The sequence below is a fragment of the Mesocricetus auratus genome, unplaced genomic scaffold (assembly GCF_017639785.1).
Source record: "Mesocricetus auratus isolate SY011 unplaced genomic scaffold, BCM_Maur_2.0 Super-Scaffold_6723, whole genome shotgun sequence".
Taxonomy (NCBI): Eukaryota; Metazoa; Chordata; class Mammalia; order Rodentia; family Cricetidae; genus Mesocricetus; species Mesocricetus auratus.
In genome coordinates this window covers 4,294,918-4,436,409 of record NW_024429183.1, presented here as the reverse complement: position 1 = coordinate 4,436,409, position 141,492 = coordinate 4,294,918, and the positions used below count along the sequence as shown (strand labels likewise).

At 49.7% G+C, this 141,492-nt stretch overlaps 4 protein-coding genes and 1 long non-coding RNA gene across 18 annotated transcripts in view; 2 read left to right on the top strand and 3 right to left on the bottom strand.

The window, feature by feature from the left end:
- Osgin1 (oxidative stress induced growth inhibitor 1) overlaps positions 1–26,443 on the top strand; it is a 29,420-nt gene extending 2,977 nt beyond the window's left edge. The window contains exons 1-10 of one of the 9 annotated variants that reach the window (XM_040736130.1): positions 1,568–1,655; positions 1,749–1,836; positions 2,336–2,436; positions 14,567–14,669; positions 17,487–17,607; positions 21,637–21,741; positions 22,739–22,875; positions 23,228–23,419; positions 23,558–23,649; positions 25,135–26,443. In XM_040736130.1, coding sequence (XP_040592064.1) covers positions 21,675–21,741; positions 22,739–22,875; positions 23,228–23,419; positions 23,558–23,649; positions 25,135–26,083 — 1,437 coding nt within the window. In that variant the 5' untranslated portion in view covers positions 1,568–1,655; positions 1,749–1,836; positions 2,336–2,436; ... (1 more) ...; positions 17,487–17,607; positions 21,637–21,674 and the 3' untranslated portion in view covers positions 26,084–26,443. Of the gene's footprint in view, positions 1–1,567; positions 1,656–1,748; positions 1,837–1,896; positions 2,041–2,335; positions 2,437–13,573; positions 13,723–14,566; positions 14,670–15,141; positions 15,161–17,486; positions 17,608–21,636; positions 21,742–22,738; positions 22,876–23,227; positions 23,420–23,557; positions 23,650–25,134 lie in introns of those variants that run through there. The other 8 variants (XM_040736125.1, XM_040736121.1, XM_040736111.1 and 5 more) reach the window with 8 other exon arrangements.
- LOC121136211 lies at positions 22,602–23,597 on the bottom strand. Its single transcript, XR_005873347.1, has 2 exons — positions 23,460–23,597; positions 22,602–22,909 (listed from the first exon to the last, which is right to left on the bottom strand). It is a non-coding gene; the product is annotated as an uncharacterized LOC121136211 (long non-coding RNA).
- Positions 26,444–27,226: 783 nt separating the features above from the next.
- Positions 27,227–52,462, top strand: Necab2 (N-terminal EF-hand calcium binding protein 2). Of its 3 annotated transcripts, XM_005073079.4 has the most exons (13): positions 27,227–27,436; positions 30,128–30,152; positions 32,054–32,162; positions 34,006–34,031; positions 34,182–34,279; positions 42,653–42,789; positions 44,663–44,784; positions 44,916–44,995; positions 47,208–47,261; positions 47,715–47,827; positions 50,504–50,581; positions 51,424–51,515; positions 51,940–52,117. In XM_005073079.4, the coding sequence occupies exons 1-13, from the start codon at positions 27,227–27,229 to the stop codon at positions 51,966–51,968; spliced, it is 1,173 nt and encodes a 390-aa protein (XP_005073136.2). In that variant the 3' UTR covers positions 51,969–52,117. The 3 variants fall into 3 exon arrangements, with proteins under 3 accessions (XP_005073136.2, XP_040592099.1, XP_040592111.1); XM_040736165.1 differs by lacking the exon at positions 51,424–51,515 and having other exon boundaries at positions 51,940–52,462; XM_040736177.1 differs by lacking the exons at positions 27,227–27,436; positions 51,424–51,515 and adding an exon at positions 28,806–29,844 and having other exon boundaries at positions 51,940–52,462.
- A 3,169-nt stretch (positions 52,463–55,631) lies between these two features.
- On the bottom strand, positions 55,632–77,443 carry Slc38a8 (solute carrier family 38 member 8). Its single transcript, XM_005073080.4, has 10 exons — positions 77,255–77,443; positions 75,898–76,096; positions 72,262–72,394; positions 69,653–69,754; positions 67,499–67,556; positions 63,558–63,672; positions 62,149–62,296; positions 61,616–61,824; positions 59,430–59,481; positions 55,632–57,928 (listed from the first exon to the last, which is right to left on the bottom strand). The coding sequence occupies exons 1-10, from the start codon at positions 77,441–77,443 to the stop codon at positions 57,835–57,837; spliced, it is 1,299 nt and encodes a 432-aa protein (XP_005073137.1). The 3' UTR covers positions 55,632–57,834.
- Positions 77,444–85,380: 7,937 nt separating this feature from the next.
- Positions 85,381–140,168, bottom strand: Mbtps1 (membrane bound transcription factor peptidase, site 1). 4 transcript variants are annotated; one of them, XM_013115646.3, is made up of 23 exons: positions 140,007–140,168; positions 128,336–128,823; positions 126,878–127,135; positions 122,212–122,415; positions 121,172–121,282; positions 120,718–120,827; positions 117,597–117,713; positions 117,065–117,132; positions 112,948–113,050; positions 110,892–111,043; positions 108,602–108,763; positions 104,961–105,105; positions 102,084–102,272; positions 101,060–101,232; positions 99,550–99,665; positions 98,699–98,855; positions 97,910–98,034; positions 97,180–97,257; positions 94,851–94,991; positions 92,397–92,528; positions 90,777–90,903; positions 87,650–87,780; positions 85,381–86,206 (listed from the first exon to the last, which is right to left on the bottom strand). In XM_013115646.3, exons 2-23 carry the CDS (start codon positions 128,496–128,498, stop codon positions 86,010–86,012), a joined length of 3,159 nt encoding a protein of 1,052 aa, XP_012971100.1. In that variant the 5' UTR covers positions 128,499–128,823; positions 140,007–140,168; the 3' UTR covers positions 85,381–86,009. The 4 variants fall into 4 exon arrangements, with proteins under 4 accessions (XP_012971100.1, XP_012971101.1, XP_040592034.1 ...); XM_013115647.3 differs by lacking the exon at positions 140,007–140,168 and adding an exon at positions 139,797–139,940; XM_040736100.1 differs by lacking the exon at positions 126,878–127,135.
- Positions 140,169–141,492: the final 1,324 nt, after the last annotated feature.

Genomic DNA, 141,492 nt, shown 5'->3' with positions numbered 1-141,492 from the left:
ATTACCTGCGCTTCTGCCACAGGACAGATGACTGTCTGACTTAGGTTGTCTTCTTTCACCTTCCAGCCTTACCCGTCATTGGAGCACACATTTCCTCATGCCTCATGGGTGACCTGATTTAGGTTGCCGGGAGGCAGAAAGATCTGACCCGTCTTTGACTACCAGCCACTGTAATAAAAAACATTAGGGGATAGTGCACAGCTCGATGCCACGCACCTCTGAGGCAACTTTTCAGTGAGAGTTCACAAGCAAGCTTGATAGAACTACGCAATGCATGTGCTTCTATGACTACAACATCTCCTGTGAAAGGAGGGATGCTCAAAATAAAATGGCCTTTCAAAATTGGTCTGGGATGTCTCCAGTGGCTGGAGCTCTATCAAAATCAAATCTCCTCCTCCCCTCTCTCTCTCTGCGTCACCCCCTCCTCCCACGTCCTCACCCTCACCCCCAACTCCCACACTTCCTCTCCCTCACCTCCTCCTCCTCCTCCCACTTCCTCTCCCTCACCTCCTCCTCCTCCTCCCACTTCCTCTCCCTCACCCTCCTCCTCCCACTTCCTCTCCCTCACCTCCTCCTCCTGCCACTTCCTCTCCCTCACCCTCCTCCTCCCACTTCCTCTCCCTCCCCCTCCTCCTCCCACTTCCTCTCCCTCCCCCCTCCTCCTCCCACTTCCTCTCCCTCACCCTCCTCCTCCCACTTCCTCTCCCTCACCCTCCTCCTCCTCCCACTTCCTCTCCCTCACCCTCCTCCTCCTCCCACTTCCTCTCCCTCACCCTCCTCCTCCCACTTCCTCTCCCTCACCTCCTCCTCCTCCTCCCACTTCCTCTCCCTCACCTCCTCCTCCTCCTCCCACTTCCTCTCCCTCACCCTCCTCCTCCCACTTCCTCTCCCTCACCCTCCTCCTCCTCCTCCTCCCACTTCCTCTCCCTCCTCCTCCCACTTCCTCTCTCTCCCCCTCCTCCTCCCACTTCCTCTCCCTCCCCCTCCTCCTCCCACTTCCTCTCCCTCCCCCTCCTCCTCCCACTTCCTCTCCCTCCCCCTCCTGCCACTTCCTCTCCCTCCCCCTCCTCCTCCCACTTCCTCTCCCTCCCCCCTCCTCCCACTTCCTCTCCCTCCCCCGTCCTCCTGCCACTTCCTCTCCCTCCCCCTCCCTCTGTATTTACCTCCCATTCCACCTCCCCCTTCCATCTTCTTTAACCCCCCCCCCCCCCCCGGCACCGCCTCCCTTTCCTCTTTCTTTTTCCATTCTCTTCTCCTACCTCCCTTTCCCTCCCTCCTCCTCCATCCTCCCTCCTTAACCCTCCCCCCCTTTCCCTCCCTCGTGTCCTCTCCTCCCCTCCTCCTCCCTCTTCTTCCCAGCTCTCACTGTTCATCTCCCCTTCTTCCTCCCCACTGCTCATCTCCCCTTCTTCCTCCCCACTGCTCATCTCCCCTTCTTCCTCCCCACTGCTCATCTCCCCCCTTCCTCCCCACTGCTCATCTCCCCTTCTTCCTCCCCACTGCTCATCCCCCCCCTTCCTCCCCACTGCTCATCCCCCCCCTCCCTTTGCTCCTCTCTCTCCATCCTCCTCCTCTTCTCTCCCTCCCTTCCTTTGTCCTGTGCACTCCTGAACCTCTGGCCACCTCAGGCAGCTCTAGGAGGCAGGTCCTGCGTGGTGAGCTGGGCTGGCAGTGAGGGCGGGGACTGGATTGATCACACAGAGCTCCCACCAGCCTCAGTTCACCTAGCAAACTGCTTCATTCTTGAGGTACCCTGCTGAAGCTGCCCAGGCACCAGAAACCAGCTCCGGCCTTAGAACCCCAGCCCCTCAGAGGCTGCCCGCTGTCTGAAACCAGGTAAGACTCTGTGATGTAACAAACAGGCACCTGGATCCTTGTCCCCAGTTCCAGTCCCACTGTTGCCTCATGGGGGGTGGGGTCCCCTGGGGGACGGCCAGCTGCACTGTCTTCCCCCACCCCACCAGTTGTCCCTCTCACCAGCTCTGCTGCCAGGAATTCATCTTCAGGTTAGCAGACCTGAGGCAGGAAGGGCCCAGTGAGGTCTGTTTGGAGTCTGGGCGCAGTAGAGGGGGTGCCTCCTCCCAGACCCCCCAGCTAATAACACCTAGCTTTTGCCTTGTAAACTCCCAGCACCCAGGCAGGCCTGGAAGCTCCTTGTGTGCCCAGCATCCTTTGGCTCCCAAGAGCCTCGTGCTGGCCAGATCATTCCTTCCTCCAGCATTTGACAGACCCAAGCCAGGGCTTCAGTACCCATCCTTCTGGGCCCAAGTCTAGCTTATAGCCCCCAAACTAGTGCCCTGCCAGAGCTGGTGGCCATCTGGCTTTGTTTCTCCAGGGTCAGAAAGATCCATCCCTGAGAGAGAGAAGGGAAGACACCCTGCCCCACCTCCTGGAACACACATCCCAGGGTGGAGGATCACACGAACGAACCAACAGGTAAGGGTAAAGCACATGAGTGAGGGCTCTGGGAAAGCGCAGACCCGTCCAGTGTGTGGGTGCACCTGGGTGCGTGCGTGCGAATGTACCCATGCAAGTATACATGAAGCCACAGGAAGACTTGGGTGTTTCCCTCACTCCATTTTATTTTTCACCAGGCTCCCAAGTGCAGCACCCAGCCAGATCCAGCCATAGGCAGCCCCAGTGCCCTCAGAGCCCAGCAAGGTTTGTCACCACCAGTCACTCACCTTTGGCTCACTACTCTCCAGAGTAGGACATGGCCATCCTACATAAGTACACCCAGCTGTGCGGATGGCAGGCCCAAGCCCTTGGGCCCAGATAGTAGACAACCAGCTCTAGAAACCCAGCTCACTACAAAATGTTTGGATAGGTCCCAGGAAGGCAGGGCCTTCACCAGGGGTGCCTTCCAAAGCTGGGGTGTGCAGGCAGGAGGGAAGGTATAGTTGGCCTAGGGGTCAACCAAGCTCTCTTCCCTGCTGATGATAAAGATGACAATATGGCTGCTGACACCTTTGCTCAGGTCTGGTTCCATTCCTCTCCTCAGCTCCTCCCTGGGCATACAGAAACAGGCTCAGAGTGATCGGGTCACTTCTCCAGGAGAGACAGGCCAGGTCCCTGCCATGCTTAGGGGAAATCGGTCTCCAGTGGCCACTGCCACTTCTTGAGCCAACTCGAGTTCACTGTGAGGCCCTGCTGTGGTCCTCATACTCAGCCCTTACCCACACCCTGCTTTCCTTAGCCCCTCCCCTGGAAGGAGCCTCACTGTTCTTCAGGCCACAGAGAAAACAGCCCTCCTCCCTTCCCATCCTCCCCAGACTAGAGCCTGTCTCATTCTCCTGGTAACTATATTCAGAGGCCCGTATGAAGTGTTGTCTTTGTAGCCTGACCAAGACACAGCAGGGAACAGTTCAGCAAGGCCAGCCCTAGTGACCCATCACACAGGACAGGTCACAAACCCTACCACTATTGCCTGCATCTGCCCACATGTCACCCTGGCCCTTCTTCCTAACCCTGCTCGTAAATATTCTGGAGTTCACTGAAGCATGTCTTAAGTTGGCTTGTTTCCCTGTGTAACCTTGGAGATCATTCGTCGGAGTTAAATGAAGTAATGCCTGCTCTCCCCCCCCCACCCCATGAAGCATCACCTTTGCACTCTTACCCTGACCCTTCCACCCTCAGCAAAAAGACTGAAATCCAGGCTGACTTCAAAAACAAGCCATGTGTGGGAGCTGAGGGCTGGCATGACAATGGTAAACCCTGTGTGGCCAGGAATGCCCGCTGTCAGGCAGGGAAAATGACACAGGCTCTCCAGCAGAGCCAGTCTGTTGCAATGGTCAAATATTCATGTTTAAACCATGTGTCATTGTTTGACCAGGTGATACGTGAAAAATAAGTCAACTCCAGTACTTGAGTCAGGAGAATCTCTAGGTTAGCTCAGGCTGTATACATAGCCAGTGTTGGGCCAGCCTGGGCCATGTAATAACACATAGATAAAAAAGATATGAAATGAACCCGCCTTGGCCATCCATCCCACCTGCCCCTGGTATCACTGATCCCTTGGCATCCCTCCCACCTTCCCTCCTGCACCCCAACCTCTGCCTTCGCACAGTGGGCATACTTTACCCACCAGTGTTCACGTGCAACCTTGGGCTCCCTTCCCACCTGCCTTAGGGATTCTCCAACAGAACATGCCAGAACTCCTTTAATGAGTCTCGTGATTGACACTTGGCTTATGGCCCACATTGGGCCTCCACACAGTGCATAGCTTCTCACAACCATCACCAAAAGTCTGTCTGTGTGTCAAATGCCTAACCAGGCACATAGGCTATGATTGGCTATCTCTGAGCCCCATGACTAACGGGTGACCTGCTAGAGGGCCTCTGACTGTCGTACCTACCAGCCATGCTAGTGGCTGATGTCACCTTGATCAGCAGCTTCCTGTCCTCAAATTGACCCTGCTCTGTGGTTTCCTGTTGTTTGGTCTCAGAGACATTTATTCTGAAATCTCACACAGAAGGCTGACCTGAAGAGGAAGTGGCTGCAGTTAGACAGGCTGTGTGGGCATCTATCCATCTGCTCCCCAGCATGCTCCCTCCCAGGAACCCAACGGGGCAGAAGCACTGACATACCAAAAGACAGTAGTGGCCAGAAGCTTGAACTACCCTTGTGTTGTAGAACAAATGCCATGAACCCTGAGGCCAGCTCAATGGGGAAAACAGAACCACAGCATTGAGCCTGGCCCCAGTGGGAGCCTTGACAGGGGCCCAAGTGAGGAAGCTCTGCCCTGGCCCAAGGGAGTGCCAGCCTGTTCAGACTCAGCATCCAGGGCCTGTTAAGTTTCCAGGAATCTTTGTGACTCGGTTGTTAAGAGCACCTGCTATTAAAGATTAGATGGTACAGACTAGAAATCAACACGTTCATAAAGGTGAGACAGGTCCCACCCACTTTGCCTCTGCCTGAGGTCTCCAGGTCTCTCACGACTGTATGTCCTGGAGGTAGCAGTGTCCAGCCAGTCATGGAATCTCTTTCTACTCTGCCCTTCAGAAGCCCCAAGTGTCACGCTGGTCACGTGAACTCAGCAGTGGAGGGGCTGTTACACCACAGGAAGCAACACACAGCACACAGCTTTCTACACCACCCCAAAAGCTGCTTCTTGCTTTTCTAACTTGGTACTGACTTTTTTTATTGTTTGGGCATAGCACATGTGTGGTCAGAGGACAAAGGAGTTTGTCTCCTCCTTCCACCATATGGGTCTCAGTGATCAAACTCAGGTCATCAGGCTTGGCCACAGGCACCTTTGCCACCTGAACCATTTTGCTGGCCCTGAAAAGCTGATTCTTAAACACATGCCAGCACCTGACTCCTGCCCTGGCCACTCTCATCTTATTCTTCAACCCCTTGCCATGATTACCTGGATCAAATGCAACCAGAAAGCAAGCTTTTGCAGTGCTTGGGCAGGGTTCAGTCTCCCAGGGCTCAGCGAGGGTCATGAAGGAGTTAGTGTGTCGGGGAAGCCGTAGGAATTTGCCTGGCAGGCAGCTTCTGCCCTTGGGAGGGAGGATGTAACGCCCCAGGTTGTGCCCCCTTGCGAGGCAGCAGCATATCAGTGCTGACCTGGGGACTGACATGGCCTTCATGGAGGTTGTGGTACTCTGCTTATGTGACTGCCTGCCTGTGAAAATGATGATGTTCTACTTGAAGAAACAGACCTTCCATTTTTGGCCCTTCATCCCTTCCTGAGTGGGTGTTAGCTGACTAGGGGCTGTGGGAAGCCACTGTGACCTTCAGCTTAGGGCTTGGGATTCAGTGAATGTGGTGCTGGTTTGCATCTCATGTGCTGCTAATGTAAAGGGGACCCACAGCCAGGAGTAACCTACCTGTTCCAGCCCACTCTCCCGACAGACAGGCGCTGTGACATTGCAGCACCCAGCACAGAGGGGTGGCCAAGGATGTGCTCCCTGTGGCGTGTGGTGATCCTGCGGATCACAGTGGCTTCTGACTACAAACCCAAGGGAAACGGCGCATGGCTACAGGGTGATCTCCTGTAAGTGGCCCTGACTAACTCAGTATTTCAAGGATGTTCTGAGGCCTGGAATGTCAAGGATGCCTCGCTGAGAACAGGAAGTTGGGGCCTTGAGGCCCATCTGTCTGCAGAAACCAGGAACTCCCAGGCAAAGCCTTGGTGAGGAAGAAAACAAGAAGTCAGGAGGTGGAACAAAAGCAGCCAGGCAGTCTAAGGAAGAGCCCGGATGTCAGCAGGGCTGGCCAGACCCAATGATCCGCCCCTCAAAGCACACACAGTGTGGGAAGAGACACATATCAAGGGAGTATCCTGGTCCCTGTGGCCTTTTACTCCAGCGCCAAGAAGAGGCACTGACATACTGGGGATAAACAGCAGGAGGAGGTTAAAGACACAGTGAGGGCCTGATGGAAGTCCTCCAAGGGGCCAGGTGTGCCCTCCCCAGATGCCTGGGACCTCGTAATTCCCACAAGGCTCCAGAGGAGGCATGCACTTGAGAGCAAAGGGACACATGATGCCAGCTATGCCTTTGGCCCCCAGGTGCCTCCAGAAATGGCTGTGCAGCCCATGTCTCCCCAGCTGTCACCATACCTTGCACCCCAGAAAAAAAAGGAGGAGCTAGATCACTCTGAGGAAAGAGACTCCAACTCTGGGCCACAACTCTATGACCTCAGATCCCACTATACATCCTCCTGCTAGGCCTCTGCACACATGAAAATGCATGCAACTCTAGGCCACAACTCTATGATCTCAGATCCCACTACACATCCTGCTGCTAGGCCTCTGCACACATGAAAATGCATACGCCCACATGTATGCAACATGCACCCTTGCACTGACAAACATGCACACATGTATATACCCGTGTGTGCACCCTTGCACTGACAAACATGCACACATGTATATACCCGTGTGTAGACATACACTCATAGGATTCCCTGGAAGCCAGCCTTCCCTAGGAAAGCTTTCCACTTCCTCCTGAGGATAGAAAGTAGCTGTGACCTTGAGGCTTTCTTGCTAAATTTCATGCTAAAGTTCATGACCCACTATTAGCCTCCTCCTTACCAACCTCCAAATGTACATGGAGGTATGTCACCTCCCTGGTGTCTCCCTTCTGCCCTAGAAGAAATACCAGGATCCTTGAGTGGCCACCGGCTCCCGGTTGTCACAACAACTCCCAAGCCTCACTTGACTCCCTCCCTCTGGCATTTACCTCATCAATTTCTCAAACTGCCAACCTCAGGGCCTTTGCATCTCTGTGCTGTTGCCTTGGCAGCATTTTTTCTCCTCTGCTCCTGTCAGTCCTTCTGCTCCTAGCCTCGTTGCTGTCCTTCAGAAAGGCTGTTCCTAACATGGCCAGCCTGGGTATCTTACCAAGCTTGTTTGGGCAGTCACCACCCCAGGAATAAGGCCTCAGTCTCTCTCCCCCATCAGGTGCCCCACACAGCACCAGGTGGGAGGTTTAGGTCGCTGTGAAGAGCATATGGTTGTCACTCAAGTGAAGCACGTAGGGTTGTATTTGATCCTGAATAACCCTGTCCCTGCTTGGACCTCAGCTTCTCTTCCCTGGAAGTTGGCTGTTGTCTTGCTGTGAGTCTAGATGTCCCTATGCCCAAGATTGTGTACCCTGTCATTGGCAGGCAAAGTGTGGGTCTCAGCAAACTCAGAACCCCCAAGATGAGGGCACAGGGAGAGGGATCTTGTCCTTGGTTGAGGAGATGGGGACTGCCCTCTTGACAAGATAAAGGATGGTGTCATGCATAGGAAAATGGTCATGGAGTCTGGAGTTGACCCAGAACCCTTGACAGCAGCAAGTAGGCCTGTCCTGGAGCACACACTGATGGGAGCAGAGTCAGTCCAGTCAACGGTCTGACCTCCATGCCTGGGTACCATCTCCATGAGGTACTGCAGAAGAGGATGTCTAGACCACAGTTCCTCTCCAACCCCGAGGGCAAGGCTGCCCCCACCCTCCACCCAGGCACCAACTGTGCACAACCTCCAAGCTTGCCCAGGCCCGACTGAGCCTCCGGCATGCATTTATAGAAAGCCACAGCAGCCAAGGCTGTAGGACAGGACAAACTTGCCTGCACACTGGGGTTGAGGAAAAATCAGGCCAAGATCCTGGGCCTGCCTGATCCTGTCCAGCGGGCTGTGTCAGTAGGGCAGGGGGTTCCGCTACTCATCCAAGGGCCCATAGCTCCTACAGTATTTAACTCATGCTCATCACAGTGTCCCTTCTTAAAGATGGGTGTGTCCCTGATCCCCAAGGGAGTCTCAAATACAGCTCAGAATGGTCCCCACAGTTCCCACTGTGCAGTGACAGTAACCTCGACAATGGACAAGTATGAAGGTGTGGTGGCCATGATGCTGAAGATGTCAGCTGTATGGCTTCTGTCCAGGATGATGTGAGCCATCCTTCTAAACCAAACACCCTCAGAGAGGCTCTGCTTTGAGTTTGGAGAGGAGCTGCTGAGCCTGGGAGGAGGATGGGTAGCTAGCCCCCGCCCCCACCCCCAGCCAAGTCCACTCATCTCAGGTCATCCCATTGGCAACCAGTCTTGGTGGTGATCCTGTAATCCAGTCTAGTTTTCTCTGCTTCATCCCAGCACCTCCTTCTCTGGGTCACGAGTCACCCTGGTCTGAGCCAGTGGGTACTTTTGGCAACTTACAAGACCCTTGCCAGCATGATGTGAGGACTAGGCAATGCTGGGATCACGGCCAGAGGGAGTCCTAAGCCCCGAGAAGCATACTGAGTTTCCAACCCGCAAAATTCCCCCAGAGTGATAAGAATAAACCATCTCTCAGCTCCACCCAGCCTCCTCCTCTTCACTCTAGTGGGCTTTGTGCCCATCTCTTTGCCATTAACACAGGCACTCACATTGCTACAAGTCCTGTATTCCCCATGCCCTGGACAGCTAGACAGGTACACAGGCTTCTAAGTTTCCATGATCATGACCCAACTTCAGATCTCTCACCTTCTGGTCCTCTCCTGCTCTGGCCTGCCTCAAGGGTGTCCTCCTGCCTGGCCTTGCTCAGCCTCCCCTCCCTCTTCCCACACCACAGATGTCTCCACTCATCTGCAGCTTGTGGTCAGCCACAACTGACTGGACAGTTGCTGCTAGTGTAGTCTACACCACAGGAGTCCATGTTAGCCACTACTCTGGGCTTTTCTTTGGGGACATTGGTGGCTCATGTTGTAGGACACTACTGCTGCTTGACTTTGTAGTCCATCCCCAAGTCCACCAGTGCAAAGCCCATCACTTTCTCACTGGCCATCCAGAAATCCTGCACTGGTGCCATCCCCCCTCCCAGGGCTAGCCCCCACATCCAGGCAGCACAGGAATCCCTGCCAGCCCTCAGGCTTGCTCCAGCTCTCTGCCTAGCCTCAGCTAGGGCTTGTCATAGAACGCCTGCCCTGCCTCCCCTCCTGTGCCCAGATCCATACCCCACCTCTTCCCTGCTACAGAACCTTCTCCAGGGTTTCCAAACAACCCATCCATTCTACACCCCAACTCTCTCCAAAGCTCCCTTTAGTTTTTATCTCCCTGACACACAGCACTTAGGCAAGACACACTTGTTGACTTGCATGGTCTCCTTTGACAAACGGGAGCCTGCTGGGTCAATGTGGGATGGGCTGGTAGATGAGTTAGTTGCATGAGCCCGGAGTACAGGTAAATGGAAAATGCCACACCGGGGGCTGTCCCTGCTCATCCCATCAGGAGAAGCAGAGATGGATCCAGAGAAGTGTGCCCAGGCAGGGACTCAGAGGGCAGCAGAAGGATGCAGACGGAGTGTCCACCTCACTCGAGAGCCTTGAGCACTGGGGGTGGGTGTCCAGGTCACATCCTGTGGACTGCCAGCCAGCACTACTGAGCTGGAGATAGTCCAGGACAGCAGGGATGCCTGGGGGTCAGCAGGGGCTGAGTGGGGGAGGGTATGAAAGAATAGGCCTCTTTTTGTTGTTTTGTTTTGTTTTGTTTTGTTGAGACAGGGTTTCCTTGTGTAGCCCTGGCTGTCCTAGAACTCACTATGTAGACCAGGCCGGTCTCAAACTCACAGAGATCTGCCTGCCTCTTCCAAGTGCTGGGATTTAAGGTGTGCACCACCACCACTGTCTGACTGAGATAGCCTCTCTTGCTTTCCACATCCTGTCACGGGAGCCTGAAGCCCAGAGCCACTGTCCTGGGCCATCCAATGCTTGGCATTGAAGCTCTTCTATAGAGATGAGAAAGACCCTAGGACTAATTCCAACCCTCTCTGTGACCTCCTGCAGGTCACTGCCCTGGAAAGAAGGTCTGTAGGGTAAAAGTAACAAACAACAGACTGAATTTAATCACCACACACAAGACCAAAACAAGAAGGGGACCAATGGGCAGCAGTATGTGGGCCAGAGAGCAAACAGCTCGATGGCCCAGCTTCCTGGAACTCTCCGGGCAATGAACTTGAGCAGGTCACAGCCTGTTAGATAGAAATGGAAGTGGGAAGATGCTGGTCAGACAGCCAGGAGCCTAAAGTCTTCAGGCTCTCATTTGCAAAACAGCCACCAGCTTGCAGGGTACATGGATCTTCACCCCACCCCACCCCAATAGCCACTGTTCCCTCTGATGAACCACACAAAGCAAGACCCTCAAGGACAGGGACCAGTGAGGTGGGAGGTCTGTGCTGAAACTCCAGACCTGGAAACAAGTGTCTCTTTCAACAGAAATCCTTCTCATGACCAGGATAAGGAGCTGTCAGGCAGCTGTCACTCTTTTGCAGTTTGTCACAGACTGAGGCCTGTGGTAGAGGTCTCACCCGCATAGCTGTGGCTCTGGAGTGCTATTGAGCATCAGACCTGTCAAGAAGGCTTGGGGCAGTGTGAGCGGCTGGGCTTCCCTGGGCCTGCTAGCCTGCTGGGAGAAGGCAGGCCTGGCAATCCCGGGGCTGACAAGGCTAGGTATTGGGAATGACGGGCACTCAGTGATTCAGAAGGGGCTAAGTGGAGGGGAGGGGGTCTGCCCTCTGCTGAGGACCTGCAGTATGCCAGCCAGAAACTCTCCACAGTGGGCAGCAGACATTGCTATCTCCGTCTTGTGGATGAGGACATGGAGGTTCGGAGAAGTGAGCTGTCCAAGTGTGCACTGCTAACAAGACCAGAGGCAAGATGTAGCCCTGAGTCTCTGACTTCACAGACAACTCTTTCCACCCTTCTGTGGCTAGAACAAAGCTGACCTTCCTGGAGGAAGGGTCTCGTGGTTTGCCACATGGCTGTCTTCACCTTTGGCCAATTCAGAATTGTTGCCAAAGATTTAATCATTGGCAGCATATCAATCAGGAGCATGTGATGTGGCACCACGGGGTCATTCATACTCTAGAATGTTCTAGCAGTCAAACAGAAAAGCCAGAAAGCCGCAAGACTTCTAGGGATGTAGCGCAGTAGGTAGCATGCTTGCCTAGCATGCATGCAGCCTGGGTTCCCTTCCCAGCATTGCAAAAACCACATGAGTACTGTGATGCCAGTACTCAGGAGGTAGAGACAGGAGGATTGGAAGTTCAAGGTTTTCCTTGGCTCCACAGCAAGTCAACCTGGGATACATTTAAAAAAAAAAAAACAGGTGGGGGGAGGCGGCAGAGGGGCAAGTTTCACTCAGTTTATTCAATGAACATTTGATTATTTGCTGGGCAGGTGAGACCCACTGCATGAATGAGTCTAATTGAAGGACAGAAAATGCTTGTCTGGCCAAATCACTTTTGTTTCTAAAATCTATTTGGAAAAAAATTCTGTTTGCACCTAGTGGCACAGTCCTGTGATCTCAGCTACTAGAGAGGCTGAGGCAGGATGATTCCAAGTCCAAGGCTAGCCTGGGCAGCATAGTGAAACCCTATCTCAAAACAGCATGCTTGAGAAGAGGGCTGAGGTGGGGCTCAGTGGTGGGGCACTGGTCCAGCATGGTGAAACCCTGGTTCCATCCTCGTGGGGAACCAGCCAAAGCCAAAGGCGCCCGTTGAGGAGGCATTGATGCCAGCCATCCAGCCAGCTGCTCCCTGCCCTCTTTACCTGTGGGACCCGCATCAGAGCAGTTTCATGTGCTCCTCTCACTGCCGAGGCGAACACAGCCGCTGCCTCTACCTCTCTGCTTGCATTTTTCAGAGCTGCAGGATACTGGCATCTGGGCATAGCCAGTGGTGACTGATCTGTTCCCAGTAGGTAGCTGGGGGAGTGGTATGCAGTGTTTGCTCTCAGTGGGGTGACCGAAGCTCCCCAGGGACCACTGCCCATTCTGGTTAGGACTGCCCATAATGATGAGATCCCAGGGTGGACATAAGCTCTCCGCTGAGTTCAGAATTCTTTGTCAGGAAAACCAAGCAGTTCTTGGGACTTTCCCTGAGGCCCTTGAATGACCCTTGACCCTGCTGCCCAGCTGGCCTACCTCACTGAAAAATGCCTGTCTTTCATACCCCCAATGACTTCCTGTGGTTGGCAAGGAGGTGGACTGTAGGAACAGGGGTCTGGTACATGTGTGACCACCACCGCAGTGACTGCTAAACTGTACTTCTTCCCTGAAACCCAGGACTGAGGCAGGAGGACCCTGGAGCTCAGGGAGTGAGCTCCTGGGTCTGCTAGCACTGCCCCCAGTTTCTGTGGTGTTCCAGGAGTCTGAGCATGCCTCTGAATCTCTCCATGTGACTGTAAGGAGGGGCATGATTGGAGTGGCCTCCCATCTCACAGGTGGGATCCATCAGAGAGGTGAAACCCCTTGCCTCATGAGCTCACATGGCTTGAACGGATGGAACCAGAATCCTGAGAACACCTGGGCTGGAGCCTTGTACACCCACTGCCTTCCAGACCCTAGAGCAAATGTCCCCACTGTTTAAGGGAAAGAGGAAGGAACCAAGCAAGTAGAGGAAGCTGCTGCTGTAGGGCCCTGGAGCCTGGCAGCTTCCTCTCTGTGTGCACAGCCTCCCTGGGGCTCAGCCCCTCTCCTTTTCCCGGGAGAGGTGGTCCTTGATCCCCATCTTTGCCAATCTCCCTTAGGAGCCCAAAGTGCTGACCCCTAAGTAGGCTGGCACTGGCAGGCACTGGTCAGCCACATGGAGTCCCAGGTGTCAATGCAGAGCTTTGCTGGCAGGCCAGGCTATAGTGGAAGGTCCTCACCCCCTTTCTAGCTTGGGGAGCTCCTGTGGGCTTCTTTATATGTAAACTAGTCATTACTAAGGTATCTGGCCATTTCTGGGCTGCTGAAGGGACCAGCAAATTTGAGGGTCAAGGCCACAGACACTGTGAGCCTGCACAAATATTTGTGTGTCACATGTCAGAAGGGCCTGGGCCCTAACTTAGGTGGGGCCACAGACTCAGCTCTGTCCCAGCTGAGGCTTCCGTTTGCTCAGGATCTCAGTTTCTTCACTGGGGATTAAGTAGAATAATGCTCCCATTGCTGGGCTGGTGTGCAGATGGAACCACCCAGAACCCACCAGGCGTGTGGCAGCCAGCAAGTAAGCACAGCTCTGCTCACCCACCTGAGGAACTGGACACTAGTGTGCTTGCCCACCTGAACCTCTTAGTCTCTTTGTTCCAGTGGCTCTCAACCTTCCTCATGCTGTGACCCTTTGATGCAGTTCTTCATGTTGTGGCGACCCCCAGCCCACTTCGTTGCTACTGCAGGGGGAGCCGCACGTGGTGGTCGGGACCCACAGGTGGAGAATCACTATTTATTCGTTGCCAGCCTTTCCTGGGAAACACCCAGCTCTGCTGCCATTCACGCCATGTAAGCCTGGGCTGAGACACAGCCTTGTGTAAGAGCTATCTATTCACATTACCTGGTTCCCGGGATCAGGAAGGGATGAAGCTGGATGGAGGGAGGGTCTGCCGAGTGGTTCTGGGATAGGCCAGGGAGAGAGAACAGGAGTGACGAGAGCAAGCCCAAGCCCCTCGCCCACACCAGGCCCTTCCCTCAGCTCACATCCACTCTGCAACCTAGGAAGCCCTGTGGTACTACAGTGGTAACTGAGTCTCAGAGGTCACTCTGCCCAGCCCCTAGTCACGCTCCATGTGGCTCGCACTCCTGATTAATGGGTCCTGGGACTGACTGGGTGTTGGGCTTCTGCCACCCCAGGTCTGACAACAGAGCCGAGTGATGTCTGAGGTGCATGCAGCCGGAGTCCAGAACAGGAGAGATGCGCTGAGGGAAAGGACAGTTCGAGGCTTATTCTACTTAGAGATGTCACCTGTATGCAGATGCTTCCCTTACTGATTTTATGTGGGAGTTTTCTCCTGTGGCTCTGGGGGTGGAAGTCAGGTCCCCAGTGTGCTGGGCAAGTGCTGGAGCACTGAACTACAGCCTCAACATTCCCTGTTGGCATTGACATGTGTAATCCACAGGGCTGGGATGTGCTCTGATGTACATGCATTTGATGCACAGCCTACATGAAATCAGTATAAATATTGATAACACTTTACCCTATTGGTGGATGGGGTGCATGAGTACATGTACTTGTGCATGTACCCTACATGCATGTACTCGTGCATGCACATGCATGTACTCGTGTGGAGGTCAGATGTCAGCATCAAATGTCTTTCTCCATTGCTCTCCACTTTGTTCTTTGAGACAGAATCTCTCCCTGAGCCTGGAACTCGGCATTTCAGCAAGCTTGACTGACCAGCAAGTGCCCCCAGGATCCACCTGTCTTTGCCACCACAGTGCTGGGATTGCAGGTGTGTGTCACCAAGCAGAGTCTTTACATGGATGCCATGGAACTGAACTTAGGCTCTGTGTGCACAGTGAGCATCTCCCCAGCCTTTTCCACCGAGTGCCTATGCTCCCTCTTTAGTCTGTGGTTGCCTTATGCACATCTTATAGCCAGGATTAAAGAACAGAAGACAAGTTCCCTGAGCAGGCTGAATCTCAGCCTCCCTTCCCATAAACTTTTTGTGTAAGAGGGCCTCCCAGGACGCGCCTGTCCTAAAGGCTCATTTCTTATGAGTCCGAAGTTCAAGCTTCCCAGGAGCCTGTGTGTATTTGCTGGCAAGCCTGCTTGCCTTCCCTGATACCTCCAGGAGCTCTGAGGAGAAGCCCACAACTCCTGTCAGCTTGCTGGCTACACAAGTCCCCTCTGCACCTTCAGACAGCGCCCTTTGGCCTGCTTTCTCTGGCATCTGTATTTATCTTCATCTCGATGGTTCTGCTGCTGATAACCGCTGGACAGGTAAACAAGGAAGGAGGAGAAAGTCCACAAGGTGCCTATCAGCACCAGTAAGAGGCCAGGGCCGTGGGCAGGGCCAGCCTGGAGAAAGGCCAGTCCCTCTTTCCTGGCTTTCCAGGTTCTGACCTCTGGCTGCCTCCAGTCTCCCCTTGGCAGCTGAGGCTCCAAAATAGGAGACCCTGACCCTGGGTACATGCCCTCTTTGCCTCAGTTTACATATCCAAGAGCATGGCCAAGCTGCAGCCACGAACTATGGGACATGAAAGGAGAGACGGGATGCAGCCAGACCCCGGGACAGACGTGTGCCCTGCGACTGCTCCGTTCCTCAGGGACCTCACTGAGTTCAGAGTCCTGCTCCAGGTCCTGGTGTGTGAGAAGTACACTTTGAGACTGGAGAGGTGCAGAAAAGGGTTTCCTCACCCCAGGCCACAAGGCACACCTGCACTGAGCTGAGGTCTGTAGCAGGGACTCTGTGAAGCTTGTATTACCTGGTCCAATGATTTAGCCCTGGGTAAACTACACCTCTGAGGGGAGTGTCTCAACAGAGGAGCTCAACCCAAGGCAGCTCCCACTCAGGCTGAGGAAAGATGTCAGGCCTAGTACAGTTGAAAAATGCAGAATGCATGCCCTTGTTAAAAAAATGACCAAGAATTTTAAGGAAGACACCAGAGCTTTAAACCAAAGCTTGGATCACAGGGCCTAAGCATAAATTACAACACAGAACCCTCCCCCAGGGGAGGAAGCCAGGCAGGAAGAGGAGAGAGCTGATACCTGGGCTGTGGACTGCAGGTACCTGGCCTTTCCCCTAGACCCAGGTCAGCAGCCAGCAATGCTCACCCCACCACTGCCTCCTGCCTGTTTACCCAGAATGGCGTCCCTCTTCACCCACCCCTGCAAGACGTGCCCCTCTGCCAGATGGTGGCTTGGCAACATGTACTTCTTGGGGAACAGACTCTCCTATTGAGATTGCTAGTGCAAACTAGGGCTCAGAGATATGTGGTGTGTGTGTGGGGTGCATGTGTGTGTATGTGTGTGCATGTGTGTGTATGTGTGTATGCGTGTGGTGTGTGTGTGTATGCGTGTGGTGTGTGGTAGTGTGTGTGTGTGTGTGTGTGTGTGTGTGTCTGTGTCTGTGTATAGCAGTACTGGGGATTGAATTGAAGGCTTTCAGCATGCTAGGCCAGTGTTCTGCCACCAAGCCATCCCCCAGCCTGAGCCCAGGTTTGAACATATGCATATGAGTGCAGGCAGGGTTGTGTGGAAGGACTTTTTTTTATGGTACTGGGGCTTGAACCTAGAGCCTCATGCAATGCTAGGCACCGGCTCTACTGACTATTTCCCAGGGCCTATATGCAGCATTTTAAATAATTTTTTAAGCCAGGAAAAGCAAAATGTCGACTTTTTATGGAATAAAAATGTTTGCCAGCAGCTCTACAAGGTGGTCCTAAAGACCCTGTCTTTCTTTATCTGGTGTTTGTATTCATCTTTTCTTTTCTTTTTTCTTTTTGAAAACTGCATCTAAGTGTCACTTTCTTGCTTAGTATGTGGAATCACTCTTAAAGTTGCTTCTTGGAGCAAGAGCCTGACACCTACCCCCAGTTCTGGTCCTGGTAGCAGAGAGGACCATGAGGGTGACAGATGATAATGACAGGAACAGGTGACGGCCACCAAGGTCTACAGTGACCTAGACCCCCACCCAACTTGCTTCTGTTGAGCAAACACTGAACACCTATGTGGGGAGTGCCATCCCAGACCCAGCAAACTCAAGAACAGTTCAGCAGATGGTGTGACCCCCTCTACAGGAAGAGAAGTCTGTGAGGACCAGGGAGATGCCACACAACCTCCTGACCCACACACTCCCCAGCCCAGGAGGGAATCTTTCAGACAGGGAAACTGAGGTTTGTTCAGAGCCTCCAACCAAGAAGTTGCAGTGGGGATTACCAGGGGTCAGGCTGGTGCCTGAGGGCTTTTTTCTGCCCACTCCCCACAAGCTGGGGTGGAAGCCTGTGGACAAGCTCCATCCAGTACTTCAGGGGCCAGCAGGCCAGTCATTTCAGTTGCACATGGCAAAGTTGTCCCCTAGGGAAGAGACCAGGTGATCTCTTCCAAGGGTCACAGTTCCTCCTTCAGATTGAGTCCAAGAAGGGGGGCTAACCAACAGTGGCCCTTTAAGACTGGCCAGGGGCAAGTTCATTCACCCAGGGGCCCCTGCTGACTCACGCTTATGAAAGTGATTTTCCTGGCCCCGCCCCTGCCTCCGCCTCCTCCCAGCCCTGCAGTGAAATACCCCTGCTAGCCTTGGGCCTCTCACAGCCTCTGGGATCCCCAGGGCTAAGGGGCATCCTGTTCCTGCAGCCGGTCACCGTGACTAAGTCCCTCACCCTGACCAAGTTCCTTGGAGTGTCCTGCCAACCCAGGCTCACCAGCTCCCTCCAGCTGCTGCCCATCAGGTGAGTGGCGGGCAAGGCTGTGGTTGGGAAGTGTCAGCTGCGGGGCAGGGGGAGCCAGACAGGGCAGCCGGGCAGTAAGCTGGTCCTGGTCCTGAGCAGGAGTCTGTCAATCCTCCCTGCTCCTCCCAGCCATGGCCATGTCCAGGTGCCCGGGCCACTCTCCCCAACAGCTTCATCCAGCCCATGGAGTAGCTGTTCTGGCAGGAAGAAATGTAAATAGCCTTGATCCTGAGAGGCCACTGTATCTATAGCCCAGTGGTTGCTGTGTCCTGTGTGCCGGGCACGGATGGGCACAGCCAAGGGGTCTGGGCACTTAACTTCTGGAAGGTGCTTGGAGAGAGTGGTGGCCCATAGAGTTGGGGCATCAGGAATCCTTGGGCTCAGGTGGGGCGGGCACTTGGAATAAGTGTTCATTGTGACTAAGGCCAGGTAATACTTGGCTGAGTGCACACTTCCTCACGCCCCAGGACTTGGTGTCACTAAGCAGCTATCACTGTTATTTGCTGCTTTGTTTGGGAATGGAGGGGAAGGGGACCAAACTAGGCTGTCTGACACCTAGACAAGACGCCTACCTCAGTTTCTTTCTCTGTGTAGTAGGGATAAGAAACCTCAGCTCTTGAGTATCTTGGAGGCAAATGGTACACAGCCCTAGCCCTCCCCAGTGTGACAATTTCACAACCTCAGAAATATCTGCGATGTGATACCAGGAAAGTTATCAACAACTCTTGAGAGTTTTATGTGCATGGGTGCATGTGCTCATACCTGTAGAGGTCAGAGGTCAGTGCCTAGCAACTTCCTCAATCACTGTCCATCTTCTTTTCATTTATTATTTATTTATTTATCTTGGTTTATTCAAGACAGGGTTTCTCTGTGTAGCCCCAGCTGTCCTGGAACTCACTTTGTAAACCAGGCTGGCCCTGATTAGTACTTGGATGGAAAACCACCTTATTTTTTTTTAATCTTTTTTTTTTTTAACTAGAGAAAGTAGGTGATTAGACAGTCACCCTCAGGGGTCAGGAGTCAGTTTTCTCCTCCTATCTTTATTGGGCCCTAGGGATCAAATCAGGTCACCACCCTTATGTAACAAGTTACCTGTTGAGCCATTTCCCTGGCTCTCCTGGACTGAACCTGGAGCCCATTGATTCAGCTAGCCATCCAGTCATCTCCAGGGCACCTCGCTCCAGATCTGGGATTATAGACATCTGCTTTTTACAGGGGCATGAGGAACCCTAGCTCAGGTCCTCGTGCTGTGAAGCAAGCACTGTACCCACTGAGCCATCTCCCTGGCCCCTCACACTAGCAAATTACAGTGTTTCATGTCACCATTGCCCGACCAGCGGGACTCTGAAAGACACTGTCACATTAAAAAAGGGGGGCTATTCTAAACTGCAGGGTGGGGGGCTCACTCCTGTAATCTGAGCACTTGGGAGGTGTGGGCAAAGAATCCAGAGTTGGAAGCCATCAGAAGCATGATGTAGTTTAAAGCGAGCCTGGACTGCATGAGACCCTGTCTCAAACAAACCAGGTGGCTTATTGCAACTCTACAAACTACAGCCAGAGAGTGGAGCTGGAATACAAAGTTGTTTTGCTTTACAAATGTGTAGCTAGCGTTTGTGGGTGATTGTGAGGGTGAGCAGCTTGGAGGATGTGACCTCTGGAGGGGAGTCCAGGCCTGGTGGTGACCTCATGTGTATGGTATCCAGCAGCTCCAGGTGAAGCCTCTGCCAGCTGTTCTGGGAAAGAGGCCTGGTCTTGGAGTGCAAAGTCCTCCAATGTATTAGCCCATCCTACTTCCTGTGAAGCAACTTGGTCATCCCCTTGGATCTGGCCTGTGGGGCCAGGGCCTCCTGCTGGCACCAGTGAGGACTGTGTGCCGCCGGGGTATTACCGTGAAAGGTTGGCACCTCAAGTCTCTGGGGGATAGTTGGCATGCTCTTGTCAGGGGCATTGGAATGTCTAGTAGGGTTCTGCCCACAGGGGTCAATTTTCAGTTCTGTTAACTATCTGCTCTGAAGCTTTGGGGGCATGGCTTTTTCCCCTGAAGCCTCAGTCTCCTCATCTGAGAAGTGGGTTGTCATGAGGCTTAGAGGAGACAATGCATAGGAAACACCCAGCCAGGGTGTTATACTCTGTTGCTGCTGTTCCTGGGGATAGTGGAGACAGGAGGGAGAAAGCCCAGGCCCTTTGGTTTACCTAGAGTTCACTGGGGAGGACACTGTGCTCTGAGACCTGCAGCCTGAATCCCCAAGGCTCTGACCACAGCTGCACCTTCTAGTCAGTCAGTGAGAGACTGACCCTGTGTCAGGCCTTTGGGTACAACCACACACTGCATGAGTCCCTACACCTGCAGGAGCACAGAGAAGGTTCTGGAATGGGGTGGCCCAGCTCAAGTCCAGTCCCCCTGACTAGATGTAGGGCAGGCTCCTTGAAGCAAAGCTCTCCAGCCTCAGTCTCTTTATCTGTAAATTGGGAGTGATTGAAAGAGTACTTTTAACACCCAGATAAATATTAGAAGCATAAACTGGTGTGTGTAGAGGGTTTGAACTTTGAATGGCAACGCTCTATGGAAGTCTGGCAATGCCTGGTGTTGGAATCACTGCCATCGGTCATGCTACTCCAATATCCTCTTAGGCCCTGTATGGGGAGCCCATGTGGTTTCTAATGACAGCAGGAAGCCACCTGCACTCTCCCAGGGAGGAGGAGGAGGGGGACTCAGGAGGTGCCGGGACATAGAACACCTCTTTATAAGTCAGGGAGCTATGCTAAGCCTGAGCACAACTGAGGCCAGGAAATGGTTTTTGAGCCCACCCGTGAGCCCACAGTGAGGTACGGGAGCATGTCCCACTGCTACTTCCCTTGTGGGGCTCACAGTCACCAGCAGGGGAGCACTGAATGCCAACAGCAGGTTCAAGCTGCTGTGAGGTCAGTTGTCCTGTCTGACTGGTTGGACCTGCCTGATGGGAGATGCTGGTGTTTGTGTCCCAGCACGCAAGTCACACTCAGCCTCAGCTGTGTTTTGTTGGCCTGTGAAGGATTTGCGTAAAGGTGCATCATTGGCTGGCCGCTTTTCCAAACTAGAGAGTTCATATACTACCCCCAGATTTCCGCCTCCTCTGTAAGAGGGGTGTGACCTCAGATCAGTGTGCTGCCACCAGGTGAATCCACAGCTCTCAGGATCCGCAGCAGCTCTCAGGGATCCGCAAGATGTCTCAGAGTCTTAATCATCAGTTAGCCTTGGGGTTAAGTTCTGCCGGCAGTTTCCACTCAGGGTCAGCGTGGGAGGGACACGCTGCTCCCCAGCTCCCCAGCGTGGCCCAACATTGTTTGTGGCCCCTGGTTATGTACACAGGGCTGTGGCTCCTGGGGGAGGCTGCCCCACTCCTGCTGCCAACCTGGGAAAGCAGCTCCGGTGCTTTGAGCAATTAGATATTGTGACCAGCAGGGGGCGCAGGAACTCCAGAATGTGGTACTTGCTGGCATTTTCCCAAGTCTAGCTGTCGAGTCTCCCCAAGTCCAAGGTCCAGCCCCACCCTAAGCAGGAAGTCAGGCAAGACCTTTCTGGCAGTAAATCCACCCAAGCAGGTGTTCCAGAATATTCTCCTACTTGCACAGCCTACAGAAGCTCCAGGTCTGGGAATGAGCCAGTGTCACCAGTAAGGAAGCTATCTATTGCGTAGGCCAGTGGTGTAGTGGCCCTGCAGCCACCAAAGAAGTCGTCTTATATCCCCCACCCCCACGCCCACCCCGCTAACTGGGCAGGGAATCCACTCCCTGAGATAAAGTGGGGAGAAGGATAGCATAAGGCTCAGTAGAGGTGGTGACTCCTGGTCCCCAGGCAGCTAGGGAGGAGGGCGGGGCCGTGTGACTGGAGACAGGCATGTTGGATGCAGAGAATGTGGGAGGGGAGGAAGGAGAGATGAGGCCTATTGTGACTGCCCCCTGAGGGCCTGCACTCAGTGCTGAGCGCCAGAATGGAGCTGAGAATTGGCTGTGGGTCCCTGACCACATGGGCTTCTCTTCGCTCCCCAGGTCAACTGCCAGCCTCAAGCTGAACTCCAACCCCAGCTATGAGCTCCTGGAGGCGTGACTACCTCAGGGCCAGCAGCTCAGAGCCCCTCCCAGTGGTCATCATTGGTAAGTGTCACACTGGCAGGGGGTCCACTGGTGCTCTGGGGACCCCTGGGTCTGAGGCCAGCAAGGCTGAAGCTGGCCTATAATGGCTGTCTTAAAGAAACTGGTGTGTTTACCGTGGGGCCAGCACTATGTGTATAAAACGTTACACAGTTACCCCTTGTCCACCACTGCTAGATGCCCACATGAGGAACACAAAGATAGGGTTCAAATGGTTCCTGTCTTCAGTTCCGCAAGACCGAGAAAGCATCAGGTGAACGGACATTTTAAAAGTAAAACAGTGCCGGGCAGTGGTGGCACACCCTTAATCCCAGCACTTGGGAGGCAGAGGCAGGTGGATCTCTGTGAGTTTGAGGCCAGCCTGGTCTACAAAGCTACACAGAGAAACCCTGTCTCAAAAAAACAAGTGGAAACAGATTGACGGCAGTAAGAGCAGGGGAGAGATGTTGGGCTGGCAGAGGAAGCTCTGATCCAGCTGGGAGGAGCTTAAGGTCACTCAGACTCAGAAACAGCCATCACCCCACACACACAGGGCTTGGTACAATCCATCCCACTGATGGACCACTGACACAGCCCTCCTAGCTCAGGCTAACACCCTGCCTCTGGGCCACACTCCCATCCTCCTTTTATCTTGGAGCTCACTAAGTTGCCCAGGCTGACCTTGAACTTCAGAACTCCCAAGTTTCAGGCTTGCATGGCTCTAGGGTCTGTCTCTGTGAGTGTGGAGCCCTGCTTAGCTTTTTGTCAGCTGCGTGAACATAGGCCACTTACTCAACCTCTCTATGCCATTCCCTCACTGACATCATTGCAGAAGTGTGCTTAGAAACATTTCACATAGGACCCACACACAGAAAGCCTTCAGCTATTGCTCATTAGTTTATTTCTTAATCATTATTACACATGGAATCTGACACAGAGTAAGGACTTGGCGAATGTTTCACAGAATGGAGGAGCAAACAGCCAGGCCAAGTCCCCCTAACACCCCGCCCTGTCTCTGCAGGCAATGGTCCTTCTGGTATCTGCCTGTCCTACCTGCTGTCTGGCCACATCCCCTATGTGAAGCCAGGCACCATCCACCCGCATCCCCTGCTGCAGAGAAAGCTGGCCGAGGCTCCAGGGGTCTCCATCCTGGATCAGGTGAGTCTGACACATGAGTGTGAGAGGTATTCTCCTAGGAAAAAGTTAGGTATCCCTGGAATACCAAGCACACAACAGAGAAGCCCACAAAACCAACCTTAAAATAGGACAAGAGCAGCTAGACTGTTTTCTGAGACTACTGATGCCATGTCAGTGGTCTAACTATGTATGATGTCCACGGTTCTCAATGAGGGACTCCCTCTAAGAACACCCACTGTGGACCCAGAAGGACCACAGTGACAGTCCCCCAAAATACCCAGCATAGAGGTCCCTGTGTAACCAGTTTCTCTCAGCCTCAAAGTGGGACTCTGCTATCCTCTGGGGGCCCCATTGACCTGTGCCTCCTCTTAAGGACCTGGAGTACCTTTCTGAGGGCCTTGAAGGCCGAAGCCAGAGCCCTGTGGCCCTGCTCTTTGATACCCTCCTGCGCCCTGACACAGACTTTGGAGGCAGCATGGACTCTGTACTCTCCTGGAAGCGGCAGAAGGAGCGTGCTGTCCCTCACCTTGTCCTGGGGCGGAACCCCCCTGGGGGCGCCTGGCATGTGAGTATCATCTTGGAGCCACCCCTGTTCTCCCTTGTACCTTCTTCTCTTCCCATGTGTCCTCTCCTGCCACTTGTCTCAGCCCTGGGGAGGGGCACCATCTGTCCCGGCTGGGCCTGAGAACTCCTTTCTCTGCAGTCCATTGAAGGTTCCATGGTCACCTTGAGCCAAGGCCAGTGGATGAGTCTCCCAGACCTACAGGTTAAGGACTGGATTCGGAAGAAATGCAGGTAAGGAGCTAAGGAGCACCCCCCCCCCCGCAGGAGGCTAGGCCGGCAGAGAGGACTCCCCTACAAATAGATACAGCTGGCCTCTCTAGTTCTGGCTCTGCTGGACTCTCCCTGAAGATGAGGAGGGATGTCAGGCTTGTGTAGGGACAGGAACATATGCTTCTCTTGCCTTTGATGCATAATGCCTGTCAGAATTGTCTTTTGTGAAGCTACAGTGCTTGTAGCCTTCCCTTTACATGGCTTTGTAATATTCCTAAAGGGGCCATGTCCCTGGTTCAGAAAATACCCTACAGCAGTGATCCACTGCCACCCACTTGCCTCTCTTCCATGTGCCATTGTAAGAAACAACCCAGAGGGTAGCCTCTTAGGACAGTTCTCAGTTTTCAAAAACAAAAAACTAAAACAGGAGAGGGGAATGACAGGCAGAAACAAATAATTCTATAGCTCCTGGGTGGCCTAGGTGAATCCTGGCCTTTGAGTCATATGTGCCTACACTGGGTCATACAATAAGTTCAGAGATGTCAGAGGTTATGCAAAGCCATCTCCCCTACCAGCATCACAGACCCTGTAGTCACTGTCTCTGGAAAGGGAAGATACAATACAAATACAAATGGCAGCAGAAATGATGGCACAGCCCCCTGTGCCTTTCCTGTGTGGCCCAGGACCTGCTAAGGGCATCAGTGGGATAGTTTAAAGTTCACACTAATCAGAATGTGACTCACGGGGTTGAGCATTGGGGATTTGGCTCAGCGGTAGGGCGCTTGCCTACTAGCATGCACAAGGCCCTGGGGTCTGTCCTCGGCTGGGAGGTGGGGGCATGGGGAGATGTGACTCACGTAGAAAAGGGTAGGGAAGCCCTGGGCACCACTGAGGAGCACGTTGCCATGGCACTCAAGGTCAGATCCAGAGACCGCTGCCCAGCACCTCACTGACCTCCAATCACCCTCCCTTCCCCTCCTCCCGTTCAGCCCTGCTCTTAACTCTAGCTGTATAGACCCCTTGGCCTCATTCTGAACTTTATAGATGTGAGATCTTACTACATTTACATAGACATTTTGGGTTCTAGTTTTAGTTTTTGAGGCAGGGTCTTGCCATGCCAGACTGGCCTTAAACTGGTGATCCTCCTGCCTCAGCCTCCTGAGTGCTGGTAGTCACCAGCTTTTGGACTGTTGTAACCTTTTGGGGTAATGGTATCAGGGGCCGGGCAGCCCAGACATGGCACTACCATGCTCAAGTTCCCGTCTAGGCACTTGGTTTGCACCCAGCCTTGTAGAATCTCCCAAGCCCTCATGGGATGTTGCTGACACACTCATACACCCTGCCTCACAAGTAGGGAAACTGAGGCACAGGGAGTTTCAGGCTCCCTGTGTTAGCTCCACTTTACACAAGAGACAGGGAAGCCTGGCCTCAGCTAGGAGTGCTGTCACCACTGGTATTGCCTACCACATCTCTGACACCCAGCGCCCACATCTGTTTCCTTCTCAGAGGTCTCCGTAACAGCAGAGCCACAGCGGGTGACATCGCCCACTACTACAGAGACTATGTGACCAAGAAGGGTCTAAGTCACAACTTTGTGTCTGGTGCTGTAGTCACTGCCGTGGAGCAGGCAAATTCTGAGCATGGCAGCCCTGAGGCCCAAGCTCCCGGCCCCCTCTTCCAAGTAAAAGGCTACTTAACTGCCAAGGACAACAGCCACCAGCCCTTCTCACTGTGGGCCCGTAACGTGGTCCTGGCCACGGGCACCTTTGACAGCCCAGCCCGGCTAGGCATCCCAGGAGAGACCCTGCCCTTCGTCCACCATGAGCTGTCAGCCCTGGAAGCAGCCCTGCGGGCAGGCACCATCAATCCAAACTCAGACCCGGTGTTGATTGTGGGCGCTGGGCTGTCTGCAGCCGATGCTGTCCTCTTTGCTCGCCACTACAACATCCAGGTGATCCATGCCTTCCGCCGGTCTGTCCATGACCCTGGCCTGGTGTTCAACCAGCTGCCCAAGATGCTGTACCCTGAATACCACAAGGTGCACCAGATGATGCGTGATCAATCCATCTTGTCACCCAGCCCCTATGAGGGCTACCGAAGCCTCCCTGAGCACCGGCCGCTGCTCTTCAAGGAGGATCACCAGGCAGTGTTCCAGGACCCACAAGGGGGCCAGCAGCTCTTTGGAGTCTCCATGGTGCTGGTCCTCATTGGCTCCCACCCCAACCTTTCCTACCTCCCCAGGGCAGGTGCTGACTTGGTCATAGACCCAGATCAGCCACTGAGCCCCAAGAGGAATCCCATTGATGTGGACCCCTTCACTCATGAGAGCATTCACCAGGAGGGCCTGTATGCCCTGGGGCCACTGGCTGGGGACAACTTTGTGAGGTTCGTCCAGGGTGGGGCCTTGGCTGCTGCCAGCTCCCTGCTGAGGAAGGAGACCAGGAAACCACCCTAACATCCGCAGATGCCCTGACACCAGGCCCTGAAGAGGAGGGGCTCATCATAGTCCAATGGGACATGGGTCCATCTAAAGATTTCCTATGTGGGGACCAGTCTCCCCAGCAGGAGATGAAGACTCGAGCCTTGTGGATGGACTGTCTGGCCCAGAGGCATGGGGAACACAGGTTACCCCATCCTCAAGCTAGTCAAGGCTCTAGGTGAGAGCAGTAGCCATAGGCCAGAGACACCTGGGCCTGGGCCACCTTGAAGCTGTCAGTGTGTGCTGGAATCATGGGGCCAGCTGAGTGCCCAACTAGGAGGACTCCAGATGGAACCTTTCAGAATCAGGTCCATAATAAAACCAACAGTGCCTCCACTGTGCCTGAAACGTCTGTGCTTGGGGAGTGGCTGGGCAAACAGACCCCACACTGGGCCCCTGGATGAGGCCTACAGCTCCAGAACAAGGGATGGGGGCCCAGGGTGGAGCAGTTGTGGGCAGGGAATGAAGCTTCCAGAAGCCCTTTGCAGCCCTGTCAGCCTTGTAGTCCCCTGGTCTGTTCGTCAGTCTCCAAGCCTCACCTCCCGGTTACATGCCTCAGGGCCTTTGCTCAGACTGGTGTCCAGCCCAGGGCCCCCTGTTCAGGTCTCTAGAGTCTGAGTCACTTGCACAATTATCCACATCTTGCTCTGCCTTCAGGGTAACTGGCGTCCGCGGGTGGAGGAGGGGAGGAAGGGACTCAGGAAGAATCGGCCGGCAGAGGGCGCTCAGGGCTCGCCGGACACTCGCACCACGGGGGAGGGGACCCGGGGTCAGCGGGACCCTGGTGGGGACTGGGACACAATCCCGGGGGCCCCCACCCTCCTCTACACCCGTCCGCAATCCGGTGTGCACGAGGCCATCCCCCTCTGTGACCGTGCCAGGGTCCGGCCACCGGACCCCGCACCCCCGCGGGCAGTCCCCTGCCTCCGCTCTTGGCCGGCGGGGTGGGGGCGGCGGGCGCGGAGCACGTGGCTTGGGGTCCGGGGAACCCCCCCACGCCCCGGCACTGGCGGTCCCCGCGGTGTCCGGGCCGCGGGGCCGGAGGCGGGAGCGGCGCGCGCGGGCGGGCGCGGGCAGGGGGCGCGCGGGGGCGCGGCCGGGCGGGGGTCGGCGGGCGAGATGTGCGAGCGGGCGGCGCGCCTGTGCAGGGCCGGCGCGCACAGGCTGCTTCGGGAGCCGCCGCCGCAGGGCCGCGCGCTGGGCGGGCTGCTGCGCTGGGTGGGCGCCAGAATGGGCGAGCCCCGCGCACCGCTCGTCCCCGACATTCCCGTCGCGGACCCCAGCCCCGGGCCCGCCGCGCCACGCGGGGGCACGGCCGTCATCCTGGACGTGAGTATGCGCCGGACCCTCCACCCAGCGCGGCTGGGTGCCACTCCGCACCCGGGACCCTAGCACCCTCTCCTTCATCCTGCACGTTCCCACATCCCCGCATCCCTTAGCTGGAACCCTCCTCGACGCGGAGACCCCAAGCGCAAACCCCTAACTCTCATTGCCGCTGAGGCGCCTGTCCTCCAGATCGTACGATCCCCTCTATCCATCCCCTCCCTCCACTTTCCCTCATTCCCACATCTCTACATCCCATAGCTGGGACCCCTTCTTCCCACAGGGACCCCCAGGACCCCCAGCCCCACCCTACTATTATCCTCACCTCCATCCTTTTCATCCACTTCCTTGGATCCCCACATCCCATAGCCGGGACCCTCCTCCGAGTGAGAACCTCAAGCCACCAACCCCACACCCGGACTCAGTCCCCTCCCTCCATATTCCCGCTTCCACTTATCCCACAGCTGGGATCTCATCGCGGCTGCGGAGCCTGTCCCCACTGGAACTCCACGACCCCCTACATCCCCTCCCTTTACAATCCTGCACCCCCGTATCCCATAGCCCGGACCCCTAGAGCTGCCATAAGTCTGGCCACTATTCCCCTCTTTCGGTTCTAACCAAACCCTCTCACTTGAATCCCTACTCCTGGGACAAGAGCCCTGGGCACCTCCAGCCCCCTCCTCTCTATGGGGCATTCTTCCCTGCAGTGTTACTTCTCTGAGACCACACAGCCCCTCAGCCACCCCTCCACTCTCTGCTGAGAAAGCTGAGCCCCCCACACCCTCCCCCCCCGCTGTGCCCCTTCCCACCTCCTCTCTTCCCATAAAATCAGAACCATGCCTGGGCGTGGGGGCTCCCTCCCCCAGCTCCACCCCAAGCTATTGCCCTTCACTCTCTTCCTGGCACCCTCCCCTCCTGTACTTTCCTTTCGACTCTTGGACCCCAGACTCACTCCTCACCCCACCTAGCTCCTTCCCCCTGCAGAGTGGGGGAGTCACATGGGCGGGAGAGGGCTGGTGGCCTGGCCATGCAGGGTTTCTGGGGTTGGAACTGGTCTGAGGGGGTGAGTTTGCATGTTATGATGCTCTAGGAGAGTCAAGGTGTTTTTGAGTGTGTAAGTGCACACTTGTGTGTGTGTGCCTCACACCCCTACAAGTGTCAGGGTACTAGAAACCCTATCCCCAATTCTCTTGTTAGATCTCAGAGCCCACATGTATGTCTAGGCAGGAGGGTTTCAGAGATGGGGGCCCTAGTGACTCAATGAACACACGCACACGCGCACACGCACACACACTCACACACACGCGCACACACGCACACGCGCACACGCACACACACACACACACTGTAGGACTGAGGCAGAGTCCGGGTGGAGGTGGCAGCTTGGCCCTCTTTCGGGGGAGCCCTGTCCAGCCCTTCCCTCTGCACTTGCTGCTGTGTGCTGGCTGAGCCTCTATTTCTTCATCTGTGCAGTGGGGTAAGCAGTGGGGGAAGGGCATTGTTCACCCTGGTTCCAGGAGCCACCTTTGTTGGTGTCAGTTGAGAGCACATCAGCCTAGCCATTCCCATACCCAGGCCTTTTGGGGTCTGGGAGCACCCAGAGAATGCGCATATCCCTTGTCCTATTGCTTGTAGGGTGCAGGTGAGCAAAGCCATCCGTCCTTGTATTCAAAGAGACTTGAGGGGGTGGCACTTCATGCCTGGCCTAACAGATCCCTATTAAACCTTCCTGAGTCTGGGAAAACCCAGAGAGTGGAGGCGGGGACTGGACATTTCCTTCTGGATAAAGGGAGTCAATTCCTTCAGGATCCTGAGACCATCTCAGTGCTGGGACATCAGCCCCCACAGGGAGCTGATTAAAAGGCGAGCCTGATTGATTGAGTAGATTCAGGGTTGGACACCAAATCCCTCTGTGAGTTAGAAGGTCTTAGCAGACACTTTGATCCAACCTGCCTGGGTTATGGCCCAGGCTGAGCGACTTTTGGAAGTGCCCGCAATTATCAGAAACAACCTCTTGACCCTGGCCACCCAGCACCTGTCATCAAAGGACCTTGAGGAATTCAGTTGTCAGCAAAGCACGGAGTGACTTTGTCTCAAAGTGCAGGTCCCAGGTTTGGGCTGTTCCCGATCCCATCCCTGCTAGTTGCAACCAGAACATTCCTGCCTGCCTCTCCCCTGTCTCATAATGGTGGCATACTTCCTGTGGGCTGATCTTGTCACCAGGCTTCAAGATCACCTCCTTCAGAGGGGACCTAGGCAAGCCAGAGCAAGGGAGGAGGGCCCTGAATGGCGAACGGTGGGAAGGCACGGAGTGAGCGCTCACGGGTCTCTGAGCGTGGCCGGGTGCAGCTGTGTGCTCAGCAATGGGGGAGTCTAGAGGAATGAGTGTCGTACACCTGCAGAGATACACGTGGGTGAGCGTGAGCGTGCAGCAGGGATGTGTGTCTGTCAGCAGCCGTGGGCAGGCTGGCAGAGCAGAGGGGGAGGGAGGGCTGACTTCTGAAGTAGTGTGGGAAGGGCCTCTGCCTGCTGCAGTCTCTCTACCCTGGGGCCCAGCCTTGCGGTCTCCTGGGTTAGTTTGGGTTCCAAGCCTCACCCCGGCTGCTCCTGGGAGAGGGATCTCAGCTGGGTCAAGAGGCTGCAGAGGGCACCTGCCCAGGCTCAGCTCAGGACTGACTCCAGGTCTCCTCTCTGCAGATTTTCCGCCGTGCGGATAAAAACGGTGAGTTTCCCTCCAGGCGCCCCGCTGCCCGCACTCCCTGTCCTGATGTTTCATGGGGTGGGGATGTGTACAACTATGAACCTGAGGATGAAGAACACAAGAAGTTCAGAGGTCAACTCCTGTCGCTGTTCTGTGCCTCGGTTTCCCCTTCTGTAAGCCAAAGCGGTAACAGCTGTCCTGTGTGCAGCCCTGAGCTTTGGGGGTGAGGTAAAGAGGAGACATGGGTGACCTAAAGACACCTCGAAAGAGAACCAGAGGGTGGTGTGTTCATTCATGAAGTACTCAGGCCCTTGTCTGCCACCTGCCCCAGAGGCCCTGGTTCCCTTCCCAAGTGGGCTTGAATTCAAGGTGACTCCGGCTTTGTCCAGCTCCTCTGCCATTCGTGGGAGCCGTTGCTGTATATCCTGTGTGGTTGGTGGGGTGGGGCAGAGCTCTTTGCCAACAGGCCTGGGCTGGAGCCGTTGTGGAGGAGTGTTGTCCTCTTCGGGTCTGTCCTAGGGGTGATATGCATCCTCCAGGCCTCCAGGTGAAGGACCACCTGCAGATTCCACATGGGAAACAGGGATACAGGGAGATCAAATGGTACTGAAAATGTGGTGGCTTTGTGCAGAGCCTTCACCACCCGGGGGAAAAGCGCCCCCCCCAGATCTCAGGAGTGTCAGCCTGCAGTGGGCCTTACCCTGCACCCTCCTGACCATCCCCCACCACTCCGACAGGTTGGGATTTTGGACTTGTTTTCTTTGGTAAGTTCACATGCCCAAAGCACAGTGGGTCCTCTGCCAGTGTGAACAAGATGCCTTCCCTCATGAGAACAAAGCTGCGTGTCTCGGGGAGGCTCTCATGATAAGGACTAGCTTTGTGGTGGACACGAGGTAGCCAATCCCCAGGGGAAGCCTAGAATGAGAGGCCTGACTGGCAGCCCAGGGTAAAACCCTGGAAGATGGCATTGACAGCTGGCAGAGGGAGGGGACCAGCCAGCATTTTCCTCCAGGGATGAGGCCCATCGGCTCTTGCCTTTTGAAAGGTCACTGCAGCAGGCTGGGCTCCTGCTCATTAGTGGTGCCACCTGCAAACAGCCCCACTTGAGTTGCTGGCCCAGGGGATGAAGCTCCAGAACAATTCATCTTCTCTAATTGGACCAGAGGCCAAGTGGAGGATATTTTCCTCTTAATAGCTCATAGGTGCTCATTAGGCTTGTGGCTGCCACCCAAGGTAAATGTCAGAAGGTTTCTGATCAGAGGATCTGCACACTCTGTCCTCCTGCCTCCTGTTCTCTCTGGGTTCAGAGGACACTGAGGTATCATCCTTGATAAGCTGGTGGAAGAAGTCAGAGGGAAAACAGGGCCTGGTGTTGGGACACCCCATGCTGTGCCTGGGGCAGACATGACTAATCAGTCACAGCACACATTCATTGAGTATAGACTTGATTTCAGTTTTTCCATGCAGCCCAGTTACTCCATGAAAGATGAAGCTACTGACTGCCCCTTGTCAAAACGTTTGGGGGACTGTGTTGGCACCTATCATGTGGCCCAAAGTCCTGCCCTAGGCTAGATTGAAGGTCTGAGCTCAGAGTACTAATGCCTTGTAGGACCCAATAGAAGGACTGTTCCCTTTCCCAGAGTTAGGACCTAGGTGGGGGTTGGGAGTGATCACTGTAGAAGACTATTGTTGTCAGTGTCCGAGTCAGGTGATTGAGGGGGTGCAGAAGGGCCTGACAGAAAGCATGCCATTCCCCAGAAACCAGCTTCTGTTGTCTCTGTTCTTGGGATTACCAGTCAGTAGGCTTCAGTTTGGCAACTGGGAATTCCATTCACTCAGGCAGTGGTTCTGGGAACAGTCTGTGGGCCGCCACCACGTGTTCTCTCTGAGACAGCAGCTGCTTCCTTGCCTGTCCACTGCAGATGACGGGAAGCTGTCCCTGGAGGAGTTTCAGCTCTTCTTCGCAGATGGTGTCCTCAATGAGAAGGAGCTGGAGGACCTCTTCCACACCATTGACTCCGACAACACCAAGTGAGCCCAGGCTACCCTGGGGCACCCTGGGGATGTATAGGTTCCTCCCTTCTCCATAATGACAATGCTCGGTATAGGAGCAAGAGGCCTGGAACTTCCCCGACTCACTAATCTAAAAGCCAGACCTGTCTGGCCCTCCTGTGTGTGTGGTTGTCACAGAGTTTGTCCTTCCTGAGCCACCTTGGCCAAGCAGGGAGAGCCCCTGGGCCTGATGCAGTACACACAGGACTGATGGGACATTGGCAGTGACTCTGCTGTGTCTCCATTCAGTTCTGATTCCAGAGCTACCCAATATCTGCTTCCTGAGACCCATCCCATCCACCCTTGTGCATGTGAATCCCAACTCTAGCATGAACCTCGCTTCTGACCTTGGAGCAGTTTGAACCTTTTCTGCCACCCAGTCATGACATGGACCTGCATCTTGTCCTCACAGGACACCTGGCCCCCAGAGCCAGCCAGCGTAGGGGTGCAGGGGTGCACCGCCCACACTCACAGGCCCTTCACCCATTTTTGTCCATGGCTCCTGAATTCTGCCTGGGTGGGTAAGAGCCACCTGACCACCTTCCTCTGCCCCACCGAGGTGGCGAGGGCTGAAGTTTCTGGGGGCTCTAGAGCAGGTAGGATCACTGGGGGCCCCAAGACTAGTGGTGATCCAGGCACACGGTTACTACCAAGCCAGTTTGCGGGGTCATAGTAAAGTGGTAGCTTGAAGTCAAGGCTGGAGACAGGAGGTCATTTTCTGGGGATGCCACTGTGTAGGAGTGACTTTGATCCCGAGAGCAGAGCAAGGGACACTGTCTCCAGGCCACACGAAGTCTCCCAGCTTCTCTGCAGCCTCCTGGGCACTCACTGAGTTAGACATTGTCCCTGGGAGCCTCCGGTGTCAGCTAGCGAGGTGGAGGGAGAGGAGGCGCTGCTTTGAGAGCTTGTCCTGGAGGATGGGGGCGGAGGGCTGAGCAGAGTGGACCCACTTCAGGGGAGGTCAGAATTCGGAAGACATTCTGGATTCTTTGCTCCAGTGCCACCGGAAGTAGGAACTGCAGACATTAGCCCCTTGAGTTGCGAAGCAATCCTCCTGACTCAGACAGCTCACACATCAGAAGCAGCGTTCCAGGATGTCAGAGAAATTCCAAGGCTGTCACCAGTCTTGGAATCTACAGAAAACGTTCACCCAGATGTATGCTCTTGAACATGGAATCCACTAAAAGCAGGCCTAAGCCAGGGTACAGGCTAGACCCGGAAAGGAGAAGGCGTTGGAACCCGCACAGCCACTTCCTGGTCCCTCTGCTGTCTAACACTGATTTTCACACACCTCTCCCAACCCTGAGCAAGGACCAGATCCTTCTCTGCTTTGGTGGAAGGAGTGGAACCCAGGGCTAGAATGGGGCAGGGGTATTATTTTGACAACCTGGGATAATCACAGCTGACCCCACAGCCCTTTCCCCACCCTGCTCCCAGGACCAGCCCCTCCTTGGTCCCATCTACTCATGATATGGCCCATGGGCTTTGAGAGGAATACTGAGCAGCCCGGTGTGGTGGCATAGGTCTGTAACCACAACACTCAGCAGGCTGAGGCAGGAAGATCATGAGAGTTCAAGGCCAGCCTGTATTACATAGTGTCACCTTGTCTCAAAATAAGGAAAGGAACTAGAACATGGTGGGCGGGCAGGTGGCTCCCACTCCAGCCTCTTCTATGACGTGGGTTCACGATACCAGTGCTGAGCATGCAGAGGGGGCCACAGCAAGTCTTTTAAGGACTGCTGGAGGGTCAGACAATGACCTGCTGACTCTCTCTCCCTCTCCCCCCTCCGTTTTCTCCCTCTTTCCCTCCCTCCCTCCACAGCCATGTGGACACCAAGGAACTGTGTGGTGAGTACCTGAATGGACAGCCAGCATGGTGTAGGCAAGAATACCCAGAGGAGGGCAAATCAGCACGGACCTAGGTGGCACTGGTGGGAGGGGCCCAGGGAGAGGGCGGAATCCTCTGTGACCCCTGACCTTTGTATCCCCCTTCCCCAGATTACTTTGTGGACCACATGGGAGACTATGAGGATGTCCTGGCCTCCCTGGAGACCTTGAACCACTCTGTCCTGAAAGCCATGGGCTACACCAAGAAGGTCAGTGGGGTGGGACATGCACTCAAGGAGCCAGGGCCTGAACGCCAGTCTAGCTGTTTCTGAGCATTGTTGTTCAAGGGTGTCTGGCTCTGTGGTGACAAATGTTGGTGGGGCTCCTTGGGGACCTTAGTGGATAGCCCTGTCCCGTAGGGTGTGTGTCAGAGTGTGAGGGTCTTGCCCAGGGTAGAGCCTGGTCCTGGTGCGGATACCTGGTGAGGGCAGGAATCCTGAGTGATCGGCTCCTTCAGGGGCAGCGCAGACCCAGGGATCTGGAAATGGAGATTTAGGTTTCATCTGTCTGAACTTGACCCGGGAGTGCACTGGTGTCTCCTGAGTGGCTGGCACATGGGCAGTAGAGGAAGACTGAGCTGATCTGGCCAGTGACACTGTTGAAGGACTAGAGTCTCACTTTGCTGGCTGTGGCGTGGGAGTGTACATCTTGCAGACCTTGACTGAACTGAACACTAAGCAGGTGAACACAGGGCTACATAGGCAGCACCAGCTCCCTCAGTCCCTTACGTGTAGCCTGGGCCTCGCCTGCGCTGGACTGAGGGCCCCTTCTTGCCATGCACCCCCTTTGCTGAGTCTGCCCCCCCCCCCGCTTATCCACACTGCCATTCTGGCATTGCACTGTCAGGAGTCTTGCTGTTTGCAAATATTTTAAGACCTTGTGGGAGCCACTGTAAGGGGGCGAGGGGATGTTCATCATGGCAGTTTTGCTGCAGCCCCCAGTGTCCCATGGTGGCTGGAGCATTAGCAGGGTGTGCTAGGCAAGCGTGTCAGCCTGGCTCTAAGAGGGAGGGGAAGATGGATTGTGCAGCAAGCCACTCCTTGACTCTTCCCCTCCCGTCTAGGAGCAGAGCCGCATCCCAGTAAAGCTGTAGAGCATGGACCCTCACCACCCATGAGGGAAAGGAGGCTCAGCCCAGCCCTAGCCATGCTGCCACAAGGATAGCACATGTAGCCTCGGGTGATCATGGTGGTTTCAGGTGATTCTGTAGCATCCTTGCAGGGACTGACAGTGGTGGCTGACTTTTTTTTCCTTCTTTGGTGTCTCCTAGCTGGCCTGTTTGTAGAAAGGCAGCTTGCTGATGATCTTGAATGCTTTCCTTGTGTGCTGGTAGCTTTTATGTCATCTTGACATACGCTAGAGTCATCTCGATTAAGAAAATCCCCCCAACACATTGGCCTGTTGAACAAGTCTGCAGGGTATGTTTCTGGATTGATGATTGATGTCTGAAAGCCCAGCTCACTTTGGGTGGCGCCACCTCTGGACTGGTGGTCGTGGGTGCTGTAAGAGAGCAAACAGAGCAAGCCATGGGGAGCAAGTCAGTAAGCCGTGCCCCTCCATGGCCTCTGCATCAGCTCCTGCCTGGGTTTCTGCCCTTGACTTCTCTCAGTGGACTGTGATATGGACATGTAAGCCGAAATGAACCCTGTCCTCCCCAAGTGCTTTTGGTTATGGTGTTTCATCACAGCCAAAGAAACTCAAAGACACACTGTGATCCCTGATCGGAGCTGACTGCTTTGATTTTGTGATGCAGGAGTCTCTGTCATGGTTAGCTGGGCTAGTCCCCTGCATGGGGGCTCCTCTGGTAACTTTGTTGCATGTGGCATATTCTCCAGATCCTAACACATCTAATGATGCAAAGCCCCAGCTTTTCAAGTACATCCCGAGCATCTCTCCACTAATTGCAATATTAATACCAACTCTTATTTTAGAAACCTCTTCAGTTCAGCCTGTGCAAAAATATGTTTCGCCTTCCCCTTTGTTCAGTCTCGTCTTGGGTGATGGCAAGGAATTTGCTCAAATGCCTATGGGTGTTTTTTTGTTTTTTTAATGATCTGATGATTTTGCTTCAGCTATCGATGGGTGGATTCTATTTTTAGATTCTCTCATATTGAATAGTCGGTGCTCTGTGATAAACTCTCATCAGAGCGTCATTCTTTCATCATCCCTCACTCAATTCTGTCACCTACTGAGTGTCTTCTCTCTGCATTGAGAGTTGAAGTGGGAGGGTGGCCTGGGGAGCAAATCGTCTGACTGGGGCATCTCCTGTGTGATTCACCATCCCTAAGATGTATGGAAGTGCTTTTTTTCTATTCAAAATCAAAACGTTATCCAGAACTCTTGGGTCAAGGGACTAAAAGAGTAGGGACTGTTGTCTTGGTCGTATTGTTTTATGTGTGGGGTGTTTTACCTGCACGTACATCTGTGTACCTTGTGTGTGCCTGGAGCTCACAGTAGCCAGAAGATGGCATTGGGTCCCCTAGAACCGGAGTCACAGATGGTTGTGAGCCACCATGTAGGTGTTGGGAATCAAACCCCGGGTCCTTTGCCAGAGCTCTTAACCACTGAGCCATTTCTCCAGCCCCTGTAATAAGTGGTTTATAGCAAGCCCTAATTTTAGTCATTTCCTTTTTGATGTGTTCACTTTTGTATATTCTTTAACAAACCTGGACATGTTCATTTTCATGATCAATTAATTATGTACAGTATGTTCTCATGATTATTTTTGAAAGTCTAAACCGCTATTTGACCAAGACAGACACTTCATGCAGAAAAGAACGATAAAAAGTCCTTAGGTGAGCCGGGCGGTGGTGGCGCACGCCTTTAATCCCAGCACTCGGGAGGCAGAGGCAGGCGGATCTCTGTGAGTTCGAGGCCGGGCTGGACCGACAGCCTCCAAAACAATACAGAGAAACCCTGTCTCGTAAAACCAAAAAAAAAAAAAAAAGTCCTTAGGTGGTTGTGAGCACTTCAGCTACAGCTCCCATTCCCTCCAGGGCTTGTCTCCTCCCTCTCCATCCCCCCTCCTCCCCCCTTTCTTTTCTTTCATTTTGTTTGTTGACCCAGGATCTTACTGTGTAGACCAGGCTGACCTCTAACCTGTCACCCTCCTGCCTCAGCCTCCTCAGTACTGGAATTAGAAGCATGTGCTTCCTACATTTTAAAAATGTTATGTTTGACAGTGTTGCCTGTTTCAACCAGCTGTTTCTCATAGCCAGCCCCAGACACTTATTTAATATACATATTATGTTTTCTTTCTTATTTGTGCTTCTTATTATAATTCTTGTCCTCTGTTGGCTTGGGTTCATCATCACCTTGGTCTTCTTATTTTTTCCTTTGTGTGAATGGAGTGCTTTGCTTAATATGAAATTCTGAAATCCAACACACTAACCTTTGGTATTTTCAAGGCTACCACAGATGGTACCATGCAGTGTCTTTGTCCCCAGCATTTTCCAAACTATCTCTTGCATTCATTGTATTGTGATAAAGATGGGTGACCAGTAAGTTTCCTCCCCCACTGTGTCTTCTGGTTGCATGGCACTTTGTCTTTAATGGTGTCTGGGAGGGACATTTGAAGGGTGTGGAACATCAGACCTGAAAATAGATGTCCTGCCTTTGTTGGGAAATGTGTGCAGCTGGAACACACTCTTTAAAAAACACAAAGCCAGTCTGTTCCGCACATGTTAAAGTGAAACCTTGGTGATGTTACAACTGGCTTCGGAGAAGTCAAAGAACGTGTGTGTGTGGGGGGGGGGTGGGTGTGGGCATGTGTGTGTTGCTGCTATCCTTCCACAACTGTGGGTCCTGGGGATTAAACTCAGGTTGTCAGAATTGCCATAAGTTCCCTTACCTGCTGAGCCATCTTTTCCCTGTTTATGATTTTCTAATTCATCTTTCAGGTGGGACAGGAGAGCTAACGTCTCATACTAAATATGATCTTATCATTTAATTCTTGTATTTCTGTTGTTTTTCTCATGTATATTTTTGTCCATTTTGTTTGATGCATGTAGACTTTCATCGTATTGTTTATTGTATCAAATAGCGGTATTCAGTAAAGCTAAGTTCAGAAAACAAAATGAAGCGCCAGTTCAGATCACTGTTCACCCGGAACCTCCATGATCTGGAAGGGTTTGGGTGGATGATTCTTGCAACTTTTTAATGGGTAGTTCTTCAGTTCCTTAACATATTTATTTTAAGTGCCCTCAGAGGCCAGAAGAGGATGTCAGATCCCCTGAAACCAGAATTACAGAAGGTTGTGAACCACCATGTGGGTGCTGGGAATCAAACCTGGGTCCTCTGTAAGAGCAGCCAGTGCTGTTAACCACTGAGCCATCTCTCCAGCCCCATATTTTAATATGGTGTCAGAAAACATGTTTTCTGCCTTTTACCTAGTATTTTAACACTTCCCCTGTAATTTTTAGGAGTGTGCATTTTATTTATTTATTTATTTGTATTTTCAAACAGGGTCTCACTGTGAAGCCTTGAACTCACAGACATCCACCTGCCTCTGCTCCCATGTGCTGGAATTAGTGGTATATCGTAGGGTTTTTGTTGCAGTAATGAAGCATCATGACCAAAACAAGTCGGGAAAGAAAAGGTTGATCTGGCTTATTTCCACACTGTAGTTTCTTATTGAAGGAAGTCAGGACAGGAACTCAAGCAGGTCAGGAACCTGGAGACAGAGCTGATGCAGGGGCCATGGAGGAGTGCTGATCACTCATGACTTGCTCAGCCTACTTTCTTTCTTTTTTCTTTTTTCTTTTTTTTTCTTTTTTTTTTTTTTTTTTTTTGGTTTTTCGAGACAGGGTTTCTCTGTATTATTTTGGAGGCTGTCCTGGAACTCACTCTGTAGACCAGGCTGGCCTGGAACTCACTCTGTAGACCAGGCTGGCCTCGAACAGAGATCCGCCTGCCTCTGCCTCCCGAGTGCTGGGATTAAAGGCGTGCACCACCAACGCCCGGCTCAGCCTGCTTTCTTATAGAACCCATGACTACCATCCCAGGCTTAGCACCACCCACAACGGGCTGGGCCCTCCACCATTGATCACTAATTAAGTGGCCTGCAGCCAGATCTTATGGAGGCTTTTTCTCAAGTGACACTCCCTCTTCTCAGGTGACTCTAACCTGTGTCAAGTTGACATAAACTTAGCCAGCACAAAGTGTGCCCTGCTATGTCTGGCTGAGGGTGTCTCTAAATATTCCTACCCAAATTTACTAATTATTCATTTATGATTGGCATATTAGTTGATTTCTAAGACTTTACTGTTGTAAACATAGTCATATTATATATAATATGTGTATCACACTATGACTCTCACCCAGTGCATACAGATCTGTTCACTCTTTACTCTTAAGGAGCTATGATCAGAACTGGAGGCTTACTGCTCTAAAGAATATGAGCAAGAGGGTGGAGAGATGACTCAGAGGTTACAAATGCCCGTTGCTCTTCCAGAGGACCTGAGTCTGAACTCATAACCTCTTCTGGCCTCCACAGGCACCTGAACACACATAAAAACAAAAGAAATCTTAAAAAGAATATAAACAAGTTGAGTGTAGTGATTGATACACACCCGTCACTCTAGCTACTATCCAGGCTGAGGCAGAAGGATTGTTATGAGTTCAAGCCAGCCAGAGACTGTCTCAAAAAAAGAATATGAAGAGTCTAAGCCTCTTCATCCTCAGCTGACTTGCTTTATGTGACAGTTGCATCCCTGTCACCAAGCTTAACAAGGCTCACAGCAGCCTCAGCACCAGCCTTGAAGATGAAATAACAGCCTGGTGCACATTGTGTCCTCAGCCTCCTTATCTCTTGTCGTGTTTTCTCATTTAAGCTCTAGCGCCCTGGCGGTATGGCAGCTGGCCCTATCTGCCTGATTGAGTGTGATTGCAGAACCTCTCTGCACCGGCTCTGTCTGCAAAGTCTTTGCTGCTCTGATGGGGTGCAGCCTGGCTGCACCATGTTTAATCAGCTCCGGAATGGTGTCTGCACCCGGGAGACTGTGGCTGCCTCTCTTCATTATGAGTGTTCCGTCCAGGCTGGCGGCTCTCGTGATCCTTTGTTCTTCCTCCGTCTCGTTCTTTCTTCATCTCTTTTACCCTCTTCCTTTTGATGCTCTGCTCTGCTTCATTGACTGTGACTTAGAAGATAAAAATCTTCATTTTCATCTTATTAGTGGCTTCTGAAGCCAGGCATGTCATTTAATCCCAGTACTCAGGAGGCAGGTGGATCTCTGTGAGTTCAAGGCCAGCCTGGTCTACAGAGCTAGTTCCAGGACAGTCAGGACTACACAGTGAGACCCTGACTCAACACACGTGCATGTGCGCGCACACGCACACATGCACACACACACGAAAAAAAAGAGAAAAATCTCTGTAAGCATCCTCAATCCTAGTTTTATTCTTAGATCATTAAAAACATTTCTTGTTCATTTTGGAGGAGGGATTCTGAGAGGTGGAGATGTGGTATCAGTAGTTTGACTTAATCTAATCATTGAAATGGCTCAGCTTGTCAAGGAACTTACTACCAGATCTAATGACCTGAGTCCAATTCCAAGGACCACATGGTGGAGGGTGAGAACAAACTTCCACAGGTTGTCCTCTGACTTCTGTACATGCATCATGGCACAGGCACACACATGCATACATACAAAACACACACAAATAAATAAGTGAACAATCAAGTTGCTAACGGTTTTCTTTCTTTACCTCCAAACTCAGTGCTCACACAGCTTCCGTCTTAGGGCATTTTTCTCTGTGGCTCAAGCCTGGATGTTAGGGGACATTCTTGATTGATCACTCTCTACGCAGTCACCTGGCAACTCAAATGCTCTGCAGGGCTCTGGGTAGCTCCCAACGACTACAAATGGCTTGTCACAGGGTGCATGTACAACAGCCCCTCAGGCCCTCCACTGTGGAACTGCTCTCAGCTCTTGGCAGAGGAAAAAGGGTAGTGTCTCCATTGCTGCTCTACCCCGCAGAAAGTGGCCTGTCTTTGGAATTCTCATTTTCTGCATTTAGTGACTGCCTTGTCAGTCCCTGGTCTGATTGTTACCAACCCACATCCCACTCCTGTCCTATAGCCTTTTTGGGGGACAAGGGGTGCTTATTTACTTACATATTTGTTTGTTTGTTTGTTTTGACCATGTTATGTCATCTTGGTCTTTTGGAGGTATTCAGTTGTCAGAGTCTCTAGCCTGGCATCAGGTTGTTAGAAAGACAGCCAGGGGCTGCCTGCACCTCAGACTAGGATGTCTTCTCCACCAGCGTCTGCCGGCAGTGGCTCCAAGCCAGGCCTTGGGACAGAATGTACCCTCCCCTGTGCCATCCCCCACGCCTTCTTCCTCAGGCTCTCTGTCTTCCAGCCATGTTTCCCAATGTGTAATTATTGCTAATTAATTCCCAGTCAGAGTGATGGATAGTTTAATTTGCTTTCCTTGAGAGCTTTGTTTTCCCCTGCTTTGCCAGGGACTGGGCAGAGTTCCAGTGTACAGAGGGGGGGTCACTCCAGAGGGTGAAGTCTCAGCGGTGGAGGTCCAGCACCTTTCCCCATGCACCCTCCCTGGTGGTGGTTACCTCCGCACCCCTGTTGACCCTAAGAATCCAAACTTCTCCCATCTCTGCAACCTTCTGCGGAGGCAGGGATCTCCATGAGGGACATCAGTACTGAAGTCTTACCGGAAGGAGAGGCTCTGCTGCACACCATACAGCATCCTCCTCTCCCCAGAGCTTGGTCCTCGGCATGCACACCTGCCCACCTCTCTGCCCCCCCCCCCAGTTTTGTGCCCCCATTCTGAGCACAGGCCTCACAGGATTTCTTTGGAAGCCATTTAACCTTCTTTCCTGCACCGATTTTCTTCAGTTAGTTGTCTGATAGCCACATGAAGACTTAGGGCCACAAAGAATTCTTGTAGAAGAAGGAAGTGAGCAGAGTCCATGAGGTCATCTTCCCTGTTGCTTTCTCTCTACTGCAGAAACAGAAATGTCACTCAGTGATTGCTGGCATTATTACCATCATTACAGCCATTATCATCACCATCACTACCATCACCATTATTAACACCATCGCTACCACTACCATCATCACCATCACCAGCATCACCATTATTAACACTCCCACCATCATCAACATCATCATCACCACCACCACCACCATCGCCATGGTAATTGTCATCACCATCATCATTGTCATCACCAACACCTCCATTGCTGTCTTCACCATCAACGTTGCCATCATCAGTACACCAACAGCATTCCCAACATTATCATCACTGCCACCTTTATCACAGCAGCTACAGTTTACCGTCCGTCATGGGTGATGGACACTGGGCCAAGCATCTTATACTCATCTGGTCCCTGATGGGTAAGATGGTAGAATGTACTACCACTGGCTAGGTTTGGAGAGGTGATTCAAATGAAGCCAGAGGTCCTGCTTTAGCCTCTGAATCTGGGGTCCCTGCTTTGTATGCTCTGCAGCCTCTAAGATGCAGGAGGCAGGGCAAGGCCCCACAAAGCAGAGACATTAGCCCAAGGTGTCCCCAGCCCCTGTGCCGGCCCGCATCCAGGTTCTCTCCCACTGACCCCAGGTGTATGAAGGTGCCAGCAATGTGGACCAGTTTGTGACCCGCTTCCTTCTGAAGGAGACAGCCAATCAGATCCAGTCGCTGCTGAGCTCCGTGGAGAGTGCTGTGGAAGCCATTGAGGAACAGACCAGCCAGATCCGGTACATCAGTGGGACATATGGGGATACTTACAGCAGCCTGACCCTTTGTGCACCTCAAATCTTGGTGACCTTGGCCAAGTCGCCTCTCTTGCACTCTCCAACTGCACCATGAGGACACACTTAGGATCAAGTACCTGAGTTGGGAGACTTACACGGGACAGAACACACTTAGGAGAATGGCTGGCACGAGACATGCACTCCTGGGACCCATAGATCTCGCCACAGTCCCCGTGTTCCCACAATACTGGCCTTCTGCCTGGCCCGCTTCTGAACGCCAGAAACTGGCTTGGGAAGTGGTATCTGGCTACAGGATGGGGACACAAATGCCACACGGTAGAAGTAAAATGTCCGGAGGGAAGTGTGTTCTTGCCAGGAGCCCTCCGCATCCTCAAGGAGAGCAAGATGTTCTTTTGCTGTGGGATGGGGTTTGAGTGGGTGTCACTTGGTCAGTGAGGACCTCAATCAGATAGGATTGTGAGGGATTCTTAATGACACCATTGCCAAATATGTTTGCTGTCAGCACTTGAAAAATGCAGTTCATGACTCTGTCCATGTGGGCAGCCTTGCAATCCCAAGTCCCCAGTGTCAACTGCCACTATTCTGGGGACAGCTTTCCCTTTATTGATTTATTGTTATCATCTTAATCAAACATCCCCTTTTCCTCCTGCTGTGGACAGATAGCAGCCTTGGGCAATTTTCCTGGCTGCCTTCCTACGCCCTGTGGCTCCATCCATGGTTCCACCCTCCTGCCCCCACTGGGAGGGGATAACTCTGGGATGTCAGGGGAAGGAGTGGGTGGTGTGTCTTGATGGGAAATCTGTTCCATGCCCACAGACACCTCAAACTGCCCCACATCTGAACACTTTTGGCTACAAGCCCTGAGTTCCCTTGAACCACCCTGTGTCCCCACCCTGAAGTAGCCCTCAAGGGTGCTGTGTTCCAGGAGAAGCTGCTTGAGGGACCTCCCACTCAACTCTTCATGGTCTGAGGGACACGCTGAATTTGTTACTCGTGTATAGAGATGTGTGTCTGTGTGTGTGTCTGTGTTTGACAGCTCCCAGCCTTCTGCTAGCCTTGTCTCTCTGGGGGAGCTGAGCCTACTTGCTCAACACAGGAGAAAGTCTTGCTAAGCTTTCAGGCGTCACAGGAGACAGATTCAAAATGGGATAGGGGTGTCAGCCACACACGCCATTGACTGCTGTGTCTGTAGTCAGTTTTGTAAGCCCATCTTTGTGCATAAGGAATTGGCTGTTCACCCTGCATTTTTGGAAATCCTGCTGGGTGCCTGTCACTGTGCTAGGGGTGAAGGGTGCCAGGTGAGTTGTATGCATGGGGAAAGGGGACATGGGGACAAGAGATGAACTCTGGCTCTGGCTATATTCAGAGTATTTTCTTGCTGCAATGTTGGGGGTGAGGTGTCTCACTGACCCAGGTCTTCCTCCCCAGAAGTCGCTCCACAAGACAGTAGCCTCCACTGAGACAGGGAAGGAGAAAGACCTATTATATGTCTCCATCCTGGGCTCAGCCTGTACTGGCTGGAAGCTGTGAGATATGAGGTCAGCCAGATAGGTTCCTGGCCCAGGCTTGGAAATGAGCCTATGGGACATAGGGTCTGGCCTCGAGAGTCCTGGCTTGGAGCTATGCCCCAGCTGACCACATGGCCTTGGCCAAGTCACCTGCCTCATGGGTAGTTTCCTCCTGTGTAAAAATGAGGGTTACCCTGACCATCCTGCAGATGTGGTCCCACAGGACAGGCCTGTGCACACTTCAGGGCACAGTCAGTGCTTCTTAAGTGCATGGTGAAGGTTGTAGAGGTGACCATGGTCCTATGGCTGCCCTCATCAATACCTCGTTTCTCCTATGCATGCTGCAGACAGGAGCACTGCAAACCCAGCCACAGCATCACCGAGAGTCACTATGGAGGCCCCAGTCCTCCCTACATCCCCAACCACAAGCTTGTTCCCCCCGAGCCAGCAGGGAAGAGCCTGTCTGTGGGTAAGAGAGCATCAGTGGGCACTACCCTCCAAGGGGACCCAAGGGATCGACACTAGGGCCTAGCTTGGGGTTGGGGCTCTGCCTCCTCAAGATGGCCCTGCCCACCACCAGGGTCTCTCTCTCTTTCTCAGCCACAGGGGAGCCAAAGGAGGAGGGGCTGGAGGGCCAGATAAGCCGGTTGGCAGAGCTGATTGGGAGACTGGAGAGCAAGGTAGGCCCACCACAAACCTGCTTCACCTTTCTCCTATCCTCTTTTGCTTCCTGGGGAGGTTGAGGTCATGACAGAGGCACCCTGTAGAGCTGGACCGAGGCCATGGTCCTGACTTTGGGCGGGCGGGCAGCATTCCGGGTACAGAGTAATAAGTAGGCTCCTGTGCTGTGGACATTTTCAAGAAAGCCAGCTCCAAGACAGGAGACAAAAAGCAGATGTAAGTGGGACTCTGCAACTGTTGAGGGCAGGTTCCAAACAGGAGAGTGCCGAAAACGCAATACAGTCCAGAAGTATGGAGCTAGGGACAGTGTGTTAATTGGCAGGACTCCCAAAGGGGTTTGCAGATGGGTGGGCTCAGGCGTTCCTCTGTTGGAGCTGGGTGTCTGCTCTTGGGCTGTGAGTCAGTGGCTTACTCTCTCTGCGCCCAACACTTCTGCTCTGATGACAGTGGAGACATCCAGACCAGTGTTCCTCACCAAGGCGCAGGTGGCTCCGGTCAGAGTCTGATGTCCCCGTTAGCATCTAACCTTAGTCACGTTAGCACTGTTGTCATCCTTTGCCAAACTCCCCACATGCGCACAGGGCTCCCACACACATGCTTACACCAAGTGACAGTTACCTCGGAGCCCTGGGATTGAGGTAACGTTTCTTCTGTTTTTATGTATTTCTTTTGCAAGGAGCTCTGGTACTTAGTTGAGTTGGGGCTTTGTTCTGAGGGATGAAGCAAGGGCCTTCTCACTGGAAAGAGTCTGGTGAGAGGAAGGGCTGCTGACGGCTGAGCTGCAGGGCTGTGACTGAAGCGGGGGTCCCCTCCCACACCCCTTTTAAGCCTGCTGCCCTGCCCAGGGTGAGAGCAGCATGGTGGGGACCTTGTGCCCGGTTGTCATAACAACTCAGTGGGGGCCCCAGGAGGGAGGCTCTTTGAAGCTTATTTTTAGTGCCCCGGTCGCCCTAACAACCAGGCTTGCTGGTAACCAGGAGCACCTAGGCATCCTGGAGATGGGGCGGGGTCCTCCAAGGTCTCTGATTGGCCTAAGCCATTAGTATTGGCAGATTCAAGCCAGCTCCGGGCTCTCCCCCCACCCTCCAGCTAGCCAGGCAAGGCCTCTAACTGTGCCTGGATGCTCTCCAGGAAGGATGGAGGTCCTTGGTGGCAGGTCTGGGTGCTGCTGGGCTGGCCATCTGACTGTGGAGAGGCCAAAGGGTTCCTGGTGGGTCCCCAGCCTACCTAGAGCTGCCCTGTACGTGTTAAGTGACAGAAGCAAGCTTGAACCTGCGAAGACATCTTATCTACTTGGCACGTTCTTGAGATGTATGGACAAGAGGTCAGTGGAGGGTAGAGGTGTGACTCAGAGGCAGGCCCTCGTTCAAACTCGAGAACCGCCCACCCTCCCACTGCTGTTTTCTTTAACAATGGATGCACCTCTTATTTATGTGTAGCTGTCTTCAGGCAGGGCAGACAGGCACAGAGGCTGGGATTGTGGGGTACCCATATTGTAGGAAGAATAGATGAGGCATAGATTTAAACCCAGGCCCTAATGCTTAACTCATCGAGGGACCATTGAGAGCCCAGGGCTCTGTGCTGTGACGTAGCAATGACTGAACATCGTGCGTGCTGGCCCTGTCTTGGGTACCAGGTACTGGTGGCCCACAGAGCTGGTGTGACTTCTGCATTCCGGAATCACACAGCAGGCAGCAGCTGGCTCAGGGAAGCTGGGAAATGAGATTTATACAGAAAGCTTTGGTCAGGGCTTCAGGTGAACATCATGCAGGCCATTCCGTGCAGACCATGGGTTCACGGGGAACCCAAGGGCACTGCTATGGGTGAGGTCAGCAAGTTATGGGTCTTAGGGTTCTAATGAAATCTTGGTAAAAACAGTATCCTGATTTTGGGCTAGCCCCCTGAGTCCCTGTTACTGTCTTAAGATTTCCCATACACCCCAAGTTTCTTGGGAGCCCACCTTGGTCTCTGAGACTCCTAGTGCTTCAGAGGCCTGGGCCACAAGGAACTCACTGCCATTTCCCTGACTCGCTGACTCCAGGCCCCTCTAATGCTGCTCTGTGTCTGGGAGCTAACCTTGTCCACTAGGCCTGGCACATTGGGACAGGGACTGTAACTCTGGGGGTCCCAGGTACCCCGTGTCATGGGTGGGTCCTTGGGAGCCTCCCTGGAGGTGGCCTGCATCACAGGCACCCTGGTGCTTTGTTCTAGACCCTCTGGTTTGACCTGCAGCAGCGCCTCTCAGACGAAGAAGGCACTGACATGGTAAGTCCCTCCCGCCCCTCCTCTGACCTGTTCCTCCAGCCCTCTGAGGAATGTTATAGCTCCATGTCTCTGGCCACCCTTCCCAGCCTTCCCTCCCCAAGGGGCATGGTGAGCCAAGGCTCCAGGACTCTGGTAAAAAAGCATCTGGCCTAGAACAGAGCAAACATCTGGTCCACTCTGTCACCAGACTGCATTTGGTCAGAAAGGCAGCCTGCCAGGCATCAGCTATGCCTCTGGACAGGGGTGCCTGCAGCTTTCCTACTTCCCTGTTTGTGGAGCTCCTCGGGGACTTCATCCATTTGGCCCTGCCCTCCTTTAGGTGATTTGCGGTTTTATTTTGACCCTATTGTCTCGACCTCTCAGAAACAAGGTATGGGTTGCTGGGCTTTGGACTGTGTTCACGTGGCTGGGGAAGGGCCCGGCACACATGTTCACCCTCACTTCGGCCCACAGCACCTGCAGCTGGTCCGACAAGAAATGGCCGTGTGCCCTGAGCAGCTGAGTGAATTTTTGGACTCCTTGCGACAGTACCTCCGGGGTACTGCTGGAGAAAGGAACTGTTTCCAGTAAGTGACAAAGCTAGAGGGGGTATGATCAGGGCCTCTGGCTGGCAGTGGGTGGGTGGGGGTGAACCTGGCAGAGCCAGCCCTCTCCTAGGGCAGGCACATGACAGGGAAGCTAAGAAAGTGAGGCTCAACCTTATTCCAGCTGTAGGAGGTAGTGGACGAGTTCACCCCCAGAGCTGGGCCCACGCATCTGCCAACCCCAGTGTATAGGGAGGGTAACTAGAATAACGTGTTGAGACGAGTCACCACTGTTGCTCACACAACGGAGCCTCCAGGTGTGTCTTCCGGAATGCAGGTCACTGGGCCCCACCCACTCCTGTCCTGCCAACCCTGGGTAGCTCAGCAAGGTGAAGCAGAGGACTGTGGCCTCCAGGGAGGGGTGTACACATAGCTCCCGAGAGAGGGTGATGTGGTTTGATTGGACAAGTGATAGGGGAGGAGCCTAAAGAAGGTGCCAGAGGCTCTGTGTTGGGATGGCGTCATGGGGTAGGCAGGGGATGACTGACCTTTGACCTCCAGAGAAACTTGATAAAAGATCACCCCATCAATTGCACAGGAGAGGCCAGAGTACAGCCACATTGACTGTGGAAGTCATGTCAGCTTCTTGGTGCCCATGGGTGTGCCGTGTGTCTATCTGGAGGTCCCCAGTGAGGACAGGCTCAGTGAGGTGGTGTACAGATGGTCTTTTTTCTTTGCTGTTCTGGGACTGAGCCAAATCTCTTGTGGATGCTGGGTGCATGGCATCTCTCAGCCACATCGCAGCCCTTGCCATGGTTCTTAGAGGGGAGGGGATCTTCACCCTGTGGTCTGGACACCCCCTTATCCTCACCTGGGCCTTCCTGGCTCTTTTGCCCCTCCCATCCCAGTCCTTCTTAAGGACAGGACCCTGGCTCAGGGACTGTACAGTGGTGCACAAGGTTTCCTCATTTTGCCCTCCATACCCAAGCTTGTCCGGCTGTGTCTTTCTGCTGGAAATCCCTGCCTGAGAAGCCAGCAGTCAGACAAAGGTGTTACCTGACTGACTGTCATCATCCTGTGGTAGCCACACTCCTGTAGTTCCAATTGTCCGTGCTAACCTTTGCGATGTGTACAGAGACCAGAGTGGGCACCTGCCCTGGCTGGCATGGAACCTTGGGCTTAGGCTGGCAGGTGTCCCCATCCACTCAAGAGCCTGAGGCTGGTACATGAGTCACATTCCCTCACTTCTCATGAATGACTTGACTTGTCACCTCCTTGAGGGGCTCAGGTACACATCTGCCACATGTGGGAAAGAAAGGCAGCTCGGCTCCAGGAAGAGCTGGTGGGAACAGGACCAGCACTGAGTGGACCCTTAACTCCACCAGAGCCCACAAGTTCACAGAGCCCCAGTCACCAGGATCTTCCTCATCTGAAATGGAGTGACATCCCAGGTCATTCAAGGGACTTGCCTGGGCTGCGGGTCATTTAGTCTGGGGTAGTCCACCCTGAGTTTCAGTGTCCTCTTGTCAGCCCAGGTCTGGGCTTCCTGCGGCTGTCTTAAAGACCAAAAGAGACAGAGTGAACAGGACACAAGCCGGGTGCTGTGGTTTGACAAGCAGGTGTTTTGCATGTAAATCTCTCTCTCTCTCTCTCTCTCTCTCTCTCTCTCTCTCTCTCTCTCTCTCTCTCTCTCTCTCTCTCTCTCTCTCTCTCTGTCTCTCTGTGTGTGTCTATGTAGGGCAGAGTTCAGTCTTGGGTATTGTTCTTGAGTTGAGTGAGTACTCAGCATGTGTGTGTGTGCGTGCACGCGCGTGCGTGCGTGGCGTGTGTGTGTGTGTGTGTGTGTGTGTGTGTGTACACGTGTGTACACTAGGGATTGGGGAATGGGGGTGTTTGTCTTAGGGTTTCTATTGCTGTGATGAAACACCAAAAGCAAGTTGGGGAGGAAAGGGTTTGTTTCATTTATCTCAGTCCATCAGTGGAGGAAGTCAGGACAGGAACTCAATCAGGGCAGGAACCTGGAGGCAGGCGCTGATGCAGAGGCCATGGAGGGTGCTGCTCACTGGCTTGCTCTCTGGGGCTTTCCCAGCCTGCTTTCTCATAGCTCCTACTGAGACTAAATAAGAAAATGCCCTACAGGCTTGCCTACAGTCAGACCTTACGGCATTTTCTCAGCTGAGTTTCTCTCCTTTCTAGCTTGTGTCAAAGTCAGGACAGTATCCAGGAGATACTCCTCTCCTCCACTGTGCAGGTCCCGGGAATCAAACTCAGGGCATCAGGCTATGTTTCAAGCACCTTCATCTGCTGAGCCACCTTACTGGCCCCAACCCTGTTTTCCTGAGGCAGGACCTTCAGTATTTTTTCACAAGGATTCTGGGGGTTAAACTTAGGTTTTCACAGTCATGTGCCGACCGAGCCATCTCCCCAGCCCCCAAAGCCAGATGTTTTAAATCATCTGAAATCCTGCTTTCATTGTGGGCCTTGGTGCTATGCCAGGTGGCCTTGCGGCTGCCCCTGGAGACTTGGCATCATCATGGTCAGTAAAATAGCACCTGCCATTGGGCTGAGCCGCACTCTTGGCCGGGATAACCTGGGGTCTCCAGCTCCTGTTGTCCGGGGGATGGCCAGTGGGGAAGATAGAGGTTGAGACGGTGACGTGCATCTGTGGGCAGTGGGCAGCCGCTGCCAGCCACAGGTAAGCGCATCACTCCCCTGCAGTGTCGCCGCGGTGAGGATGGCAGATGGCCTCACCTTCGTCATCTATGAGTTCTGGGAGACAGAGGAAGAGTGGAAGAGGTAGGTACAGCCTTGTCCTGACCCCATGCCGGGGGTTGGGGCTATGGTAAGATGGGGATGGCTGGCTCTAAGTCCCTGCCCCTTGACCCTGAGGCCCTTCAGAGGAGAAGGTGGGGAGGGTGATGAAGAGCGTGGCTGCTGGTCGCAGAGACCTCTACATCCGGGCAAGCAGGCAGGGTGCTTAGTGAGACCCCTGACCCAGGCTCTCCTTATGGCGCCATGCATGTAAATCTCTGCTCTGAAGACTCCCATTTCCCACAGCTCCCTTCCCCCTGCCGCTCAGCATCTGCCTGCATCATGGGTGCTGGGTCTGGAGCCTCGCTGTCAGAGGTGCTGCTGAGTGCTTTGCGGCACCACAGGGGTACTGTGCTGGTTCAAAGCCCAGCCCAGGCACTTCACTGACCTCCCCAGATGGAGACACGGAACGGCAGAGGTTTCCAGTTCCCATGTACAGCCCCAGCACAGGAAAGACAGAGGGGGTCACTTTTGTCCCTGTTGGGCTATGAGACTGAGGAGACCCAGGTGCTGCAGGGAGGAGTGAGCACTCAGGGCTGGCTAGCAGACAGGGCTCAAGCCTCCTGGGGCCGCAGTGCTGTCATCTGCACGGGATTCAGTCCTTCCCCTGTGACTGCAGCTTTAATCCGGAGGGGAAAGGGCGGGGCTAGAGGTCTGAGCTTGTTCCCAAGGGCAGTCTAGAACAAAAGGCCTTCCCGGATGGATGCTCACAAGGTCACAGCCCCTCCCCCAGACAGAGCAGGACTAGATCTGGGCCCCCACCTAACGTTCCCCTCACCCCTATCCTAAGACACACCCCTGGACTAATCTGTGCTCCTGGCTTGCAGGCACCTGCAGAGTCCCGTGTGCAAGGCCTTCCGACACGCCAAGGTTGACACGCTGAGGCAGCCTGAGGCCCTCTCTCAGATCTCTGTGCCAGGTAGTGGGGCCAGAGACAAAACAGCCACTGGGGTCTCTGAACAGCCCCGGCCACCGTGAAGGGCCCCAGCCCTGCAGGAACTTCCCACTCATCACCAGGAACCCTGGTTCAGCTCTATGCTCCTGAGCCAAGACTTGGTGACTAGACAGAGACAGGGTGTGGCCAGGGCACCAGTGGTACATGTGGGGGTTCACGTGAGACAATTAGGAAGTATGTCTGCCCAGAGAAAACCTAAGACTCCCACCCCACAGCCAGAGCCTGAGTGAGCAGCGCAGGGTCTCAAAGTCTGGCCTGGAACTCTACTCAAGGCCTCCCCATACCCACTCTACCTACTCCTGCCTGCAGCCATCCCAGCCTCCATGGAAGGGGCCTTGATTCCCCACAAGCCCGGCCACTAACCACCGCTTCTCTCTCCTGCTTCCAGCTGCCTGGTGCACTTCGGGCCGAGACTGAGTCCTCCTGTGGCCCTGTTAAGGAGCCTAGTGCCCCCACCACCACCACCACTTCTTGTAAAGGACAACACCCCTTTTCTAGAGAATTTGGTACGCAGCTGTCTTTTCAGTATACTAATAAAAGGATGTGTACTTCCCCCTGCTATGACATGGAGGCGGTCCCTCCCCTGGCATCCCATACCTGACTTGACCGGGCAGAGTGTACTGCTGGGATGCTGGTGAGGCCAAGGTTAGCAGGGATGGCTTCCCAGGCCAGCCTTCAACCAACAGCTTCCCACCCCAGCCTGCCTCTGGCCTCCCTGACTCCTGATGGCTGAGGCCCTGCGGGACCCACCTCGGATGGATGGGCCTCTTTCTCTGCTTCCCTCCTCCTTGAGGACCCTTCTACCTAGTGGGAGCTGTGACCCTGTAGTACCCAACGTAGGCTTGGGTAGAGCCCAGGTCCCCAGCACCATGCTAGGCCCACAGCCACCAAATAAAGTCTGTTTAGGAACAGTGTGTGTCTCGTTCCTGTCCCTTTCCCAGATGACCAGTCAGGACCACATGGAACTGAATGGGACTGGTCAGAACCGGATTGAACCGGTTGGAACCACAGTCAACTGAGCCCTCCTATGTCAGTTAATAATAAAGACTCATAGACAATGCCCATGGGCAAGTCTTACCTAGGCAGTTCCTCAATTGACAGCTCTTCCCAAGTGACTCTAGCTGGCATCAAGTTGACACAATTTACCAACACAAACTGTTCCCATCGGAGCCGTCTCTGGTCCCCTGTATCCACAATTTCGCATCCAGGATTCAGCTAACCACAGGCTGGAGTGACAGGCTCTGTCGCACAGCTCCTCAGGACCCCTTCAGCTTACTGCCTGCCTCACTTGCCAGCTGCCTTGATGCTGGACTGATGAACACCCAGGCCCTCATAGCATAGAGGGGAAAGAGATCTGAAGTGTCTTTTGTTTTTATATATTTTAAATCATTTTCGTATGTCTTTAGAATTTTAGCTTCCATATCTTCAGACCTTTATGTATCTTAAAACATTTTCTTTCCATCTAATCACTTCTCAGAGACGAGGAGTTATTATTGAGAGAAGCCATTGCAAAGCATGTTTCTTTAGTGGAAAGTTACAGCTGACCTCTGTTTGTCCTTTAATGTGAAGCCTGCGAACAAGGCAAACCTGTCTGCCTTTTCTTAACAACAGACATAGTGGGTCTACATGAACCGACAAGGTGGCTGCAGCCTTGCGGGAAGGAGCTGGCTGCCGCCTGCTGCTGAACTGACAAAGCTAGTTAGTTACTGTAATTAATTACATTAGCACTTAACATGACTGCAGGTATAGTTCATCTTTAACAGTTTATAATAAAATAATTTCTGAATCCAAGCTCTTTTTCATGAATACAGTCAGTTCATAGGAAGATTGGCAACTTTATTTTCCTGATCCTTACATCGGAGAAACCCCAGGTGTAAGAGTTGGTGTTTTCCTAATTAAAGGTTGATGCCAGTGGGGCAAGGCCGGGGCTGTAAGCCAGGACTAGAGAACAGGATGTATCTGTGGTCATCAGCTGACAAGCAATGCACAGAGATCAGTGGGGGCTGGGGCCCAACAATTTGGATACCTATTACATTACGTCCAGTGGCCGGAAGGCTCAGAGAGAATTTCTGAGTCCCCAGCCATCACTGGCTGCAATAGTAATAGCTGAGCTGTAACAAAGAAACATAGGACACAGTAAGTGTGGTGATATTTTGTTTGTGCTCTAACATATAAAGCTTGCTTGAAGACCAGAGGGTGGAGCTAACTAACCACTGGTTAACCGTAGAGGCCAGGCAGTGGTGGCACACACCTTTTTTATTTGTTTGTTTTTGTTTTTGTTTTTTGAGACAGGGTTTCTCTGTGGCTTTGGAGTCTGTCCTGGAACTAGCTCTTATAGACCAGGCTGGTCTCGAACCCACAGAGATTTGCCTGTTTGTGCCTCCTGAGTGCTGGAATCAAAAGCATGCACTACCACCATCTGGCTGGTGGGTGATTCCATTGTTATTATTATACATATATGCTTGCAGAAACATACTCAGCTTTGACTCAAGAGATCTGAGTTACTGCCAGACAGGAACCCCTTTCAGGCTGAGGAGTTGGCCAGGTAAGAAGTGGCCTTGGCTTGCTCCTTTGTCTTTGATCTTTCAGCATTAACCCCTATATATGTCTCTAGGTTTTTATTATTAAGACCAATTAGAATTCATGCTATAAGTAAGCTCACACATTCAAAAGAAACCACTCAGAAACAAACATGAAGTGGCCACCTTCATACATTCAGAACACACAGACAAACTTTCCTTAACCTCCTCCAAGGTTGCAATTTGGGGGGAGGGTCACCTTGGTAGCCACTGCAGCTGAATCTAATTCCCAGCTGGCAGAGTGGTACTGTAGCGGGGCCAGCCACCGGGACCCTGGGATTTTCAAAGTTGCCCACCATCCCCAAGTCAGAGCATACAACGACAGGTACATCCACAAGACAAGACAGAGTCTAAGTGACAAAGAAAAACATAGAGCCAAATGACAACAGAAAACATAAGACAACATTTAAAATTGTTTGATCACCAGTTTGATCAAGAGAAATTTAACAGATAAGAGGTTTCAGCTGTCTCCTTGCCCAACCCCTGGTCTGTCTGATATCCTTGTACTGGGCCTCTCCAAACTCCAGGTTTGGCTCCCAGTATCCTGGGATGTCTTGGTTTTGTTATGTAATCCAGGTGTTGGAATCCCACTGATGAACACCCATATTCCTGGCCTCTCTGATACACTTGAGTATACTGGCCCCCAGAGTCACTAGGGTGTTAGCAGGTCAGAAAAAAAAACCATGGTGACTCTGTCTGAACCTCCCAAGAAATGACCAACAGGCTGTGGGACATCTCTCTTTGCCTGGAATGGGGTGCCTAAACCTCATAAGGTCCTCCCTATTCCAGATCAGGGTACCCCATAACCAGAATCCAGAAATCAGGCAGGAAAGTGTCATAGGAAGCTAAAAAGTCTCCTATGCCTTACCAAAAAATGTTTGCTATCACATTTTCCAAGCCTGGCTATTCCCTGGGGGGGGGGTCAGGGAGGGAGTGGAGTTTTGGATTAATATTCCAAAGTGTGTCCCACTGGGGCAACCCACCAGCCCCAGAGTGAAATGCATGAGCATTTGGGGTGGAATGGTCTTTCTTATCTCACTGGGGCCTCAAAATGTTAATCCTGAGATTGGCACAAGAAAAACCAGTTCCACAATTTTGAGCTAATTTGAAGTAAGCTTTAATTAAATACTGACCAAGATGGACTCTGGTCAGGTTCACTCTCTGGAATCCTAGTGAGTAGCCACACGATGCATGTTGTAGGGGCTTTTAAAGAAGGGAACCATGTGGCTGTCGCATTACCCCCTGTGACTTTATTTCCCAGGAACTACAACTCCCAGCATTCCAGAAAGTTACTGGTCCTTGAACAGGTAGGGGCTTCCAGGTTGACTTTGGCTCTTACACTGGAGCTTGGCAGACAGTAGTGTTAAGAGCAATATGAACTATGGAGACGCAGCTCAAGAAGTTTCAGAGGGGAACAATTACCAGCAACTGGACTAGAGACCATTCTTGTGATATCATGGCTGATTTTTGCACTTGTCCTAAGAACATTCTGGAGGCTAAATTGAAGAGTTTCAGATTACTTTTATTAGCAGAGAAGATTTCAAGACAGCCCAATATTGGGTCTACCCCACGGTTGTTAGTGATCACTCTTATGCAGGTATACAATGACAAAAAGCAAAAAGGACAAAAAGGAATACAAAATATACAGTTTGAGGAGAAAAAGGGCATTGGGAAATTCAATGTTGGAGCTGTGAGTTGTGCTGAAAGAGAAAAGGAGGGCTGGAATAAAGGAAGTGGTACCCTCAGGGTGAGGCCCCACCAAGATAATCCTGCTTTTAGGAGCAGAAAATCCTTCAGGCCTCTTGTGAAAGGAAGAGGCCTGAAGGGTTTTCTGCTCCTAAAAAGCATCAACAAATCAAAGATTATGAAATGTAATTCACAGAGAGGGCCAGACTCCATTCCAAGTAGGCAGCAGAACTTGGCAGCATCCGTTGTGCGGTTTTTGGCTTTCGAGTCATGAAGGATACAGGAGTAGGCAAGCAAATGCATTGTGGAATCTCCCTCTGTGAAAGGCCAGGTGTATGGCAGGGGAGTTTCTGCATGGAAGCCCTGTGAGGCTATCACGTGAGCTGTGAAGATGAAGAAGCCTGGACTGTCTGGAGACCACAAGATGTTGGTGGTGTCAAAGTAATGGGTGTCTGCCAGGGAGAGCTGTGTGCAGGGAGTGGAACCAGCCCAAGAGAGAGAAGTGTGTTGTTGTTGGCAAAGCTGGAAGAGCAGAGTCATCTAAGCCCTTTAGCATCAGACATAAAGTTGTAGGGTTTGGAGTTTGCCCCGATGGGTTTCGATCTTGCTTTGGTCCATATTTCCCCACTATGTCCCTATCCCTCCCTTTTGGAATAGTAGTGTATATGCTGGGCCATTGTGTGTTGGAAGTATGCAGGGGGTTGTATAAGAGATGAGGCTCAGAAGAAACTTTGGACTTTTAAACTGTTGAGAATGAAAAAATAATGTGGTGGGAGATGTTGTCCGCAAGAACCAAAGTGGAGAAGCCAGGGACTCAAGGCAGCCAAGCACTTGAGTGCAATTTGCACGACAAGGCTCATTTTTATTTTTACAGCTCCTTTGGTAACAAAGTGAGTTTATAGTTGCAGAAAAACCTGCCTTACAGCCTAGCATGTTCAAGGTTATGTAAAGCACAACGATGTTATTTGTCTTTAGAAAACTGTCTGAGGTGTGGGAACATCATTTACCATTCTCTAGAAACTTAGGAAGGTCACAGGCATTCCTGTGTTCCTTGTCACATTTGTTGGAATTCTAAATTTACTTCTTGAGAAATATCAACATTGGATGTTCCCATGGCTGTGTCACAATTTCACTATATCCTCATATAACCTTAAGTCAAACCCCAATAATGGACTTTTGACATTGGACTGCATGCATTTTGCATTATGATATAACGACAAGCCTATGGGGTCAGGGAGGGAATGTGGTGGTTTGAATGAAAATAGCCCCCAAAGATTCATATGTTTGAGTGCATGGTCTCAAGTTGGTGGAACTGTTTGCAAAGAACTAGGAGGTGTGGCCTTGTTGGAGGTGGGCTTTGAGGTTTCAAAAGTCCACACTATTCCTAGTGTGTTCTCTCTGCCTGTGCTTGTGGATAAGGATGTAATCTACTGCTCCAGCACCTGACTGCCAAACTCCCTGCCACCATGGCCATGGACTCTAACCCTCTGAAAATGTAAGCCTGCAACGAACCCTTCTGTAACTTACCATGAGCATGTGTGTGTCTCTTCACAGCAATGGAACAGTAACTAAGACACACATCCTCAGTAACTAAAAGGGGGCACAGCCCGTGCAGAAAAGAGCTTCCTAACTTGAGATGGGCCCAGCCTGGGTAGTTGGCATCCTACTTGGTAAAGGGAAACTTAAACAGAGACACACAGGACAGGTATTGATCATGTAACCATGAATACAAAGACTTGAATGACACATCTACAAATTAGGAACACTAAAGACCTCTTGCGACCATCAGAGGAAGGAGCATTCCAGAGCCTTCTGGGGCACACACACTCTAGCTAACACTCCAGCTCTCAGTAGCATGAGTACCGATTGTCCTGAGTCACCGGCTGGTGGTAACTTGTCACAGAAGCCCTTCCTCACCAGGATCCCAGAAGCCAGCCATAGGAGGAGCACAGCTCAGTAGGCAGCCAGCAGGCAGGACAAGAATCCACAGGGTCCTCAGGCCGGAGCCCAAAGGCCTCTCAGAGCAGCTCCAACACGGCCTCAGCTGTGCTCTGTCCAAAGATGAAAGTGCCCACCAGCACGGAGAGGGTGCCCCAGGCCTCCAGGCAGCGCCTGCAATGCAATGTGCCTGGTTGTGTGGCTGGCACTGTGCAGTGCCACATGGTGCTGGCACGACAGAAGTGTCATCAAGTCAACTCCCCTGAGATGACCAGCTTTATTTCAACTTGACACAAGCCAAAGTCATGAGATGGGGGGCAGCTCAACTGAGGAAATGTGTCCCTAGTGTCCAGCTGTAGGCCATTTTCCTAACTGGTGATCAATGGACCAGCAAACGGCAGGGTTCCAGAGAGATCACGGCTGCATTAACAGAGGCCAGAAGGAACTGTCACCAGAGAGGGACATCTCTGGCTGAGCAACGTCAGCTCCCCACCCCCCATAAATCCACAGGACACAACACCACTTGCCAACAGGTGGGAAAGACAGAGGGCAGTTTCAGAAAACCGTCTTGAAAGTCTATGAATGAACAACGTTGAACTTGTCCAGGACAATAATCCACAGGTGCTCCTGGGACCAGCCAGTCTGGGGACCAGACAGCTAGCTTACAGAAGTCCAAAGCAACCCCTGTCAGGACAGAAGCAATGCCTGCTCTCCTGGACAAAACAGACCTTGGGCTCACAGGGGCTGAGAGATGGGGGCTGGGAGGGCCCTGCAGCAGGCACCCACATCCATGGCTATATAAGCCATGGGCACCTGAAATGGGCTGAGTGGTGCCACACATCACATGCTAACATGGGACTGGGGCCTTATCCAGAACAGGGTCTGTGTGTGTGATTAAGAGCAGGGTGCTGGGGCCTGAGTCCATGGACAAGTGTCTTCCTAAGGGAAGGGTGATAGGGGGTTGAGGCCCATACTACAGCCATGCTGGCTGATCAGCCCATCTCAGGACTGCTTCCAGAGCCCACAGAGTGCATTCGTGCCAGTAAATGCCACCCTCCAGGCTGTGGCCATTCCCTGCAGAAAGCTAGCCCTGTATGCTCCCATCTGCCTCGGCGTGTTTCCACAGCTGTGCAGTGGTAATCAAGAGGGTGGGCGAGCAAGGGAATTCAGATCCCAGGGTCTGAGCTGGGGCTGGCTCTCTCCTCCCCAGCCTCCTGAGCTACCCCTTCATCTGTGTGGTGGAGATAGGTATGTGTGTGGGGGGTCTAGATTAGAGGACCCCACCTCCACAAACCCCTGGCAAGATCTGCTACCATGATGGCACAGCAGGCAGGCCTGAGTTCTGTTAGCCACCAGACCTTCTGACTCAGGACCAGCCTGTGCCCTGCTCCTGAGCCAAGCTTCAAGGAGGTGTAGCCTGGGCCACTGGAGGGGAGGGGGGAAGGGGACACCCTAAACAGACAGGAAGTTCCAAACACAGAGCCTGGAATATAATATGTACACACTGCTGAAGGCCAGCCGGGGATCTGTGTTGCTCTCATGCATGCATGCGTGCTCACAGGACAGTGAGGCCACACCACCATCTCTGGTTTCCCAGGTCTGGGAGAACACATCATTCCAGCTCACAGCCCCTGAGGACACCCTAGGTTCCACCCTCATCTTGGGGGTCACTCACTTGACTCTTGGTCCCATGGGCTCGGTGTCCACAGCACAGATGAGGCACAAACCTGCAGAGAAGACACGAGGTCAACTTGGCTCTCCCTTACTGAACTGGGGGCACAGAGGGCTGCCAATGCCCAGCGGTCCTCAGGTGGCCAGTGGGAAAGTGGTACATCTGGAAAGGTAGTATGGCACAGTGGTTAGGGGGCCAGTTTGGAGTTAGTGAGAGCTCCAGCTAAGCACCCCTAAAACGATTTCCCTGAACAGCATAGCCTCTCGGGCCTCTGCCTTTCAGGGGCAGGAACTTGGTTGATACCCAGTCCTGGGATGCATCCACGGAGCTGCATGGTGCCTTCTCTTTCTTTCAGACAGGGTCTTGCAACACAACACAGACTGGCATAGAATTCTCCATTCCCCTGCCTTAGCCTCTCTGTCGCTGGGATAACAGGCAAGTGCTACTGTGCTCAGCTTCACTACCCTCCTCTTCCTCCTCCTCCCCCTCCTCCTCCTCTTCCTCAATTCTTTAATATTTTTAGGCTGGGAGATAGCTCAGTTGGTGAAGTTCTTGCCTGGTAAGCACAAAGAGAACCAAGTTTAATTACCTAGAAACAGTATTACAAAACAAAACAAAAGAGCTGCTATGGGGCTGGGCGGCCGGCTCAGTGGGTAAAGCACTTGCCATGCAGGCATGAGGACTGCAGCTCAGCTCCCTGAATTCAAACACTGGTGATGCGGTAACCCGCCTACAATCTCAGCATATGGCTGGCACAATGGGCCAGCTAAAATGGCAAGCTCCTGATTTAGCAAACACATAGGGTGGAAAACAAGTAATGAAGACACTCAATCAATCTTGGGTCTCCACTTGCATGCACACACATATGTATGTGCTTCCACACACGTGTTATATGCAAAAAGAAGAAGGAGGAGGAGGAGGAGGAAGGAAGGAAAGAGAAAGAGGAGCCAGGTGTGTGGCATAGGCAGATTCCTGGCAGTGTCCCACCCCTCACCTCTTTTTAGCCGGGACTGTACTTTAGAGCTCCAGAGCTCTGGCCTGGCATGCATGAGTCCTGGGTCATGCGGCATCAGTTCTGTTCAGTTTCAAAGCCTTTCAGTTCCGCCTGGAGCTTCCCAGGAATGGCTCCCACACTGACTCCCCCCCCCCAAGCAGTTCCCTGGGGCACAGGCAAGAGCTGAAGCTTTGAAAAGGCTCTCCTGGGGCCTGAGTCAGACTTGAAAGAGGTGGCCTCAGAGCAGGGAGTTGAAAGAGGCAGGCACCATGAAATTCTTCAGACTCTACCCCAAACCAGAGTGAACAGTGACACTCTCTGGCCTGGCTTCAAGCCATGTAGAGCTGCGGCATCCAATGGTTTTACTACTGCCTCAGAGACGACCTGCGTTGGCATCCAGAACATCGGGCCATAGTTCAGCATGGGGCCATCATCTCTCAAGTTCAATATCTACCTAATACAGCTCTCCTCATAGCAGAATTGCATAGTGCAGACACGTTAGGACTACTGTGTGCTGTGCACCTACTGTGTGCCCAGGCCCCTATTGTATGTTGAAGCCTGGAAACAACGCTGAAGTTTTTCTCCAGTCTCACCCCTGCTGGCTTTCCCATATGGAGAGTACACCTGCCCGTGTCCCCTGGAACTTACCACCTCAGCTCATGTACACTGGGAAGGCTCCCTCATCACTGCAGAACATGGTATGTGACTCAGCAGCCAGGTGTGGGGCCAAGAAGACTCCCATGGAATGCTCATTTGCACCGTGAGCCTTGTGAGTGTCACACACAGTGTCTTAAAATAATCAGCTATCCCCACGATAAACCACTTGTGGGATGAGACGATACAGCACATCCATCTAGGGTTGTTGAGCCACTTAGCCAGGAAAGGTCTGGAAAGCCTGGCCCATACCGGGCTCCGTAACCTAGGCCCTCATCCAGCAAGGATCCCACCTCCAGATCCTGCAGACCAGCGGTTCTCAACCTTTCTAAGGCTGCAATCCTTTGATAGTCCCTCATGCTGTGGTGACCCCCAACTGTAAAACTATTCTCATTGCTACTTCTGTAATTTTGCTACTGACATGATTCATAATGTAAATATTTTTGGAGATGGAGGTATGCCAAAGGGGTCATGACCCACAGGGTGAGAACTGCTGCTATAGACCAGGGATGAATGCGGGAGGATGGAGGCAGCCACTCACCGGGGAAGATGAAGATGAAGAAGGAGCTGATGCCACCGATAATACTGATGATCTCACTGAGGTCCGGCAGGAACAAGGCCATCACGAGTGTCACTGACACCCACAGGAAGGTCAGTGGCAGTCGAACCCATGGCCCTGAGGGGTCAGCCAGTACTGGAGGACCATGTGTGGCCCAGTAGCTCTTTTTCCAAAAGTCTTGCATTACAGACCTGTAGAAACACGAACACTGGTGCCCAGCCAACGCCTTATGGCTTCTGATCTCCTGGCTCCCATCAGTCCTGTACACAACAGGGTCTGCCCCACTCCCAGCCGAGCGTTCCCCAGGGCACCTCTCAGCCTCTGGGTCTGTAGGGGAGCGGGAGGGAAGTCGTGGCTCCAGGCCCTGTTCTGAGGCTTACTTGCTGGTCCACACCTAAACCCACTGTGTCTGTGCACCTCTCTGTGTCCATCGGAAGTGACCTCAGTCCCACTTGTACCCCTACCCACGGAGAGCCCAACCTATGGGGCACCAGGCTGAACAGACAGACACTCACCTCCCCAGGAACAGCACAATGGGGTAGACAGTCACAATGGAGACAGCAAAGAGGATACGTGCTACAATGATGGCTGTGTCATTGCCGGGGTAGGACATCAAGACATCAGCAGAAACTTCGGTCCCAAAGGTCAGGAAGCCATAAACCCCTGCAAGTGTAAGACAAGGTGGTGGGCATCTGCAATGAGAAAAATCCCACACACTTTCCCCCTCAACACCTTAAGGATTTCCTTTGCTATAGTTGGAAGGTTCTGGAGGGATTCGTTGTTCTGTGTCCCAAACACTCCTACAGACCAGCTGGTTGCTCACAGCTGGTGCCAGGGTTCAAATATGACCTTTGACTGGAAACCCCAGAGCCTTGGGAAATAGACACACACCTCTCACCTCCCATGTCCTCCAGTTCAGGCAACAGAAGCCAAGGAAGCAGCTGGTCCCATGCCCATCTTCTCTTCCAGATGGGAAAACCAAGGCCTAGACTATCCCTGATCCTCCACAATCACACAGCTGGCAGGGGCAGAAAGCTAGCTCCTTCCCACAGCACAACACTTCTACCTGTCCTGGAACTCGCTCTGTAGACCAGACTGGCCTCTAACTCATAGACATCCCCCTGCCCCTGCCTCCTGAGTGCTGGGATTAAAGGCATGAGACCACCACCAGCCAGTTTATAACACTGCTTTTTATCACCCAGGTCCTTTGTCCTGTCCTGAGACATTGCCTGGAGGCTCCTGTGATCCTACTGGCCCTGACACTAGGGATATCTGGAGATAATACAGTCATAGCCTTCAAAGCCTGGAACTGCAGAATGATAGGATTCACTGGGTAGGGAAAAGATCCCTGGTAAGTCCCTCAGGTGACCCTAGGAGTCCAAGGCTGTACAGCAGAGTCACTGCAGCCCAAGGCCTTCCAGATCAGTGGCTCCAATAGATGAAAGCAGGCAAGGCCACCAGGCAGTAGCCACTAAAGGTCACCAGTCCTGAGACCTGAGTCTGAATAGGCACATGCTGTGACCGTGGGCTTCTCATAACTCCCTGGGCCATGCTTTTACCACCTCTAACGGCCTCTGCCTACCTCACAACATTTGTGAGTACTCCAAGTACAAGTGTTTTGTAAACCTCTTCCCAGCTAAAACCTTGCCTCAATAGCATGGGAGATGAGAACAGGGGCATTGATTGAGACATTCAGGACATGTGTGGGTCTCAGCTTTGCACATCTTACTGTGGGACCTTGGAAAAGCCACCAAAGCCCTCTGAACCTCAGTCTCCCCATCTGCAACCTTTTCCTATGGGACACCATGGATTAAATGAGCTTCCTGTGCTCACAGCCCAGCACAGGAAGGGTCTCGCAGGAGCCTTGTCTTTTCCCCTTTCCGAGACTACTCCCTCCCCTCTGGGGCACACCCACAGGCCCTACCTGTCAGCGAGTAGACAAGGCAACAGGCCAGCAAGGACAACACAGAGACCAGGGCCCAGTGGGAGAGGCTCTGGTTCCTCATGCTGCAGTAGATGGATACTGCGGCCTCGTGACTCTGGAAAACAGAACCTGCAGCTCAGACCCTCCAGGGACAACTGCCGAGATGCTACACCCCAAAGCTGGGAAGTACCCGAGTGTCCACCAGCAGCATAGGCAAATCTCAGATGCTCACAAGTGGAGTACTATACAGCTCTTAAAAGGACTGACCTGACTCCCCACCTCAGTGCAGAAGAATCTCATGAAACAACATAAGGTTGAAGGAAAGGGAGAGGCCTGAAATTCAGATCATAAGACAAACATATTTATATTAGGGTCTAGGACATCCAGGGTCCAGGGTCCTTGGCATCACTGCTGTTGGCATTTGGGGGTGGATAATTCCTGCAGTAACTGCTGTCCTGTGGGTTGGAAAGCATCGAGTAGCATTCCCTGTATAGACGGCTGGATACCCATGCACATTAAAAAAAAAATCCAATAGTCCCAGATGGACACCATCAAGCTGCTGGAAACCCACATGTGTAGAAACAGGAGGACAGATCCATGGTTTGGGCGTGGTGGATGCTACTGATGAAGAAGGTGGTGAGGACACTCTGGGCAGGTCATGTGGAAAACCCATACTTAAGATTACACTTTAAAAAGAAACAAGTTCTGGGCCAGCAAGATGGCTTAGCAGGGCCTCCAAAGCCACAGAGAAACCCTGTCTCGAAAAAAAAAAACCAAAAAAAAAAAAAAAAAAAAAGATGGCTTAGCAGGTAAAGGAACCTGTTACCAAGTCCACTGCCCTGAGTTTGTTTCCCAGAACCCACATGGTGGAAGGAAAAAGTCGGCTCCCACAAGTCATCTTTTGACCTCTATACATTCATCATTACACACACACACACACACACACACACACACACACACACACACACACACACATACACACACACACAATAAAAACATTTTTAATGTGACATGCTATATATCATGATGTCAATTCTCTGTGTAAAACATGTAGCCAAGCCAATGCAATTTGGCTTTCTTCACCTGGTGAGGCCTAAGGCCTGGTGTCGCACAGCCGGTGAGGGACCCTGAGGAGCTCACAGTGTGGAGATGTTCATCAGGATGCAGCCCTACTGCCTACCGTACTCTCACCCTTGCCCCATCCCAAACAGAACTCTTCCCTCCCACGTGGCCCAAGCCCCCACCATGTGTGACTCTATCAGTTGGGAATCACCATCCCCAGCTCAGAACCGTGCCCGGGGAACACATGAGCATCTGCTGACGCCACTGGTGGCTAAAGGCCAAGGAACGATGGCAGCTCCAGCCCTCCATTACCCCACGTCTGGTTCCTACTTAGTGTGAGCTGGGGACCACAAGGCTCCTAGGGCCCTGGAGCACAGTGCAGTGGGGCTAGACATAGGCCTTGTTCCCCCTGGCCCTTCCCAGGGAAAGCACACATATGCTAACCCCAACCCATGAACCCAGGGCACCATCTGCCCTGAGCTTCTCTGATGGCCAGGAACCCCAGGCTGGGGGCAAGCTCAGCCAGGCAGTGGCGATTATACCAGATCCTTGGATGACAGTGGTGGGGCTCAGGGTAAGCCCTCCTTCCTGTGTCCAGAAGCACTTTTGTGTTTTCCCTGTGTACCTGCCACGACAGCCAATGGATCCGGCAGTGTCACTTAATACTCTTTCTCCACCCCTGTGGCTTCTGAAGGGACACTAGCCTCTTGGCCCCATCACAGGTTCTGCTCCTGCGGGGGACCCAGAGCACCAAGCCCCCACACAAGGTGAAGATGTACAGGGGCACAGACACATCTGGCAGCTTGCCTCCCCTGGGGACAGCAGTCAAAGCTCAGGGGAAGGGACACATGAGCCAAAGAGCATGACAGCCTCAGATGTGCAGCTGAGGCACAGGTCCACAGACCATGGCTCTCCACAGGACTGAATGGCACTTGGCTTTAAAAAGGAATTAGGCAAACTAGGCATGGTGGCACACGCCTTTAATCCCAGCACTCAGGAGGCAGAGGCAGGCGGACTTCTGAGTTTGAGGACAGCCTGGTCTACAGAGTGAGCTCCAGGACAGCCTGGGCTACCCAGAGAAACCCTGTCTCAAAAACAAACAAACAAAAAGAATGAGGTTTGTCTGACTCCCACGGTCCAGTGACAAGAGACATGGACCACTCATAGCAGGGAGACCCATGGACAGAGTAGAGCCATGGCCACTGAGGGCTGGCAAGAGGAAGAGGAGCAAGTTATGGGTGGCCACATGGCAACTCTGATCATGGCCACACTCTAGAAGGGCAGTTGTGTGGGGTGAGCTGAGCCTCAGTAAAGCTTTAAAACAAAATCTGCATAAGACCAAACTAGACTCCCTTAATATAGGTGACAATGGTGAGACTGGGACAATATGTGAGGCCACTGGCAGTGGGTCCAAGACCTAACTCTAATGCACAAACTGACTTAGTGGAGCCCATTCTATATGGAGAGATACCTTGCTCAGCCTAGACACAGGGTGTGGGGGGTGGGGAGGTGCCTTGGTCCTGACTCAGTGAGATGATGGGACAGACTTAGTAGACTTCCTAGGGGAGGCCTTACCCTCTCTGTGGAGCAGATGGGAGGAGGGGGGCGGTGGAGAGAAAAGGAGGAGAAGAGGGAGGGGGAACTGGGATTGGGATGTAAAACTAAATTAATAATAAAAACCCCAGGGGTGGCAGAGTGGCCAGGGTGGCTAGAGACAAAGTCTGCAGCCTCTGCTCCCCCAGGCCTCTCACTGATCCAGTTCAGTGTAGGATCAGGGGTGCCTTGTTTCTAAATGTGTTCAGGGAGAGGTGGTGTGTTTGAGTCCTGTCAGAAGTCCTGACGGCCATACGCCCTGCTGCCTTTCCTTCCTCACAGGCCAAGCGGCCAAGCTCTACCATCTTCATTCTCATAGATCTCCTCAGACGCCTGACTCTCAGATCCTCCGTCTACCCCTGGCCTGAGCCCCACCCCCACACTGGCAACTTGTCCTTCCCAGCCCCGCAGTCACTGCAGCCCTGGAAACCCTGGAAACCACAGCCTGGTTGCTAGGAGAACAAGGCGCAAGGAGGTCAAGGTGAGGGCCCAGAGTCTTGGTCTTGGAAGGTTTGCACAGGCTGCTCCTTGTTGACCACACCCGGGCGGGCGACAGCCCCAAGCAAAATCAGCCCCAGGCAGCTTCAAAACACCAAGTGTGTGAGCTTCTCAGGAGCCTCTCACAGGAATGACGCTGAGCCAGCTACTAGGTTGAGAAATGGCAGTGTTACAGGGGCTATCCAAAAAACAGTTCTGAAAGAAAATCCAAGTGGAAGAACAGAACTGCAGGGTTAGGGGAGGAGGCACAGGCCACTAGGCCTGGGTGCTGTCACAGATCCCCATGAACTGTGCTTTATGGTGAAGTAGTTGGCGGTGATGGGTCTTTAAGAGAGACAAGTCTTAGCCAGGTAGGTCCCCTACCCTGTCACTTGGCCTCCTCTCCCTCTCCTATACCCTCTAAGCAGTAAAATCTTGAGAGGCATGGTCTTTCTTCTCCAAGGCCCAGGGCAGAATCTACCCATTCTGCAAGCATATGCGGGTGGCTCTGTCCCCAGACCCTGTAGCACTTCTGTGATCACTCTTTAGAGAGGTGTGTCCCAGGTACCCACCCCCTTCTCTGGATTCCAGGCCCAGCCACCATGGTTCTGCCAATACTGTGGGCAAGGGGAGAAATTCAATGACAGCTCATACCCCCTCTAGGTGACCCGGATGTCACGGCCTCTGGAAGACAGCCCGTGAGCACAGCTGGGCACCGAGAGCAGGGCGAGGGCTCTGACTTCTCCCCTGGGGGAAGCCGTACTCTCCAGAGAGCCCAGAAGCCTGACAATGTCACAGTCTCAACGTACCTGGAATCCGAAGCAGATGGTGGGGAAGACACTAAACACAGAGGTCCAGGGGGGCGGGCTGTGAATAGACAGGGACAGGTGCTCGTTAAGGAGCAGGGAAACAATCTTCAGCTCGAGAGCGTTTGTTTTGAACAAAGGGAGGGAAATGTGATGGAGTGTGACTGCAAGACCTGTTTTCAATGGCTGAGTCTGAGTGTGCGCCGGGGCTGAGGGGACACTTGTTCAGTGCTGCTTTTTTTAAATACATCTCTGTGGACATTCGGTGACAATGACACTGACTGTGTGCGTGGGGTTTGGGAAAGGCAATGGCAAGGCAGAACCCCCATCTTCCCTCTAGAGGCTGCCTATTCCAAATGCTGTGGGGTGTTAGGGCACGTGCAGTCACTGTTGAACACGTCTCCCCAAATGCAAGGTTGTGTGCCCTGTGTCCAAGTCACCCCGGGGAGCAAGCGTCCCCTCTCTCCTGGCTCCTGTCTGGTAGATCCTGTTTGCTTTGCTAAGGGACTCTTCATGTTAGTCTCTGACAGCTTCAGGGACACATAGGTCAGTGGGGCATGAACAGCAGTCCCCTGTGGTCAGAACTTTTGGCTGTGGAAGAGTTAACAGTCCCCCAAACATCCCTGTCCTGATATCACCCAGGACTCTGCAAATATATTCCCTTGGGGCTGAAAGGAACTTTGTAGATAGAACTAAATCTTAGGATGAGCAGTGCCTTGGGTCCCAGAGGTGAGCCCAGTGCCACAGGAGACCATAGTGAGCAACCTAAGCCTCTGCCCAGGTGTAACAAAAGAGCCATGACCATGGGCCGGGCAGAGCTACCACATGGCTGGCTTTGGAGGAGGAAGAGCCACAGTCCAAGGGCTGTGGGCAGCTGCTAAAAGCAGGAAAAGCAAGAGGCTTTCCCAGACACTCCAGAAGGAATGGACTTGCCCAGGCCATTTGCTCCAGGGCCAAGGGAAACATTTCTGACTGTTTGAGCCTCTTGGTTTACAGGGATTTGTCGCAGCAGCCCCAGGAGACCCACCTACCTTACAAACTCCACCCTGGGGTTGGACAGATGGCTCAAAGGTTAAGAACACTGACAGCTCTTTCAGAGGACCTGGGTTCAATTCCCAGAGCCCACGTGGTGACTCACAACTGTAACTCCAGTTCTAGGGGTCCTGACACCCTCACACAGACATATATGCTGGCAATACACCAATGCACATAAAATTAAACAACAAACCCCACCCACCCAGATTCTTCCAGCTCCTCCGCCTCCTGGCTCAGGACCACAACTCCACAGACCAGCAATGCAGACATCAGCACCACTCCCCTTAGCCTGCCTCCTTCAAACTGCAGGCACACACAGCTGGTCAGCCTCTGAGGAGCTAGCAGATGTCTCCAAGTCACTTTCTGACTCAGCCTCTGCCATGCGCTGGCCCTCAGGCTTTACCATCTAGGACACACACACATCCTCTGATTCCTGTTTCCCTACCACTTGTAGTTCCTGGCCAGGACAACCACACCACCTGTGGGACCCAATACAGGATGGACAAGCTGAGGCCCTGGCTGAATTATGATAGAAAATTCTAAGAGTGGCGACTACAGTTACATGCCCCTGAGCTGTCCCTGTCCCTGAGAAAGAGAAGTCCACACATCTAGCATCATATTGCCTGCCTGGGATGCTCCCCAACCTGAGGCATCAGGTCTAGGCTGGAACGTCCGACCTGGTCTCTGTTCCTGCACCTGACTCCCACAGCCCCCCTGCCAACCCTTTTCAGGAGTGAGCCACGCCCCATCCCTGCTGTGCTCAGAGCACTGTGGGTGCTGCAGTTCACCCATGGCCAAAACCACAGTCTTCAAGAGTTCCTACGTGACACCCCACCTCACTTTCAGCCTAGTCCGGGCAGCTCAACAGCCCCACTGTTCCCTAAGCCTGGGCAGCTGCCAGGTCCCACTGCCTCTATGTAGAGCATGTGTCTGGTTTTGGCCCAGGCGTCCCAGGCTGGTGTGGCGGCCTTCAGTGTCTTTGTCTTCTTCTGAAGGAGGAGCTTCTTTGGCAACATCACACACCAGAGACAGGAGGGAGCTCATGGGAGAGAGCCAGGGTTCTGAGGCAAGTCCCAGAGGATCTCCTTCCAAAAGTCAGGAAAAACTGTCCTCCAAACTCACCTAAGCAAAGGGCGGGGCTGGCGCAGGAGGCCCTGGGGCCATCGGTAGTACTGCACGGTGACGACCAGGGCAAGGTAGCAAGCAGCCAGGGTACCTAGGATGCTGGCACACACAGGACAGAATCAGAAACCCTGCACCAGAGACACACAGTCAGTGCTCACAGGGGCAACCCAGCTCTGCCCTGGCTAGAGTGGAGCCAGGAAGCTCTCCTCCTGGACCACCATTCCCTCTCCATACGGGGTGCCCCAAGGGGTGGCTAGGCAGTGTTGCTGTGGTCCACAGTTCAGAGGTGCGGCTTCTGGATGCCCCAGCATCCTTGGGAAGAGCAGCTGAACATCTCTCCTCTCACCAGCAAGTGCCAATCAGCTGCTGGGGTTTGACATCCAAGTCAGGACATCTTCAGGCTTGGCCACAGGAGAGGGGAAGAGCCTGTTGTGGCCTGAAGGCCATAGGAGCCGCATGGGCCGCAGCTGTGGAGGGACTGGGCTCTGCTTCCAAGGTTACAAAGAGCATTGCTATTCACACACAAGGGGAAGGCTGGCGATGAACCTGAACTTGGGCCGAGACTGTCTGTCATTAGGCTTTTGTTTTTCAACACCATCCCTGGAAGCCTCAAGATAAAAAATGAATTAAAAACCATGCCCATCTGACTGTGTAGAGGGGGAAGGGGCAGAGCCTGCTACGGTTAGGCAACAATGTGAGCTGTTACAATGCTGTAAAGAAAAGTGAAATGAAAAAATTGCAGGGAGATGGATGGAACTGGAAAACATGCTAAGGGAGGTGACCCAGACCCAGTTAGGTGAACACTACTGTTCTCTCTCACACAAGTCCCAGATGCCTTAATGGAGAAGGCGATAGTGCCACACATGTGACACTAAAATGTGTGGGTGTGACACTGAGGTTACAGGTCCACGTGTGGATAGGCATGGCAGGGGAGGGAAGGTGAGGGGTGGGTCTAACCAGAACTAAGGACATAGGAAAAATCCAACTGTGTTGTAACGTAATTTTTAAAAAATTTAAAAAGGAGTTTAAGTTGGGTGTAGTGGCATGTGCCTTTAAATCTAGCATTCTAAAGGAAAGTAGATACCTGGGAGTTCAAAACCAGCCAGAGCTACATAGTAAGGTCCTATCTTAAAAAACAAAACAAAACAAAAAAGGTGGAATAGTGGTGCCCTACATGGGTGAGTTATTCCACAGTGATCTCAGTGCCAGGCACGGGACACCTCTGTTATGAAGGACTGGTCAGGGAGATCCCAGAGTGCTGCCCAGCCCAAAAACACCCACAGGCTATTGCCACCGCTTTTGGGTCCCCTCCAGAACTGGATGGCAATCCCCTTTAGCTGAAGAGGCTGTACACTTTGGATGCAGGATGTAGAGAAGCCAGTCTCAAACTGATTGGGAAGCTTCCTCCCTCGTGGCTAGCTTTCACGGGCTGCTGTGGGGGAAAAGATGTCCGTGGTCTTACCCAGCGCTAGACACTGCTTGCTACAATACCAGCCTGCTGGGCAGCAATGGAACGACCGTCCAGGTAACCAGTAGCTTTCTGACTGAACTTGAAGCCTGCTCCACAGGAGGAAGATCATTCTTGGTACTGTAAAACTGGTCCAAAGCCCAAGGCTAGGCTGCGTCTACACCATTGATTAGTGCTGCTCTCAACCTTGTTCGGAGAAGCCTTTTTTCTCAGGGCAGTGGTGAATGCAGAGGCTCTTAGGTGGTCAATGTGCTGAGAACTAGTGACAGTCGGGTGCTCAGCCCCAGTGAGACATCTGTATCAACCCTCTCCCTGCAGGGCCCAGATAGCATCGTGGAAGAGGGGAGAGAAAGAATGGAAGGGTTGAGAGATGCTGCCTTCCGGACATGGCATGGCCATCGCACTCATGAACTCACAGCAGCTGCGGTGAGATCAGGGTTGCCAACATTCCAGCACTGATGGGGAGGGGCGTGGGTGGGGAGGGGCGTGGGTGGGGAGGGGCGTGGGTGGGGAGGGGCGTGGGTGGGGAGGGGCGTGGGTGCGGAGGGGCGTGGGTGCGGAGGGGCGTGGGCGGGGAGGGGCGTGGGCGGGGAGGGGCGTGGGTGGGAAGGGGGCATAGGTGGGGAGGGGCGAGGGTGGGGAGGGGCGTGGGTGGGGAGGGGCATTGGTGGGGAGGGGCGTGGATGGGGAGGGGCGAGGGTGGGGAGGGGACCTCAACGCCCCATCCCTAGCTGAGGAGCTGCTGTAGGGAGTTAACTTCCTGTGGGGAATGTGGCTCATGGAAGCTGCTCCTGCTCGGATGGGTGGCAGCACACAACACCTATACACATGTGGGTAGCTGATGTTAAAGGGGAGGAGGAAGAGGAGAGAGAGGTGGGAAGGAGAGATTTGGAGGGGATCCTGGGGGAGAGGAAGGTAGGAACAAGGAGTGGATTTGATCAAGATACATGTACACGTGTAGGAAATTATTGAAGCATAAGTTAAACATTATTTTTAAAAGACCCGCTGTTAGTATTTCTTGGCTTATCTACGTTGTCTACTGTGAGTGCATAGAACCTGCTAGAACCTGTGAGACACAGTACTGCCCAAAGTGGGTCCCTGTCACACTACAACCCAGAAGCCTCTGAGGCCCCCATACCTGGCGTACTTCTGGAAGGCGATTTCCCGAAGTGCTGACAGGGGAAAGATGACAAGCACCGATACCAGGGGCAGAGTGAAGTCCTGGGCTGCATACCAGGGCTGTGAGATGTCGGGCAGGAGGGAGTCACACACTGTTAGAGACAGGGACAGGAGCCAGGCTGTGGAACCCACAGTAACCACCTGGGCATGGAGGGATCAGAAATGAAATGGGGCCCCATCCCATGCCCCCCTTGCAGGAAGGAACCCCGTATTTCATGGAGTCATTCAACAAACACACACTGAGAGCTGAGCTAGTAGGGACGGGACCGTTTGGGGCTCAGGCTGCACAGCCAGGGCAGTGGGCAGCTTGGGTCTCTCTGCAGCTGTGCATTGGAGCTCAGTAACTGCAGTCCCCAGCGGGGTGGCTGAGAAATGTAACTCTCGCCCACACTGTGCCTTGGTGTGTAAATGTTAGGGAGCTGGACTGGCCGCTCAGTGCCACCTGGCTGGTTCGGACTCCTAGGGGGCACCTGGCTGATGGCAGAGCTGGTCTGCTGGTGCCTGCTGGTAACCCTCGAGCCCCCCCCCCCCAGCCTTCTGTCTCTCCTCATGGGCCTTCTTGCTGGCTCCATGCCTGTGGCAGCCGGGAGCTCCCGAGTTGGAAGCTGCCCATCCTTCTAAGAGCTACACCTAGACCTGCCATAGGTCTCTTATGCCACACATTGCAGGACAAACAAAGTCATGCCATCCCACATCTGAAGGACAGGTGACCGGTGAAAGCACCATGGAGAGCAGCAGGATGGCTAATGCGAGCTGGGTTAAGAGGGAGGGCAGCTGGGGGAGGGGAGCAAGGGAGTGGCAGACAGCCTGGAGCTGGAGTGACCGGGAACCACAGGCAAGGTGACCACTGCACAGAGGTGAGCCTGGGAGAGGGTCTTGGGGTCACTTGCGCAGCAGTGAGTAAACCCTTTTCAGATCTCACCAAATGTAGCCAAACATATAAATAACTGCCTGGTGAGAACAGCTCCCCCAGCTGGTGAGATGAGGAAGGTTCTCACAGCCAGGTCACCACCATGCAGAGGCTCTGCTCAGGATAGTCTCTCCCTCCCTCCCTCCCTCCCTCCCTCCCTCCCTCCCTCCCTCCCTCCCTCCCTCCCTCCCTCCCTCCCTCCCTCCCTCCCTCCCTCCCTCCCTCTCTCTCTCTCTCTCTCTCTCTCTCTCTCTCTCTCTCTCTCTCTCTCTCTCTCTCTCAGTCGCACGCACGCACATACATGCACCACAGAGCGACCAAGAGGAAGCAGGTGGTGAATGGCACATGGAGATTCCAAGTGGGTTTTAGAATGCCACATAGGGTGGGGTGCAAACCTTTCTTCAACAGAACTTCCTACAGCCAGGAAACAGCAGGTATCGTCAGAATGACACCACCTCCTTCACTAACCTGGAATGTCTAACAGCCCATGAAGTTTTCAGCGCCACTGGGGTCAATGCGCCTAACTCACAGTGTCCCGAGCACTCAAGCTCCTTTTAGCATCTCCTTTCCAAGTGTGTATCAAGGACAGCCACATCCCCAGTGTCAGGCCATAAGACATGAGCATGCTCTCTCTTGCCGTCTGTGTACCGAGACCTGGGGTGGCTCATATCTTAGTAAATGTCTCGGGCACAGTGCTCCATCCCTGCAACCCTGACTACTCTCAACACTGCTTCACTATCAGTTTTGGATCTGAGTTGTGGGAGGGACTCCACATGTCACATGTGTGACCATTTACTCACTGGGAGAGCCAGAGAGTCCATCCTCCATATTCTTTGGCACTGGACAATGTCGGAGGTTCTAAAATCCCACAGCCAGGGGTCAGCAATACAGTAGACTCAATCTAACCCTAGCAACAGCTACATTCCAATTAAGCCTAACGATTCCAATTAAAAGCCTGAGGCTGTCAAGATGATTAAAAAAAAAACCCCACAAAACTCAGCCATATGCTGCCTACAAGGAACGTATTTACAATCCCAAGCTGTAGGTGGCTTCAGAAGTTTGTGAACACGACCATGGACACTGACCTTGAAGAAGCTGGTGCCTCTATTAATAGAGAAGGAGGCTTCATGTCAGAGATGAAAGCAGAATATTTCATATTAATAAAGGATGTGTCTAATCACGGGGTTTCAAAAGCCACAAAGCAGAGACTGTGGAATTACAGGGTGAGGCAGGCAGGTCTGCAGTCACAGCTGTAGCTGTCAGCACCCGTTCTTAGATGGCATAGACTAACCAGGACATTTTAAAAACAGCAGAGACGGGCTGGGCACGCGGGAGGCCCTGGGTTCCATCCCCAGTACTACATAAACCAGGCATGGCGGCACATGCCTGTAATCACCGTGCTCATGCAAAGGCACGGGCTGCACAGGCGACTCAGGGGAGGAGCATGTATTGCCCTTGTAGAGGGCCAGTGTGACACCCAGCACCTACACCAGGTGACTCACAATCACCCTTAACTCTCGCTCCAAGGGATCTGACACCTCTGGCCTCCAGGAGTGCCAGCACTCACAGGCACACACCCTCAACCCACACACAGTTAAAATAACAATACAAACAAATCCTTTTTTTTTTTTTGGTTTTATGAGACAGGGTTTCTCTGTATTGTTTTGGAGGCTGTCAGTCCAGCCTGGCCTCAAACTCACAGAGATCCACCTGCCTCTGCCTCCCGAGTGCTGGGATTAAAGGCGTGCGCCACCACCGCCCGGCTAACAAATACTTCTTAAACAAGGAGGCACAGGGGAATTAGGAGCTCAAGGTTTTCCTCAGCTACTTAGTGAGCTCGGTTCTAGTCCAGTCTGGGCTATTGAAGCCCTGTTTCAAAACAAAATAGAACAACATGGCATGCTCACCAAGACTGACCAGCACTGGGTCACAATTAGGTTTGTTTTGTTTTTTTTTTTTGTGTGTGGTTTTTTCGAGACAGGGTTTCTCTGTGTAGCTTTGAAGCCTGTCCTGGAACTCACTCTGTAGACCAGGCTGATCTCAAACTCACAGAGATCCTCTTGCCTCTGCATCCCGAGTGCTGGTATTAAAGGTGTGTGCCACCACCATTGGGCTGGGTTTTAACAGTCTCTAAATTTCATAATTGTGCAATAAGATGATAGTCTTGTCCATGATACAAATAAAACAGGAACCACAGGATCTGAACAACTGCCAAATAGCAATTAAGCAAGATGGTGCAGACCTCTGTAAGTCTGCACAGGACTTACAGAGAGAACAGAGGGAGGGAAGCACAGAAGTTACCGAGCGCATGCCTGGCATGGTGCAAACAGAAGGTAGGAAAACGTGCCAAGTGCAGCGGCAGCCGTGCTTTGAGAAGCCTTAGTAAAGCGCCCGAGGCTATGAAACGTGTGTCCTCACGGTGCCTCTCAGGAGGGTCTTTCTGCAGCTGACTTAGTTTCCCCATCTGTGAAATGGGCTATCTCCATTAGCCGTTCCATCTGCAGCCATAGTCTCTCTCATGCTTTCGTGATCAACTGCTCCCTTCCTAACCACATTGGATCCTCAGGCGAGGCCTTGTCCCTTGAGGTCCATCAACTACCCACTGTCCCTCTCATCAACCGGGGGCCTGAGAGTCATTCCAGGCCCTGCACCCTGGATTACCCCAATGCCAGGAAAGGAACTCACATTTCTCCAGCTGGTCCCCGATTACCCTGAGGAAGGCCACAGAGATCATGATCAGGTTGGTCAGGAAGCAGACTTCACACAGCTTCCCCATGGCAGCCCCACACAGCTCACGGACCACGCCCTGGTAGGTTGTCTGGCCGCTGACGGAGGCTGCGTAGCCCAGGATGACCAGGCCACTGATCAGGAAGAGCAAAGAGACCTGCGGAGGGACCATGGGACTGCACACATTAGAGGCGTGACTCGCAGGCCAGCTGCAAGTCTCTGCAAGGCCAGTGGGGGCATGGCCTAGGCTTGCCCGAGGTCAGAGCTTCAGGGGCTGTGGGTGCTGCCAGCTGTTCTGGGTCTGGGTCTGAGTCTGGGACTCTCCCAGCTCTGCCATGTGGGACAGATGAAACTTCACAACGCTAGGGAGTTGAGAATTCTCTCCTGTTCTCTTGAGAGGTATGGCTAGGAATGTGGGCAGGACAGGGACGTCTGGCTCAGAAGCTCAGGCCAGTCTGTGGTGTGAAGCAGGCTCTCAGACCCGCTGTTTGTCCTGTGAAATGGTGACAGTCTCACTCACCTGTCAGGGGACCTGGGGTCTGATGCATTCAGGTGTAGGCTCAGGGCAAGCACTCTTGAGAGTGGGATTTGTGGTTTGGCAGGGGCGGGGAGGGCGGGGAGGGCTGTTTTACTTAGTGTTTTCTAGGGCTCTCTCAGTGTTTGTTTTTATTTGTTCATCATTGATTGTGAACACTTTTCGTGTATACATGAGTTAGAATACTGCACTGAACCCCCTGCCCACCCCAGATCCCATGCAACAGACTCCTGTGCATACTCCTGTCTACACTTCCCGGACACTCCACAGCCATCTCACTAATTTCCCAGGGTGCTTTGAGTGCCCACTGTTGAGAGCTCAGTGCCCTGTACACCCCTCCCTCATGGACCAAACTTCCAAGGAAAGGGCTGCAGAGGAGCCTGTGGGGCGCCAAGACGTGCAAGCCGAGCCCCTCAGCACTGCCCCGCCTCGCCCCTGGAGAGTCCCACATCCAGTGATGTCCTGGTCTTGTATCAGTTTCTTCTAAGCCCAGCACTGGGGAGATACAACTGTGTGCACCTGCAGTTTGTGGCTCTTTTTCTCTGGTAACACTTGGGGGCATGACGGATCTCATCCTAAGAGCCCGTGGAGACTCAGTGGGGCAGCTCTTGCATGTGACCCTCTTAGAAGAGGGCATATCTCCTGGGTGCAGAGTCTCGAAAATAAAATCCCACGATACCACACACAAGACAGCCAGCTCTGCCAAAGCAGTCCTGAGGACCCCCACCGGGAAGAGCCGGAACCATCTTCCACCTGCCCCTGAAGGCCTCTGTGACTCACCAGTGCCACCAGGAAGGTGGGCACCAGGCCTCCTGCCTTGTAGAAGGCCCAGGGAAAGTTGAGCAGTCCGGCACCCAGGGCGGACTTCAGGAGGATGAACACGGCGCCCAGTGAGGACAGGGTGGGACTGGTGGTGGCAGGGAGGGGCTTCTCCAGAAGGCCTCTGCTCCCTCTGGTCTGTCCTTCCATGGCTGGGGCAGCAGAGGGACAGAGAGGGAGGGCTAGCATCAAACCTTCCTTCCTCATCCTTTAGGTCTCAGAGCCAGTCAGCATGAGACAGGGCAACTGGTACCCCTCACCCCTGTGACCCCTCAGCCTCCCCTCCCCACTTCCCATGGGGGCCATGTTCATTTACTCCTGGCCCTCTAGCTCTTTCATATCTCGTCTCTCTCCCATCCTCCCTTAACCCCAAGGCAGCCTCCCTCCTTCCCCTCTTCATCCGAAGCTCCAGCCCCCTCTCCCGGTGGATGCTTCCTTCCCAGATCCCACCACAGCCATGCTTCCCATTTCAGCTCCCACAGTGCCCGGAGCCCTAACCCTTACCAGACCAAGTAGGGTGCCCCACAGTCCCAGGGCAGCAGACTCGATCTTAGGCTTCCTCTCGGTGCTCCGGCTGCTCTGCTGGGAGCCTGAGGAGCCGGTGGAGGGAGAGTCAGCTCCGCGGGGATGGGCTCTTGAGCTGTTCGTCAAGGGGGCCCTGGAGGGCGTGTGTTGGATTAAGGATCCAAGTCTGAAGGGCATAGGGGACAGACCAAGACCACCTGTCCCAGAAGCTTGCAATGGACTTGATCAGGATGTCTTAATTCTTGTGATCCACAGTCCCCCTCCCTGGGGTGTGGCTTTGTCGGCAGCTTACTGGTCAGAGCAGAGCTGGTATCCATCAGAGCCAAGCACCCAGAAGCCGAGCCCACCCAGTGTGAGCGGGGGTCAGTTTCTTCAGATCCCTCAGCAGCCCTGCAAGGCCTCTCTAGCTTTGGGGAAGGTCGTGGAAGGGGCTGGGCTGAGTCTATCACCATCACTCAGTGTCACTGTTGGCAGTATATCTCATTGAGGCCAATCTGTGGAAGGGGTCCCTAGGCACCTCAAGTTGGTCTTCCCCTTGCCTCTTACAGCGCCAGTGGTGGGCGCTCCTTAAACGAACTGTGCCTCAGATGTGCCTTGGTGAATGGCAGACTAATGGCCTCCACTACAGGAAAGCCCATGGTCTTGATTCTAATGAGCTCCAGGAGGAAGCCACTCTGAGCAGAAGGTAACCGTCCATGCTCTGAACCTGTGTGGTTACTAAGCTGGCAGAAGACACACATCAAGATGGCAAGATTAAACCAGGCATTTTCATCAGCTTGTTGCTGGAGCCTGGCCCCCACTCGTTTCTTGGGAATCCCCTGGAGGGTTCCTGCATACAAGCTGCCAGTCCATCCCTGGCGTTTCTGCCTCAGTGGGCCCGGGATGGGGTCAGAGAACCTACCTGCCTGTCTAGTACGTTTCAAGGACCCTGCTGAGAACTGCTTTCCATCAAACACCTCTGCCCAGAGCCCCACCCCATCCAATCAGCCTATCTGTCAGCGACGCCCCCAAAGCACTGTTTCCTTCTGGGTTTCTAGCATCTCAACCCTGACTTGGTGACCTCCTTGAGGCTTCACACAGCTGGTGCTCACCCAACGCCTGACAATCTCTCAGCGTGACTGCCTAGGAGACTGTGATTCCACTGGCCCCCTGCCCCGTGCTGACAAGAGTCAGCACACAGGGAGTACTCAAGGGCGAAGGAGGAAGGAAGGACGGACTCCAGAAAGAATGGCAAAGTCACTGGGTCTCCCCCGTGAAAGCTGTAACCAAATGCCACAAGCTTGGTGGCTTGAAACATCAGCGATTTAGCTAGCCCTTATTCTGGAGACTCGGGTCTGAGGCCAGCAGGTAGTAGGGCCACCTTCCCACAACAGGATCTGAGGGATGCTCCTTCTGCTCTCCTCGTGGGGCTAATGGTGCACCACGGCTATAGCCTGGGTCTCGCATGCTGGGCTGGGGTCTGGTGTTCACTGGCCATGCCGAGTTGGATAAAGCCTTTTAGCTCCGCGTCCTCCTCACCCGAGTGGGGCTATCAAATCTGGGGAAGGTGGAGATGGATACTATAGGGGGAGTAGGCAGTAGGGCCAGGGCAGGAGTCCAAGCTGGCAGGGAAAGGGGCCACACACAGTAGCATACAGGTGACCCGGTGTCACACCACACCTTCCAGGAGGCTCAACAGTCCATCCCCACACACCCCTCCCCCTAGCCTAAGGAAAAAGATAAAAAGTGCTTGGCCAGTTAGTGGCTAAAGCTTTGTACTCCTTAATCAGGCTCAGGGGCTCAGGGCACTCCCCTGTCCCTGCCCAGGATCCCTCATTAGCTGCCCATTAGTGTGCATGACTTAGAAATTGGCCACTAGGCTGTAAAATTCCATGATCTCTTAATTCATTGAGGCTTTGATATTCACTCCCCTGCCAGCTTCCCAAGGCTGTGTGACCTTTCCCAAGCTGTGGAGGGGGCACCCTGCAGGGCTCCAGCTGCAGCCCGGGGAGGGTGGGTGGCCACCCTCCGCTCAGCCCAGTCCAGGCAGGCCCAGGGCACCGAGCAGAAGAGAGGAAAGGAGGTGTGCACAGGCTTCCTGGGGATCTGCAGGCGGTGGCTCGCAGGGCGCTGCTCCGGAGCATGCTCACCTTCCAGCCTTCTCCCTTCATTCTCCCGCTGGCTGTGCACCTGCTCATCCGGGGCTTCCTGACAGCCGCTGTCCTTCCCCACAGCGTATGACAGGACTCTCACCAGATGCTTAGAAGGCTCTGGATCCTGTGAGGAAGCTTGTGGGAGTGGCCACCTTCCTGGCACCAGGTCTCTGGCGTGGCCACTGGAATCGTCATTCATGACAAGGAAGGAAGAGAATTTTGTCAGCAGTTAGTGCTGAAGCAGGAGCGCAGGTCACATGACACTGCTTAAGGGTTTTCTTTTTAACCTCAGCTCCATAGGGAGTGTCTAGAAGCTTCCAGTGCCAGCCCATCAGCACCCTGGACTACACTGGTTTGACACAGGACTCCTAACAGGTACACAAGAAAGCCTGCCATGCTGAGAAAGGGGAAGGCCACCATGTTGAGTAGGTGAGGCCACACGGCCTGCAGAGGTCCATGAACGCTGGTGCTGCAGTTAGGGCTCAGTGTCCCTGTCAGAGCCCATCAGCCCCCTTAGGTAAACACATGACACCTTAGGAATCTGGAAACCAGTGTGGCTGGCTGATGAGGGCACGAAAATGGCTCCATCCTGTTGTCCTTGTGATGTGACCTCGCTTGGCAGGAGGGTTCCACAGATGAGCCTTGAGATGATGAGGCACGCCTGGAGTTGTCTGGTGATGTGACTGCTGCAGGAGACCGTCATGGAGGTCGGCCTACTAAAATCACCTAGATGGGGCCTCAAAACCCTTGTCTGAGATCCTAGCTACTCACTTCTTTCTCTAGGGGAAACGGAGTGGGTGGACGGTTGACCCAGGCAACTTTGGGGCTCATGAGGTGGCATGAGGCAGTGTCCTTCAAGACTAGTTTGCCATAGGGCTGCAGGGTCTTACTGTCACTACTGACTCAGACCCTTCCTGGAGTAAGACACTGGGGACAAGACACTGAAACTTGGGTTTCCAGGCCTCTCTGTGGCTTCTAAGAACCAGTAATTAAACCAGCATCCTACTCTATACTAAGGTTATCTGGAAAAAAAAAAAATCAAGAACTTCTCTGGAAACTCCTACTTAATCCACACAGGGAAAATGGACAATCTCCTACAATGTGTGCTCAGTGGATCAAAGACTCACCTCTCACCTCAGTGGGCTTCCTTGCCCAGGTCAACCCAAAGCCAGCCCAACCCGAGGACAGCACAGTACTGCAGGCTGTAAGCAGCTCGGCACGCTGCCCACTTCAGCTGGTGCCCAGGGATCCAAGCTTGGCAGGTCCCGTGTACTAGCTGTGGAGCTGTCTGCCCCCAGGGCCTGTCTTCAGCTTTCAGAGGAACCCAAGTCCTTGATTTTGTACGGGCCCAGCATGGACAAACATGAGTGTGTAAAGCCCTGGATATGGGCATCTCACACACAGAGAACAAGCATGGGCATTTCAGAGTCACTTACACTCCTGCAACAAACTCAACAAGTCCTTGGTGTCCTATTCAGGGTGCACAGGTGGTTTTGAGTCTCCATGGACAATCTTGCAACAGGAGTCCTTGTCAGAGCGTAGGAGTGGTCAGAGGTTATTAGGAGCTGAAGGGCTGGGAGGGTGAGCTTGGGAGATAAGCAAAGGCCATGAGCCAAGATGCAGAGGTTACTGGAGGTGAGACAGACAGGAGACTGTCCTCTAGGGACACCCACAAGTATTCCGGTCAGTCAGTCAAACAAGACCACTTCCGAGCTCCCAATCTCCAGAGCCAACATTAGGGAACGAACAGTTGTTTGTAGACACCAACCTGCTCATTTACCACCCTGATCCTTGAGCAGACTGAGAGCAAAGACCTCAGGCTCCTGGGCAAGGGCTGGGTCCGTGGTTACTCTCCTCCTGGGTCCTCTTGTCCCCTCCCGACCACAGGGCTGCTTCTGCAGGTACAATCAGGAGTCCTGTCTAAACAGGGGGAGAAGGGATTGGACTTTGTAGGTACAAGGATGTCTTCTTAGATTCACTTCCAGGTTCATCTCCCTCTTGCCAATAGGATGTCCAGAAAGGAACGGAAAGGCTAGGCAACAAGAGACCTGGGACACAGCACAGCTGGGGCAGAGCCCACAGCCTTTGCGTCCTCCATGGCCTGATGACAGACAAATGATCCTCCTGTCTGCAGGACCAGAGATCCTTTCCCAGGGCCCCAATTAGATGCTTCCTGAGGCTGGCTCGATCACAAGGTCCCCTGGGGAGGTATGTACAAGCCTGAGAGAGGAAGGGGGCAGAATTAACAACTCACCAGTTAACCACGCTGAGTGCACCTCAGCAGCTTAGGTACATTCCTAGCACTGTGCAACCATCACCACTAATTCCCAAGCATTTTCATCACCTCTCCCCCCAGCCCCAGCAACAGCTAAGCTAATCTGCTTTGACTCCATGGATTTGTCTGTTCTGGCCATTTCATGCCAAGGCAGTCACAGCAAATGCAGCTTTTCGTATCTGCCTTTTCTCACCACGTGTTTAAGGTTATCATGAGGTAGCAGGGTCTCCTTCAAGGCTAGTTTGCCATCTCCCCATCTATAGAGACTCCCTCCACCAGCACATGGTGGCCTCTGCCTCTTGGCTGCAATAGAACAGTGCATGTCTCCAATAGCTCTGTTTCAGCCACTTCTGGGCACATCTAGGAATGGCGCTGCAGGGTCTTACTGTCACTACTGACTCAGACCCTTCCTGGTGGATTAGGACACTGGGGACAAGACACTGGAACTTGGGTTTCCAGACCACTCCTCTGTGCCTTTTAGGAACCAGCAAATGAAACCAACATCCTATTAGTATACATTAAAGGGGTTATCTGGAAAAAAAAAACCAAGAACTTCTCAGGAAACTCCTACTTAATCCACACAGGGAAAATGGACAATCTCCTGCAATGTATGGCTCAGCAGATTAAAGGCACACCTCTCACCTCAGTGGGCTTCCTTGCCCAGGTCAACCCAAAGCCAGCCCAACCCGAGGACAGCACAGTACTGCAGGCTGTAAGCCGCTCGGCATGCTGCCCACTTCAGCTGGTGCCCAGGGATCCAAGCTTGGCAGGTCCTGTCTTCAGCTTTCAGAGGAACCCAAGTCCTTGATTTTGTACGGGCCCAGCATGGACAAACATGATTGTGTAAAGCCCTGGATATGGGCATCTCACACACAGAGAACAAGCATGAGCTCCAAGAGCACACACCACTCAGGAACTGTAGGGCTGGGCTTGATGTATTAAAATGCCTAGAGACCTAGCAAGGGAGCCTGTGTTGGGGACAGTCTATAGAGTGAAGTTTGCCCATGACCAGCAAGCAACCTGGTTGATTGTGTGGCACACTTGCTGGCAGCAGCTGTGCACAGGCAGGAACTGTCCAACCAACAGCCAGCATGCTGGCATTAGAGCTGAGCTAGTCCCATGCCCATAGCAGCTCACCTTCACATCAGTGTGCAGGAGGTGTCGCTGGCCCTGTTTCACACATGAACCCAAGCCCAGAGACCCCACCGCAGTCATGATAAGTGGCCGACAGGGGATCCGAACTGGAGGGTTTTACACATTCCACACTTGAGGCTTGTCACTTCAAAACCTATCCTGCCTGGAGTGCCCAGGCAGACCTGCTCTGCTGCCTCAGGCCTGGCCCTTCTCACTCCTGTGCTCTGCGGGTCCCTGTGCACTGTGGAATACTCAACCCAGAGGTCCTCTGAGCTGAGGGGCGACAGTGAGCCCATACCCTCAAGAGTTACAAGAGGCCCCACATTAACCACTTCTCCTTTGGCAAATGGAGCTACATGCAGACACAGGGTCCACTGTGTGCGGATATAGCCAGGGCTGCTTGTGACATCTGAAGTACCTCAAAAGCACTTGATGAGCCCAACAGCAGCCATTAGAGCAGCTACAGTTACAAGTGATCCAGACTTGCCAAGGGCAAGACACCCAGGGAGTTCTGTTCTTCTCTCCTTGGACTTCCTTCTGTGCAGGAGCCACAGCAGCCCGGGTCACAGCCACAGGCCTTCAGGCAGCTGCTCTTGGGCACGGTGTACAGGGCTAGTGCCCGGCAGCTGTTAGACAAGGGCTCCATGGGAAGATGATGATGGGATGCAGCATGCTTAAAGAAGCAACTGAAAGAAGAAGCCCAAACCTGACCAAATTAATAATGTTCATGATTTAAAGGACACTGTCAAGAAAGTGAAAGGCCATTCAGAAGGGAATGTATTTCAAGTCTGATAAGAAACTCTACCTGGGCATGTAAAGATCATTCTCAAGTCAGTAACAAAGGTGCAAATGACCCCATTATAAACCAAGCACAGGGGGGCTGGAGGGATGGCTCAGAGGTTAAGAGCACTGACTGCTCTTCCAGAGGTCCTGAGTTCAATTCCCAGCAACCACATGGCAGCTCACAACCATCCATAATGAGATCTGGTGCCCTCTCCTGGCGTGCATCCATAAATGGAGGCAGAATGTTGTATTCATAATAAATAAATAAATCTTAAAAAAACAAACAAACAAACAAACAAAAAAAAACCAAGCACAGGCTAGGAATAGCATTTCTCCAAGGAAGATGCACAAATGGCCATTCCACCTCAGTCTCCAGGATTCACACTGCCAGCAAACGTGTCAAATACTGCACAGCTTTGACAGTTCCTCCAAATGCATGCTACCACTCCTACAGACGACTCCCAAGGGAAACACAAACATGCTCACTCACCAGCACATGAATGACAACACTGTAGGGGAAACTTAGGACTCTGCCATTAGCCACGTGGCGCTCTAAAGACACATACGGATGTGGTAACGAAAGGGCGGAACTGCACTTTGGGCATGACTAGAAACAGGGCAGTGAATTATGCCACTAGCCAGGCCCACTTTCAGGTGTGTACGAAGGAATAAAAGACCAAACAGCAGAGCGGTTTGGTGTGTGTGTGTAGGGTTTAAGCTCGTTTTCTCTTGTGAGTAATTTCTACAACAAACAGTTGTCTACACCCTCAACAAGTGTGCGTTTATCGTTGCAGTGTCATGACACTGTCCACAGTACTGGCAAGTGGTCTGCCCACAGCAGAGTATTATTCAGCCATGAAAAGGAATGGCCTCTGACATCACTACACCATGAGTAAAGCTTGAAGAAATGATGCAAACAGAAAGAAAACACATAAGAAAGACCATACAATGTGAATTCATGATAGAAAACACCAGAACAGGCAAATTACAGAAAGCAGACTAGTTACAGGACTTGGGGAAGAATACAGGCAACTGCCAACAGGCCTGAGATTTCCTTGGCAGTGGTAAGAATGTTCTGGAGTTAAGAGCACTGGCTACATTACCTCGTGAGATCACAGAAGCATTGCCTAAAATGGACATTATTTAGTGTGTGAACCAGCTAACCTAGACCCCACTCAAGATTCTCAGAGAGAATGGGAAGGTGGCAGGGGTCTGGTACATAACACATTCCAGCTTTGTATGGTTATGCATATTTATTGAAAATTTCTTTCACCAATAATGGTGAAATCAAGACCCCAAATTACAAAACATGATGGCAGTTGATACTTATAAAAATAAAGCGTAGGCCTGCATTTCCCAGATCTGTGCACATTCCCTTCCGTTCAGTCTGTCCTCTCTTCAAAAAAGCCATGGAATCCGACTCCTTATGATGTCATTGCAGAAAACTGCACTCAACTGACAACCAAAAACAACATCTTTGCTTCCAAACAGCACAAGTCTTTAAAGTGACTCTCCCCACAATAAATATAGAAAATAGCCTGTAACAAGCATTTCTTCGCTTGGTCAGGGTTGTAAGCTTTATGTAGAAAGTGTGTCCCGACAGCCCTTCCAGGCTTTGTGTCTTTGGTGCACTGTCTGATGCCACTAGAGGCTGAGCTACTGATCGTCTCCTGTCAGAGCCCATCACAGTGAGGTACTTCAGGATTGTACCTCGGAGATGCCTGGGGAGAACACACTAACCCAGCCACAAGCTGGAGATGGGGTCCCTTGGAAACAGGCACCTCCCCCAGGATGCTCTTCTGATGTCCTGTGTAGCCATCAGAGTGGTCCAAGGCTTGTTGGCTTCTGTGGCTGGCCACTGTGATGATCACACTGACGGGGTCCTTGGTGGGTGGGGCTGCTGTGCAAGCTGTGGACGCTTTGCCCTGGGCCTCCTCCGCTTTGGCCGGCTTTTGGCTTTGCTGATTTGTACCACAAAGAAGGCCAAGGCTACCATGGCTCCGAGGAAGGCAAAGACAGGGATGGTCTGGCCCACCTCTTGGTTGTAGCGGCCAGGCATGATACCTGTAAGAGAACAGTCATTGGTCAGTGGTGCCACAAAACTACAGCTACAGCCTTTCTGAGAATCAGTTCATCAGAGACCAAACGTGGACTCCATTAGCTAGGGTGGCAGAGCAGACATCACTTCTGAGCCAGAATTAAGGAGCCTAGGGTGCTAACCATAGTGTTGGTAAGAGGGTCATGGAGCTTGTTTTCAGCAGCTGATCCCAAGCATCCCTACGTATATGGGGGAGTGGCACGTCAGACTGTTTAACCTCCCCGCTTGTGGGTGGGCAGACAGGCTCAATCCTGTTGCAGGCAGCCTACAGCAGCAGAGAAGCTTCTTGTTTCCCAAAGATCAATGAAGACACACTAGTCTCAATCCAGAGAGGAAGGGGATAGTGCTGGAGTCTTACTAGCTGAGGAAGAGCAGGAGAGGCACAGAGGTACTAGAGGCCTGCTGACCAATGGCTCCTGGGATGGCCATAATCAGAGGAGCCTCAGATTAAAAGTCAATGATCCTGTAACTAAGCAATACCAAGGGCTCCAAAGCTTACTATCATGAGCACACCGCATAACCTACACTCTAGGATCTTGGTTTTACCTCGTGAAGTTCCATGGTCAGTCTTCAAGGGCTGGGGTCCCTTTCCCCAGTCAATTCCTGAAACCCAGAGAAATCCCCCCCTGGGAACTATGAACCTGTGGTAGAATATTATTTTAAGGTGTGTAACTTGTTTATGCTGCATTTGTTTAACTCTGTGAAGCTGTGTTACTGTGTCTGTCTAAAACACCTGAATGCCCTAATAAAGAGTTAAACGGCCAATAGCAAGGCAAGAGCAAGGATAGGCGGGGCAGACAGGCAGAGTATAAATAGGAGAAATGAGGAAAAGGAGAGAGCAATGAGAGAACAAGGAGCATCAGGGACCAGCCACTGAGTAAGAGTGAAAGTAAGATAAACAGAAGCAAGAAAGATGAAAGCTAAGAGGGAAAAGGTAGACAGATTATTTTACAGTCAAGAAAAGCTGGCTAGAAAGAAGTCAAGCTAAGGCCAGGCATTCATAACTAAGAATAAGCCTCTGTGTGTGATTTACTTGGGAGCTGGGTGGCGGGACTCTCAAAAGACTCCCCAAAAGAGTAAAGAGTAAAAAACGTCACACAATAGTTTCCAGAAGAAAAGGACCACACACACGGAGCTGGAGGGATCTGGGGCTAACTCTCCCAGCTAAAACATGGGAACCTGCTAGTTTGGAGGATTTGAAGAGGGTGTCTGACCCTCAAGGACATCAGGCACACACGGGGTACACTTATATACATGCAAACACTCAGACACATAGAAATAATTATTTTTAAACTAAAATGTGTATATGCCTGGTAAGACAGAAAGGCCTGGCTCTCTTTCTTGGGGAGGGGAAAAACCTGGAAACCCACAGCAGGATCTAGCCTAGAAAGATGCTTTTAAGGACTCACCTCCAGGAATGTCCCAGGCACCACTTTCTCCAGGGGACAAAGGTCTCACTTGAGGGCGATTCGATCGAAAGTTGGGTAACACTACTTTGTCCAGGTCAATGGAGAGCAGCTTCTGATGTTTCCAAAGATTACTTACAGGAATAGATTAAAACAAAACAAAAAAAGATGAGCACCTGTCCTCACTTGGATGCTTAGCTGATATACAACAAACTGCAAGCAACATACAGGGCTGTGTGAGACTCTCTACCTCTCATCACCTGACTGGCAACAGAGCAGCCAGAGCAAGTGGCAGCTTCTAGGTCCTGAGGAAGGCAGAAGACAGATCAATGCTCTGAGATCACAGTACCTGAGGGAGAGCTGTCCTAGGGGATTTATAACACAGCCCACCCAAGTCTATTTCTGTTCAGCACTGGGAACACTGCCAAGCAAGGCAAAAGGACAGTCCAGGCCGGAGCTCTGGAAGGAGCAGAGCCCAAGGTGTCATGGAAGCATGGATGGCTTTTTTTTTTAAGGTTCCAAGTAACCACAGCTTGCTTTCCGAATGCAAAGCAATGCAGTGAAGGAACTCCAAAACAACCACACTTGGAAGTGGCACCAGTCCAACCAGCCTGGCGGAGTCACAGAAACCAGCATCTGCAGTGAGAATGGGGCAGATTTGCTGGTAATTAATACTGAAGAACAGGTGAGCAGGAAACACCTGCCTGCCTGTGGTGACAGCCAACAAAACCTGTGCTATGACTGTGAGCACTCAGGTGGGAGTAAGGCACTGCTCATCTCTGTTTCCTTTTAGTTCTGAGGAACTCGGTTAGGCCAACGTAATTAGAGCTGATAATCACAGTGGCTGACACCTGGGAAGAGCCAAGGACACCAATGGGAGGAAGGTATTTGGAAATGAAGAACTTATCTTCCTGTGTGTCAAACCACATAGAAATTGTTGGCCTGTGTCTTCTTTAGTTGAGGAAGGCACAGGCAACCAGTCCCACCAGCAGCCAGTCATGAAGTTTGTCACTGGTGAAGGGTAGGAGAAAGACCACCAGTGGCACCTGGCTTAACACAGCTTGGCCAACTCCAATACAACTTCAGCCCAGCCTGTTTTGCATGACTGAATGCTACTGCTCAGGGCTAATTTATCCGAAAAGTTAACTGACAAAGACAAGGAACCCATGGTGTCCAAGTGTGTTGCTAAGTGGGCATTCTAACAGTATCCTGTGTCCTGGAGCATAACTGGAGGCTGACTGTACTTTTTATTCAGGCACTGAGGTAAAAGCACTCACGTTACCACTGGAGTCTCACAGCAGCACACTGATGAGAGATGGAGGGTCTGCCTTAAGCCAATGTTCCCACAGCAATGGCACCTAAGGACACCTGATGCCCAGCCAAAACCTGGGAAAAAGCCTTACCTCACAGAGATGGGAACACAAAGCTTTCTAACACGGCACAGAATCTTCTAGATTCATAATACATCCTGATCTAAGTCTCTGAAGACTGAGAATAACTTCCCTCAAGATGTGACATGTGAGATAAGAGAGCAGCACGGGGTGTGGTAAGGAGAGGGGTTGCTGAGGGCAAGTCACAAATTCCAGGAGCTAAGCATTATCAGCACTCTGGATGGACTAGGCAGGATTATCTGATGTGGCCAGCCAGATACCAAGGGTACTGATATCTATTCTTAGAGCCTTCAGTGTACACTGGGGAAAGGAACTGGGCTTCTGGCACTCTAGCTAATACGGCTGGCTGCTCTTTGAACAGGAACTATGGATCATGTCTAGAATATAAAGTCTAGTTTGAATGCTAACAGAAGGTTCTAAATAAGTAAGGATTCAAAAATGGAAATAGAAGTTTTAAATGATGCAAGGTGACTGAAATGGAAAAACACTCTTCCATTAAAGGTTCAGGAAGAATACTGCTACTAAAGACCAAGCAATGTGCCTAATTTTCTGTGTGCAAGTACACATGTGTGCCTAGGCCATTGGAGCAGAGAGGTCCACAGTGTTGTATTCCTTGCCCTGTATTTAAGACAAAAGACCTCTATGACACCTGAGGCTTGCTGCTTCACCTAGACTGGCTGCCAGTAAGCCCCAATAATTCTTCTGTTCCCACTCCTCAGCACTGTGGTTGCAGGTGCATGCTGCTGTGCCCAGTTTGTTTGTTTGTTTGTTTTAAAACATGGGTTCTTGGGGTCAAGCTCAGTACATGGCAAGTACTTTACTAAGCCATTTCCATGGTGTCAACTTGCTTCTTTTCTGTGACAGTATTCTAAGAAACGGTCCTTGAGCAGAACACTGAGGACCTGCACTCATGGAGCAGTAAAGTATGCAGGCGATAACATCAGGCCAGGATGTCTCCTTCTCACAGAATGGATGGGGAGCCTACCATTGGCTAAGCTACATGACAGAAACAAGCATAGTGACAGCCACAAAAGGGAAGGAAGAAGGGAGGTGGGGGAACACTGTCCTAAAGGAAGCCTTTGCCTGGAAGAGTTGAGAGGAGCACACACCTGCCTTGTAAGGGTCTGACTGCCAGCCAGCTCTGGGACATAAGGCCCTGTTAACTTTCTCCCATCTTGTCCTGCTTAGGATAGATGCCAGAGAGAGAAAGAAGGTGTAAACTTGAGAAACAGCTCAGCATGGCCTGGCTGGAGAGAAACTGCAGAGGGACCTCAGGTCTGAGAAACTGAAGACAACAAGACATGTCAGGTGAGAGACAGGGGGCAGAGCCACATAAGGCCACACATGAGCCCAGCACCGGTGAACAAAGGCCACAGCCTACATGGTAGGCACTTTGGTCCTGGCTGCAGGAGAGAGAAGCACCTGCATTTTATACAAAAACACTTTGGACAGGGAACACAGATGCAAATGACAGCTCTCAGGTCCCCAACTGGAGCCTGAGCTTAGAACTTCTGCTCAAGACAGCACTTGGCTGGACCCCAGCTTTCTTTCCAAAGCACTCTACTGCAGGACACCAAAGTACATTTCTAAAGATCAATATGGGGGTTTGCTCATTGCCACAATTGTCAGTAAATGACAAGCTAGGTTGGATTATTCAACAATTGCATTCTCTTCTATAAAAAAACTAAATGAGTCACAGGTCTTGGGGAACAATGAGGAAAGCACAGGCAGGCACTGACCTTGGCGCAGTCTCATTCAAAGGCTGTGGTTTGGCCCATGACAAGTGTGGACAGGCTGGAAGAGGCCGAGGTTTTGGGTCTCCCAGATGGGCCTCAAGAACCTTGGAGTACCGATGAAGGTGGTTTCCTGAGGTTAGCAACAGTAAGGGCAGAAGGTCGATGATCACCATTATAAAAATACAAAAGAGAAAAGGTGCCTTTGAGTAACTGCCTTTCTGCCAACAGCTCACTGTGTTCTGTCAACTACCCCCATGTGCTTCAGGACCACACCTGACAGGGTGCCTGGTTCCTTCATCAGGGCCACACTGGCAGTGAGCCTCTGCAAACTATCTATCAACATATAAGGCCACTAAGGGGTCTACATTTCTTAAATCTGTACCACCCTACATTGCAGCCACCAGCTAGCTACACATTGCTACTGAGCAAATGAATAGGTGTCATACATCTAAGTAATTTTTAAAGCATCAGACTGAAATACATTATTAAAATGAATTTTACCTTTTCTACTTTGTATGTATGTGAAGTACATGTACATACATGTTCATGTATGTACAGATGTGTGTGTGGAGGCCAGAGATCAATATTGGATGTTTGTCTTTACATTACTCTCATGGAATCCGGAACTTAGATTCTGCTGGACTGGCTGGCCAGTGTCTTAGTTCACCCAGAGTTGGGGTTACAGGCATGCTCTGCTGCACTGCACTCAGAGTTTATGGAGCTGCTTAGGGATGACCCGAACTGAACTTCTCATGCTTATCTGGGAACCATTTTTGTCCCTGAGCCCTCCTTGTATTTTAATGTAGCTGGTGGGATTCTTCTTTTTTCAGTTTTGGCTTTCTTTTATTTCTGAGATGGGATCTCACTATCCAATCTGGCCTCCATTTAGTCTCTTCCCTTAATCACTCAAGTGCTGGGATTATAGGCATACACCACCATGGCTGGCTGCTACTATAAAATTCTAAACGACATCTGTGGCTTACATCCTTCTGTGGACAGTGCTACAAGGAAGAGAACATTCAGTTCTTTGAGTACACAAGCACCAATCCACACAGACCCTGAAGCGCAGGGAGCTTTAGGCTTATCTCACACGGCCCAAGAGACCTGAGGTAGCTGCTTAACCCCTCTCTCCCTCCCATTTTTTCACCTGTACACCAAGAATAATGCTATCTTTTTTTATAAGATCACTGAGAGGCATTTGTGAGCTAATTCTTACAAAGTACCCAGCCTGGTGCCTGTGCCCAGTGGCTAAGAGTTTCTGTCTTGTAAACAACAGTTTAGTTCCCATCACCTATGTTGGGCAGCTTACAGCTACCTGTAACTTAGCTCTACAGGGCTCCAATCCTTTCTTTGAGCCTCACCTGGTACTTGCACATACCCCCATACACAGAAATGAAACATTTTAAAAGATGCTGGATCCCAGGAGAGCAACTATATGTAGGGCTCATAATTCCTGTCCATCCTGGGAATAGGTGGATAAGTCTACAGCTGTGCTACCAACAAAACAGAAAAATCCACTGCTCTCACTGAAGGGTAGGTCCCCATACTAGCAAGTAGTACTGTGTCTTGATGCAGCACTGAGCTGGCTCAAGTTTCTGCTGAGGCACTGTAAGAGATACTTACCTTCCATCCTTTCAGGAGGGGCCAAGCCAGCTCCGCTGGGTGGGCGCTGCCGGTTCCCTGAATGGCTGAGGCTGGGAGGGGTCACACCATATGATGTATACTGAAGGAGTGCATCCAAAAGCCAAAAGCAATCTGCAGTGTCAACAAGCACACTGTTTGTTTTATTTTTGAGACAGGGTTTCTCTGTGTATCTTTGGAGCCTGTCCTGGAACTAGCTCTTGTAGACCAGGCTGGTCTCGAACTCACAGAGATCCTCCTGCCTCTGCCTTCGGAGTGCTAGGATTAAAAGCATGCACCACCACTGCCCACCAAATATTATGTTTAAATTTTTCTAATTATTATTACTTGGTTACCTTTTCTCTCTCTCTTTTTTTTAAAGACAGGGTTTCTGTGTAGCTTTGTAGACCAGGCTGGCCTTGAATTCACAAAGATCTGCTTGCCCCTGCCTCTCAAGTGCTGGGATCAAAGGTGTGTCACCAACACCCGGCTTAACAGGCACACTATTTAGGATCCAGTTTGTAAAAGGAATCCCTCCAGGAGAATTGAAGAACACTAGCTCCTCCCATGAAAAGGGGGAAATGGAGATTCAGAAGTCAGAAGTTGAGGTCAATGTGAAGCTGATACCCTCATCGATACTCCTACTCTTGAGAATGTGTTTTCCATAGGCAGGGGTCCAGGACAGTCTGCTCCAGTACCAGCTGACTGTAAGTGGAGTTTACTCTATGTCTCAGGGCTCTGGGCAGCTCAGCCCCACTGTGAATGGCTTGGACTACCTGCCTGAGTGTCACACAGCTCCAGACAGCTCATGGGCAGAGACAGAACAGGGTTCATTGAGAGATGGCAAGACCATATAACACCCACTGAAAAAGAATAGCCTCCACAAAAGGAGCTCCAAGGACATGAGCTGCTGCTAAGGACCTGAAGCCATCCTGGGAACAGGTAATGGGTTTGAACTATAAGGAAACATATATAGGAAGGGGAGTTTAAAATCAGAGGAGAGAGTCAGTGGTCCTAACCAAGATGGTCAATTCTTTTCTGGACATCTCAGAGTCCAGGTCTGACACCACAAGCAACTCTCACTCAGAGCTGCAAAACGGCCTCCTCCTAAGAAAGCTGCAGATGCTCCCACTCCAGACCTGATCTCCCTCTGTCCACTCACTCCCTCCTATCCCCTATTCACCCAGCCCAAGTCCCATTAACACCTATTTGGACCACAGCAGCTTCATGAGTGGGAAAGGCTGTTTAAGTGCTCTGCTTTAGAAAAAGCATGCACTTCTGGCCAAGTGCCAAAAGCCCCCAAGGACCCAAAGAGCTGACATCTGAAATGTACAGGCACAGACAGTCCCCTTAGGCACTGAAATTTTAATAAAGACTCTAAACAGGAAAGCTCAGATCCTAAAGAGAATTTCTGTGGAAATAAAACATTAATCTCCTATCTGCTGTGACTTTAAACCTTACTTTTGGTTTAAAAAAATCATATTCTGAGGATTTACATAAGCTACTGAAATCCAATCAACATCAACTTGAATTTGGGGAAAGGTGCGGAATCTGGCATGTGTCTACTGCACCACTATCTGAGCACCTTCCAGTGGATGCAGAGTCCGAGGCAAGCCTGGTTTACCAGCATCTTCCCAGATAAAGACCTGTAGCACTGCCACTGTTCCTTCCTTAAAGTAAGAAAATGAAGTCCATACCCAAGCACATGAGCTGTATACTTGGTAGACACAAGAGACAGGATGCATTAATAGAGACAGGAGGCATAACAGAGAATTAACTGACTTCTTGCTTCCTGTCCTCAAGAAAATAACAGAGGCCTCTTACTGATAAAAGCTCTCAGCACCCCAAACTCTCAAATCTCACAACCTAGCAGGAAGCCTGAGAAGGGCAGAACGTGGGCCAACTAGGTTAAGGACTCTACTAAACAAGTGATAATGACTCATGCCCATGGGATGGGAAAATAGAGGAGGGTACTAAAGGCTGTAGAGGTTTTTGAATCATATGTGTTAGCCTTCAGGGATTTGCAGAAATATCCCCAGAAATCAAAGCACTTGGTACTCCCATGCCTGGCTCCTATGAGCAAGGTACCTGTTTATTTCTCCAGCTCTGGCCAGTATCTTTCCAGGGATAAAGGAAAGAGGACCGTGTACCCAAATCATTAAGCCTATGAGCTTCTCTTTTATGGCCATGCTGGGTCTTGAACCCAGGGCCTTGTATGTCCAAGGCAAGTGCTCTACCATTGAGCTGCTGTCCCAGCCCTCCTATGTGTTTTTTTTTGTTTTGTTTTTTTGATTTTTCAAGACATGGTTTCCCCATGTAGCTTTGGATCCTGTCCTGGAACTAGAACTAGCTCTATAGACCAGGCTGGTCTCAAACTTACAGATCTGCCTCCCGAGTGCTGGGATTAAAGGTGTGCACCACCACTGCCCAACTTCCACCTGTGTGTTCTTTTCTTACCCTTCTGTCTGTGACTGTCATCCAAGCAATTGGAGTCTCCATACAACACAATCCGGCCCCCACCTTCAGTTGGAATCTGATAAAGCCCCAAAATGGGCACATTTTCAACAACTGCTGTCTCTTGTTTTAAGACCTCCAATCCTGCAACAAGAACAGCAGTGAGAGTTCTCTGAGGGAGTAACTGATTTTCTCCTTGCCACTCGGCCTGAGATTTGATCTACCTGACACAAGACCATCAAAATACAACATTCAATCAAAATAGTACAAATCTTCAGAACAGGGAAGTAGTATTTTAAACATTAAAACTAGTGTCCACAAATGCAGCCTGTACTGGCATCTTGGGCTCTATGCTGTAGTATAAGAGTGGGACAAATGTAGCTAACTTTAAAATGTGTGTCTGTCTACCTGCCATTCAGATGTGAGACATGACAAAGCACATATATTAGCAATGAAATGTTTAATGAATCAAGATGTAAAAAAGTACCAATGCCCTGGACAGCTGCCAACAGCATAGCCACATTAAGTTTAGCCTATGCAAACCCAAGTTTACCCTACTAGGTACCAGAAACCATCAGAGTCTGTGACTATTCCTATAGCCAACTCTCACATGCCTCACCTCTATGGAGTGAAATAAGGGATTTAACAGGGCAGACACAGATGGCCATGGATGTACTTACATTGAGTCTCAAGCTACATAAAGAGTTTTGTTTTTTTCCCCTTCTTTGTCCTGTTTTCCTTTTTTGTTGATACTGGGGCTTGAACCTAGGACTGGTTAAGCACTCTACCACTGAACCACATCCCCACCCCTTTCTTTCTAAGTTCAGATCAGATGGGATGTCCTGCTAAGTCACCCATGCAGGCATCAAGCTTATGATTCTCCTGCCTCAACCATTGTCAATAGTTAGGATGAGGCGCCTGAGCCACCTTTCTCAACTTTGACAATAAGGCCTTTTCTGCTCCAACATGACATGCACTATTAACATCCTGCCTTTTATATCCAAAGACTATCAAAGTCAATACCAAACAGTTTACTTTTTAGACTATACTAAAACACAAAATAAAGTATACACCATTAAATCTACTTTGTTATCCCCTTTGCCAAAATACTGAACTGCAAGAGGCAGTGAGCAAGCCAGGAGGCCAGGACTCTTAGCCCCAGAAGTGGCAAGCCTGTGAGAGCAGCATTTAGAAAGCACTAACTTATGATGAGCTGGGTGGGCTGCAAAGATAAAATTAACTGGTGCATAACTGGGGCCACAAACAGTTGAGAAACACTGTTTCATATTTTCAAATGACAAAACAGTTATCCCGACTTGGTATGGCTATTCATTCTCCAGACAGACCATCAGTTTTTAGGAGGAAATGGCTCCTCCACCAATACATATTCACAAGCTGTCACATGAAGCGTGTTAGTCTTCTGGCACTTAGCACAGCTGAGACCTATGTTACAGCTGAGAATTCCAGCTCTGGAGTGACAGCCATAGGAAGGTTCTGTCCTACTGTACTGCATCTCACTTTCAAAACCAGAGGCAGTCTAGTTTGTCCCTGCTCCACTCAGCAGGTGGGTTCTGTGCACTCAGCAGACTATTACCCACACTAGGGGGCCTGGCCCAGACTTGAGAGATGTCTGCTGTGGGCAAACACTGACAAATAGCAATGCCCCCTGAAAAGGAAGATAGTAGTAGTGTTGTTTTTAGTTTTTGGTTTTTGTTTTGATTTTTCTTTTTCGAGACAGGGTTTCTCTGTGTAACAGCTCAGGCTCTCCTGGAACTCACTCTGTAGACCAGGCTGGCCTCAAACTCAAAGAAATCTGCCTGCCTTTGCCTCCCAAGTGCTGGGATTAAAAGTGTGAGTCAGTCACCACTGCCTAGTGGAAGATAGTGTTTTTAAGTAGAGTCTTCATCAAGCTAAAGACTCTCAAAATCATCAAGACTATGTTACAAGAGTGCACCAATCACAGAAGAACAACCATTAGATTGTGACCAAGACATTTTGAGCCCTGATATGGAGAAATCCCATTTCTTTTGCAGATGATACACACATATTCAAATTATCAGCAAGAGTCTATCATTTTGGAATCCCCCAGTGTCTATACAATAGAATACAAATACTACTACAGTGAGTTTTACTAGGAACCAGAGCAGATGGAAGGGAAGGCCTGGACTACTAGTGGCATTCCTAATGCCCAACAAAGCATGCAGAAGTGGGCTGTGAGCAGCACACAGGTTGCACTAAACCACTGAAGTAGACACTTGAGAAGAATGTAGTCGGTGAAGTGCACAGTAAATCTCTGGGGGAGGAAGATGGGGATAAAGGACACTTTCTTTACCTTGGTCCTTGAAGGTCTGTGTGATCACGACACCATCTTCTGGAAACTTGGCGATGCTGCATCCTGACGCATAATACACTGGAAAACAGTTGTTCACCATTAAGGGAACAGACACACCCAATACTTAACTCACTGACCCAGCATGCATTTCAGACATGGTCTACATCACTTATATTTATTTTTAAAGGTTTTTCTTGTGCTTTGTTTGTTTGTTTTTAACCTGAAGAGACAAACAGCTATTGCCTGTCGCACTTCAACTAAAAGTAATCATCTCAAACTTCAAGTAAAAAAATGCTGGTGACATACAGTTTCTCAACAGATTTTTAAGAAACATGCAAATAAACACTTCTTTTGTTGGAAATAGGGTTTTCTTCAAAAACCCATCTCTTGCTCTTGGCTCCCAAGTCCTGGAATTTACAGGCATGAACCACCATGCCTAATTTATGTGGCAGTGAGGATGAAGCCCAGGGCTTTGTGCAGCTAGGTAAGCACTCCATCAACTGGGGTACATGCCCAGCTCTGATGGGGATTGAACCCAGGTCCCTGTACATGCAAGACAAGTGACCACTGACCTACAGCCCCAGCCCTAAATGTGCTTTTTGAAGACACTGATTAGATCTTTCCACACTACAGTTCATTTATGAATGCCATCTCTCCTTCAAAAGCATGTAGCTCAAACCCTCACCCTTCTGCCAACTCCATGCCTCTATATACAGACACAAAGTCTTACTGTCATGATTTGCCAGGGCAAACTCCCCTTCATAAAGGCCGTCACTGAATCCCATGTTCCACACAGACAGCAGCTCGTTCAGGGCTGGGATGTTGGCTCCTCCGGTATCTGGCATCCACCACTGCCTATAAAAGTGGCAGCAGGCAAAAAGAAGGCAAAAATTAAAATCCTCCCATACACTTCCTCTTTCCTTGACAAAGCATGGTGTCTTCTGTCACAATCCAGTCCACACATACATACGAAAGTGTCAACTGAAGCAAGCTGTTTGGTTTAAGAAATATATAAAACCTACTGCCTCAGCAAATGTGTAGAACACATTCAAGCTTTCTTTTATGAAATTAAAATCAGAACTTCACTGGCACGCAACCCAGACAGGCCTAGTCTAGACCTAGCCAGTGAAGGAGAAGTGAGAAAGGAGGACAGATATGCCAAAGAAAACCCTTAACACACACAGTGTTTATAGCACTCTAGCACTCAGCAGGTAACTACACAGGTCTCTTTGAGTAGCAGTTCCTTCAGTACATGTAATTTTCCTGTGTTCAGTATGAAGGATGCAGGATGCAGGACAGGACAGCATGAAACAAACCAAAGCACAGTATCTGGGCTCAGGGAGCAAAGACAATGACCCCCTAATTAGCACTGAGTCCAGAAACCTCTGTCTCTCCACAAGGAACTTTCTCCATTCACATTCCACCACCTAGAAAGACCAGCCCAAGTTAAGAGAGTCATACAAGAGCTCACTGGGTTCCCCAAATCCAATTGCTATGCAAATGCCAACTGCAACCATACCTTGTGTTTTCATCGTAAAATTTCACTTTCCTCATAACAGAAGTGTTGTACCAGTCACTGAAGATGACGAGGGAAAGGCCATTGTCCACATCCCTCCTCAGCTTGGCAATCTCCTCTGGGAAGTATTCTTCTTCACTGTCCACCATGAGCAAAGTGCCTGATGGGAGAAGAGCCGCAGCTTGACAACTGTCGTGTCTCAGAGGCAGAAGACACTCAGAAGCGCCACCTCTCACTGAGTCCTCCCTAGGAGTCTGGCCACTGCCACCCGGCATCACTACAGAGGGAAGAGACACACGGCCAGGACCATGCAATGCACAAGGACCAGCTAACTGTGCTCTTTGGTTTTCATTTTGCTCAATGTAAAGATTTTTCATTACTTTAGGAAAGAGTAATGTACAGTGATAGTATTTAAAAAACAAACAAACAAAAAGGACTGGGCCAGTGAGGTGGAACATAAAAGCTCCTTCCAGCAAACCTGAGAATTCAATCCATAAGAAGGAGAAAAGGGACTCCTCCAAGTTATCTTATGACTGACTGACTGACTCACACACACACACACACACACACACACACACACACACACACACACACACACACACTATATATATATATCTCACAAATGTGGTAAAGAAAAGACTACAAATCTCTGTCCACAGCCAGTTCTGCATTCAGCTGAGAATTCCAACCATCACTACGTGGGGAGCATGAGCATCACAGAGCCTTGTTTTCCACCTCCACTTGTTCACAGGGACTACTCCAGGCTCCCTTTATCAGCCCACCAGTGAGCACTGTGGGAACAGTCAACACATGTAAGTTGTGGGTTGACAGGCATGGCCAGAAAGGCTGCTCACCATACTGTGTGGCGTCAAAGCATGTGAATGGGGCGCCGAGCACCTCCACGAAGTAGCCCATGCTGCGCAGATGCTGGTACATGTCCCTGAAGTTGGTGTGGACATGGTCGCCATTCCTGAAAAGCAACAACCACAGTGGTCAGATGACTACTCTCCACTGCTTACCACAGGAGGCCAGGACAGATCCCAGTAGTGGAGCCCAAGAGCCAGCCTTTCCAAAATTGCATCATTTGGGTCAGACAAGCTAAGGTGGTAACAAGACAGAGCATGGCATGTGCAGATGATAAAATGATACAAGGACAAGACTTAAATTGTCCTGAGCAGTACTTTAGAGGTACACATTAATTTGCTAGTAGTCACCTGCATGTGACAATCACCACAGGGACGCAAATACTGGCGCACTCTGTGCAGGTTAAGCGCAAAATTCCCTATTACCTTGGCTTCCTTTCCTTTCCAAACATGCTCACTTCCCTGCAATCTAGATCAACTGTTTAAATGATGGGGGAAAAAAACCAAAAAACCAACCAGCCAACCAACCAACCAAACAAACCCCAAAGCCCATCTCCTCAGTCATGCCCACTTGACAGGCTCCTGTGCAGGGCCATGGCCTTGCCTGAAGTCAGTTTCCCCTAATCCTATCATTTGTCTCTCATCTGAACCCACCACCCTCCCTTTCAGGAAAATTTTACTTTAAAAGACAAATCTGAAGCTAGAGAGAGAGCAGTGGTTAAATTGGCTGTTCTTGTAGAGGTTCAATTTCTAGCACCCACATGGCAATGCACAACCATCTGTAACTCCATTTCCAGGGGATCTGATACCCTTTTCTGGCCTCTGCAGGCAGTAGGCATATAAATGATACACAGACATACATACAAATAAAACATCTATGCATATAAAAATTTTTATATTAAAAAGGCAAATTCAACTCTGTAAGAATCCTGGTCAAGCAGGGCATGGTGGCACATGCCTTTAATCCCAGCACTCAGGACGTAGGCAGACAGTTTTCTGAGTTCAAGGCCAGCCTAGTATACAAATTTCTAGACAGCCAGGACTATACAGAGAAACCTTCTCAAAAAGCAAAATAAAAAAGAATGCTGGTCAAGCAATTGGATACCTTTCTCCCCCACACACGATCACCATGGACAGACTGAAGCAGGCTGTGGAGAGCGCCTTCCTTCTCATGGTCATGGTGGCTGACATATGATAGATGGTATGCAGAGAAGCAAGACTTGACAAGAGGACAGGGACAACATTCAGGCCTCAGCCAGAACCAAGGAAGGCAATACATGGAGTCAAATGAAGGCCACACATGGGAGGACAGGGGGGCAGAGCCTGACAGAGGGATCGACCAGACTTGTCAGCTGACTCAGTGGTAGACAGGGAAATAAGACAACTGAGGATGACACCTGTTTCTGCTGCACAAGTGCATGTTTAGCTAGGCTCCCAAGAGTGGCAGGAGCAAGGACACACAGCCCTAGGGTGATAGGGCGCAGGCAAAGCTGCTGCTTACCAGTCTAAAGGATCATTCTTCATCCGCAAGTTGTCCCTGGGGAAGTAGCCTGGGGGATAGCGGAGGTTGTGATACTGGTCCCAGAGGACTCTCTTGCTTCGAGGAGGAGTGGGAATAATCTTCACCTTAATGGGAAGCTTCACTGTGGAAGTATGCTCGGCACCATTTTTTGCCTAATAAATAAAATGGATAGAACAGAAACTTGAAATGTACCCCCCTTTCTGAATAACTCTTAGTTCAGGTTTTAAAATATCTTTTCTTCTTTCCTTTGTTTTTGAGGTAAGATCTCAAACTCAGAGAGCTGGAGAGATAGCTTAGTGGTTAAGAGCACTGGCTGCTCTTCCAGAGTACCTGGGTTCAATTCCCAACACCCACATGTCTGCTCACAGCTGTCTGTAACCTCAGTTTAAGGAGATCTGACCCCTCCCAAGGATATACAGGCAGGCAAAAAAAAAAAAAAGCAATGCTCATTTAAAAAAAAAGATCACCAACTCTGGATCTTTCTGCCTTAGCTTTCAGATGCTGGGATTACATGCAACAGTACCATACTGTGGTTATAAAGGTTGTTTCTATTTACAATCTAGCCCACATAATTTAAATATAAGAATATACGACAAGAACCTATGTTCACATGTTGCAATTAATTCTGTTCAAACTCAAGAGCTGACTTAAAATTCAGTCATTTTGTTCCTAAAAGCCATTAGAGCAATGCAAGACCAACCCTGCATTTGTTTCTTGGGATACTAATTCAGATGCACTAATTTTGAACTTGCAATTAGGCCCAAGAAGGTCCTGTTTGCTGTGAGACAGCAGCAGAGCATGAAGCACAGAGAGGGGTTAAAACACAGCTGCTCTGGAGGCCCTGGGCCATGGTTCATAGACAATTAAGCCAATCCAGTCAGCCTCAGTGATAAGTGATCCATTAAATGGAAATCCTCAGCACTGAATCTGTCTCCCAGCCCCCTCTCCTGGTAGCAGCTGGTAAAGGATAAGAAAAACAAGTTACTTCTTGGTGCACCCTTACTTCCGTCTCTGCTGGGGAAGCCACTGTGATCATGATGTGACCCTGTGCAATGCCTTCCCAGGAAGCTGCCTTCTTGGTCACAGAAATGGAGATGGCCAGGTAGCCTGACCAAGGCCATAACACCGAGGAGTAGGAGAAGGCCACTTCAATGTTGTCTCCATTCTGTGGTAAATAGGGCCGCCACTCAGGCTGTCGGAAAAAGAGAGCAGGCCAAAGGTGAAGTGAGCTGTGTGGAATGCAAGTGAGCTGACCTGGCTGCTGAGGACTATTTCAGTGCACTGGGTAGATGAGTCTTGGACACAGACACAACATTAGCAATCCCCAACACCACTGCTGTGGGTGTTCTACTCCACCATTTTGTAAGAAATAGAGTACACTTGTCAAGAGTTCTCTAAGAACTTGCATCAGAAGAAAGAAGTAACACAAGCGACAGACACCCCTAGATCAGTCCTCAGAGTCACACTGACTGAAGTGTCATAGATGCCAGTTGTCACCAACCAAATCCTGCAGCTAATGAGGGGCACCTGGAGGGAGAGCTGTGCGCTGGCTGTAGGTGACTGCCCGGCTGTGTAGTACATACACCCCACCACAGGCCAGAGGAGAGAGGAGAGGGAGTCATGAAGAGATCACCTGGAAGTCACGCAGACCCAAGTACTGACGTCCTCAAAAGTCACAAAGCCAGAGTCAGGGCAGCTGCCTAAGTAATTTGGCATAGCTAAAATAATAAACAAATACAGTTCTGGAAAATAGATCCTGCAGGATATAACAACACAAAACCCAGCTTTAATGACTACTCTGGTTGGCAACTAAGAAAAAAGAATTTAACTTCCATTCAATATTAGCTGATGAACAAACAATGTTTAATCATGTAAACAAGAATTAGTATAAATATAAAACTGACTTTATTAAACCTCTGTAGGGGGTTTATATTTTTTTTCAAGCAACAGAAAAGAATCACAAAGATGAAAATTCAACTATATCAAAATATTAAACTTTTACAGAAGAAGTGAGGATTAATAAAAACAACCACAGTAAGTCATATCAAAGAACAAGAAAACGGGGGTACAAAGTGGGGAGAACACTATAAAAACCATAGTAACAGCTATCTTTTCCAAGATACAGAGACCCTATAAGAACAGAAGGGGAAATTCCAACTCCAGTCAAAAGTGGGAATGGAAACACAAAGGTAATTGGCACTGAGAGACGAAAATTAGTAAACACATATAGAGGTACAATCTTCACTAACTAGAGCACCTATCCCCCAAATCAATCTCAAAATCAATCCTCCCTCCCTCCCTCCCTCCCTCCCTCCCTCCCTCCCTCCCTCTCTCTCTCCTAAAAGCAGTGGTGCCGGGCATTGGTGACTGGTGACGCAAGCCTTTAACCCCAGCACTTGGGAAGCAGAGGCAGGCGGATCTCTGTTGAGGCCAGCCTGGTCTACAAAGCGAGTTGCGAGTTCCAGGACAGCCTCCAAAACAATACAAAGAAACCCTGTCTTGAAAAACCAGAAGAAGAAGAGAAAAAACAAACAAACAAAAACAGTAGCAACATCCACACAATGGATATCACTCAGCCATAAAAAGGAGTAAACCACTGAATGGTGCATGAGGAACCTTGAGAACATTTTTCAGTGAGAAAAGCCAGTCATAGCAGGACACACACATGTCCTCTAGTATGGACTGTTCAGAGCAGGCAAACCAAGAGATGGAAAGTAGACTAAGCCAGGTGTGGTAGTGCACACCTTCAATCCTAGCATTTGGAAAGCAGAGGCAGGTAGATCCCTGGGAATTTGAGGCTGGCCTGATGTATATAGCAGTTCTAGGGCTACACAGAGAGACAAATACAAAATGTTGTCTCAAATACAAAAAAGAAAAAGAAAAAAAAAAAAGACTGAGGATCACAGGGACTGGGGAGAGGGATGGGAGAGGAGGAACAAAGTGCTGATGGCTGAAGTATCTTTAGGAGTGACAGAAATATTCTTGAATGTCATGTTGGTATAGCCATGTGAATACTAACACACTGACAATTGAAAAGATCTTCATGAAATACAACCCTGAGAAAGATGTGTTACCCAGTACAGGCATGGTGCAGATACCCCATAAGCACTACCAGCAGTAGTCTACAGAAACATCACCAACAACTGTAGCACACCCACACCCTGACTCAAGATTCTCATCTATGGACTTCATACTGAGGAAATAACTCAGAAGAAAAGAAAACTCTGTGCATAATAGCAAAATACTTACATATAAAAGTCACACAACTGTTCAAGCAAGAGCATACAATAACCAAATGATAACCCCCCATCATGCTGAAACATTGGTGTATTTTCATATGCTTATTGTAGAAAGACTGAAATAAAATTTTGCTCACTACACAATGACAACCAACATGGCATACTGCTGCAATAAGGTCTGTAAAAGAGTATGTTTTAAACAACAGTTGAGAACTTGAGGTGGAAGTCGGTTTTCTATGCTTTCCCCTCTATCACTGTGATGTCAACATAGTGAGTGGTTACAAAATTGTAAAAGTAAAATTCCAAACAAGGACCAGACTTTAAAACATGAAGGCCTATTCATGGTCACTAAGGAACAAAGTCGTTTTTAGCAGCTCTGCTGTTCAGGAGCCAAATTCAGAGAATAAACTGAGGCCCTGACTTTTCTGTAGAGAAGCAGGTATGACTTTCTATATACAAAAGAGCTGCCCACCACCACTCTGTAGACCAGGCTGGTTTCAAACTTAAGAGATTTGCCTTCCTCTGCCTCCCAAGTGCTGGGACTAAAGGTGTACGCCACTATACCCAGCTTAGCTCTTTCTTAATTTCAGGAGGGATAACTAAGGTACAAAAGTCTGGGCCATGTCACACAGAAGTTTCACCTTATCCACAATTCTTCCTGTAACTCCCATGCCATTGAGGATGGTGACATTAACGATTGTTGGCATTCCTCCATAGTAGATGGGCTGGGAACAGTAAGGCCACATGTAGGGACACTCAGTCAGGTCGATGTAGCTAGGGCTCAAGCTGAAACAACGAAGAAAGTGTTAGTGTAGACCACATCAGAAAGCAATGGGAAGCAGCAGCAAGTTGGGCACAGGCAGCACAGTGGAGCTACATTCTGTAGGGCTGCCCTGGCTGGCACTAGCAGTGTGCCCTCTAGAGCTCCCTGACTGCTGGAGTAAACAGCAGATAGGCAGGAAGCACCTCCTGTCTTCTACAGTCGGGCTGTCAGCTGATATGGCAGCAAACCATAGACTCAAGTTGCAAGAGGCTTTCTTGAGCAGAAACACACCCATGTACCAACACAACCTGCTGCTCGGTCAAAGAGTCAGCTCTATGAAACCTTACCTGGGGCCTGGGCAGGAGGGTCGAGCACAGGAAGCCTACAGACTCCCTGCTTACCAGCTGCCTTTCTCACTTACAGCAGATTCCTCTGTACTCTTGCTCTGCTGTACTAGACACCCTCAGCTGATGCCCAGATGTGCACAAGTACTGACACAATGATCCTAAACTTACTTTCAGGTGTTGTGTCTATAATGCATCTGTGTCAGGTTAACACTATTCCTAGCAAGCACTGGTGTCAGAGATCTGTGCAGGTAAAAAGACACACAGGAAGTAGATACGGCAGACTGACAGTGGGCATATGGCTCTATTTCTTGCTTCATCACTCTCATGATGGCACTCATCTTGAACATACGGGAGCAACTGAATTACTATGTAAAATCCTAACATTTTCTTTATGTACAAATTTTCATGTTCAAGTGCACATGTGGGTATGCACATAGACACCTGAGGTCAACCTCAAATAGTGTTCCTCACAATGGATGGATGTTCAACTTATTTTGTGGGGTAGGGTGTCTCACCAGAGCCTGAGTCTCATAGATTCAATTAGACTGGCTGACCAGCAAAGCTCCATGGATCTCTGCCAGATTATATGAGTGGGTCACTGCATTCAATTTTTTCGTATGTATTCTGGGGATTGAATTAATAATCTCATGCTTGCATAGCAAGTACTTTACAGATTGGGCCATTTCCCTAGCTTTACAAACAACATCTTTAGAGCTATTCTGACTTCTATGGAGAACTATAACCAACATGTGTCGCATTTAGCCATTTCTAATATACCACCTAGTCTCACTTCTAGTGGCTGTTTGTATGACTATCATCATCTGAATTAATAAAAGTACCTATGCTCTATGAACACTTTAAACCAAGTAGCATGAGCAAGCATAATTCAGTACCACACAAAGAAAACAGCACACTATGGCCAAACAATAGTAGTTTCAGTAATGAAAGACTGATTTGATGTCAGGAAGTCTAATCTACAGGCATCTTATCGATGCTGACCTGTTCTACAAACTTCTAAGCTTTGCCTTGATGTGAAACACTAAAAAAACCAGCAATTAGGAATTCCTACATGGTAAAACCTATACTGAGTCCCAAAGGCAGCACTGGATATAGTGAAGAAATACTGAGGAGCCACGTGGGGACTCCACTGCTCCCAGTCAAAGCTATCAGCACAATGTTGGAGACATTTACCTAGTCCAAGTGGACAGAACAGTCAACAACTACCTTAAATTTTTAAAGAAGTTTTAATTATGTGTGTGTGTGTGTGTGTGTGTGTGTGTGTGTGTGTGTGTGTGTGAGAGAGAGACTGTATGTGGGTATCTTCATCAAGTGCAGGTGCCTACAGAAGTGAGAGGCATCAAATCCCTCTAAAGCCGAGTTATTAGCAATTGTCATATACCCAATATGGATGCTGGGACCCACACTAAGGTCTTCCATAAGAATAGTACACACACTTAAACACTGAGCCATGTCTCTAGCACCAAAAAAGGCTTAACAATTGGTAAGGAAAAACAGAACTACCTGCTTCCAATTACATGATATGTCAGTATACCTGGAAAATTAGAGAATCTACAAACAAACTGAATCAAGACATAATTCACAAGACAGAAGGATATTAAATTATAAGAATTACTTCAACCAGCTAGAAGCTGGTTCAAAAGAGAAAAGTCTGGCAATAATGAGAATAAAAAGATTAAACACTTAAAGTTACCAAGCAATATGTGAGACCTACAGGATTCTGTATAAAGCCTCTTAGGAGACACAAAAACCTTGAGCAAATGGCACAGTCATTATGAGCAAATACTGGGCCTAGAGAGTCTCAACAGAGCACCGTCCGTTCTTCTAGAGAACCCGAGTTTGATTCCCAGCATCCACATGGCAACTAACAAAGGTCTGTAACTCTAGTTCACAGGAACTATACACAAGTGGTGGACAGATATACACCCATCCACATAAAATAGAAAAAGAATGGTTTTGCAAAGGACCCAAGTTTGGTTCTCAGCACCCATGTCAGACAGCTCACAACTTCGGGGATTAGATGCCCTCTTGTGGCCTCTGTGGAAACTGAACTCACATATACAACACCCCCAACCTCCCACAAACACGATTAAAAACATACTAAAACAAATCATCCCTCTTCAGCTGATTTAAACTTGTAAACCAATTAAAATGCTAACAAGCTTTCTTTTGGATGAGCCAAGTTGCTATGAAAAGCCAAATAATGAAAAGCCTCCAAGAAGATGAACAATAGGGACCAGCCCTACTGTACGGTAAAACACAAATAAAAGCTCAACAGAACAGAGTGGCTGTGGCATTTGGACAGAGCAGTAAACTGACGCTGAGAGTCCAGACAGGTCCAAATCCATATAAAGGTCAAATGTACTCCAAGGAGTCCTGGACCAGAAGGGCTTGTGTGGGACCTAGTATACAATGCTATCTAGGTGGCATTCCAGACTGGGCAGCTTGAGTTGGTGCCATTAAGATGTCAATATTAGGGGAAGCTGGGAGGCGAACTTCTGGGTTCTCAGTACTATTTGTGAAACTCAGATATAAATCTAAAAATCATCTCTAAATAAAAGGTGAAAAAAAGAGTTTTGGTGAAAAACAGAAGATAAACCCACTGGAGACCATCTGGAATGTAAGCAACTAGCTCATTGCTCTAAGAGTCAAGGCATAAATGACAAAACACAAACAAATTGCCAGGGGCCGAGACCAGGCTAGCAAATTACATTGTAGGGCCTGGAATTCCAATTGGACAAAGAACACAAGGGTAAGCATAGAGTCTGAGTGGCTACAGAGACCTTATCTACAAAGCCAGTGTTATACATGACTCTCAACAATTGTGTCAGCTCAGCTAAGCTATTATCCCTCCCTCATGGGGGAAGCTAGGCAAATAGTATATGACAATTCTATTTTTGCAAATTTTCTTTAAACCTAGGTTGTTTCAAACATGTTAAGGAAACAGAAACCATATTTTGCCACATCCATTACGGTAATATAGTGAGTGTCACCATGTCAACAGAAGTCAGGTTTTTTGCAGGCAGCACCTGGTAGAAGCAGCTCACAACCTTACAACTAAGCTTGACTGAGTGTAGGGGCCACCACTCCTGATGTCAGACTACTATTATGTGCAGAGGAGCCCCAAGGGCCTGGGACACCATCACATACCCACCTTGCCTGTGGTTTGTAGCTGCTGAGGATCTGATAGGCTCGCAGCAGATCCAGCTTGCCATGGCCTTGCTCAAACATGTTGACACCAGGAAGTCTCCGGGCCGATGCAATCAGGGCTTGCTTCACACTGGCAGGATTCACCAGCTCCCGTTTCTGCACTGTGCTGGGAGAAGAACAGCAGTATTTGCTCGTTTTCTTTTAGTGTAGGATGAAAACCAATCTGCCTCTAATCTGAAAAAGGGTCAGCATGTAGCCTGCAGTCTGTTTTGTATTTAGAAGGACTTCCTGGTCCAGTGGAGCCATGAGATGAGAATACCATGAACTACATGGGTCCTTGGGTCAGGCCTGACCACACAACTTTTCTCAGCAGTGACTGTGTAGGCTCATGCCTATTTATATAAGATGCATGAATAATAAAGTTTCCTGATAATCTGATTAAGTAGGTCACACAGATCACAGGAGGCAAAACCATCCAAGAGGTGCAGGCTCCCCAGAAAGGGACACCAGCTGGCTGGTTAGGAGATGGAAAGAAATACAGGTGGATATTGGAAAGGGACCCAATTCAGGGTGGGCAGGAGGTACAGGGTGAGGGAGGACTGCCTCTAGTGCCAGTCCTTGTCTTTGGTTTGGGATTTGGAGGCCTGGCGCCACTGTAAATATGCCATCATTAGACTGCGCCTCAACACACTGACATGTAGCCTTGTTTGGCCAGCTTGGTTTACTATAACTCTGCAAGGTTCATGTTTTCTTATCTATGTATCGCATACAAGTAAGTTTTAGTGACTAGATTATAGGGGCAGTTGGCAGGCAAAAATGGACAACTTACTCTCCTACTTAGATCCCTAAATATTAACTAGTGACAGAGGTTGATCTGAGAGCCAAGGCAATCTTTTTAATGGGTAACCAGACAGTAAGAGGAGACAGTGGGACTAGCTTTTCGTGAGGAATGAGAGTACTACTAGAAGTTACAGGTCAAAAGACTCCATTTCCTCACTGAGCAGCATCTACCATACCGCAGCCTCCTGTAACCACAACTGCTGAATTACCACAAGGCATCTGATGTGAAGAGGTGAGGTGAAGGCTTCCTTAATGCTGAAACCGTTTGTGTTGCGAGTTTCTACTGGAACAGCAAACACAGCCTCCTCACCTTCCCACTCACTTAGCAGAGACAGATGGGCCCTACAGAGAAATGGGAAGCCCAACTTCCTGCTAACAATTATGTGATCAGTAAAAACAGATCAGTGTTTTCTGTTCCTAGAATCCACAGCACTAGAAACAAGAGCCCGTACTCAGCACATAGAAGTGTGAGTGAGCCAGGAAAGTAGAGTCTGCCTTTCCCTTTTACTGTTTCACAGGGGAGGCACATACTTATTTCTGGGCAATGCTGTCATTTTCAAACACCTGGCTATGACCTATAAGGGAAGATGAGGCAAGAGACAGACTGTTCCTGTCAACATCATTAATAACATAAACCAACAAGCAATTTGCTTAATTATCAAGTGAGCACAGAACACAAATTTCAAATATGTAGAGGTTTGTGTGTGTTTGTGTATGTGCATATTTGTGTCATTACAATATAGTACCTCAACAAAGACCTAACTAGAGAAGGAGAAAGCCGGATGTTAGGGGAAATGCAAGCACTTAAAGCCATAACTGAGATAAAGGGAGCACAGCCCATCTGACCACATGCCAGGGCAGGTGTGCTTCAATTCTGTTCTACCATGTTTTAGAAGCTGCTTCTAGTTTCATCACCTGCAGGAGGAAGGGCCGAGGACTAAGCTCCACTCCAACTACAGATGAAATTCAACACGACAGAATACGTGGCACAGAGACACTCGTCAGTCATCAAGGAAAGTGGCTGGCTGTCAGGACCTAAGTGGCTTCACAGCTCCTTAGCTAAGAGCACGGAAACAAAACGTGAGGTGATGGCTATGTTAACTTGCTTCAAAGCAGAAACCAGTTTTTCTCTGGGTCCCATGACATAATGTTATATATGTTAAATTTGCATAGAGTTTATTTAATAAGAAAAAATATGTCTTGCTAAGGAAATGGAGGATTCAGCAAGGAAACTTGCATACTTCATGTCCTTGCCTGACACACACAATGGGGAGAACAAAGTCCAGCCCATCACACAAATGTTATCTCCATCATGGAGCCATAGAGAGCTACAGATATATGCTCTGCAGGATGTTCTGGTTTATTCCAGCTTCCAGCTAGCACACAGAGGGGATCCTGCCTCCTATGAGAGATGGGAGAGCAGAGGAAGCAAAGGTCAGCTGTATAATACTCACCTTACTAACAAGGTGACAGCCCCAGCAACCACTGGGGAAGCGACACTGGTCCCTGAGAGTGCCCGGCAGCCCCCTTTCACACCGGAACCCCGCACTCCGGCACCATAGGTGACAATGTCAGGTTTCACACGACCATAGCCTCCTGGTAGTTCCTACAAACAAGGGTAGCTTGGTTTCTTATCACATCTAAAGCCCTTCGCCATGGAGGGTTATGTGTGAATAAAACCAGACATATTTAAATAGTCATCTGAAAAGATGCTGGTTGGAGTCTGAAAACAAGTTTTAGTGGTAGCACAGAAAATAAAATTGCTTTAGTATGTTTCATACTAAAATTAGCCAGGCAGTTATGGTACATGCCTTTAATCCCAGCACTCGGGAGGCAGAGGCAGGTGGATCACTGTGAGAAAACAAAAAACCAAAGTGTAATACTAAAACAGGAAAGAAAAAAAAATTTTTGCTACTACTTTAGTAATTGCTCAGATCAGAAAGCAGTCACTGAGAGAACCAGCAACCTGCTCTACCTTCTGATAATCTAATCGATACATCAGAGAACTAGGAAAACTAAAACCAAAAAATATTTACAAGTGTCTTCATAAGGAAAACCAGCACGTGGTTATGATTTGTGAGGACAGGCATGCCTTCAGACATTTCCTTCAGGTCCCTAAGAAGTAGGTCTATATGAAAATATCCACCCACCACCTTCCCAGTCTCTCTAGATATGGTTTTTCTGGATAGCCTAGACTAGATATGAACTTATGTATAATCTTTTATTCTAGTCTCCTTAGTGCTGGGATTACAAGTATGTGCCACCCTGCCTGGCCAAGAACTTACTACATTCTGTTGAGAAAAGGTATATCTAACCTATTTGAAATAAAAACCTTTTCCAGGCAATCAGTCATAAAAGGAGTATAGAAACACAGTCAAAGGGTAAAGACACTGTTGGCCACAGCACCATAAATAACTCAAACATTTCTTGGTAGCACTGAAAAACAAGTCCTTGAGGAAGGCCAAGTACCATGTACAGTTGGTAAAGGCTCTTACCCAGGGAACTACAGACTGATGCTGACAGATGCTCTATTTCTTGCTACCTGAGAGCACAAAGGGCATGCTGGGGAACACAGAGAACGCACAGCGCAGTGCAAGCCTGACTCAGAGTAGGGCCTACCAGACCAGACATCAAGGCAGTGAATGGGTCAGCTCCAGAGACAGCATCCTGTGTGTGAGGGACAGAGGCCTCGCAGGTAATAGAGCCCACACTGTACAACTGAAACTTCACAGAAGATATAGAGTGCTACAGGTTGCAAACAAGGCCTAAATGTTCCCAGGAATTTGCGACTCTTTCTGGGCCCTTCTTGAGAGCTCCCAGAGCTTAGCACAAATTAGAGCAATGAGACATGACCTGGCCCCAAAGAAGACTATGGGTAGGTGCTCCCTAGTCATCTCTTGAAGGCCAGGAGCAACCCAGTGCTGCTCTGAGGGAACATCTAATTTTGAACCTGAGGTAAAGAAGGGTGAAGTGATATACAATCAAACCCCATGCAGCCCAATCACTAACATACTGATACTGATTAAACATTGGACACAGTAAATGCAATGACCCTGTTGACAAAACTGACATTAACTATTCTTACTGGGCTTTCATTTTCACTTTAGTGCTAGGGATGGAGTTTGGGGTCTGGCACTTGCCAGCCAGTGTCCTCCCATGGAGCTAAATCACCAACCTCAGAATTGACTTCTTAAGGCCAGAGTTAAATCTGCGCTTGTATCGAGGAGAGTTGCTGTCTTTCTCCCAGTTTGGACAACTGAGTCTGAGTCTACTTCCCCATGTGAAATTCAGAAGACGGTAAAAAGACTGGAACTGGGGAATGCCACTCAGAGTTCACCCAGCATCTTCATGGCAGTTCAAACTCACTGAGCTAAGGTGGCCAGCCCTGAGAGTGCACACATCCATCATAGCTGGGCTACTTCTCTGCCTGTGCGCTGACAAATACATGTCAGGGCTGATAGACCAAGGGCTCCATGAGTCGTCACATTAGGCTAATATAGAAAAGCATACCCAGGTAGTCATTCCCCTGGAAGAAAAGCGGGCGATGTTATCTTCAAAGTCAATGCCACCCACTCCAATCACATCCATCTGATCAGCTGGATTATTCAGAGTGCTAAATTGAGACATACAAAAGAAAAAAGAAAAAAAAAGGGAAGAAAAATAATTTAAAATGAATAATTCAAACCAGGTCAAGTACTCCCAGGAAAAGCTAGGGCCATTTCTTAGGTTCTTCAGTACAAGATGTGTATAGCTTTGACTGAAGATTGCTCCTCAGAGCTGTCCTGTGAAATGCCACATTCCTGCACCTTCATGCTATAGCTGTAGTCTCTTTCTGGAAGGGCATCTGTTTGCTCTCTCTTTGCCACCTTACTCTTATGAATGGGGACCATCTTGGCCATGGACTTCCACAGAGCATACACATCAGTTTCTCACTCACCTACATGTTCTCACACTACTTTGGAGTCAATTGTTCTGCCTCTCTCACCAGATTAGATATTACATAAGATGAGCCCAGATCCATGGTTGTGTTGCCACACACAGGCAGACCCACTATATGTATGCCACCTCCAAGAGAATTTGAGGATAGCTACCATCAGCCTGCAGTCTTGAGCCATTAGATGACAGATGCATGTCAGGACCTCATGGCAGTAGATCTGCATAAAAAGCTACAGTAAAACAACTGACAAAAAGGTTTAGGTCATAGCCAGGCATGGTGGTGCACACCTTTAATTCCAGCATTCGGGGCAGAGGTAGGTGGATCTCTGAGTTTGAGGTCAGCCTGGTGCACACAGTGAGTTCTGGGCCAGCTAGAGCTGTCTAAAAAAATTTACATTACAAAGTCAAGATGAAGCTGGCTAGAAAGCAGGAGCACTTAAGAAGGTATGCAGCTTCACACATGACAGCTCTGCTCTAAGAACCTGGACAATGCTGTAATCACAACTGATTCCCAGGGGCTTCAGGGATGTGCAGTAAGATTCTAGAGCATGTGCCATCAGAGGCTCAAAGCACACCAGCCAATGCTACTCTGTAACCAAGGAGCCACTCAGCAGAAAGGCTTCTCACCCAGTGATGCTGCAAGTCTGCACATTTCCATGAAGGTAAGGAGCAGAAGCTAACAAAAGCACAAGGTAGAAGAACCTCCTACTGAAGTCAGCAGAGAACTGCCACTTCCCACCTCCATCGATGTGTCAATCCCTAAATCTCAACCTTTAAAAAATAAGGAAGGCACTGAGAGGGCCAGAGCAGGAAATAAAGAAGCCCTGTTAGGAATGAAAAGGGGGGCGCTACAGCTGCAGACCGACTTTCATCAGTCTGAGTGTCAAGGATGCAGGATCCAGACTCCTGGTAAAGAAAACGGGCTGCCTACCTCACTTCCAGGGCATGCATACATCCTCTGCCGGCACTGGGAGCACTCCTCCCATGCCAAGCTGTAAAATGGTTAACTTTTCATGAGCTAGGACACTGGGATGGGCCACATGCCACTGCTGCAGAGAGAGAAGATGCCTGGGTCCGTGAGTACTGTGAGCACATCAACAAGCCTACAAGGGACCACCCCTAAGATTCTCCTCCTCATCCATGCTAATTTCACAAGTCTCAGATCAGAAGCTCTCAGAGGTGACTGACTATCCACAACAGCAGCAGTGGTTCAGGAAGGGTTGTGTGACAAGGCAGTCAGAATGTCACAACACAACAACGAACAATGGGGAGACCAGCAGAGGAGACAGTAGCAAGAATCTTCAATTGCTTCTACTGGAGACACAGGTGGGAACCAGAGCTAAGGAAAATGTGCATGGGTCAAGAAGTTCTGGCAAAGAGCTGGCAAACTGCCATGGCACCAGTCAGGTGCCACATCTGTTTCTGTACACATAGCTTTAGCAGGACATGGCCAAGCTTGTCCATTTCCCTATCTTCCTGCTGCTTTGTCATCACAAAGGTAGAGACCATATGACCACAAAGCCTACACTATTTACTCTGTGACATCTGAGAAAGTTTGCCAATCCCAGCTAGAGTATCAAAGAACAATGTGTATTTGCCAATGAGGCACATCTGTCTACTGGAAAACTGATGCAATGTTGGCCTACACAGCCATAAAATAGACCAAAGGAAAGAAATAGCAGCCACCAGTTAGGGCTCTCCCTGTGTGTCAGCATCACCTGTACAGCACCTGAAGAGTAGGCCCAGGACCCTGGGACAAATAGTAAGGCTAAGGTTCAAAACGGAAGGTCCTCTCAGGCTGGATAGGCATCATCACACCTGTCTGGTCATGCCTAGCTCCACTCCTGTCCATACCAAAACAGCCAGAGTAAGAAATTCTTAGCCTAAAGATAGGAAGAGGGTCCAGGAAACGGAAAACCCAGGTGTTTCTGATTTGAGCGGGGCTGTCAAAAATGAGAGAAGTGGGAGAACACATAAAAAGGGAACAAAGAACTCTGACAACAGATGCCTTGAGAGTTGGTGTTTGCTATAGAAAAGGTACTTAGGGCAGTTCATGCAACATACATTTATAAATCACAGCATATCAAGAACCATGGCCCCTAAAAAGGGATGGTTTGCAAACCAGGACTGCCACATAAACTCTAACTTCACATCACTGGCCTTGTCCTATGCTCTGGATGCTTTGCATACATTCGCCTGTTCTCCAGACAGTCTGCACTCAGCAAGAGCTCTAAGAACATTTCAGACAAATGCACTATGAACAAATGAATGTGTATACACAGCTACACATACAGCCAGTCTCTCCCCTTATTGCACATGGCATATAAAACACATCCCCTGGCATCTTCTTGTCACCTTATACCCTTCGTTCCAGTATTGAACGAACCCATCCTGAGTACTCTGTGACTGAGGGGGACAAGTATTCTACTTCAGACGTGTACTCAGAGATTGCTTATGAATGCCAGAGATACAGGGAGATAACTGAGACCCCAGGTTTGTTATTGAAAGAGGGTTTCTCTACACAGTCCTGTCTGTACTGGAACTCACTATGAAGACCAGGCTGGCCTCAAACACACAGAGATCCACCAGCCTGGGATTAAAGGTAAACACTACCACACCCAGCAGGCTGAATTTTTCAGTGGGGAGTGTTTCATGCCTCATACTGCTTTAATTTCCAAAAACTGGCACAGGGCACACTTTCACCGTCTTCTGCTGCTCTCCTTACTGACCCTATCAGCCCCAAAGGCACCAGCTATGTTCCCAGCATATGAGTGTCACTGTGTTTACACCTGTTCTTTTGAGACAGGCAGACATTCATCCACTTGCCTCTTAATCACTGTGCTCTACACAGTGAGTCTCAAAAATTACACAGAACCTACTTCTCCCTAACAAACCCACTATCCTAATTACTGCCTTGTTTTCTTTGAAATAGGGTCTTATGTAATCCAGACTGAACTTGAACTCCTGATCCTCCTGCCTCCAAAACCTCCCAAGTACTGGGATTATAGGCATATGACACCACGTCCACATTCCTGATTAACTTTTGTGTTTGTGTGGGGGGCATAGATACATTTTGGTACATGTGGGCACATATGTGGATATATGTGCTCATGTGTGTTGGTGGAGGTAAGAGAACAACATTGAGCGTCTTCTTCCATTGTTCTCTAACTTATTTTCTGAAACAGGGTGTCTCATCAACTGGTTAGAGGAGCTGGCCAGCAAGCCCAAGGATTACCCTTTCTTCATTCCTAACCCTAGTGCTGGGATCATAGTTAGGTACATGCAGCCACACCTGGCTTTTTATGTGAGTGCTGGGAATCCCAATTCAGGTCCTCATCCTGGCATAGCAAGCGCTTTGCCAACTGAGCCATCTCCCCAGATCTATTCTATTTTGGGAGGAGGGGAAGGGCAAAATAAAACTTTCAAGCCTCTGAACTATAGTTTTGTTTTCTTTGTTTATTTTTTTAATCAACAAAAAAGAAAAACTGGCTTCCATTTACAATTGTTAAAGCAAGTGGTAAAGACTTGGGGGTCATTATGCATTCTTTTTTTTAATTAAAAACCTAATAACAAATTTTAGACAAATATAAATAAGGACACACACAAAGACACACAGACTAAAGACACGACACAATTTCAGTTACTTCAGGAGAATAAGAATCCCTCAGGTTATCCTGCTGGGATTACTTACCCATAAAGAGGTCCATCATTGCCGATAGCAGAAACCATGATTACATTGTTAGCTGTTAATTCCCACACCTACAAAATAGTCAAACATTTGGTTAATGAACGCTACTATCAACAAGTCACTGTCCCACAAACTGTGGAACTTCTCCAGGTGTGCCCAAGAAAGAAGCCCCCTCCTGAGACAGTGGTAGGCCCAATGGGACGGGCACACGGGACAAGGTCTTGGAGGATAACCCCATGAACCTGGGGATGGACATTCACAGCACATTGGTCCAGTGGCCAAGCTTAGGAAAACAGAGTGAAGGTTTAAAAGAAAGGCATCAAGGCATCAGGGAGGCAGCAATGCTCCTTAAAAACACCTGCTCCCAGGCCTCTAGCTCTCTGGGTTGTGACATGCAAGTTTCTGAAGTTCATGTCATTAACCACCTGTTTCACAAAAGCTGTCATTACCTTAGAAGGAATGACATACACCTCATGGTATAAAAGCACAGGCACAGTCACCCAACACACTGCTCTTGCATGGTGACTTGACCAACCTTGTCAACAAAGGGATGATCCATGAAGTCAGGCCCGCCGATGCTAAGGTTTAGAACGTCAATCTTCTTTAGGATGGCATAGTTGAAAGCGTCCAAAAACCAAGATGTGTAAGACACCTGGTTAAATGGAAACAGTCCTCTGAGAGCCTCAGCAGAAGTGTAAAGAGCTGTGACAGCTCTGGTTTCTAAGGACAAGCACATTCTTCAAAGCACGGACAAATCCCAAGTAAAAATGCTTTAGAATGTAAATATTTCACCCAAAAACTAAGTCCTCGAACTAGACCCACGGAAGAGGACTGTGCCATATGATGTGTCTCCCCTTGGGGCAACAGCAACTGTCTACCTTACAGCATGTGTCCTAGGACCAACCCGAGCCTCTAACTGCCCTTATAAAAGGACTGCTGTCACATTAAGCATTTTCTATAGTTTAAGGCATCTGTCTAATCTTTCATTACTAAAAAGACTGAAGGACAAACAAGAGCAACCACAGTCACTTCACAGTATCATGCCACCAGTTTTCAGATCCTCTACTTTCTTTATGTTAGGCAAATTTAACTGCTTTTCAAAACACTACTTCTGTTTTTTTGTTTGTTTTTTTACACACAAGCTAAGCCAGGCATAGTGGCTCACAACTGTAACCCAGGCACTCAAGAGGCTGCAGCAAGAAGAAGACTGCCATGAGTCTGAGGCCCAGACTAGTCTGGGGCTATAGAGTAAGACCCTGCCTCAAAGCAAAAACAAAAAGACCAACCAACACAAAACCAAGTTTTCAGTGGGAAGAGTATTTTGAAAGGTTTTTTTTTTTTTAAAAGTTAAACTGCATGCTAACATGCAAAAGAAATCCTAAGAAGCAACATAAGAAGTGAAGAACGCTCCCCACAAAAAGGTGGGGAGTGAGTTGAAAGCCACTGGAAGGAACAGGTGTCATCACTGTTCTTTTTGATGTGCTGGAGCTCAAAAATAAAATTAAAAAATGAGGTTTGCAGGGCTGGAGTGATGGCTCAGAGGTTAAGAGCACTGACTCCTCTTCCAGAGATCTTGAGTTCAATGCCCAACAACCACATGGGGGTTCTCAACCATCTATAATGAGATCTGGTGCCCTCTTCTGGCTTGCAGGCAAACATAATAATAAATCTTAAAAAAAAAAAAAAAAAAAGGACTGGAGAGCTGGTTCCACGTAGTGACCACTAGTGTCAACTGTAAATCTGAAGAATCTAGAAACAATGGAGTTGGGCCTCTGACTATGCCTGGGTGGGGGTTTTCTTGAGTGGATTAACTCACATGGGAAGACTCATTTTAATTGTGTGTCGGTCCACAGGACAAAGCATCCAGAAGAAAGAGCAGGAGTACTAGTTTGCATTCACTGCTCTTCTTCTTTGTGATTCTGGACCCTTGTGAGCAGCTGCCTCAAAGTTCCTGCCACCCAGATTCCTGACCATGATGAAGAAAACCTTAACTGTGAATTAGAATCAATTCTTTCACCATTAAGTTGCTTTTAACAGAGTATTTTGTCACAGCAACAGGAAAAACAATTAAGTGGGTCAAGAGCTTGCTAAACATGAATGAGTTTTATGCACACACAAGTCTGGATGTGGTAGTGCATGCTTGAAATCTCAGAACTGGGGAGGCAGATCCCTGGGGCTTTTTTTGCCACCCAGATTAGTCTAATGGGCAAGTCCCAGTTATCTGAACAAAGGCCTACATTAGATCCCATACCCTGATCGGGCCAGGCGTCCCTGCAACTCTCTAGAAAGTTAAGCCATCTACACTGTGACTTGACAGCTCTCAATTTATGGTACCAAGCTCTTTGCCTTGTAGGCTACACTGAACCCAATCACATGATATGAAACTTACTGCCAGCCTAATAATTTCTTTGCTCTTAGGTTGTGCCAATTATGGAAGCACTTTATTTTATTTTTCAAGACAGGGTTTCTCTGTGTAACAGCCCTAGCTGTCCTGGCACTAGCTTTGTAGACCAGGCTGACCTAGAACTCACAGAGATCCGCCTGCCTCTGCCTCACAGAGTGCTGGGATTAAAGGCAAGCTCCACTACCACCTAGCTAGAAGGCTGCTTTCTAAAGAGACTCCTCTGACCTCCCCTCACCCTTGGAAGCAACCTCCCCCCATTTCCTCATCTCTCTTAGTCTCACTCTTAACAGCACTGCTCTCTAGGCCTTATAAAGAAGCATCTCTTTCCTTCTAAAGTCTCATAATGCTTAGATCTCCTTATACTGTTCTGTATGTCTAATGCTCTCTCACCGTAAGGCCTTTTCTCCTAATGAATGGTACCTTATGAAGGGACTGTGTATCAGTCCCTTCCTGGACCAACTGCTGCTGCTTTTCTTTCTCTTATGGAATCTAGTACCAATGAGAGATCCTGTCTTAAGAAACAAGGAGAAGATGGGCGTGGTGACGCATGCCTTTAATCCCAGCACTCATGAAGCAGACACAGCAGAATCTCTATGAGTTCATGAGTTTGAGACCAGCCTGCCTGGTCTACATAATTAAGCTTCAGGTCAGCCTAGGAAAGAGAGTGAGACCCTGTCTCAAAAACAAAACAAAACAAACAAGGTGGCCATATGGTGTTCTGGCTAACAAATGGCCTCCACATACAAACGCACGTAAGTGAGTACCACAAATAAAAAGCACACACATACATAACAACCTCTTCCTTTCTGTTTTCAGATGAAATGAGCAAATGAAGCTGTAAACCTTACTTAGGTGCTGGGATACTGGGATACAGAGGTCAGTAACATAGTCCCCATTATCCAGCAGTGGGAAATAAATGGGGGCGGGGAGGCATAGGTATGTCATGAACATGCCACTAGTCCACCATGGAAGCCCTAGACACTAGTCCACCATGGAAGCCCTAGACAATAGTTCAGGGGGTTCAAGCAAGTCAGATTGTGAAAGACAAACAGATCATGGAACCACAATGGCCTTAGTCACCAGGACTGGGGAAGGACACACAGAAGACAGGACAGTGTGAAATGGTGAGGCACACATGACAATAAGGAAGGCTGTTACTGCAGTGTGTCATTTACAGTAGCTGTACAATGGTGCTTTGCGTCATACTTCAGCTCTGACCACTCACATATTTCAAGGCCTCCCAAACACCTACCTGGTTGTTAGTAAAGACCCTGAAGATGTGCAGCTCTGCATCTGGGGCAAATCCTTGACACTCCCTCATGCTGGCAATCACACCTGCGACAAATGTACCATGGCCCAGCCCTACAACCAAAAAAAAAAAAAAAAGAAGTCCCATGAGACAGCTGAAGAAGCTTGAGGTAACACTCAAAACCAATGGCCATACACTCCTGGTCTTGGAAATACATGAGCAGCCTCTGCTGTGGTCTGCCCCTCATACTCCTGACACCACTGTTCCTACTCTCCTTTGTGGGCAATTCCTCAGTTAACTTTCTCAACAGGTACCACCTTTTCTCCCAGCTTCTACTTCCCCACACCATCTGAGAGCATCAGCAAAGCTCCTTAGTACTTGGGCTTGTCTGTGCAATCACAGGCCAACTCATGAGTATTAGCCTCCAGACCAAGAGCTTCATCTGACTAGGACCTACCATCATCCAGGGTCCGCTCATTGGTCCAGTTGGTTCTCTCCTTCACATTCTTGAAGTGTGGATGCTTTTCACTGAGCCCAGTATCAAAAACAGCAACCCTGACATTAGCACCTTATTCCAAAATAAGAAAACAGCAAACAATCATATTGGGAGAAATAATCTTTCTTGATTTCTACCCATAAAACACCATTCCTTTAAGGGAGCCACAGAAACAGGAAATCAAGGCCCCTGGGATAGAACACAGCTCACAGTTAAGTTCACACACTAGTGAAGACAGAACTCTTCTGCTCTCCTCAGCAAAAGAAAGGGACTCTCATTGGTTCTGAGTTTCATCAAGGAAGGCACAGTCGTTCAGTTTCCCAAATCAAGTGGCCAGCTAGTGATTCCTCAATTACTCCACATGACCAAGTAAACAAGACTAATTGTCATGGAATTGTTCAAATCCAGGTGTCCATCTTTGAATGTTATTACCTTCCTTAAAAAAAAAAAAAAGCAGTTTTGCAGATATGATGTGGCACTGCAGCACATGATGGCAGATATGGGCTTCAAGTTCTGCCGTTTTGTGTATAGTGTCAACAGGAAAGAAATGTTCCAGTTCAATGTCCTGCATTCCATTCCCAGGTTCCACATAACAGGAGAGTAGAGATGCCTACAAGTCATCCACTGACCTTAACATGCTCACCACGGCACACACCCACCCACACATGTACACATGCTCTCATGTATGTGCCCACACACACTCATGTTTACACTCAGGCACACACATACTCATGTTTACACTCAGGCATACACACACGTGTGCATTCCTATATATACATACACATGTACTTGTGTTTAAGTACTTAAAAATTTTTACATGTAAAAACAGAAGTCACAGAAACAGATGCTGGGCTTAAGAGGCAAATATGGATACAGTTAACTGTACCTAGCATGGTAAGAAGGATAGATAGATGTATATGGTGGCAGAGCTGTGGTGGGGCAAGCTAGCAGACGGCCTCCCTGGATGCTGACTGTCCAAGTCCCGGGTCCACAGTACACACCTGTGTATCCCATCTGCCACAGCACATCTGCCTGTAATGTTTGGGCAACCTGTCGAGGAATGGCTCTCAGCAATCGCCGACTTGAATGTCTTCCTGTTGCATGCCAGAATCCAGAGCCCAGGGAGAGACTGGCTCTTCTCAGGGGTCGTGATGACTGCCACTTCTGGCTCCACCGAGTTTCATTACATGGCACAATGGGGTCAGCTAGAGTCAAGGAAGAGTATGATCAGAGACCAAGAAGACAAATGCACACACTGTGCTCTAAGGCAAGGACACCCTGAAATCATGTTCCAGGACTTTCCTCAAGGCAATCACAACTATGAGATAGTATTTGGTTGCTATATTATACCCAAATGACTCTTAGAATTTTGAAACCAAAGGAAGGCAGAGAAAGACTTACAGTAACTTTTACTGAAGCCCTGCTGGGGGTCATGGTAATATACGCCTGTAACTCCAGCACTAGCAAGGCTGAAACAGGAGGATTGCAAGTTTAAAGCTACCTAGGCTATACTACAAAACCCTGTCTCACGTAAATAAGCCTTTTGTGACACTAAAAGACTAAAGATAAAAATCATTCTCACCAGTGACCTGCCTTCAAGAGGTCAGAAGAAAGGGAAATGATCCAAGAGCTGGCCACTGGAGGATTAGCAACTTTTACAGTGCTGCACTCTGGACAGGAAAAAGCTGCCTTACCTCACTGAACATACCTCAGGCCAGACTTTAGCAGACTTTAAGTCTGAAACTCAGTAATTTTTTTTTTTTTACCTTTTCCAATTTCCCCTTTCAAAAACCAAAAGAAACAGGAGGGTGAGTGGAGAGTCTGAAGCAACAGAATACTCTGGACCTATTTTGTGTACTTTTGCTAAGATCTGTCAAATTGTACACTTAGATAATGAATTTTAAGACCTGAAAAATGTAGCTGGAGTTTCTCTTGTCCCACCAGGTCCTGCCACCCCTTTAGCCCAAATAGGCACATGGGCTATATTACTTATAAAACTGTTGACTGATAGCTAGAGCTTCTTATTGGCTAGCTCTATCTTAATTATTAACCCGTAACTACTAATCTATCTATTTCTACATGGCCTTATCTTACCAGAAAACGCCTGGTGCATCCTATCTTCCCGGTCTCTACATGGTGTCTCCTTGAGGTCCCTCTCTGCCTACCTTTCCCATAATTCTCTTTGTCTCTTAGTCCTGCCTATCTTCCTGCCTCTTTTGGCCAAGCAGTGTTTTATTCATCAACCAATAAGAGAAACATATATACAGAAGGACATCCCCTATCAGAAAAATTCCTTCATTAAAAAAAATAAAGTTTTCATTTTACCTTTCAAAGTCTATATTACAATGAAAAACAAATCATATTTTAAAAACCTTAATTTCATTTATTAGTGTGTGTGACTTTTAAGTCAATTCTCCCCTTCGACCCTTACATGGGTTGCAGGAATTAAACACAGATTGTCAGACTTACATGGCAAGCACTGTTACCCACTGAGCTACCTTGCTATCCCTCAAATCAATTTTAAGAACAAACCTGTACTATTTCTACAGTACTAGTTCTAAAGCAAATGACTCTCATTGTTCTCAAGGTTTCCAGGGCACACCATGAAAGTATGGGACATCATAGAAAAAAAGAGGCTGTCAACCCCAAGAAGAAACTGTCTAAAATGACAGTCCAATTCAAATCTATCTGCACTGAGTTTCCTAGTCTCATCTGTAAGTTGATAGCAGGGACAATCCCAGAGATATGAGTAAGAACATTTAGATGATGGAAGCAGTCTGCTTTGCTTGACCTTAAACAGAACAGAGCACTCCAAATAAAATAAAGTAGTCATGTGAATAACCACTGAAACAAATAGGGATCATTAGCTTGGAGAGAAGAAACTGACTTAAAAAAAAAAAGCAAGACATCTGAAAATAAGAGAGAGATGATATCTTAGTTAGGGGTTACTATTGATGAAATATCATAACCAAAGCAACTTGGGAAAGAAAGGGTTTATTTCAGCTTACTCTTCAAGTAATAATCCATCACCAAGGGGAGTCAGGGCAGGAACTCAAATAGGGCAGAAACCTGGAGGCAGGAACTGATGCAGAGGCCAGGGAGGTGTGCTACTTCCTGGCTTGACCCCTATGGCTTGCTCAGCCTGCTTTCTTATAGAACCCAGGTCTAGCACCCCACAGATGGCACCCCTATCTACAATGGGCTGGGTCCTCCCACATCAATCACTAATTAAAACACCATACAGGCTTGCTTATAGTTTGATCTCATGGAGGCATTTTCTTAATAGAGGTTCCTTCTTCTCAACTGACTTTAGCTTGTGTCAAGCTGACATAAAACTAGGCAGCACAGTGGACATCTTCACTTCATTAACACCTCATATGGAAAAGATGTTAGCTTTGTCTTGGGACAACCCAATGGGATCCAAAACAAGACATATTCCAGCCCAACATCAACATCAAGCAAAACCTGGGTTCAACTGCTATCACATGCTGCTAAGCACTACATTCGGGCACTATTTCACTTCAATCTCTGAGAACCAGTGAAGTGAATGGTCAGTACCTCTCTATGTTAGGAAAGAAAAATGAAGCTTACAGTGGAAAGGAACTTCCTGCTCAAGATTATAGCTAGCCACAATACATTACAGACACTACAGAAAGGAAGCCCATGAGGATGGCCTAGGCTTCATGGCTAGAATCAGGAGGTAATTCTAAGTCTCAAAAGGCATTCTAGAGTTCTCAAAGATGAAATGAACCAAAATGAACAGGAAGTCGAAAAAAATGAGTGTACAAACCTGACTACTTATATCAAGTTTGATCTGGTTTTCCTGAGTTGTTTGGGCACTGCAGCTCTTTAAGGAGAAAAGATACGAAACATCTGGAATAATGGGTCAGGCCCTTAAGAAATCAGACCCAAAGTCTGCACCAGGGAGAATGAAAAGTTCTTTATCTTGCCTGATAAAACAAACAAAAGGGCTGGGGTTGTAGTGCAGTTGGTAGAATACCTGCCCAGCACACAAAAGGCTCCAAGTTTTGTTCTAACACCACCTAAAACTGGGTGTGATGCTGAGGGCCTCCTGTTATAAAGCGCTTGGGGGATCTTGGCGAATTCCATTGTAGGCAAGGGACAAATATATCAGGCAGGCAGAGCTTAAGTGAGAAGTTTATTAGAAAGGGAAGGTGGGGGAGTTGCTGAGAGAAAAAAGGTAGAGACACAGAAGACACAGAAAGAACAAAAGAGGAAGACAGGAAAAGTCCTGGCTGCCCCAGGGAAACAGAAGTGAGTGGGGTTTTTCTTTTAAAGGCTCCTTTTCATCTATGTGTAGACTACATAGTGATGTAGCGGCCACGGAACCGTGGGCTGAGCAAGGTACTGCTTGAGTGCATTCTGCCAGGTAATTGGGACAGGTCAGCATAACGCCTGATCCCTTACACCTATAATCCCCACACTTCAAAGGTGGAAACAAAGGGATCATAAATTCAAGGTCATGCTGGACTACACAGTAAGTTCTAGATTAGCCCTGGGTATATAACAATCTTTCTCAAAAAAGACAAAAAGGAATGAAGGAAGGGAAAAGAAATGACAGCAAATTACTAAAGTTAGCAGTGTGATAACCTGGTTTGATGAAGGGAAAAAATATTTTCCATGGTGGCACCAGGTTCTCTACATTACAGAAAGCACTACATTAAGTTTGTAGTTTGTACCTGGGGATGGACTCTACCTTTAAAAGTCCAACTGTAGCAAAACTAGGCCCAAGAAAATGAAAGCCAAACTCCATGGGCTCACACCCACAGTACCCACAGATTACAAGGGTGTGCCACAACACTTACCTCTGGTCCTAGTCAGGCAGCTCAGAGGGAAACAAAACAAAGCCCAGGAAAAAATGTAAATCCTATGCTCAAAGGAACAAAATTTAAGTACAGAGGAGACACAAAGACAAGGTCTACACAAGGGTGTGGTGGCATTTGTGAAGCTGAAGCAAGAAAACTGTCTCAGTTCCAGCCTGGCTATGGAACAAGACTGATGTTGGGTTTTGTTGTTTTGGTTTGGTTTTTGAAAACAAGGTTTTTCTATGTAGTCTTGGCTGTGTTGGAACTCACTCTGTTGACCAGGCTGCCCTCAAACTCACAGAAATCCACCTGTCTCTGCCTCCTGAGTACTGGGATTAAAGGTGTGTGCCACCACCATTGGGTATTTAATAAAAATTAAAAAAAGCCAAGACTTTCCAATCAACATACAAAGGGCTGGTAGACTCAAAGTTAGGAAGAGTCCCAGGTGAACACAGCCAGAAACCAGCTCCCACAGAGATGCATGGCATCACCATGCTCTACTACAGACCCTCAGTGTTCCTCCAAAGACAGCATGAAGCTACTTTTCTCAAAAAAATGCGGTCCACTGGGCATGGTGGTGCATGCCTGCAATCACAGCACTTTGGAGGTGGAGGCATGAACACATGGAAGGTCAGGAGTTCAAGGCCAGCCTTAACTTCATAGTAAATTTGAAGCCTGAGCTACAGGAAACCCTCTCAGAAAACAAAACAAAGAAATTGCCTGTCAAGACAACGTTCTCCACTGGAGAACTGTGAAAAAGAACACAGGTGTCTCCAAATCACCCTTAGCGACTCTGTGGTGAAAGCCAAGCAGTGACGTGGCCTGTGCTCACCATACTCACATTCAGCAAACTTTAAGGAACGAAAGACTTTGCGCTGAGGTGTCACCCGCTTGATGTTTGGATGATCTTCAAGTGTGAGCAGCCCAGCCTTCTGCTTCTCTTTTATCTGAATCACCTCAAAATCACTAGGGTAGTCACTGGATGGGTTGTTCCGAGGTATAATTCTCCAGTTGTCTACTTCACTGCTTTTCAGAGCACTTGAAATAAATGAGTTTCTAGCTTTGGCTGTGAAGTATCCGTTGAAAGCCACAATATATTCTGAAATCAATGGCCACAGTAAAAATAAGTACTTACATACATAACAGAGTATACCTAATCTGAATATCCGTTGTCAAAAGAACAATGTACCTCAGCCCACAGCAAAATAAGAGCAAGCAGAAAGAGAAGTATAAAATGCCATAGGTGGCGCATGCCTTTAATCCCAGCACTCGGGAGGCTGAGACAGGCTGATCTCTCACTTTATAGACCAGGCTGAGTTTGAGGCCAGCCTGGTCTATAAAGTGAGTTCTAGGACAACCACCAGGGCTACATAGAAAAACCCAGTCTCAAAAAACAAAAACAAAAAAAGCTGTAGGCAGGGGTTAAGCAGAGTCCTGGGTAAAGCTGACTTATGCAAATCTTAAGCACACACTTTAAACCCAGACACCTGTGTATTTTTTTTTTAATGTAAATATGTGTCTGATGAAATGGCTCAGTAGTTAAGCTCTTGCAGAGGATCTGGCTTCAGTTTCCACTACCCAACCACCTATAAGTCTAGCTCCAGGAGATCCAATACCTCTAGCCTCCATAGGCACCTGCTCACATGTGCATATATCCACACACAAAAAAAATCAAAATACATCTTAAGAAATATAAACCACAGGGGTTGGAGAGATGGCTCAGGGGTTAAGAGTGCTTACTGCTCTTGGAGAGAACTCTGGGTTCAGTTCCCAGGACCCACACAGTGGCTCACAACCATCTGTAATTACAGTTACACAAGATCCAAAACCCTCTTCTGGCTTCCACAAATGCCAAGCACTCATGTGGTCCACAGACATTATATGCAGACAAAACATTCATACACATAAAACATTTGTAAACTGAAATAAACAAATATCCCCCAACCCCCCTTATGTACAGAAATTTGACTACAGTAAAGAAATGTAATTTTGCAACAGGGACAGGTATTCGGAGACTGCAGGGCTGTTTGTTCTACAGAAGGTGAAGACAAAGACCAGATGGAGTCACATATTTCCTACTCAGCCCTTCTGCCTGGAGCTTGACTTACATCAGCACCCTCCCAGCTACAATGGTACAGTCAGTTCTACTCCATGGGGAAAACCCCTTAAGCAAAAGTTAATGCCTACATGGACACTCATTCGATTTGAAATTTACAAAGAAGTGGAACAGAAGCTAATATTTGTATTAAGTTTGAAACCAGTAAGATGGGAGGGCCCAACACTGAAGACAGCTCATTACCATATTCCACCACAGTTGAGGAGAATTCCACCTTCAAAGTCAGGTGGGAACAGCTAGGGCATGAGGCCTTTCCAAAAGCTTTCTTCCCCAGCCTATCACCCAGATGCTTCTTTCCACAGAGCAGAACCACCAGCAGAAGAAGCCAGATGTTGATGAGCTTCATGGTCCTAAGTGAGTATGGTCATAAAATTGCATAAATTCAAATCGCACTAGGTTCTTCCTTGATCAGAAGTGAATTTCTGTTTTGGCTAAAAGCTGCAACCTTATTGATCAGCCATCCTACAGACTTGTCCAATGTAAAGAAAACCTCAGTCCCATGGTCACCCACAGCTTGGCCCAAAAAGAGGCTTTCATTTCTTTCTCCGCTTCTTCTCCATCTTGGACAGGGGCTTCTCTCATTAGGGCAGAGTCGACTGAGTCCTAGACTCCATTTGTACCACAGACCCAAATCTAGCAGGGACGCCCAAGAAACCACTCTGAGGGCCAATCTGAAACAAAACAGCACACAGAGACATCAGAAACATCCCAACCAAGCCAGGTGAGACAGTTACAACTGCAATTTAAGTGGAACGGTCAGATATAAGACAGACAATTGGGAATACAATGCCAAGTCCCCACTCCTTTGTTTGGATTTACTTATGCCTCACGGCTTTCCTGGAAACATTTCAAGACAGTTCTCCAAGAAGTAAAGGGAAAATAAGTGAGGAGAGTGAAGAGACTAAGGACAACAGCTAACAAGAGGAGCAAGAAGCAAGCTAGCCTCCACCCCTACGGCTAGGAAAGAAAAGCGTTCTTCACGTCCCACCCTCCACTTCTGCCTTAGACTGTGTTTCCTGACATGTGAAGCTCTCCACAGTCCAGGGCGTGCTGCCAATCAGCCAAAAGCATAGTCCACTGTAAATTATACCTAAGTACAAACTATTTCCTAGCCAAGTCATTTTAATAAATTCTTTAAGAGACACGGCTTAAATGTACTCATGTTTTAAAATACTTTCTGCCAATTTTATGAAAAGGGCACAGATATTTTCTGCAACTGTTAAATTTATTTTACTTGAAGTGTCAAGCTTAAATTAAACCGGTTTAATCTATTATAAAATCATATTAGCTCTTCACAGAAAGTGGAATAGAGAACAGTTTGTGAGGCAAGCTATTGCTAAAGAAAAGTTATTTGAGTATAAAATTTCTCTTGGGCTCAGATCTCTCTCAAAATATCTGAATTACAGGAGGAACAGCTGTTCTTCACAACACTGGCAGTGAAGGCCGAGCTGCCACAGGGAAGCTGGCAAATGCAGCTCACCACCTTATCTGTGGGGAATAATGCAGCCAGGGGAGGGAGGCACAGAAGAAGTCAGGTCCTCGTACTGTTACAAAAGAAGAAAAACAAACAAACAAAAACAAAAGCCAACAAAGAATGAGCCACCCTCAACCAAGATGAGTCAGTTAAACTCAATTCTTTCGGCAGAAACTGGTACTTTAGAGTAATAAAGAGGTTTTGGTTTCAGCAACTGCCTGTTTGTACTTCTAAAACAGGAAAGGGATGAAACAATACTGAGGAACTAGGACTTAAACAGCTGCTTAAACTTTACCAATAGGACCTTTACTGAACCACCCAACAGTCTGCAAAACCAGTCAGTCTAGATCCTACACCAGAGATTGGGGCTGCTAGGATGTACTCACAGGAGAAACAACTATGGTTATCTCAACAGAAGGACAGTGAGAATATCAACCACAAGAGCAAAAAAGTAAAACAAAGATCCCAGTAAAAAAAAAAAAAAAAAAAAGAGGTTAGCTAAGCTACTTTACACATTCTGCAGAAGGCAGAGGCCCAATGAGAGCTATCAGGGAACAAACAGAGTCTCAGAAAACAGCCCCTAAAGACCACTGGTCAAAGACTATACATACAGCTAATCACTGAAGTAATGTAATAGTTCTACAGCTGTATTAAGTGTGCACTTTACAAAAGGGGATGGAGAGTTTCTCAGTGGTTAGAACACTGGCTGCTCTTCCAGAAGATATGGGTTCGATTCCCAATACCCACATGGCAGTTAACAACCATCTGTCACTCCAGTTCCAGGGGATCCAAGGCCCTCTTGGGGCCTCCCTAGGCATTGCATATACACTGTGCACAGACACATGTGAAGGCAAAGCACCTATACATATAAAAAATTTTAAATAAAAAAATCGTAACAATAATCTCTTAAACCCTCTGCATCAAGAGAAAGAATCTACAAGCTAGTGTAGAGATATATAACATGAATGTTAGTGAGCAATACTTGTGAGAGCATTGTAGGCCTTACTTGAGTAAATCACTTTATCACCATCCTTGATAAATCAATTTATATTACGATATATTTTGTGCAGATGAGATAGTTGATGTCTACAAATTAAGACAGGGGTCTGATTCTAAAACAAAGAAATGGAAAGGAATGAAATGAAGTTTTTCAAAAGAAAATAACCAGTTAGGCACAGGCACGCGTGCGCGCACACACACACACACACACACACACACACACACACACACACACACACATCACAGGGTACTCTGGCTTTATTACTCACTATGCCATGCCATTTTATAGAATGCTTACCCAGTAAGGTACTGCCAGGTGCTGGAGTTGGGTTTGGGGAGAGGGAGGGAGGAAGAGGGAGAGGGAGACAAAGAGGGAGAGGCAGAGAGAAAAAGAGAAAGAGGGGAGAAATAGAGAGGGAAGGGAGAGAGACAGCACCTGTTCATAAGCCAGGGACACAATGCTGTATGTGTGTGGAAGCAAAGGAGGCCAACCACAAACCAAGCACCAGGCCAAAGGCAGGAAAGTAAGGTGTCAGAGTAGAGGTCACCTGAGAGACAGAGTCCCTTTAGGAGTGACAAGAGGAAGGTTTTAGTTGTACAGAAGTAGAGGTGGGAAGAGCTGTACACAAGGCACTATGAAGGGAGAAGTGGTGCATCTGAGGCCAAGGAGAACACAGAATATGCACAAGGACCAAGAGGGCAGGCATCCTGTCTGAGGAGGAAGGAGGATGGGGCAGGACATTCCAGAATGCAGGCATCAGCAGCCAAGGGGAGTGAGCATACTGAGCCAGAGAACAGGCTGCTGACAGAGCTCTGTACTGTACAGGCAGGAGAATCACTGAACAAACCATGGCAGAAACCTCTGACCTCACAGAGCTTATCTCCCAGCATGGGGATGCAGATAAGAAATAAGCAAATGCAGCTTACCTGATAGTAAGTGCTGTGCTTGGAAAGCAGAGAAAGGAAGGGAACAGGGCAGCTAAGAGGACTGCACTGTCAGCGTGAGTGTCACAAAGGCCTCACAGAACAGACTCTTAGGTGGGCACCCAAAGGAAGTAGTTTGGAGAGAGAAGAAAAGCAAAGAGGCCAGTATGGCTGAGCAGAATGCAGGAAGGGGATGGAGGGACGATGAGAGAACTGGGGACAGACCAGGGACAGCCCTGAACATCAGAGGGGACCTCAGTTCTTATTCTGAAAGGGAGGGAAAGACACAGCTGACCACTCGGCCTTCTAGGAGAAACGAATACAGGGGACAGAGGACTCAGTGGAAGATTATGGGCACAAATAACCCACAGAGAGAAGATGCTGACCTGGACCTTAGGGATAAGAAGGTAGTCAACAAACTCTCATGATGACCAGATGTGGGAGAAGGCAGGGGAGGAATCCAAGTCACAAGGGTAACTTTTGCCTCTGAGACGAAGACTAAATGTGAAACTGGCTCAGGGTAGCACCTAGGTGGGAAATAAGTTGTGAACACCTTTGTTTAGGATGCTCATTAACATTGGTAGAGGCTATCCAAATACTAGGCCACCCAGTACCTCTTCTTTGAGGAAGATGACAGGGGACAAGAAAAACCAAAAGAAAGCCAAAATCAGACTTCTGTAAGGACAGTCTGGCCACTGGATGAGTTCACTGGTTTAGTGATGGACAGGGAGATGGCTGAGCAGATAAGGCCGCTTGCTGCCAAGCCTGACTGAGTTCCACCCCTGGAAGCAATTCCCACATATGTCTGCTCTGATTTCCACTAGTACCCATCCACACACACACAAAATAAAGAAATGGTTTTCGCCGGGCGTTGGTGGCGCACGCCTTTAATCCCAGCACTCGGGAGGCAGAGGCAGGCGTATCTCTGTGAGTTCGAGGCCAGCCTGGTCTACAGAGTGAGTTCCAGGATAGCCTCCAAAGCCACAGAGAAACCTTGTCTCAAAAAAACTAAAAATAAAAAAAAGAAGTGGTTTCCCCCTCTTTTTTTGGGGGGGGTTGATACAGGGTTTCTCTGTATTGCTTGGGAGCCTGTCCTGGCACTCTCTCTGCAGACCAGGCTGGCCTCAAACTCACAAAGATGCACCTGCCTCTGCTTCCCAAGTGCTCGGATTAAAAGTGTGTGTCACCAACGCCCAGCTTAAAGAAGCTTTTTAAAATATTACTGATCTCTTTCAGAAAAAGTCCACACTAAATGAACAAGTGACCCTGGTCTGACTGCACTCCACCAAACCCCATCTACTCCAGGAACTTCTCCACACCCACCAGTGCTGGAAGGAAATAAGGAAGCTGCTTCAGGTACAAAAGTCTCCTGGGATAAATGAGCAAGCTGGAAATGACAGAAAACGAAAACAGCTCTGCTGTGCAGACCTAGGTAACCTGCTTATTGTCCTCAAAGGTGAAAAGTCCAGGCTTCTAGAAGACATGACTGTGACTGGCATGTGGTGGAAAATTACAGAGACTGCGATTTCTACAGGTTCCCAATCTTGAAAGAAAGCTCAAATCATTTATTTTCCTTTATGGCTTCTAATTCACGACTCAACTGTTAGAAACTAGTGCATGGGGTCTGGGTGCAGGAAGCCAACCATTTACCAGTAACCCCCGTGCTCTTGGACCTGTGTGTTTAGAGAGACCCTAACCCACAGACATGTTCAGTGAGGCTTTTAAAGAACAGATTGCACTTTGAGAGCTGTCACACACCTACTCACCTGTATCAACAACCTACGGTGTCCAAGCTACAACCCCAAGTCAGTAAACATGAGCCATAAAACATGCCCACCAGCTAGGGGCAAGCAAGAGCACCATAACAGACATTAGTTAGACAGGTGTGTGTATATAGGCTCACACACGGTGAGAAAGAAAGCCACTAACTTGTCCTTCACTTTCTGAGTTAGTATGTTGAGGACAAGGAAGCCACAGACACCCAGTTAGAGCTGGAGTCAAGTAGGTAAGAAGTGAGAGAAGGCCACCAAAAATTAAACTGAATGAGCCATTCATTATTGAGCTGAAATTGGAATGCTGGCATGAACTCGAGGGTTTTAGATGTACTCACAGAGATAAAGAAATAAACAACTACACATTTACCAAGAGGACATAGTGGTAGTGCTATGTGTTGTACCCCCAAGAAGGAAGCCCACCTTGTGCCCAGATGGCTGAGTACCATTCTCCAGACAAAGAAGTCAGGATCCTTGAAGAGACAGCTCAAGGGAGGGTGGAATTAAATGGGTTGACTGTGAAACTCCTTGTGCCAGACAGTGAAGAAGTACTCACTCAGAGAATGGGGATATGTCACCAGAGCGAGGGTGGAGGGGCTCTGCTGAGCAAAATCTGGGACAATCTGATCTTAACAATATATAGGAGCAACAGATCATAACCCCTTGAAAATTCAAAATGGGAAGAGTCTACAACGCAAATAAAGTGGAAACTTAAGGAAAACTCTGCTATTTACATAGTTTCAAATGTCACCCACTAAAATACATATTTACAAAGGGGAAATGTGACGTCACCACATTATGCAAGGCAACCAGCCTCGGACAAAGGAACCCAGCTCACCCCCTCCCTCAGCAGAGACACTGAGAAGAACTCTGCATGTTTCTGCAGTTCCTTTCAAAGCTTAGCAGCAATCAAATCACGAGAAGGCACCAGATGAACCTCAAGGGCCATTTCATGAAGCAACACTCATCAGTTTACAGTGACATCCAGAACATGACAATAGACAGCTCTGACTAAAATGAAAAGGGGAGGAGAGCTGACCATGGGGATATACCGAGGGCTGAGAATCTACTAAGGTTCTAGCCCCTAGCCCCCTAAATCTAAAAAATGCAAACCCTTTACATAAAATAGCACAGCACTTCCACCCATACACTTTAATGTATACCAGATTACTTACAATGTACTAAAATGTAAGTGCTAAATGCTTCTGCCACATCTTTACACACTCAGTAAGGACATGTCCTAAATGTTTTGGTTTTTTTTAAAGACTTCTTTTATCTTGTATATGAATGTTTTATGTGCATGTAAATATGTATCATGAGCATGCAATGCCCACGAAGGCCAGAAGAGGGCATGGGATCCACTGGGGCTGTGTTACAGTGGTTTGTAAGCTGCCTCAGGAGATGAGAACAGAATTCAGGATCCAGGGCTCCTAACCACTAACCATGTCTCCAACACTCCATATAACTTCAATCAGCAATTGGCTGAATATGTGAATGTGGGATTGGGATACTGGGGGGAGGGGGCTCTATCTCCCACTCTACAGAGCTGATAATGTTTTCTGAAAGGCTTCAGTCAAAAACATTCTGCTCAAATTAGCTTTAATCCCTTTACCACTTACATTGAAAAAGCCAAACCAAACAAACAACAACAAAAAAACCAAGTAACTTTCTTTCTGGAAAAAAAGCTGAAGCACCTATAACTCATACTTAATAATTCAACAATCCCAATAAGTATTCTTATGTTATTAATAGTTTTTTAATATCAAAACCATTTTTAATATGCACTAAAACCTTTAAAATTATACAGGAAAGACTCCTGATCAGAAATAATTCCTGACCAGGAATAAACACTTAACACTTAATGAGCATTTCATGGTGGCAACTGAGATTCAAATTTACTGTCTTGTAATAACTCATATAACCCTCATGGCATCCTGTTGTTACCTCCACTTTTGGGTGAGAAAACTGATTCCTAAAGGAGGAATGCCCTTGCCCCTACACCCTGTCATTGAGTAGGAAAGGTGTTGAGGAACCCCAGTGTCTGGTTTACATTCTTCAGAGGGAAGGATTTAAAAATGCCCCCTAGGAATTCAGACCAACATGGATGAATCCGAAGCACACTATTTACATGCAAGGATTTGTGGTGTAAGATGAGGAAAATTTAGAGACCATCTAAGCATACAATAATAGATGGGGAAATGATTATAGTCTGCTTGTACTATAGAACACCCTGCAGCAATTTTTCAAACTGTGTCTTGAGCCAGGCTGAATCATGGTCCCCCACAGATGTTCACATCCTAACCCCCCAGAATCTGTGGATATGACTTATATGGACAATGACTCAGAAGAATATGACCACTCTAAGTTGGGAAAGGCATCCTCCATCCTTCATCTTCTAGTCACTATAAGGTCTTTTATCCAGCCAGGTGGTTGGTTCAGAGGTGGGATGATAAAAGCCAGAATTTGTTGTTGCTGTTGTTGTTAGAAAGAAATCAAGGAGCCAAGGAATATAGGTGGCTTCTATAAACAGAAAGACCCAGTGGGACGTTAGACCTATAGGATGGTAACAGGAAATGAGTGTCAGTTTGTGCTAGTACCAGGAAGAGAAGAATATGCCAATGAAGTCAGTTCATGTACAGAATGGTCTAAGCTTGGCCCCACCTCCACCCCATTTTTGGAGACAGAGTCTCTCTACATAACCCTGGCTGTCCTGGAACTCACTCTGTAGACCTCAAACTCAGAGATCCACCTGTCTCTACCTCCCAAGTGCCAGGAAACTGACTTTTAAAATGCATCATCAGGTTGGAGAGATGGCTCAGCGATCAAGAGCACTTGCTATTCTTGCAGAAGATATAGGTTAGAGTTCCAGCACCCACACAATGATTCACAATCAACCCTAAGTCCCAATTCATGGGATCTATCACTCTCTTCTTACCTCTGTGGACACCAAGCAAGCACATGGTGCACATACATACATTTAGGCAAAATAAAAGTAATCTAAAATTTAATACATCTAAGTTCACAGGAAAAACAAACCAATCCAAACATAGCTAACAAAATGGTAACAATGCTCCTACCTCCAGCAGAATGACTTATCCTTTTTCCACTTTATTAAATTTTCTTCAGTGTAGAAAGAGCTTTTATTATTTGTATAATTAGCTACATAATTATTTTAATAAACCCTTTAAAATAATTTTCAAAAAGGAGGTTGTATTTTCTGGTAAAATAGCAATAGAAGATTTCAACTATGTGCCAGGCATGATCTGTGCAAGTTTGAGACCAGACTGGTCTATACAGTGAGTTCTAGGACAGTCTGAGCTACAGTGTAAGACCTTGTTTCAAAAAAAAAAAAAAAAAAAAGACAACAACAACAAAAAACCATGTCAGACTTACTTATTTTGATACAGAGTAATCTTAAGCCATTTCTCTCCAAAAAGCTGTTCCCACAAATCTGTCTACCATGACCTTCCCAGCTAAGGGAGACTCTGTAGTGCCTCACTGCTCCTTCCAGAAACTTCAGAGTCATGCTGCTTAGCTTACTTGCAGGATCTCTTGAGGCTGCCCCTGAATCCAACAAGTGCTGATCAGACTTAATTCCCAGTCATCCCCGTAGAAGGCCTATTTTCTATAAAAGGCATACTGTAAAGACGGTCCTTCCACCCATGGCTTACCATGAGGGTGACTACACCACTCACACACGAACTCAAGATGAGCCTAGCAACAAATACTAAACAGAGAAGACACCTGCATATCAAGAACAGATGCAGTGGGGTGCTGTGTAAGAGGGAGGAGAGCAAGCAGAAAGCAGCAGCTAATGCCCCTTTCAGCTCTAAAATTCTTCTACTTACAATGTGCACTGTAGCAGAACATCATCGAGATCACACTTCTTGCTGTAATTTAAATATATATGAAGCTATTTGCTTGAATATAATTTTAGAATGTAATTCAGGTGAGAGGAAATGACCCATATTACAGTCATCTAATTATGCCACCATGCTCTGCCTCTTAATAAACTAGTTAACTTAAATAACTCGGGTAAAGTCTAACTGTTTAAACCATGAAAGGGTACTATTCAATTTAATTAAAAGTTGGCTGGAAAACGATCTCTTTTGTAACTTAATTGCATACTTGGCTGTATTCCCACTGTTTAACAGGCTAACAATTAAGCAGTGTCAGAAGATACTCTCTTAAAATAAAGGTGCATATGGGGGACTCAATGAGCTATCAGTCAGTGTTGTGTGAACAGAACAGAAGAGCCAAGGCATTTACTGCCTGTCCCTTCAGAGTTTGCTCTTGGCTCTTAGCAGTCTCTCCTAGTCCCTAGACATCTAACAGGAATCAGGCAATGTTATCTGAAATTCATTCCTTAAGGAAAACAAACAAACCACTGTCAAGATTAATAGAGCCTAAGACTGGAGCAATGACTCAATGGTTAAGAGCACTTGCTACTCTTCCAGAGGACCCAAGTTCTACTCCCAGTTATCCACATGCTCACAACTGTCTATAATGCCAGTTCCAAGGGATGTGATGCCCTCTTCTGGTCTCCTCAGGTAAGTGGTACACATACAGGCAAAACTCTCATATACATTAAATAAAAACAAAAATGATTAATAGGGTTAGTCAGATGGTCCCATAAAGGCATGTGCTATCCTGGTCTGATGACCTGAGTTTGATTCCTGGTAATAAAGATGAGAAAAGAGAACCAACTCCACAGTGGTCCTCTGACTTCCATGTGTGCTGTGGCACAATATGCACCTATACATACACATCATATATACATGGACTTGTGAAACATATCAAAACAGACTGTGCCACTGGGAAAGAGAAAGCAGCTCATCTGTCACCTCTTTAACCTGCCTCTGTCTGTCTTAAACTCTGCCACCTCCCAAAACACCAAGTGGAAGTCTGTACTCCTGACCATTTCAGATCACTGGCTCTGATCCCATTTATACCACCCCTGAAAAGCTACAATGATTAGCAATCAAGAGTTGCTAATGGGGGCTGGAGAGATGGCTCAGCAGTTAAGAGTAGCTGCTCTTCCAGCACACCTGGGTTCAATTCCCGGCACCCACATGGCAGCTCATGAAGGTCTATAACTCCAGTTCCAGGGGATCCAACACCCTCACACAGACATACGTGCAGGCAAAACAATAATGTACATAATTTTTTTTTAAAAATCATTAAAAAGAGTTGCTAATAATGCATAACTTCCTACCCAGAAGAAACCACTAAAAACGTTCTTTGGAGGACCTGAGGAGATGATCCAGGGGGAACAAGGATTTGAATTCAGATCCCAAAATTCACAAAAAAAGTTGAGCAAGCCAGTGCACATCCATAATCCCAGCATTGGGAGGTAGACACAGAGCCGTCCCCAGGGTGCACTGACTCTTTAGTCTAGCTCAACTGGTAAGCTCCAGAGTCCCTGACTCAAAGAGAGGGGGTGTACCTGAGACACCTATAGGGCTCTGGCCTCCATGTACCACCCACACACACACACCCACACACACACACCCACACCCACCCACACACACACACACACACACACACACACACACACACACACACACACTCTTCCCCTTCGGAGAAGGATCGTCTATTGTCAGGCAAGGATATGATGGCAAGAAACTGACTAGAAAACACCCTCCTTCATTCCTAGGTGGGGATATGCAGGGTGTTTGAGGGCTGCAGGAGTCCTAACGGGTAAGAGTGCAGCTCAGGTGGGCCACCTCCCAAAAAACAGCGCTGTGGCCAAACGTGTCACATACTGGAAGATAAAACTTTCTTGGCAAAAGGTGTTTCACGAAAATGGGGATGGGAGAATGTGGGCTGTTACGCACTGGGAAATCATTAAGCCATAAAAAGGATCCCGGGGCAAGACGACTTCCGGAAACAAGGCACCAAGAAACTAGACACAAAAGGCCACACTCGACTCCTCACTGACTATTCCCAAAAGGCAAATCTGAGGAGTCGCTGATAAGCCGACTGGATACCGATACTGACCACAAACGGGTACCAGGAGTCTTGGGAGAGGTTCTCAAAGGGGGCTGAGGTGCTGACGACAGCGTAGCTCAGTATGCTGACGCAAAGTCACTGAGCAGTAACACTTAAAAGAAGTTTCATAAAAATTAAGCTCTTACATTTAAAAAATAACGTTAAGGCAGATGTAGTGGTGCACGTTTTTAATTCCAGCACCAGAGGTGGAGAGAGGATCATGAGCTCGTAGCCAGTTTGACCTATAACTACACTTTGTCCCAAATATTAAGGGTTTTCTTTTTTCCTACGTAAAAACTAGTCTAGCAGATTTTAATGGAAGGAATTGCTTTTCCCTCCGTCCGGCTTTTCTTTCGCTTCCCTAATTTAGAGGCTGGCACCCAGAATCAAATCTTCAAGTGTTCCTTCTGTCACCTCAAAGCGCCACTCGAAAAAAAAAAAAAAAGTACAGTAAATGCAAATAAGAGTCTTAATGGGCACGGACCTGCAGGCCGGTTGCCCGGGGCTCGCGGCCGCAGGGCCCTGCAGAGGAGGGCGGCGCGTGCGCGGCGCGCAGGCGCAGGCCAGGCCGCCGCTCCGCCTGCTCCGGGAGAATTTCTGGTGAAGTAACAGCGGTCGCCGGCGGCCCCCACGCGGGGAACGAGCGGCCGAGCCTAGGGCGCAGCCAGCTCTCGCCCGCGGCCGGCTGACGTACCTGCGTCCGCCTCAGGCTCGAGGTCGGCAGGCCCGGGGAAACGGCGCCTCCGCCGAGAACACGCCTTGACTCTCCATTCGGGGGATGTTTACTCGCAAGTCTCGCGAGACCACGCCGCTAAAGGGACAGGAGCGGCGGCCTCGCGTACCCCGCGCGCCCGCGACCTGACGTCCCGGCACCAGAGGCCAGAGGAAGTCCAGAGATCTCGCGACATTTGCGACCCTGTGCCAAGGGCGGGGCTAGCTGCGGGGGACACCGGATCTTGTAGTTCGCCGGGCTTCCTAGCCCGGAGGGTAGGGAAAGGAATACGCACCTTTGCACAGCCGAGGGTAACGACTGCTACGTCGTTTTTGCTAAACTACCTCCTAGCCCCAGCTTCTGATGGCCAGAGTCTATGCATCCTGCTAAACTACCTTACCCATCATGGCCCCAACGGCTCAGGCCCTCTAATGGACTGGGTCTATGCAACCATTTAAACTAAACCCCACACACCGTTGCTATTCAAATGAACCAAACTTACTTTCTCCTAAACTAGCCCCATTGCCCCAACTGCCAAGAGGGCCTCTGATGGCCCAGTTTGTAACTACTGCCAGGGGCATCTGCTCCTTGAAAAACAGAAAGGGCTTTTATAACACGAGATATTTACCATTTTAAACACTCAAAGTCTGTCGGGTAAAATGTATTTGAGCGATTCATACACCAGTAGGATAGGCCTATTTTCAGTCTTAATTTAGTACTGAGTTGGACCACAGTTGGCCCTGGCACAACCTAACGCCCTGCCCCGCCCCACCCTGCCCTCACCCAAACATCACCCAAATAAAGAGGTTTATTGGGAGGAAAGAATCCAGGAGACTGGCTGCCTCTGCAGAAGACAGCCGGGCAGTCACAAGCTGAACAGACATGGGGTTTACATAGATAGGGCTTCTTAAGGTGTGGAGTTTCTTCAGGGAGATTTCCAGGGTGGGGACTGGTCAGTTTTCGATCCCTGAACTCAGAATGGCTAGATCTCCTGCTCAGGGATTGGTTAAACGGTCAGATTTGGCTCTAGTTTAATCCCAGAACTCAGGAGGAATAGGCAGGTGAATCTCTTGAGTGTGGGGCCAGTCTGGTCTACAAAGTGAGTTCTGGGACAGCCAGAGCTACATAGTTAAACCCTGTCTCAAAATACTGGGGGAAAAGGAAAAAACAAAAAACAAAAAATACATGTAAGAGGACCTAAGTTTAGACTCAGCACCCATATTGGGCAGCTCACAACCACCTGTAACTTCAGCTTCTGGGGGATCTCATGTTTTTGGCCTCTGTAGGCATCTCTACTCATATGCACATACCTACAAAGACATACACAAATTTTTAAAAGGGCAATCTTGAGGCAGATGTGTGGTCTGTGGAGGTAACACCACACCTTGTTCCCACATTCCGGTATATCCCATGCAGGGCCCATCATGCAGGAGAGGCTATGTATAGATCCAAGAACCTCAGTCTTGCT

Coding starts and splice junctions, on each gene's coding strand:
- Mbtps1 (XM_013115646.3), bottom strand. CDS start 128,498: ATGAAGCTCATCAACATCTGGCTTCTTCTGCTGGTGGTTCTGCTCTGT. Junction 120,828..121,171: donor TGAGCGGACCCTGGATGATG/GTAGGTCCTAGT, acceptor TTTTGGTTGTAG/GGCTGGGCCATGGTACATTT. Junction 94,992..97,179: donor ACAGACCTTCAAGGACCAAG/GTAAAGAAAGTG, acceptor TTCTTGTTGCAG/GATTGGAGGTCTTAAAACAA.
- Necab2 (XM_040736165.1), top strand. CDS start 27,227: ATGTGCGAGCGGGCGGCGCGCCTGTGCAGGGCCGGCGCGCACAGGCTG. Junction 27,437..30,127: donor GCACGGCCGTCATCCTGGAC/GTGAGTATGCGC, acceptor TCCTCTCTGCAG/ATTTTCCGCCGTGCGGATAA. Junction 44,996..47,207: donor TTGGGAGACTGGAGAGCAAG/GTAGGCCCACCA, acceptor GCTTTGTTCTAG/ACCCTCTGGTTTGACCTGCA.
- Slc38a8 (XM_005073080.4), bottom strand. CDS start 77,443: ATGGAAGGACAGACCAGAGGGAGCAGAGGCCTTCTGGAGAAGCCCCTC. Junction 69,755..72,261: donor GCCTTCCAGAAGTACGCCAG/GTATGGGGGCCT, acceptor TGTGTGTGCCAG/CATCCTAGGTACCCTGGCTG. Junction 59,482..61,615: donor CTTCATCTTCATCTTCCCCG/GTGAGTGGCTGC, acceptor TCTTCTCTGCAG/GTTTGTGCCTCATCTGTGCT.